This window comes from Biomphalaria glabrata, chromosome 13 (genome assembly GCF_947242115.1).
Source record: "Biomphalaria glabrata chromosome 13, xgBioGlab47.1, whole genome shotgun sequence".
Taxonomy (NCBI): domain Eukaryota; kingdom Metazoa; phylum Mollusca; class Gastropoda; family Planorbidae; genus Biomphalaria; species Biomphalaria glabrata.
In genome coordinates, this window is record NC_074723.1 from 31,380,475 (window position 1) to 31,524,653 (window position 144,179).

Here is a 144,179-nt window from a genome sequence, read left to right on the forward strand (position 1 = left end):
CCTGTAACATTTATATTCATGTATCATTACCATGTTAACACTTGTTTGCTTCCAAATATTACATTTGTAAATATCTTTGAATATGTGTTCCTCATTTACTCGTCAATGTTGACTGTACTCTCCACGGTGGACATGCAACCTAAAATTTAGTTAATCCTAATGTCTATTTATGCATTTGTTATTCATTCATATCCATATTCATCTGGACCTACTCGCGTCTAGATTATTTACTTGTCTGTGCATATGTACCTGTATATGTGCACATATATATACATTATAATTATGCTTGTTTTTGCTATGCACATACTGTGCTGTTACCATGCACCATTAGGCTGGAGAATCAGTCTCGCGTGCCTACCCCACTATTTTCGGCCTCTCGGCCGCATAGTTATGTGCCCTTTTCTACTCCCCCCAACCCTTTTCTTGTCACGGTCCTCTGGTCACGAGCTGTGGGTCAATGAGGTCACAGGGGCTACAACCCTGTAATACGGTCCCCCTGTTTCCCTCCTCATTTATGCCCCTGCCTTGTACATGTATATGTGTATGCGTAATATTGTTATATCATTTGTACAGCAATTATTATCAGACCTAGTGAAATGTCGTTAACACCTATTTTAGTTAGTCTGAGGGAGACGCTCCTATCAAGGATGCGCCCGTCGCCAACCAGCCTGTATGGTTTAATAATTCAGGCTCCTCTCACATCTCATCTCATAGCCTCCTACATCAGGGCTGGCGTGTTTTGTTGCCTGAAGGCAGTCCTCAGCAACTCTCCACACATACCCGTTGAGGGTGAGTCACTCATCACCCTCGACCAGAACTGAAGGCATTCCAGGCTGAAGTCCCAGGACCGGTCTGCACCTACTACGGAAGTGAGCCCACCGCGTGGCATCCTCATATTCATCACACTAGTGCCTGCCTACCCGCAGGGCACTAGCAACTGACTGCCAGCACAACGGAGCTTCAACTTACCCCACCCCGAAGGAGAACCTTGAATACAGATAAATGAGAGACAGCCGAATAAGCAAACTATACTCGAGTTTTTATAAGCAACATCCCAGTGATGATATTATCTTAACGTTATCATAAAATCCTAAATCATCCTGTAAATCCCCCCTCACTAACTGATTGTATTTCTTCTTAATTAATCTTTATTAAATATTTGTTCTTCCACAAAATCATTAAGCTTTGCGTTTTGCTTGTGCCTGTCTATGTGCCTATATAATACCAACCAAATATTTACCACGTTGTGGCTCTAAGACTTTACCCCTAGGAGTCGCAGGCCATCATCCCCATCGGAAAGTGCAAACAGACCGATCGGCGGACTTATTCCACCACAATGTGCCAATATAACATTTCCTGATTACATACAAAAAAAAAGTTAATACATTTTAATTCTAACAGGGTAGTGAAATAGTAATGAGCAAAATAAATAGTTCCACTGGAACTTGGAACTGGAACTGTGTCTAACGTCATTGTCAGCGAATACGTCATGTACAGTTTAGACATGGACATACTAATCGGCCAAGGCTGCGATGACACACCCATGTTGAGTAGCATTCAGAACTGTGAAAAATATACAAATATCGTTTCAGATAAACGTAATGCTGTTGTTTCATCAAGTTTATCTAATTCTTCCGTAACAGAGAGTTACGAATTCATTCGCGCTTAAAGTCAATACTTTTCAAGCAATAATAATGCTCAGTTCAACCTGTTTTGTCTTCATCCTAAAAGGATTCAATAATTGCAACGTACAGAACAATATCAGAACTGTCAGATACGCGTTCATCGCCGGCTTGTCCATCGCGACGAGAAGCAATTCAGTAGTAAATTTATTGACAGTTTTGGCAGCGAAGGTACACTGATTCTTTTCTTTTATATTCTCTGTAATAAAAAAGTTAAAGCTACAATTTTGAGCCATAGGTGGCAATTAGCACCCATCTTGCAAAATATCCTACTGGCGCCCATGTAGGTTCTTGGTTCCAGGTTTCAAAAAGTTCTGATTTGAATAGGGATATCGTACACTAAAATACATGCTTAATATTTCTCTTACGTTGATTTAGTGATATGCTTTACAAAGTAGTGTATTTTATAAATAGAAAAACGCCATAACGTAGTCGTTACGCCTATACGTTGCAAAAAAATTAGATATGAAGAAAATGGAGCTCCATACATTTTCTTTTCTTTTTTTTTAATTTAGTAATAAACCTAACGTACAGACAAACAGAGCAGACAAAAAGTATAGCAAGCTTTTCTTTCTTCAGAGGCAGCTGTAGCATAATCTCTGTAATATCCCTTGAATTTTTCTCTGTAATTTTCCATACATTTATCTTTGTAATCTTCCTTACATTTCTCTCTTTAATCTCCCTTATATTTTATCTATAATCTCACTTTCATTTCTCTCTAGAATCTTCGATACATTTATCTCTATAATCTCCCTTACATTTCTCTCGATAATCTCCCTTATATTTTCTCTATAATCTCCCTTTCATTTCTGTCTATAATCTCCATTTCATTTCTGTCTATAATCTCCCTTTCGTTTCACTCTATAATTTCCAATACATTTATCTCTGTAATCTTCTTTGCATTTATCTCTGTAATCTCTCTAACATTTCTCTCTATAATCTCCCTTTCATTTCTCTCTATAATCTTCTTTACATTTCTCTCTATAATCTTCCTTACATTTTTCTCTGTAATCTCCCTTACATTTCTCTCTGAAAGTTCCCTTACATTTCTCTCTATAATCTTTTTTACATTTTTCTCTGTAAGCTCACTTACATTTCTCTCTGAAAGCTCCCTTACATTTCTCTCTAAAAAATCCCTTACATTTCTCTCTATAATCTTCCTTACATTTCTCTCTATAATCTTACTTATATTTTTCTCTGTAAGCTCCCTTACAGTTCTTTCTATAATCTTCCTTACATTTCTCTCTGAAATCTCCCTTACATTTCTCTCTGAAATCTCCCTTACATTTCTCTCTAAAATCTCCCTTACATTTCTCTCTATAATCTCCCTTACATTTATCTTTATAATCTCCCATACATTTCTCTCTATAATATCCCTTACATTTCTTTCTATAATCTCCTTTACATTTCTCTCTATAATCTCCCTTACATTTCTCTCTATAATCTCCCTTACATTTCTCTCTATAATCTCCCTTACATTTCTCTCTATAATCTCCCTTACATTTATCTCTGTAAGATCCCTTACATTTTTCTCTGTAAGCTCCCTTACATTTCTCTCTATAATCTCTCTTACATTTCTCTCTATAATATCCCTTACATTTCTCTCTATAATCTCCCTTACATTTCTCTCTATAATCTCCCTTACATTTCTCTCTATAATCTCCCTTACATTTCTCTCTATAATCTCCCTTACATTTATTTCTATAATCTCCCTTACAGTTCTTTCTATAATCTTCCTTACATTTCTCTCTGAAATCTCCCTTACATTTCTCTCTGAAATCTCCCTTACATTTCTCTCCGAAATCTCCCTTACATTTCTCTCTATAATCTCCCTTACATTTATCTTTATAATCTCCCTTACATTTCTCTCTATAATCTCCCTTACATTACTCTTATATATTCTCCCTTACGTTTATTTAATGTTTAAAGGTTGATTAATGACAAAGAAAAAGAAAGCAGCTTGCATAATTAATTTTACAACTATAGCTCTTGCAGTTATTGATGTCCATCTATGACAAACTGACAAAAAGACTATTCAAAACAGTTAAATGGGCAAGTAAGATTGAATTAAGTCTTGACCTACTTACTTTTTTAACACAGTGAATCATTTTGGCTTGTCAATGGAGAGAGAATTCCACGCCCCTGTCCAGTCCAGAAAAATTCATACCGTAAGTTTGGAAGGGAAAAAGAAAAGCATATTGTCAATAGAACGAAACTATCTCTGAGGGACATATTAATTGAGAAGTTCACTAAGGTTCCATGGGGTTCTCATCATTATAAATACGCTGATTGTTAAAGTGTGGCTACCTTATAATATATTCTTGCACTCACAGAGAGTCAATGAGGTGTGCGCTAGCTAGATGCGACTTGGGGCAGCGCTAACCGCGTTAAATGTCTTCCTATTCCTATTCTGTAACCGCCATGAAACCAAATAAGAATCGTCATATAAGCCACGGATCTCTTATAACGGACCCCTTTCAAAACGACGCGGCTGCAGGTCCTCAGGTCTTTCTTTTGCTTCCTTGCCTTGGAAAGTTAAAACACAAATTCAACCAAGACCAGTGTAACCAGACGGAGGTTATGCTCGCTACTAATTGTTCTCCTGTTTACTCTAACAGACGTCTCCACCTAGGTGCCAATATTTAAATAGATTTTATATAGCGCCACTTTTAAGGTTCTAGTATGCACAGAGCAGTATTATCCTCTTTAGTAGACCAGAAGGGTATCTGGGAGTAGGTTTTCCGTGCTGCCTTTAGGCGCTCAGTTAGCACAACTCTGCCCGAGTCGGCTGTCGAACCACGAGCCACCGTCAAGGCCCTTGATATGCAGTCAAGTTAAGCTTAAGCCTACTTAGCCTCTTAGCCACGGGAAGCTGGAATTTCGTCTGTTATCATGCAACAGATCAAATGAACAAACAGAGATTTTAGTACTTTAATTGTATTCTTTAAAATGTCTGTAATAAAATTTACAATACATGAATATACAAATTTGAAATACAAAATAAAATATAAATAATAATTACAAAAAATAATAATAAAATATTTTTTAAAAATCTCTTGGGCACAAATTCTCTAAATATCTTTTCGTTATTTCTATCTAAAGTGCTAAAGAATTCGTTATTGTGCTATGAAAAACTATCACCAGCATCTCCTGAGTCAACTCCTATCTTTTATGTATAATTGTTGTTTTCAGTCAATTCGAATATTTAGCAAAATAATTCTTGTTATTGTAATTCTAATCAATTCTTAAATGCAATAGTCCAGCAGAAGTTATCTTATTAAATTTCTCTTATTTTCATCTCGGTAAAGGAAACACTTGAATAAAACGTACTTAAGTCAGACCAGTTAACACCTTTGCCAAAATCGGAACTTCCCCATTTACCGTTTAAGTTACATCTATGGCATCCACTGAAGTACCACCAGGCTCCTGTGTATTTCACTGCACAGTTAACCCCATCCCCGTCGTTATCTTTATCAAAAGTGCTAAAGAATGCGTTATTGTGCCTTGAAAAACTATCACCAGCATTTCCTGAATAGACTCCTATGTTTAATTTATATTTCTCTTTTTCACTCAATATTTTAAAACTTGAATATTGCGCGAAAAATGCCTTGTTCTTATATTTCAAATCAATTCTTAAATCATACTGTCCATTAGATGTTAAGTTAAAAATATTTTCATTCCCCAGATAAAATTCCCCAATGTTGTAATCCCCAAAGCCGTCACGATACTCCTTCCAGTCTCTATAGAAATCTACTTTTCCGTTGATTCTTCTCTGAAAGATGATCCATCCACCACCGTCTGTCTTTGTGTCACACATGACCTTTAACCCGGAAGTTAATGTTACCACCACACGATCGTCTGTACTGTTGACGTCACGACAAGATTTACGGTGTGAATAGCTCAGTGTGCTTCCTAAAGAAAAAACAAATTTTGGAGAGGGGGGGGGAGAGGGATTTAATTTTAAGTCTGACAGAAAGATAACTACACAATATAATAGTAATAAAAACAACAACAACAATAATAATAATAATAGGGCTGGTCGTCAAATCTAAAGATTAATGAGGAATGCAGTATTTCCCGTGGATACGCAGCCCAAGCTTTGACCTACATATTTCGCCACTACCAGGGCAAACACAACTACGTAACACCAATATGTCATCAAAGCAAAAAAATCAGTCACAAGATTTTGAACCCCAGGAATTACCCCTGGCTACGCCCATGATATATATATATATATATATATATATATATATATATATATATATATATATATATATATATATATAACAATATATATATATTGTTGTGGCACGATTAGATATTAATTATATTTTTCGGAAACAGAGGAAGCTTTGACGTAAAGACAATGACAAGACTAGTAGAGAGAAGACTAGGTTTTTGTTTGGCAGAGCGAAATATCAGCCGATGTAAACAGACTTCTTTAGGTCGCCTTAGATATAAGAACGTAAACAGTTAGTCAACATTCGATGGTTCCCTTCATTGGTATTAAACTTCTCGTTCTGTACCAACGTCGAATAACTTATCTTATCTTATATAATACAGATGTTACTTCAAAAAAGAAGATGACTACGTCCTACGCGTCAAGCATTTAGTCATGCATATTAACCAATGACTTAAATTCTGTCAAGTCACTGGTTTTCCTGGCTAGCTCAGGCAACCCATTCCATGCTCTAATAGCACTAGGGAAGAAGGAGTATTTGTACAAATTTGTCCTAGCATATGGGACAAGGAATGTGCCTTTATCTTTGTGTCTTATATTGATTGCTCGGTCTTTCGCCGGTGGTATTGGATTTCGTTGATTTTATCTCCGATTTGGTTATTTGATTGGACACCACAAAAATACGTAAATATGCATACCTTCATCGGTCTGATTTTTCACTTTTATCGAGGCAGTTGAAAGATTGGCTAAGATTACTTCCAGATGCTCTTCAATGTTGCTCGTATTATGTCGATAAGTGTTTAAGTCTTGTTTTATTTTGTCTATATTTTGTTGATTTAAAATCACGTCTTCTTTGATGTTTAAAAAAGTTTGTTGTTTAGTGCTCAAGTCTGCTTTAATGCTTGTCAAATTTTGTTCCTTAATGTTCGAATCTTCACTAAGGATCTGTATATTATTTTGATTTCTAATCACCTCTTCTTTTATGCTTGTGATATTTTGTTCTTTAAAATCCAAGTCTTTGTTGATGTTCTTTATATTTTGATTAATAGCTTTTAGGCTTTCTTTGGCTCCATCGACCTGTGTAAACAATTTGTGCATTGCTTCCACCAAGTCATCAAACGTTGGTCTTTCAACTGTAATGGTTAACATGTTACTTGACTTGTCAATTCTTCCTTCTGAATATTGATTATGGGCTTCGCAAAAATATTTTCCTGACTCAGTGTGTTTCAGATTACTCCATGTGACTTGAAGATAGGAATCTTTAATTGCGTTGTCATAGATTTCTCCTTCAACATTTTGTATATTACTTCCTTGGAGACTTGTAACAACGGGTTGAGCTTTGTTTACATATGCAATAACACCTTTGGACTCTGTCCCAAAAAAAAATATTTTTATTATAAAGAATATAAAGAAAACAACATAGACAATGTATCGCTCATTTTTTATGTACATTCATTGACATCTATATTTTACTCATTATGTTTTAATTTAAAGTTGGCCAAACTTTTACCCATGGCGGCCATTTCGGAACAAATTTACGTTGCCCTTTTTGCCATATATGGAGTCTTGCACATCCAGATGAGTCAGGGGGGTGGGGGGGAATTAAGGATTTATTTTTTAAAAAAAGAAAATTAGAGTAATATAATTGTAGCGCAATTTTTTTCCATATATATTAGCAATATGCCTGGACTCCAAATTAACTTAATAAGATTTCATTAATTCCAATTCAAATAGTCTTTTTTCTTAGAAATATCTTAGATATATTGTTGCCTAGATATTTTTTAAAGACTTTTTTTTTTCACTGGAAAAAATTTTAAAAAAATTGAGTGACATCACGATCCTTTCGAGGATTTTCTTGCGTTCAAAAATTCAGAATTTCAATTTCCCTCATCGAAAAAAATGTGCATGTTAAATACAAAACAAGTGGGTGGGGGAGAGGAGCTGGACGATATTGGAGAATTGTTCCTACATTCTGAACATCAGAAACGCATTGTCTTTTTGTTTAGAGCACAAGAATTAATCTAGTAAAAAAAAATAGAAGGTCAAATACTAATTGAATAATGAAGAAAAAAACAAACAAAAACAAACTCTAATTCAAGTTTCAGAAATGTATTTTCATAGCGTCTATAGAGTAAACTTTTTCCGGTAGAACACAGGCCATTTCATCTGAAACTATTCTTGACATCTAATTTTTTTTTATGTATTTAAAAAAAACGCCTTTGTGCCCCTATGAGAGATTGTTTCATGTCTCCTTGGTGTAGATCATTTCAAACTATTAGTACTAGTCGACCCACGGCGTAGCATACGCCGCTTTTTTGAAGGGCCGGCCTTGGACCACTGCAACCTATGCGACCGCAGTGGGCCCCGCACTTTTATAGGACATGCGCTAATAAAGATAAACTTCAAAAAAATTTCAATGAATTTTATTATACTTTAAAAATAAAAACGGTCAAACTAGAGTTTTCTACCATGTGGCCAAATATTAGTACTCTTTTTTTTCACATGGTAACTCTAGTCCGACTTGAAGAAATAAAAGAGTGATCTTTCCTTTACTTCTATTGAGCCATGAAGAGAAATATATATATATACAGAGAGAGATAGATAGATAGATAGATAGATAGTAAAATATAGGTTAAAAAAATAGGTTGTATATATGTTAGCGGCGACAACTTTGTTTGTGTATTATCCGTGAGTGTGAGCTTTATGAGGAGGTATGGCTGTATATGTCAAGACATGACGATTTCAAAATGAAGCATTACCATGAAGTATATACAAAGACTGAAGTCTGGAAGTTTCATTTTGATCTGTTTTTAAAACCTGTAAAATAATATATATATTATAACCCCGTCGTTTAATAATTTGTCTAAATATAAATGTTATCGGTCACTTATGTAACTTCTGCAAAGGGAATTATATAATTAAGTAATATATATATATATATTTTATAACAATTTTTGGGGGGAAAACAAGATAATTACATCCCTTACTTCATATAGCCTACCTTTCTTACTATTAATAGTAAATATTTTTTAAAATGTTGTTATTTTATAAAAAGACGGTTTTGCAATTCAATGATAATAAAAATAATAATATTGTTGTAACCCTAACCCTGCCCCAGTACTTATGGTACGCGCCGCGGCACTATTGAACCAGAACAGGAAGGCGCTGGGATAGAGGAAAGAACAGTGTATCAAGTGGTTAGGAAGAGTCTGAATTGTTGAGGACTAAGGAGCCGTCATTTGTGCTGCCTGAAGACTGTAGAAGGGACCTGGAGCCAAGCGGGGAAGGCTGTTGTTGGTCCGTATTCAGGTTGCTGGTGAAAGGACTGGTAGAATTAGCAACGAGACTCTTTGAATACAGAAAGCTGTTATGTGTTTGTCCTGGTAAATAAACACATTTATTTATTTACTGCAGAACTTCGTTTGAGTTGTCTGCCTTAGATTTACAACATTATACTAAAACTATTTTACCTAAGCTTTGCAAGCTACAAAATATAACAAACTCGGATATTCAATATCGTGTCTATCTTACGAGATCTTTTATAACGGAAGAACAGATAACTCAGAGACAAACCACACACAACTTGTACCATTAAAGACTGAGCGGCTATTTCCCTTTTAAGAGGACTCAAAAAAACAATGTTTATGATATTGACATTGAAAATGTCAGAGAATAAGTTAATCAATTCTAATCCAAACTTGAATTTGTTATAATTCTCCCGAGAATAGCATTATTTATTTCTAAATTCTCTACGACATAGATAAATCCTTAGAACCATTCATGCCTACCACAAATAGAATATTAACCAGTTCAACGTAGCAAAACACGAGAGCTTGGATTCAAGGGCGCATGTTCAAAACCTTCAGAGAATTGGTTATAGTCACATAAAATATGCACATATACATATAATGCAAATATAATAATGTTTTATAGCGCAACATGTACGTTCTTTCTTTTATTTATTGCCGAGCATAACTCGCCATTGTAGACACTATATAAGAATAACAAGATTTTGATTCTAAAATAGGTTATAGCTGTGTGAATTAGTGTATTACACCACATAATTTTTGCAAAACCGAAAGGAAGGTATGTATTACTGTACAATTGTTGGTACAGGTGTAAGGGATACTGGAATTCACGGGTCAAATATCAATGTAGGAGTTGGTTAGGATGTTCAAAATGAAAAACAAAATGCTATAAAACATTGTAGAACTTTTCGAGGTTTAATTGAGAAGGCGAAGAATGACCAGAAATTGTAGGTAGGAATTTGTGCGGGGATGAAATGGGGGTGTGTGGGGGGTGTGGAGGTAAATAGGCGATACACGACTTTATATTCTGTACTGCAAAGAATTAAGTACTAATAAGTGACGCATATAGTATTTTCATTAACCTCTGTAATAGAAAGGTAATTTAAAAAAAAAACAACTGTTATTTTACCTGAAATGTACATTTTAATGTCAAAGGTTCAATTCGTTCTTTAATAATATCAGAACTTCCAGAAAAATAAACTCTCGATCCTGAAAAAAACAATTTAAAAAAAAAAATATTTCAATGTCTTGGAGTTTGAAGATTTACATTTTTCCATTGTCTTGTCGATGAGAGTACTTTTCTCTGTCTAAACACTTTTATAGTTAATCAACTAATTGATTTTTTTTGTTTTTTTATTCTGTTGTCAGGTAAAGAAAATAACTGTGCCAAATTTTAGCTTGAGTGTGGGTGTGTATAATCTTAAATTTGGTTCTCTCGACACTCTAAGAATTCTACTTCTGCATGCATCGATTAAAGTCGACAATGACATAAAAAACTGAATAGTGACATTTGTTTAACCTGACATTTACAAAGACATTTTTTTAAGTATTACATTTATGGGTTCGTTCTATTAGCTGCTAGCTAAAGGCTAAAAAGTAAATTAAATTTTCCCTTTCCAACCTTGCGATCCATGGGGCTGATGTCATCTGTTACTATGACTAACGGTTAACGATCAGGGTGTCATGTGGTCAGCACAACGACCAACCGACTTAACTTTCCCACAACTAAAGTCAGGTACCCTTTACAGTTGGGTGGACTCAGGGACGCCCTAAATATTCCGAAATTCAAAATCCTAGCCTTCATCGAGATTCGAACCCAGGGCTCCAGGTTTGGAAACCGAGCTCTTAACAGCTTAGCCACATTGTAAAACACTATGTAAGAAATATTCTTTTGATTAGTCGCCAACTTATGACATTTTTACCTTCTGTCAGGCTTAACATCTATGCTTGCCAATTAAAAGATAAAGCCAAACCTGTTAAATGTTACTTGTGTATACGTCAATAGGCATTATAAAACATGTTTTGGGCTAAGGATTGAAAAGGTTTTCTTCAATAATAGAATTTGTCTTAAGGACTATCTATTTCAATGCTTGCTGTGATTCTGACTCATCACAAGGTTCATTTTTTCTTAAATTATCTTTATGAAAAAAGTAATCCACTCAAATTAGAGTTTAAAAGATACATTTCAATCTTTTTCTACAAAGTATAATTCTAAATAGCTACTAGAAGAACCTAGCTTTAGTCGTTCTACTAATAGCCAATACTAATGAAGAGAAGGAAATAAATATTTAAAGAAAATAGTATAAAAAGAAATTGTGTTGCCAAAGTAGATCTTGTAAAGTTACTTACCCTCTTCTAGATCAAATGTATAAATAAACCGCTGCCCATATTTCAAACTTACTTTGCTTGATGTCTGAGAGATCATCTTTCTTGAAAGAGCAATAGTTTTCGTCTTTCTTGATACGTCGAATCTCTTCAATTAAAGCGGTCGAGTTTGTTTCATATTCTACTGCCTTCTTAGCAAACAAAGAAATATTCGCCCCTTCTGAATTGGCTCCAGTGGCATTACATTTGTATATTCTGGCATCAAACTGAGTTGGATTATGTAGGATTAAAGTTATATACCGATTTCCAAAACCTATTTGTGAATATTTAAATCTAACAAATTGTTTTAGATTTTGTGTCAAGGAATCCAAAGCTATGAGTTCATCAAAGTCTCTGATAGTTTCATTATAACGAGAAAGAGTTAGAGATTTGATCAGGTCTAGTTGTTGGACTTGGTTATTGGTTATAGAACAGTTGATCACAAGTTGGGGTGTTATCTCTGTCGTTATGACGTTTGGTTGGACATCGATGACAAGCTCTAGAAAAAAAAAGAAGAAAAATAATAAGAAGAAGAGGAATAAAAATATGTCTACAGAGTATTTGATTACCAGAATGACGATAATGTCACCTGTTTCTATAACCGAAAATCAGCTGGTGTGTCTCATGGCTAACCCTCAGGCTTTAACAATCTTTAACTTTTAAAGGGAACCTAATTTATAGAAGAAACAAAATTTTACTACACAATTTTGGATTGTGTTGTCATTTTTATGAACTGCACGAAACATGAACCTTAAACAATTTGATGTGCCTCGATATTATAATACCTGCCGATTTCTAAGCTATTGTTATTTAAATATATTTCTCAAACTTTTATTAGTGACTCCACCAATCCGAAAATTTTCGAACAAAAGCTTTGGGGGAAGTCACACATACAAGTTTGAGACACAAATTTAAATCATAAAACCTTAGAAATCGGCAGGTGTTATAATCCCGAGGCACATCCTCTAGTAGACACGACACAGGTCTGTAAGACGTGTAACGAGCTGCCCACGTGTTGCGACGTTGCAGGTCAGAATTGAGGCCTTCTTTAATGAATGGTCTCGGTTCAACCCAACTTCCACACCAAAATAAAAATTCACATATAGATATTGTATTTTACCAATCGGCAGGCTTCGTTAATAAAGTGCAGTGAATAGCAGATTTGATATTTGACCTCCAAACACATGAAATAACGCTTTGCCTGAGTATGCACATTCCTTTTTGAATGCCCCTTCCTAGTCCATCTTAGGCAGACCCTACTACCACTCCATCCCAACATAACCAACACCCTGTACGGCAGTGCTGAACAACTGAAGAAAACAGCACACTTTTTTTTCCTTGGCACAGTCTGCAAAAGAGCTGACAACTCAGTAGCAAACAGCTGGCTACAAGAAGAAGAAGAGTACTCCAATGAACCATCGCATATCTGGCTACCGAACGACAGTTGCCTGACCACAAACTAGAGTTCAACACTTGTACGGCTTTTTTTTTTTTTTTTTTTGGGGGGGGGACTTTAAATAACTTCCCCTTTGTTAACTTTTCCCATATGCAGCAAAATAATTTCATTTATTAGAGGTGAGGCCAAAAAGCATGTGAGTTGATCTTAACAATGCTTTTGAGATGAAAGAGGCGCTTCTGTTAAACCTTCATCCCTTGAACTCGCTAAGAAATATGGTCATAAGCTTGCGACCTTCCCTTGTCAAATCAAAGAAGACTGACACTTAACAGCCTAGTACCAGTACACTGCCTTCATCGGCTCACTACAGCGGGGCTTTTGTGTGTGTGTGAAATGGTCTTTGAGTATACCAACACAAAGTCAAATACCTATATATGATAAAAGGAGTGAGTTAATAGTGAAAAGTATAAAATTGGAGTGTAGAGAATATATTTAATTGTACAAATACTCCTTCTTCCCTAGTGCTATTAGAGCATGGAATGGGTTGCCTGAGATAGACAGGAAAACCAGTGATTTGGCATAATTTAAGTCATTGGTTAATATGCATGACTAAATGCATGACGCGTAGGATGTAATCATCTTCTTTTTTTAAGTAACGTCTGTATTATATAAGAAGATAATTACAGCTAATGAGTCAAAGTTAATGACATAAACAATCTGATATAGTCAAATCTTTCATATCATAGTCAAATCATTCTAACATAATCAATTCTTTCTAACACAGTTAAATCTTTCTAACACAGTCAAATATTTCTTATCATAGTCAAATCTTACTAACATAGTCAAATATTTCTAACATAATCAAATTTTTCTAATATAGTCAAATCTTTTTAATATAGTCAAATCTTTCTAAAATAGTCAAATCATTCTAACATATTCAAATCTTTCTAAAATAGTAAAGTCCTTAAAACATTTAATGCATGAAATATTTGGTAAAGATACAAACATTTACTTGAGTAAAATGATTTAGACTCAGTTTGATATATTTTACCTGAAGCCAATGAGACAACAAACACACAGAGAACCAAAAGTAGAAATAATCTCGCCATTTCGTTTCTACACTAATGTATGGTGAAACAATGACTTTATATAAGGACTTGATCCACAGAAGAGTATCCTACTGTTTTCAAGGGGCCACTTAAAGCAAAGAGAGGGATGCATGTGTTCCGTTTTCTGCTTGCCCCCTCAGTGTTTTCTTCCGTTGGATATAATAGTCACAAGAATAAACATGTAAATATTATAAAATAATGTTTACTTTTTAACCATACATCCATATCTCAGTATTTTATATTCATAGAGCTGATATGTGAAATAGAAATGTTTGGCATACAATGCTTGCCAACATAAAACGAAGTAAATAAAATTGACGGTACAGATATCAGTCTACTGAGATTTTGATGTGACCTGCAGATTTGCAAACCATATTTGGCAGTCTGCGATTCGCTTTCTTGATCATGGTATCATAGCCTTTACCTTATTTTCTTTAGCATTTTAGTAAACAATCAAATAAAACAAAAACATTAAAAAATATATATTTAGGGGGAAGAACTCAGCAATTATAACTATATATCTCAACGATGTAGAGCAAGGGTCTCAACCTGTGGTTCGCGACCCCCTTGGGGGTCGATTGACGATTTGCCACGGGTCGCCTAAGACCATTGAAAATATGGATTGTTATTGTCTATTCTTCTAATGCTGTGGGGGGGGGGGTCGCGGCAGAATGGGGGATTGTAAAAGGGGTCGCCGAGCTTAAAAGGTTGAGAACCGCTGATGTAGAGGTTCTGTCCTGTAGTTGATATCAAACAAAATAACTAAGAACTATCTAAATGTTTGTTTCATTTTAAATTGATTTATGTTTTGATAGATACAATAAATAATTGTTTAAGGTATCAACTTGATCTGAGAATGGGTGTGGGGGAATAAAAAAGTGTGCAACTATCTTTGGGGACTAAACCCAACTATTTAGCCATAGACGTGAATAGAAAATACGAAAAACATGCACATAAAAACATAGGACGTTTGGGCCATGAGGCCTTCATCAGCTTATCCTTCATCGGGGCCCAAACGTCCTTTGTTTAACTTGATCCGACAGGGTTACATTTATGCATGTTTTTCGTATTTTCTATACAGCTGTTTACTCCTGCAGCAGTAAATCTTTGTTGTTTTATTTTTATATCTGTGAATACTGTAGATTTATTTTCTCTTCTTGGTATTAAACTAAAAAGAAATTAATTATTAGTAATTATTTGACTACTAGGTTACTGTGTGGGTATGAATGGGGTGTGGAAGAAATAACGTGTACAAACTTTTTACCTCACATATAGACAGAAGCTTTGTAAGCTTTGTAAAAAAAAAAAAAAAAACTGTATCCATTATATTAAAAATAAAAGCGGTTAAAATAGGCATGTAAATGTTTAAAGTCAGTGACGTCACTATGGCTAGGGTGTCATCCGGTGTGGTAAGCTTGGGTGTACCCCCCACACGTCCATCGTGTTTCTACATTTCTAAACTTTAGAAACTCTCCTGGCATCTATTTTTCTCATTATAGGAAGATAAGATTATAAGTCAAAAAGAATTAAATTAAGGGATATTTTGAAACTAAATTGTGAGAGACGTTTTTATTTATAAAAGTTGCATTTTGGAAAAGTCCACTTTTCCAAAAATGAGTGTCACCCCTGGACGGCCCGAACACCATTCAATGCCCTCCCCCCCCCCTAGTGACACCACTGTTTACAGTTTGTCAATCAATTTCTGAGAAGAGAAAACACTTAAAGACAGAACATTGCACAAAGATCCTGGTGGAGATAAGGCGAGAGAGGCACATTCATCTCAGAGAGTGCAGCGACATTACATTTGTAGTACTTGAAGAAGAGGAATTTTTTTTAAAAATGTAAGTGGGTAAAACAGTAAACACACTCAAAGTTGGACTGTTTCAAAAATTTAACTTGAAGTGATAACGTTAACAGAAATAATATTTTGTTGTGGAACCTTTCCAGTTTTTTCGTAGCCCTTGTTTATAGTTATAAAAGATAGACCAGCAATGAAACAATCCTCCGTAAATTTCTTTAATTGATATGATTGTATTGGCTTCACGCGTAAACCCATTTTCGAAATCTACTTAATAGAAACATTAGCCAAGTTTGACATAGATCTAAATCCAATGCACTAAATTAGTAATACCAAAACTAAGGCCTGCAGGGCGCAGGTAATATACAGCTAACTGTGTTATATATATTAAAGTAAAGTTTCCATTTTCAGACCTTGCGATCTATGGGGCAGATGATGTTAAGGTCATCTGTTTCTTTGGCCAGCGGTTAACGAGCAGGGTGTTATGTGGCCAGCACAACGACCAACCGCCTTTACTTTCCCCAACTAAAGTCAGGTACCCATTAGAGTTGGGTTGACTCAGGGGCTCCCTAAAAATACAGTAGTTCAAATTCCCAATCTTCACCGGGATTCGAACCCAGGACCTCAGGTTCGGAAGCCAAGCGCTTAACCATTCGACCACCGCGCCCCCTATATATATATATATATGAATTATCTTTGTGTCTATAGGATGGGACGTGTTTAAAGACATATTTGTATTGTTTGTAAGTGTTAAATTGTCAATTGACATTCTGTGCTTGTAGTAATGATAGTAATGCCTTAAGAAAACACAATGATTTTTATACAATACATATATTTAGCTCAGTGCTTTTAATTTCATCCTGATGGCTCATAAAGATACCGACTGGCTCCTGCTTGTTTCCGGTACCAGTTTTCCTACCTGCTGCTCAATCCGAATCCTAGTTCCTGGATTCCTGAATTCCTGTCTCTGAACTCCTGTCTCTGAATTCCTGTCTCTGAATTCCTGTCTCTGAATTCCTGTCTCTGAATTCCTGCTTACTCCTTTACGCATCCTGCGGCTGAATCCGTGGACCCCCCCCCCCTTTTCTAATTAAGATTTACTACCAAGTAAACAAACTCAATTCACTGAGTTTCAACATACTGACATTACTTCCATCCTGACTTAATGTAGTCACCAGAAGCATACTGACATTACTTCCATCCTGACTTAATGTAGTCACCAGAAGCATACTGACATTACTTCCATCATGACTTAATGTAGTCACCAGAAGCATACTGACATTACTTCCATCCTGACTTAATATAGTCACCAGAAGCATACTGACATTACTTCCATCCTGACTTAATGTAGTCACCAGAAACATACTGACATTACTTTCATCCTGACTTAATGTAGTCACCAGAAGCATACTGACATTACTTCCATCCTGACTTAATATAGTCACCAGAAGCATACTGACATTACTTCCATCCTGACTTAATATAGTCACCAGAAGCATACTGACATTACTTCCATCCTGACTTAATATAGTCACCAGAAGCATACTGACATTACTTCCATCCTGACTTAATATAGTCACCAGAAGCATACTGACATTACTTCCATCCTGACTTAATATAGTCACCAGAAGCATACTGACATTACTTCCATCCTGACTTAATGTAGTCACCAGAAGCATACTGACATTACTTCCATCCTGACTTAATGTAGTCACCAGAAGCATACTGACATTACTTCCATCATGACTTAATGTAGTCACTAGTCTATCTATCAATTCAATATTATGGACTGAACAAATAAAAGGGGGTGGGAGTTGTTCATCTCTACCCCTGGAGATATACCCGCACGGCTAGACAGACGTCTGGCCAGCGTGACGGTTGCCCGTGTAAAGGTGTGGTTTGAAGATTTACTACCGAGAAAACAAACTGATTTCCCCCCCTCCCCCCAGGGTCACATTGCTGACCTTACGTCCATCCTGACCTATCTATCTATGGAATAAACAAATAAAAGGGGATGGGAGTTGTTCGTCTCTACCTATGGATTTATACCTGAACAACATCTTTAGGTCTAGCATTAGATCTAGATGTCCATATAATGAGCATACCAATAAATAAGCGAACAAGTTTGCCTTGCCCGCTGGTGGAAAAAGACAAATCTTACTTTAAATTAGTTGACGGTGTCGCGGGCTCGATACCCGATTGTATTTAAATATTTTGTTATTTTATTTTTTCAAGATTTATTTTTACATTTGAAGTATAATATTGGAGGTATTGTCTTTTTTTATTACATTTTTTAAAAAAGTTTCTCTTGTTCGAACTTTTACTAACAATAGTTAAAATCTTACGAGTGGCAACCTTTGCTGCAGAAGCTCTTCCAATTATTTTTTTTTACACTTCAGTCTAAGCGTAGGCTGCTGGCAATAGTTGATCCCAGGATGACTCCAACACTGCCAGGGGAGTCTGGCAGCACATGCGTCGCCCAAATCGAGAGGACCCGTGGTGGAGGCTAAAAAGGTCGGAACAAACAACAATAGCGCAGTGGTGTACGGGACACTGCCCCATAGGTGCGTACTTCGCCCGGTTGCGGCCAAATTTTGATGCCCGTTGCCGACACTGCGGGGAATCAGAAGAGACGGTGGCGCACGTCTTGCAAGAGTGTCCGCAGCTCGCGGAGACGTATCCAGTGGAACACCTAGTTTGTATGGAAGCTATGAGGCACTACGCCAAAAAGCAGAGTTCCTTACCAGGGCACTACGGGAGACCTAGGTCCCCCTGCCTTGTCACCAATTGGAGTTCATCTCAGATCCCAGGTATGTAAATTTCTGCACCATGGTATGGTTACAATTTCCGATACTTACTACAGGTAGCTCTTTGACGTCTTACGCCAGAATCATAGTCTAGATGAATGTTATTGTAAGATTAAGCTCTTGATATGTAGCTGCCAAAGCATTTACCTGACTTGTAATTCTTCTTGCAAATGAGAGGTGAGTGTCACAGTAAGTTGAGCCGGGTTAAAAAGGCTTCCATCGAATCTACTGGGAATATAACCATTATGCTACAGGTATTTAAAGGCGCAGGCGATTACAAAAAAAGATGTTGATTAGTATTGGGGGCCAGAGCACATCCTTATTTTATCCTGCACTTGACTGGCCTAGAGACAGAGTTGTCAAACTTTAGTGTCCTGGATGTTTTCATGAAATGTTTGACACTAGTTTCCTTAGCTTATTTTAAAAGCCAATGACGTCGAACAGACAACTTTCGCTAATAATTTCAACTCTTCTGGCTGCTTGTGGATCAAAGAATTTTTTAGGAGATCTTCAATGCTGACCTTGCTGAGGGAGTCAGACCCAAGATATTATCAAAGCTAACCCAAATAGATGTCTGAAAGCGACTTCTGAGGACTACAGGCATCAAAGAAAGCATGTGGTAGGGAATCACGCAAAACAGACGTAATATATATATAATATAAAATATATGTATATGTATCCACATGGAGACAGACTGTGCGTGCTGGTACATACATCTCCACGAGCCAAATGAATGAACCAATCATAGCCAACAGAATGAGAAAGAAAGATGCCCTATTAGTCTTAAAACAGCAGCACACACAAGCACGAACTGTGGTAAAGTTTGCTATTCTAGAATCGGTTTGCTTAGTCACATCAGATTCTGATCGGACTCAAGAGGAAACTAAAACTAGTGATCCATCAAGGAGCATGAGGCATGGTACAAATATGTTGTCTTTAGAAACATAAGAAGCCATTTTACGGATACCAACTCTGTTATGGCTAAGAGGTGTCCACTTATAGCATGCTTATAATATATCAATGCAGTTTCGTATCTAGGGCAGTGGTTCACCCATGGTCCTACTCTCCACAAACTCAAAAACATACCAAACACACATTTCTTTTTTCAACGAAAATTACATAAATAACTATTGTAACGGTTTTTTAATGTTTTAAAATTAGATAAAATTTACAATTAGTCTATGTCTTTCTTCTAAAATACGACTTGCTGTAATTGTAATATATCAGTATGATTATTAATATGTGTTAAAAAGTAAGTTTTTAATAAAGCTTTCGAAAAATTGTTTGTGGAACCTCCAAAAAAGTCTTCCCCGGGGCTCCACATACTAATTCCGGCCCTGTAAGATGTGTTTGTGCATACTCCGTAATAAAAAAGGTGGGGGGGGTGTATGATGTTTGATTGAAGGAGTAATGAGACATAAAGGGTCTTAAATTATTTGTAGGCTTGAAAATTTTGTTGTGCGCTGCCTTTGTATTCATAATTTTTAAAATTGTTCCGGGCAATAGAAACAATTATGAGTTATTTCCACCGTAGTGTTGCATGAGTATCAGCTATATCAGTCTATGAATCACGTTTTTAGTAGGGTTTCATTTTCTCCTTAAATATATCATAGTTTAAATTAAAATCAACAATTCTGGTTAATTTCTTGCTTGTAATATGTATATATATATTGAATTTTGTGAAGAAATATAAATGCTTTTTAGTGGATAAAATTAAAAAAAAATGATACTAAGGTCTTCATAGCGATGATTGCCATAATATCACAATGTTGACACGACCAAAAGTTAATTTCCAATGGAATTTAAAACAGATATATCTGTATATATTAAAATAGATTTCATTCATAAATATTACTATGTTACTACTTCAAAATCATTGCATATTGTGGAGCGATTAAACTAAACTTGCTATACATGATACAAACTATACACGTGTATACATGAGTTAAGGTAAACTAGCTTTAAACGAGATAAACTAAACTTGCCATACATAAGATAAACTTGAAATTGATATACATGAGATAAAATAATCTTGCTGTACATGATATAATGTAAACTTGCTATACGTGATATAATGTAAACCTGCTATACATTGTCGGTGCGTAGATTATGGCATTCTAGCACCAATGTGTATTAAGTGCACAATTTGTGAACGCACTTTCTTTTTGTTGCATTGCTTGTAAGCTGATGGAGTGTTTTTGTTATGCTGGTGTAACGTTTGTTGAGATTCTTCTGTGTTCCCCTGTTTAGGGTGAGTATCTAAGGCATAACTGCGTTTCGCAGTTGTTTTCGATGCCATAGTGATAGTATACTAGACCTTTTTAGTTTGTCTTTACTTTGTCTTGACAGGGAGTTAGTTTGGGATTGGAAGTCTACGCTGGTGACTAGAGACAGCAGTGTGTTGTGTTGTGGTTTCGAACTTTAATGTGTACGTTGTGGGACAGCAAATGTGTAGAATTATTAATTAATTAATAGATCCACAATATTATAATGTTCATCATAACTTAAAGTCCTATCATTAAACATTTACATTGTCAACAGTGAGTCACTTATTTATTGCAAGCACGAAGGTGCCTGGTTGAATGTCAGGTGCCCGGGCAAACGAGCTAAGGCCTTAACATAACCCTGACATACATGATATAATGTAAACTTGCTATACGTGATATAATGTAAACTTGCTATACATGATATAATGTAAACTTGCTATACGTGATATAATGTAAACTTGCTATAAATGATATAATGTAAACTTGCTATACGTGATATAATGTAAACTTGCTATACGTGATGTAATGTAAACTTGCTATACATGATATAATGTAAACTTGCTATACGTGATATAATGTAAACTTGCTATAAATGATCTAAAAAAGTTTTACTATACATAGGATACATATTTACTTGCTATTCAAAGGATGGGTGTATAAACCTAACTTCTATATTAGAGATAAACTTAAACGAAAATAAAATTAAATGCATTTGTTTGTTCTATATACTAATGAACCTTGACCAAGTATGAGTCATTGATCTACTCCGCCGTTATATGAAGCATTGATTATATGATTCTTAAGAGATATTTGACTATCTTTCTCTTATTTTCATCTCTACAAAGGAGACACTAGCTCCATATCCAGTTATGCTTTCCCAGTTAGCGCCCTTGCTATATTCCTTACTTCCCCATTGACCGTTAAGGTTTGAAAAATGGCAATCTTTGTACCACCATGCACCTGTGTATTGTAGTGCACAGTTTCTTGTATCGACGTCGTTGTCTCTATCAAAGGTACTAAATTTCATATTATTGTGGTACGAGAATTCGTCACTAGCATTTCCTTTATATTTTCCTATCTTTAATTGGTAGTTGTTTGTTTCATTCAATATCCTAAAATCCGAGAATTCCACAAAATAGATCTTGTGGTTAAACTTAAAATCAATTCTCAGATCGAAATTTCTTGTGGATGTTAATTTAGAAATATATTCGTTCCCCAAATAAAATTCGCCAATTGCGTAATCTCCAAAGCCGTCACGATACTCCTTCCAGCCTCTATAGAAATCTACTTTTCCGTTGATTCTTCTCTGAAAGATGATCCATCCACCGCCGTCTGTCTTGGTGTCACACATGACCTTTAACCCGGAAGTTAATGTTACCACCACACGCTCGTCTGTACTGTTGACGTCACGACAAGATTTACGGGGTGGATAGCTCATTGTGCTTCCTAAAGAGACAAAATAAATTTGGAGAGGGGGTGGGATTTAAACGTCTTTAAAAACATTGACATTTTTAGATCTTCTTTTTATAAATTTTAAGTCTGACAGAAAGATAGCTACACATATATAATAAAAATAAAAAATAATAAAAATAATAAAAACAACAACAACAACAATAATAATAAGGCTTGTCGTCAAATCTAAAGATTAATGAGGAATGCAGTGATTCCCGTGGATATGCAGCCCCAGCTGTGACCTACATATTTCGCCACTACCAGGGCAAACACAACTACGTAACACCAATATGTCATCAAATCAAAAAATCAGTCACAAAATTTAGAACCTACAAGAATTACCCCTGGCTACGCCCATGATATATATATATATATATATATATATATATATATATATATATATATATATATATATATATATAATAATAATAATAATAATCTTTATTATCCGTATGGAAATTTGTCTTACAATTTGTGCATTACACCAAACAAAAAACATTATAACTACAAGAAACCAAAGTGTACATTCACACCAGACTCACTCATAATTTACATGTGACACAGTTTATACCAGATTGTTCTTATTTAATGATTTGATTGCCAGGGGAACAAAAGAGTGTTTGTGTCTGTTTGTCTTTGCTATCGGTGTCTTATATTATATATTAATGTGGCACAATTAGATATTAATTATATTTTTCGGAAACAGTGGAAGCTTTGACGTAAAGACAATGACAAGACTAGTAGAGAGAAGACAAGGTTTTTGTTTGACTTAGCGAAATATCAGCCGATGTAAAGAGACTATTTTAGGACGACTTAGAGATAGGAACGTAAAAAGTTAGTCAACATTTGATGGTTCCCTTCATTGTTATTAAACTTCTTGTTCTGTATCAACGTCGAATAACTTATCTTATCTTATCTTATATAATAGAGACGTTACTTCAAAAAAGAAGATGATTACGTCCTACGCGTCATGCATTTAGTCATGCATATTAACCAATGACTTAAATTCTGCCAAGTCACTGGTTTTCCTGGCTAGCTTAGGCAACCCCATTCCATGCTCTAATAGCACTAGGGAAGAAAGAGTATTTGTACAAATTTGTCCTAGCGTATGGGACAAAGAATGTGCCTTTATCTTTGTGTCTTATATCGATTGCTCGGTCTTTCGCCGGTGGTATTGGATTTCATTGATTTTTACCTCCATTTGGTTATCTGATTTGACACCACGGAAGCGCCTAACAGTGTGTAAACCTCAAAAATACGTAAATATGCATACCTTCATCGATCTGATTTTTCACTTTTATCGAGGCAGTTGAAAGATTGGCTAAGATTACTTCCAGATGCTCTTGAATGTTGCTCATATTATGTCGATAAGTGTTTAAGTCTTGTTTAATTTTGTCTATATTTTGTTGGTTAATAATCACATCTTCTTTGATGCTTAAAAAAGTTTGTTGTTTAGTGCTTAAGTCTTCTTTAATGCTTGTCAAATTTTGTTCCTTAATGTTCGAGTCATCACTAAGGATCTGTATATTATTTTGATTTCTAATCACCTCTTCTTTTATGCTTGTGATATTTTGTTCTTTAAAATCCAAGTCTTTGTTGATGTTCTTTATATTTTGATTAATAGCTTTTAGGCTTTCTTTGGCTCCATCGACCTGTATAAACAATTTGTGAATTGCTTCCACCAAGTCATCAAACGTTGGTCTTTCAACTGTCATGGTTAACATGTTACTTGACTTGTCAATTCTTCCATCTGAATATTGATTATGGGCTTCGCAAAAATATTTTCCTGACTCAGAGTGTTTCAGATTACTCCATGTGACTTGAAGATAGGAATCTTTAATTGCGTTGTCATAGATTTCTCCTTCAACATTTTGTATATTACTTCCTTGGAGACTTGTAACAACGGGTTGATCTTTGTTTACATATGCAATAACACCTTTGGACTCTGTCCAAAAAAAAAATATTTTTATTATAAAGAATATAAAGAAAACAACATAGACAATGTATCGCTCATTTTTTATGTAAATTCATTGACATCTATATTTTACTCATTATGTTTTAATTTAAAGTTGGCCAAACTTTTACCCATGGCGGCCATTTCATAACAAATATAAGTTGCCCTTTTTGACATATATGGAGTCTTGCACATCCAGATGAGTCGGGAAGGGGGGGGGGGGGGGAATTTAGAATTTATTTAAATTGAAAAGAAACTTAGAGTAATATAATTGTAGGGCAAATTTTGTTTCCATATATACTTGCAATATGCCTGGAAATCCAATTTACTTAATAAGATTTCATTAATTCCAATTCAAATTGTCTTTTTTCTTAGAAATATTGTTTCCTAGATATTTTTTAAAGTCTTTTTTTTTTCACCGGAAAAATTTCTTTAAAAATGGAGTGACATTATGATTCTTCCGAGGATTTTCCTGCGTTCAAAAATTCAGAATTTCATTTTCCCTGAAAAGATAACAAAGTTTTTCTCATCGAAAAATATGTGGAGGGGGAGGAGAGGAGCTGGACGATATTGGAGAATTGTTCAAACATTCCGAACATCAGAAACGCATTCTCTTTTTGTTTAGAGCACAAGAATTAATCTAGTAAAACAAAATAGAAGGTCAAATACTAATCGAATAATGAAAGAAAAAAAAAAACATTTTTTCTCTAATTCAAGTTTCAGAAATTTATTTTCATAGCGTCTGTAGAGTAAAATATTTCCGGTAGAACACTGGCCATTTCATGCGAAACTATTCTTGTCATCTAATTTTTTAAATGTATCAAAAAACCGCCTTTGCGCCCATATGAGAGATTGTTTTATGTCTCCTTGGTGTAGATCAGATCATTTCAAACTATTAGAACTAGTCGACTCACGGCGTAGCATACGCCTCTTTTTTGAAGGGCGGCCTTGGGCCACTGCAACCTATGCGACCGCAGTGGGCCCTGCACTTTCATAGGACCTACACTAATAAAGGTAAACTTTGTTTACATCAAGCTAAATTTAAATGAATTTTATTATACTTTTAAAACAAAAACGGTCTAACTAGAGTTTTCTCCCATGTGGCCAAATATTAGTGCTCTTTTTTTTTTCATATGGTAACTATAGTCCGACTCGTAGAAATAAAAGAGTGATCTTTCCTTTACTCATTTGTGTCCAAACTCTTGAGCCATGAAGAGAATTATATATACATATATATAGAGATAGATAGATAGATAGATAGATAGATAGATAGATAGATAGATAGATAGATGGATGTATGGATGGATAGATGGATAGACAGACAGACAGACAGATAGATTAGATAGATAGATAGATAGATAGATAGATAGATAGATAGATAGATAGATAGATAGATAGATAGATAGATTGATAGATAGATAGATAGATAGATAGATAGACAGACAGACAGACAGACAGACAGACAGTAAAATATAGGTTAAAAAATAGGTTGTATATATGTTAGTAGCGACAACTCTTGTTTGTGTATTCTCCGTGAGAGTGAGCTTTGAGAGAAGATATATGCATGTGTGTAGAGATAGTACCATTTCAAAATGAAGCATTACCATGAAGTATATACAAAGACTGAAGTCTGGAAGTTTCATTTTGATCTGTTTTTAAAACCTGTAAAATAATATATATATTCAAACCCCGTAGTTTAATAATTTGTCTAAATATAAATGTTATCGGTCACTTATGTAACTTCTGCAAAGGGAATTATATAATTAAATAATATATATATATATATTTTTTATAACAGCATTTGCTGTTTCCAACTTCCCATCACTTCCAGTTTTGACGGAATTAGACGAAACGCCCTCAGTAAAGGAGCTGAGCATTGCCATTGACATGCTTGCACATGGGAAAACACCCGGAGGAGATGGCATTCCTGCTGAAGTAATTCAGGCTGGAAAACATGCCCTAATCAAACCACTCCATGAACTGCTAAGCTTATGCTGGGAACAAGGAATGGTCCCCCAGGAATTGAAAGACTCCAACATTGTTACAATTTATAAAAATAAAGGCGACCGCTCTGATTGTAACAATTACAGAGGCATCTCACTGCTTAGCATAGTCGGAAAGGCTTTTGCTAGAGTATTACTAAAGCGATTACAGATCCTGGCAGATCGTGTTTATCCAGAGTCGCAGTGTGGCTTTAGGGCAGGTAGATCTACAACAGATATGATTTTCTCTCTTCGGCAGCTACAGGAGAAGAGCAGAGAACAAAAGCAGCCCCTCTTCATAGCATTTATTGATTTGACCAAGGCCTTTGACCTTGTTAGCAGAAGCGGTCTGTTTGCTGTGCTAGAGAGAATCGGCTGCCCAAATAAGTTAAGAAAACTAGTGTCAGCTTTTCACGAAAATATGCAGGGCACCGTTCAGTTTGAAAGTTCTTCCTCCAGGCCATTCTCCATTAAGAGCGGTGTCAAACAAGGATGTGTACTGGCCCCTACACTATTTGGCATCTTCTTCTCAGTCGTACTATCCAGTGCTTTTAAATCCCTGGAAGACGGAATATACATCCATAGCAGATCCGATGGAAGGCTCTTTAACCTGGCACGTCTTAAAGCCAAAACGAAAAGGCGTCGTATCTTGATAAGGGAGCTGCTGTTTGCCGATGACACGGCACTCGTATCTCACTCACAAGGAGGTCTACAGAAGCTAGTGAACGCCTTAGCAGCTGCTTGTCAAGAGTTTAGCCTTACTATAAGTCTCTCCAAGACCGAAATCCTGGCACAAGACGTCGCAGAAATACCTATAATACAAATTGGGAACCACACCCTTTCAGTGGTGCAGGAATTTACCTACTTGGGTTCAACAATTGTCAGTAACCTAGACTTAGACATCGAGCTGACAAAAAGGATAGGAAAAGCTACCACAGCATTGGCAAAACTCTCTAAGCGCGTCTGGGAAAATGGTGAATTGACCACAGCGACCAAAATCCTAGTCTACAACGCCTGTGTTGTGAGCACTCTCCTTTATTGCAGTGAGAGCTGGTCAACATACATGTACCAAGAGCACAGATTGAATAGTTTCCACTTGCGCTGCCTGAGACGCATAATGGGCATCTCTTGGAGAGACCATGTCTCCAATCAGGAAGTTTTAAGATTGGCCAATATGAACAGCATGTATGCTCTCCTGACACAAAGAAGATTACGCTGGCTCGGACATGTCACCCGCATGCCAGATGGCAGAATCCCGAAAGATATCTTATATGCTGAGCTTGTGGAAGGAGTCAGACCCAAGGGCCGCCCAAGACTAACATATAGAGATGTCTGCAAGCGAGACATGAGAGCCTCAGGCATCAGCGAAAGTATGTGGGAAAACATAGCCAAAGACCGGAGTGCATGGAGACAGACTGTGCGTGCTGGGACAACCCGTGCTGAGAACAAAAGAATTGAAGCGGCTTTAATCAAGAGAGATAAAAAGAAAGCTGCCCTGTCTGCTAGCCCTAAATCAGAGGCATACACATGTACGAATTGTGGCAAAGTCTGCCGTTCTAGAATTGGCTTGATTAGCCACACCAGATTCTGCCCCGTCTCAAGATTAAGCCAAAACCAGTGACTCATTTGGGCGCATCCATTGCCTTTCGAGACAAAAGGAGCCATATATATATATATTTTTTATAACAATTTTTTTGGGGAAAACAAGATAATTACATCCCTTACTTCATATAGCCTACCTTTCTTACTATTAATAGTAAATATTCTTTTCAATGTTGTTATTTTATAAAAAGACGGTTTTGCAATTCAATGATAATAAAAATAATAATATTGTTGTAACCCTAACCCTGCCCCAGTGCTTGTGGTGCGTATGAGCGCACTATTGAACCAGAACAGGAAGGCGCTGGGATAGAGGAAAGAACAGTGTATCAAGTGATACTGAAGTCTGAGTTGTTGGAGACTAAGAAGCCAGCTTTTGTGCTGCCTGAAGGCTGTAGAAGGGACCTGGAGCGAAGCGGGAAAGGCTGTTGTTGGTCCGTATTCAGGTTGCTGGTGAAAGGACTGGTAGAATTAGCAACGAGACTCTTTGAATACAGAAAGCTGTTATGTGTTTGTCCTGGTAAATAAACACACTTATTTATTTACTGCAGAACTTCGTTTGAGTTGTCTGCCTTAGATTTACAACAATATACTAAAACTATTTTACCTAAGCTTGGCAAGCTACAAAATATAACAAACTCGGATATTCAATATCGTGTCTAGCTTACGAAATCTTTTATAACGAAAGAACAGATAACTCTGAGACAAACCACACACAACTTATACCATTAAAGACTGAGCGGCTATTTCCCTTTTAGGAGGACTAAAAAAAAAACAATGTTTGTGATATATGACATTGAGAATGTTAGAGAATAAGTTAATCAATTATAATCCAAGCTTGAATTTGTTATATTTCTCCCGAGAATAGCACTATTTATTTCTACATTCAGAACGAGGGACTCTAAAATGATGACGTCATCGTTCGTTGGACATAGATAAATCCTTAAAACCATTCGTGCCTACTACAAATAGAATATTAACCAGTTCAACGTAGCAAAGCACTAGAGCTTGGATTCAAGGGCGCATGTTCAAACCTTCAGAGAATTGGTTATAGTCACATAAAATGAGCATATATACATATAATGCAAATATAATAATGTTTAATAGCACAATTTACGTTTTTTCCCCTATGACGTTTGCGTGTATCTCGCCATTGTAGACACTATATAAGAACAACAAGATTTTGATTATAAAATAGGTTATAGCTGTGTGAATTTTGCGTTTCCAAATTTACGATGTCTGCAAAACCGAAAAGAAGGTATGTATTACTGTACAATTGTTGGTACAGGTGTAAGGGATACTGGAATTCACGGGTCAAATATCAATGTAGGAGTTGGTTAGGATGTTCAAAATGAAAAACAAAAAATGCTATAAACTAATGTAGAACTTTTCGAGGTTCAATTGAGAAGGCGAACAATGACCAGAAATTGTAGGTAGGAATTTGTGCGGGGATGAAATGGGGGTGTGTGGGGGGGTGTTGAGGTAAATAGGCGATACACGACTTTATATTCTGTACTGCAAAGAATTAACTACTGCTAAGTGACGCATATAATATTTTCATTATCGTTTGTAATAGAAAGGTAATTTAAAAAAAAAACTGTTATTTTACCTGAAATGTACATTTTAATGTCAAAGGTTCAATCCGTTCTTTAATAATATCAGAACTTCCAGAAAAATAAACTCTCGATCCTGAAAAAAACAATTTAAAAAAAAATTATTTCAATGTCTTGGAGTTTGATGATTTACATTTTTCCATTGTCTTGTCGATGAGAGTACTTTTCTCTGTCTAAACACTTTTATAGTTAATCAACTAATTGATTTTTTTTATTATTCTGTTGTCAGGTAAAAGAAATAACTGTGCCAAATTTTAGCTTGGGTGTGGGTGTGTATAATCTTAAATTTGGTTCACTCGACACGTTAAGAAATCTACTTCAGCATGCATCGATTAAAGTCGACAATGACATAAAAAAAACTGAATAGTGACATTTGTTTAACTTGGCATCTACAAAGACATTTTTTAAGTATGACATTTTAGGGTTCGTTATATTAGCTGCTAGCTAAAGACTAAAAAGTAAATTAAATTTTCCCTTTCAGACCTTGCGATCCATGGGGCTGATGTCATCTGTTACTATGACTAACGGTTAACGATCAGGGTGTCATGTGGTCAGCACAACGACCAACCGACTTAACTTTTCCCCAACTAAAGTCAGGTACCCTTTACAGTTGGGTGGACTCAGGGACGCCCTAAATATTCCGAAATTCAAAATCCTAGCCTTCATCGAGATTCGAACCTAGGGCTCCAGGTTTGGAAACCGAGCTCTTAACAGCTTAGCCACATTGTAAAACACTATGTAACAAATATTCTTTTGATTAGTCGCCAATTTATGACATTTTTAACCTTCTGTCAGGCTTAAAATCTATGCTTGCCAATTAAAAGATAAAGCCAAACCTGTTGAATGTTACTTGTGTATACGTCAATAGGCATTATAAAACATGTTTTGGGCTAAGGATTGAAAAGGTTTTCTTCAATAATAGAATTGGTCTTAAGGACAATCTATTTCAATGCTTGCTGTGATTCTGACTCATCACAAGGGTCATTTTTTCTTAAATTATCTTTATGAAAAAAGTAATCCACTCATATTAGAGTTTAACAGATACATTTTAATTTTGATATATTCGGGTTATATATTTTTCTACAAAGTAGTATTCTAAATAGCTACTAGAAGAACCTAGCTTTAGTCTTTCTACTAATAGCCAATACTAATGAAGAGAAGGAAATAAATATTTAAAGAAAATAGTATAAAAAGTAATTGTGTTGCCAAAGTAGATCTTGTAAAGTTACTTACCCTCTCCTAGATCAAATGTATAAATAAACTGCTACCCATATTTCTAACTTACTTTGCTTGCTGTCTGACAGATCATCTTTCTTGAAAGAGCAAAAGTTTTCGTCTTTCTTGATGCGTCGAATCTCTTCAATTAAAGCGGTCGAGTTTGTTTCATATTCTACTGCCTTCTTTGCAAACAAAGAAATATTGGCGCCTTCTGAATTGTCTCCAGTGGCATTACATTTGTATATTCTGGCATCAAACTGAGTTGGATTATGTAGGATTAAGGTTATATACCGATTACCAAAACTGATTTGTGAATATTTAAATCTAACAAATTGTTTTAGATTTTGTGTCAAGGAATCCAAAGCTAAGAGTTCATCAAATTCTCTGATAGTTTCATTATAACGAGAAAGAGTTAGAGATTTGATCAGGTCTAGTTGTTGGACTTCGTTATTGGTTATAGAACAGTTGATCACAAGTTGGGGTGTTATCTCTGTCGTTATGACGTTTGGTTGGACATCGATGACAAGCTCTAGAAAAAAAAGAAGAAAAATAAGAAGAAGAAGAGGAATAAAAATATGTCTATAGAGTATTTGATTACCAGAATGATGATAATGTCACCTGTTTCTATAACCGAAAATCAGCTGGTGTGTCTCATGGCTAAACCTCAGGCTTTAACAATCTTTAACTTTTAAAGGGAACCTAATTTATAGAAGAAACAAAATTTTACTACACAATTTTGGATTGTGTTGTCATTTTTATGAACTGCACGAAACATGAACCTTAAACAATTTGATGTGCCTCGATATTATAATACCTGCCGATTTCTAAGCTATTGTTATTTAAATATATTTCTCAAATTTTAATTAGTGACTCCACCAATCAGAAAATTTTCGAACAAAAGCTTTGGGGGAAGTCACACATACAAGTTTGAGACACAAATTTAAATCATAAAACCTTAGAAATCGGCAGGTGTTATAATCCCGAGGCACATCCTCTAGTAGACACGACACAGGTCTGTAAGACGTGTAACGAGCTGCCCACGTGTTGCGACGTTGCAGGTCAGAATTGAGGCCTTCTTTAATGAATGGTCTCGGTTCAACCCAACTTCCACACCAAAATAAAAATTCACATATAGATATTGTATTTTACCAATCGGCAGGCTTCGTTAATAAAGTGCAGTGAATAGCAGATTTGATATTTGACCTCCAAACACATGAAATAACGCTTTGCCTGAGTATGCACATTCCTTTTTGAATGCCCCTTCCTAGTCCATCTTAGGCAGACCCTACTACCACTCCATCCCAACATAACCAACACCATGTACGGCAGTGCTGAACAACTGAAGAAAACAGCACACTTTTTTTTTCCTTGGCACAGTCTGCAAAAGAGCTCACAGCTCAGCAGCAAACAGCTGGCTACAAGAAGAAGAAGAGTACGCCAATGAACCACCGCATATCTGGCTGCCGAACAACAGTTGCCTGACCACAAACCACAGTTCAACACTTGTAAGGCTTTTTTTTTGGGGGGTGAGGGGGGGGCTTTAAATAACTTCCCATTCGTTTGACTTTTCCAATATGCAGCCAAATAATTTCCTTTATGAGAGGTGAGGCCCAAAAGCACCTGAGTTGATCTTAACAATGCTTTTGAGATGAAAGAAGCACTTCTGTTAAACCTTCATCCCTTGAACTCGCTAAGAAATATGGCCATAAGCTTGCGACCTTTCCAACACGTGATAGTTGTCAAATCAAAGGAGACTGACAGCCTAGTACCAGTACACTGCTTTCATCGGCTCACTACAGCGGGGCTTTATTATTTGTGTGAAATGGTCTTTGCGTATACCAACACAAAGTCAAATACCTATACATATCTGATGAAAGGATGGAGTTAATAGTTAAAAATATAAAGTTGGAGTGTAGAGAATATATTTAAGTACAGCTAATGAGTCAAAGTTAATGACATAAACAATCTAATATAGTCAAATCTTTCATATCATAGTCAAATCATTCTAACATAATCAATACTTTCTAACAAAGTAAAATCTTTCTAACACAGTCAAATCTTTCTTATCATAGTCAAATCTTACTAACATAGTTAAATATTTCTAACATAATCAAATCTTTCTAACATAGTCAAATCTTTCTAACATAGTCAAATCTTTCTAACATAGTCAAATCTTTCTAAAATATTAAAGTCCTTAAATGCATTTAACGCACGAGGTATTAGGTAAAAATACAAACATTTACTTGAATAAAATGATTTAGACTCAGTTTAATATATTTTACCTGAACCTGCCAATGAGACTACAAACACACAGAGAACCAAGAGTAGAAATAATCTCGCCATTTTGTTTCTACACTAGAGTATGGTGAAACAATGACTTTATATAAGGACTTGATCCACAGAAGAGTATCCTACTGTTTTCAAGGGGCCACTTAAAGCAAAGAGAGAGATGCTTTTGATCCGTTTTCTGCGTGCACCCTCAGTGTTTTCTTCCGTTGGGCATTAATAGTCACAAGAATAAACATGTAAATATTATAAAATAATGTTTACTTTTTAACCATACATCCATATCTCAGTATTTTATATTCATAGAGCTGATGTGTGAAATAGAAATGTTTGGCATATAATGCTTGCCAACATAAAAGGAAGTAAAAAGATTGTCCGTACAGATATGAGTCTACTGAGATTTTGATGTGACCTGCAGATTTGCAAACCATATTTTGCAGTCTGCGATTCGCTTTCTTGATCATGGTATCATAGCCTTTACTTTATTTTCTTTAGCATTTTAGTAAACAATCAAATAAAACAAAAACTGTAGAAAAATAAAATTATTTAGGGAGAAGAACTCAGCAATTATAACTATATATCTCAACGATGCAGAGCAGGGGTTCTCAACCTGTGGATCGCGACCGCCTTGGGGGTCTATTGACGATTTGCCAGGGGTCAGCTAAGACCATCGAAAATATGGATTGCTATTGTCTATTCTTCTATTGCTGTGTGTGTGGGGGGGGGGGAGGGTCGCTGCAGAATGGGGGATTGTAAAAGGGGTCACCGAGCTTAAAAGGTTGGGAACCGCTGATGTAGAGGTTCTGTTCTGTATTTGATATCAAACAAAATAACTAAGAATTATCTGAATGTTTGTTTCATTTTAAATTGATTTATGTTTTGATAGATACAATAAATAATTGTTTAAGGTTTCAACTTAATCTGAGAATGGGTGTGGGGGAATAAAAAAGTGTGCAACTATCTTTGGGGACTAAACCCAACTATTTAGCCATAGACGTGAATAGAAAATACGAAAAACATGCACATAAAAACATAGGACGTTTGGGCCATGAGGCCTTCATCAGCTTATCCTTCATCGTGGCCCAAACGTCCTTTGTTTAACTTGGTCCGACAGGGTTACATTTATGCATGTTTTTCGTATTTTCTATACAGCCGTTTACCCCTGCAGCAGTAAATCTTTGTTGTTTTATTTTTATATCTGTGAATACTGTAGATTTATTTTCTCTTCTTGGTATCAAACTAAAAAAAAAGTAATTATTAGTAATTATTTGACTACTAGGTTACTATGGGGTATGAATGGGGTGTGGAAGAAATAACGTGTACAAACTTTTTACCACACATATAGACAGAAGTTTTGTAAGCTTTGTAAAAAAAAAAATAACTGTGTCCATTATATTAAAAATAAAAGCGGTTAAAATAGGCATGTAAATGTTTAAAGTCAATGGCGTCACTAGGGTTAGGGTGTCAACCGGTGTGGTAAGCTTGGGTGTACCCCCCAAACGTCCATCGTGTTTCTACATTTCTAAACTTAAGAAACTCTCCTGGCATCTATTTTTCTCAAAATGGGAAGATTTTAAGTAAAAAAAGAATTAAATTAAGGAATATTTTGAGACTAAATTATGAGAGACGTTTTTATTTATAAAAGTTGCATTTTGGAAAAGTCCACTTTTCCGAAATGGGTGTCACCCCTGGACGGCCCGAACACCCTTCACCCCCCTAGTGACACTACAGTTGGTCAATTTCTGAGAAGAGAGAACACTTAAAGACAGAACATTGCAAAAATATCCTGGTGGAGATAAGGCGAGAGAGGCACATTCATCTCAGAGAGTGCAGCGACATTACATTTGTAGTACTTGAAGAAGAGGAATTTTAAAAAAAAATTTAAGTGGGTAAAACAGTAAACACACTCAAAGTTGGACTATTTCAAAAATTTAACTTGAAGTGATAAATTTAACAGAAATAATATTTTGTTGTGGAACCTTTCTATTTTTTTCATAGCCCTAATTTATAGTTATAGCAATGAAACAATCCTCCGTAAATTCCTTTAATTGATATGATTGTATTGGCTTCACGCGTAAACCCATTTTCGAAATCTACTTAAAAGAAACATTAGCCAAGTTTGACATAGATCTAAATCCAATGCACTAAATTAGTAATACCAAAACTAAGGCCTGCAGGGCGCGGGTAATATACAGCTAACTGTGTTATATATATTAAAGTAAAGATTCCCTTTTCAGACCTTGTGATCTATGGGGCAGATAATGTTAAGGTCATCTGTTTCTTTGGCCAACGGTTAACGAGCAGGGTGTTATGTGGCCATCACAACGACCAACCGCCTTTACTTTCCCCAACTAAAGTCAGGTACCAATTAGAGTTGGGTTGACTCAGGGGCGCCCTAAAAAACAGTAATTCAAATTCCCAGTCTTTACCGGGATTCGAACCCAGAAGCCAAGCGCATAACCATTCGACAACCGAGCCCCCTATATATAAATATATATATATGAACTATCTTTGTGTCTATAGGATGGGACGTGTTTAAAGACATATTTGCATTGTGTGTAAGTGTTAAATTGTCAATTGACATTCTGTGCTTGTAGTAATGACAAAAGTAATGCCATAAGAAAACACAACGATTTTTATATAATACATATATTTAGATCGATGCTTTTATTTCATCCTGATTGCGCATAGAGATACCGACTGGCTCCTGCTTGTTTCCAGCACCAGTTTTCCTACCTGCTGCTGAATCCGAATCCTAGTTCCTGGATTCCTGAATTCCTGTCTCTGAATTCCTGCCTACTCCTTTACGTATCCTGCTGCTGAATCCGTCCGTAACTCCACGGCTGGAGGAAAGACCACCTCCCTCCCTTTTCCAATAAAGTAAACAAACTCAATTCCCTGAGTTTCAACATACTAGCAATATTCCATCCTGACTTAATATAGTCACCAGTCAATCTATCAACTCAATATTATGGACTGAACAAATAAAAGGGGTCGTGAGTTGTTCATCTCTAACCCCTGGAGATATACCCGCACGGCTAGACAGACGTCTGGTCAGCGTGACGGTTGCCCGTCTAAAGGTGTGGTTTGAAGTCCAGCCCCTTAATTAAGATTTATTACCCCCCCCCCCAAGTCACATTGCTGAGCTTACGTCCATCCTGACGTGTCTATCTATGGACTAAACAAATAAAAGGGGATGGGAGTTGTTCGTCTCTGCCTCTGGAGTTATACCCGAACAACTAGACAGACGTCTGGTCAGCATGACATAGTTATCTAAACCCACTAAAAGTTCAAAGTTAAAAATGTGCTAGCCATTTCTGCTCTGTATATAAAACACGTTTATAATCTATAGTTATATTTCTATTTATACTAACACGTCTTGTCTTTGTAATAAAAGCTTTGGTGCATGTTCATAGTTTTGATGCACATTGTTTTGTTAAATATAAATTTAAATACATTCCATAACAGTCATTCATTGGACTACGTCCACTTTATAGAATATATCTATCTATCTATATATATATATATATATATATATATATATATATATATTAATTATAGAATGAATAGAAATGTACAGTCCTGTGTACTTTTTACTATCCGGCAAACTATCCTGCTGTAATATTCGGCTAGAGCTGGAGCTAAAATCAGATGCATCCCTAGTTTTAAAGTTATCATTTTTCAAAGTAAAAAAAAAAAAAAATAAATGTAACTTTGGCTAGAGACTAAATCTAGGTCTGGATCAAACATGGTCTTTTTTTTTTTTGCAAGTTCTATCACGTTCTTGGAAGGACTATTGCGTTCGGAAATTTCCGAATGTAAGCCCTTATTGATTCAAGAGCATTAATGTTCAGGAAACTTGTGCTCATCGTCTTGCATGTCTAGATTTAAAGGCATATCATTGGAATTATTTAATATATATATATATATATTACACCTTCTTCCCTAGTGCTATTAGAGCATGGAATGTGTTGCCTGAGCTAGCCAGGAAAACAAGTGACTTGGCAGAATTTAAGTCATTGGTTAATATGCATGACTAAATGCATGACGCGTCGGACGTAATCATCTTCTTTTTTGAAGTAACGTCTGTATTACATAAGATAAGATATATATATATATATTTATAGCTTTTATATAGCGCTTTTGTCCAATCTCATTTGTGGACTAGTGGGGGGTAGGAGGTATCTAGGAGTTGGTTTTCCGTGCTGCCTTTAGCCGCTCAGTAAACACAACTCTGCCCGAGTCGGGTGTCGAACCTCGAGCCTCCTTCTAGGTAGTCAAGCCAAGCCAAGTTCAAGCGCAATTAGCCTCTCGACCACGCTAAATCTAATATAGATTACATCTAGATTAAGAAGTAAGATCTAGACTAGATCTTAAGAGTTCTAAATCAAATCTTTAGGTCTAGCGTTAGATCTAGGTGTCCATAATGAGCATACCAATAAATAGTCGAACAAGTTTGCCTTGCCCACTGGTGGAAAAAGAAAAATCTTACTTTAAATTAGCTGACGGTGTCGCGGGCTCGAAACCCGAATGGATTAAAATATTTTGTTATTTTATTTTTTCAAGATTTTTTTTTTACATTTGAAGTATAATAATGGAGGTATTGTCTTTTTTATTACATTTTTTAAAAAAGTTTCTCTTGTTCGAACTTTTACTAACAATAGTTAAAATCTTACGAGTGGCAACCTTTGCTGCAGAAGCTCTTCCAATTATTTTTTTTACACTTCAGTCTAAGCGTAGGCTGCTGGCAATAGTTGATCCCAGGATGACTCCAACACTGCCAGGGGAGTCTGGCAGTACATGCGTCGCCCAAATCGAGAGGACCCGTGGTGGAGGCTAAAAAGGTCGAAACAAACAACAATAGCGCAGTGGCGCACGGGACACTGCCCCATAGGTGCGTACTTCGCCCGGTTCCGGCCAAATTTTGATGCCCGTTGCCGACACTGTGGGGAATCAGAAGAGACGGTGGCGCACGTCTTGCAAGAGTGTCCGCAGCTCCGCGAGCTGCGGGAAGACGTATCCAGTGGAACACCTAGTTTGTATGGAAGCTATGAGGCACTACGCCAAACAGCAGAGTTCCTTACCAGGTCACTACGGGAGACCTAGGTCTCCCTGCCTTGTCACCAATTGGAGTTCATCTCAGATCCCAGGTATGTAAATTCCTGCACCATGGTATGGTTACAATTTTCGATACTTACCACAAGTAGTTATTTCACGTCTTACGCCAGAATTTTTTGACCTTGATGAATCTTATGTAAGATTGAACTCTTGATATGTAGCTGCCAAAGCATTTACCTGACTTGTAATTCTTCTTGCAATTGAGAGGTGAGTGTCACAGTAAGTTGAGCCGGGTTAAAAAGGCTTCCATCGAATCTACTGGGAATATAACCATTATGCTACAGGTATTTAAAGGCGCAGGCGATTACAAAAAAAAAAGATGTTGATTAGTATTGGGGGCCAGAGCACATCCTTGTTTTATCATGCGTTTGACTATCCTAGAGGAGTTGTCAAACATTACAGTGTCCTGGATGTTTTCATGAAATGTTTGACACTAGTTTCCTTAGCTTATTTTAAAAGCCAATGACGTCGAACAGACAACTTTCGCTAATAATTTCAACTCTTCTGGCTGCTTGTGGATCAAAGAATTTTTTAGGAGATCTTCAATGCTGAGCTTGCTGAGGGAGTCAGACCCACGATATTCTCAAAGCTAACCAAAATAGATGTCTGAAAGCGACTTCTGAGGACTACAGGCATCAAAGAAAGCATGTGGTAGGGAATCACGCAAAACAGACGTAATATATATATAATATAATATATAATATATGTAAATGTATCCACATGGAGACAGACTGTGCGTGCTGGTACGTACATCTCCACGAGCCAAATGAATGAACCAATCATAGCCAACAGAATGAGAAAGATGCCTTATTAGTCTTAAAACAGGAGCATATATATATATATATATTGAATTTTGTGAAGAAATATTAATGCTTTTTAGTGGATAAAATTTAAAAAAAATGATACTAAGGTTTTCATAGCGTTAATTGCCATAATATCACAATGTTGACACGACCAAAAGTTAATTTCCAATGGAATTTAAAACAGATATATCTGTATATATAAAATAGATTTCATTCATAAATATTACTATGTTACTACTTCAAAATCATTACATATTGTGGAGCGATTAAACTAAACTTGCTATACATGATACAAACTATACACATGTATACGTGAGTTAAGCTAAACTAGCTTTAAACGAGATAAACTAAACTTGCCATACATGAGATAAACTAGAAATTGATATACATGAGATAAAATAATCTTGCTGTACATGATATAATGTAAACTTGCTATAAATTATATAATGTACACTTGCTATACATGATATAATGTAAACTTGCTATTTATAATGCTATAAATGATATAAAAAAGTTTTACTATACATAGGATACATATTTACTTGCTATTGAAAGGATGTGTATATAAACCTAACTGCTATATTAGAGATAGACATAAACGAAAATAAAATTAAATGCATTTGTTTGTTCTATATACTAATGAGCCTTGACCAAGTATGAGTCATTGATCTACTCCGCCGTTATATGAAACATTGATTATAAGATTCTTAAGAGATATTTGACTATCTTTCTCTGATTTTCATCTCTACAAAGGAGACACTAGCTCCAAATCCAGTTATGCTTTCCCAGTTAGCGCCCTTGCTATATTCCTTACTTCCCCATTGACCGTTAAGGTTGGAATAATGGCAAGCTTTGTACCACCATGCACCTGTGAATAGTAATGCACAGTTTCTTGTATCGACGTCGTTGTCTCTATCAAAGGTACTAAATTGCATATTATTGTGGTACGAGAAGTCGTCACTAGCATTTCCTTTATATTTTCCTATCTTTAATTGGTACTTGTTCGTTTCATTTAATATCCTAAAATCCGAGTATTCCACAAAATAGGTCTTGTGGTTATACTTAAAATCAATTCTCAGATCGAAATTTCTTGTGGATGTTAACTTAGAAATATATTCGTTCCCCAAATAAAATTCGCCGATTGCATAATCTCCAAAGCCGTCACGATACTCCTTCCAGCCTCTATAGAAATCTACTTTTCCGTTGATTCTTCTCTGAAAGATGATCCATCCACCGCCGTCTGTCTTGGTGTCACACATGACCTTTAACCCGGAAGTTAATGTTACCACCACACGCTCGTCGGTACTGTTGACGTCCCGACAAATCTTCTGGGGTATTAAATGTTGGTCTTCTTGGTTTCCTAAAGAGTGAAAGAGATTTAATAAAAAATGTTTTTAAAACATACGGATTTATAAATACCTGCTTCTTAATTTAAAGCCTATAAAAATACAGACACACATAAAAATGTAACATTCATAAAAAACTAAAAAGATCCACTCTTTTGGTGAGAATTTTGTGATTTTACCTTCCCAAAAGAGATATAAGACACCGATAGCAAAGACAAACAGACACAATAACTCTTTTGTTCTCTTGGCAAACGGATCATTAAATAGAAACTATCTGATATAAACTTTTCGCATGTAAATTATGAGTGAGTCTGGTGTGAATGTATATTTTAGTTTTTTTATAATTATAATGTTTTGTTTGGTGCAATGCACACATTCTATAACAATTATTATTATGTAAGATTACTATTATTATTATTATTAGTAGAAGTAGTAGTAGTAGTAGCACAGTGTTAGAAAAGAACGAGTATTCATTCTCAGGCGCAGCCAGGGTCAAGTTTTGTTAAAGGGAAATAAAATTTATCGTAGTCCCTTTATCAGTTTTCACCGAAGAATTTTCTGGTGATGTGGTAGGTCTGCAGAAGTACCGCCCTCTGACAGACAACGAGAATGTTCCGAGGAATGCCAAGGGCCTTTAAGGTATCTGTGAAGTCAGTTGCTATTATCGCCTCGGTTGATATGACAATGGGGTATATTGTTGTTTTAGATAATTTCCATTAACGCTAAATCTCCAAGCCAACGTTCCCATATTTTCGTTGTTTTTCCAACTCAGTTTTTCTTAAATTATGAGATAGTGGTACGGCGATGTCAAAAATGGTAGCGGCCTTTTCTTTTTTATCGATGAACAGCATATCAGGGCGATTAAAATCTACCGTTTTGTCAGTCAAAATAGGCCTATCCCAGTACAGTAGATGATCCGTAGACTCGAGAACCTCTTTTGGTGAGTATTTGTAATATGGAGGAGTATCCTTACCGATCAAATTGTGTGTCAAAGCCAAGTGCTAGTCTATTAGCTTTGCTTCTTGGTTATGGCGACCTAGGTAGGCAGATTCCTTGTCAATGTTGTCCCCATCTAATAAAGCCGGAAATTGTCCGTGAAGTGTTTTTTCTTCCCATTGGCGAATCTCATGCCCGACGTCGTCCAAACTGACATTAACATCATCATTGTTTAGGTTCAGAGGGGTTGCATCATAGTCATATTTGCGTAGGAAGGAAACTAGTTCATTGCTGGAGGCGTGCAGTTTTGATCGTATTTTTGAAACTTGTGTCTTACACAATTTGAAGATGATCTGCATCCTTCAGGGGCAGGTATAGCATTATGGTGGAGGACTTGGGGTGTAAACATCGAAATTTGGTTAATAATTTCCTCGTGAGTCTGTCAATGTCATGTAGGTCGGTATCTGTCCATTTGATGACACATGAGGTGTAAAGGAGCACTGGGACGGCCCAACTATTTATTTCAGTGATGAGGTTACTGCCAGACAGTTTTGTGTTGAGAATTTTATTTACTTTCTGCTTGTATTTACCAAGAAAGTCCTCTTTTAATTTTTTATGGTTTATCTTGGAATTCTAGTTTATTCCAAGATATTTATAAAGGGAGGCAGAGTTCAGTTCTTCGATGCCTTCAAATGCAATGTTGGTGTTGGCTGCCTTGCCCTTTTTTATCCTTATTATACCACACTTATCCAACCAAAAGCCATTATTATTATTAGTATTATTATTATAGAAACTTATTTTTGTGTTTATCAATTGGGACGGGTCCTATTTGTGTAAATCTTCCGCTCTGACGTAGGTGGTGACGCAAGCCTTTTTATTATTCTTATTGTTATTCATTTTGCAGATTAAGACGAGACTTCACAACCTCAGTTTTCGTAAGTCACCGCCAAGAGGTTCTGCATAGGATTTGCTGTGGAAACCTTATGTACTGGCGAATGAGACTTAGTAGCTGCTCAACTTGCCAGTGGTGGCAACAAAAGAATGCTACCACACTAAATGCTAGACTGTGGTGAAAATGATGCGTTGTTTGGTCAATACAGAGGTCTAGCCTGTGACGGCAGGTTATGTATCAAGGAAAGGTCCCAACATCGATGGGCCGAACATGAAGTCCACATGCCAGACAATCGCCTTCCCAAACGACTTCAGAACAGGATTACACTTTGACATTGGGCTTTATGTTGAATTTCATACTTCTGTTGAAAACACGAAAAATTGTACGTCCGTATAATGAAATAGTCAAAGCTCGAAAGGATTTTTATTCAAGAAACAAATTTAGGAAAAAGTTGGGACGTTTTGGGAAGCGCCCCTATTCCTGGCAGAAAACAGAGAAAAAAGAGGAATGACCATCAGCAAATTATTTGTGAATCACCACAGGTTCAAAAATATTTATAAAATAAGATAATAAATATAAGAGATATGTGTAGGGATACGTAAATAAATTTAATAATATTATTAATTTTAAGTTCTAATTTGAGATTTCTTTTTGCCTACCTTTATTAATTTGTGTCTTCACTTGCATGAAAGAAGTTGAAAGATTAACAAACATTATTTCGAGATTTTCTTTAAATGCGCTTATATTCTGTTGACACGCGCTGAAGTCTTCTCTAATCCTTATCATGCTTTGTTCTTTGGAATCCAATTCTTCTTTAATTTTCTGTATATTTTGTTGATTTATAGTCACGTCTTTTTGAATATTTTCTTGTTTAGTTTTGAATTCTTCTTTAATGCTTATAATACTTTGTTGTTTAGTATTCAAATCCTCTTTAATGCTAATAATATTTTGTTCTTTAGTATTTAAGTCTTCTTTAATGTTCTTTATATTTTGTTTAACATCTTGCAGGCTTTCCTTGTCTCCATCAACTTGTGTAACTAATTTTTGAATTACTTCCATCAAATCATCAATTGTTGGACTTATAACTTTTATTGTTAACATTTCATTCAACCTCTCAGCTTTTCCTTTGGAATGTTTAACATGAGCTTCACAAAAATATTTTCCAGAGTCTGAGTGTTTCAGATTGCTCCACGTGACTTGAAGGTAGGATTCTTTTGATTGGTTTCCAGAAATTTCACCTTGAGCATTTTCAAAGTTACCTCCTTGAATTGTTGTAATAACAGCTTGGTCTTTATTGATATTGGCAACTACACCATTTGTCTCTGTAATATATAAAGATATAGTATTAAGATTTTAAAGGGAAGCAACAAATAGAAATTGTTTGTTACTATATTAACTTTTCAGGGATAACAACTCTAGTGTTTATATTTCCTGAAGATGTAAGCCGTAAAACATCTAAATACATGAAAAAACAAAAAAGATTTCAAAATGTCACGTTACCATGGAGTATATACAAAGATTGTAGTCTGGAAGTTTCATTTTCATCCGGTGTCAAAATCTGTAAAGTATAATTATATATATACTAGGTTTTAGGAGCGCGAAATATCAGCCGATGTAATCAGACTATTTTGAGACGACTTCGAGATAGGAAGCTTGTTATGAAAGGAGAGATTTATCTGACATTCGACGGTTCCCTTCATTGCTATTTAACTTCTTGTTAAGTATCAACATCGAGAAACTTATATTGATTGCTCGGCCTTTCGCCGGTGTGATTTGGTTGAGTGTTGCCTCCGTTTGGTTTATCTGCATTAGACACCACGGAAGCGCCTAACTATATCTATATAATGATTACTTTTAAAAGAGAAAAACTAAAGGGAAAGAAACAGTTAATCTATATATATATAATTCTCTTCTTCCCTCAACAGTTTAAACGAGTAGTAAGGAGTAAAGGAAAGATCACTCTGCGGATAGTCCACGAGAAAACAAGAGGGGGGTGGGGGGGGGGGGGGAACACGTAGTCACAAAATAGAAGGACACGACCTTTTTTTTTTTATTTCTACCTCACGTTAAAAAAAAAGGGGGGGGGGGAGTAATCTACTCTGTAGTAACTATCGAGGCGACAGAGCACGCTCAAGAGTTTGGACACTATGGAAAGTTAACTCTTTTATTTTTGGAACTCGGACGGAGGGAGTTATCCTAGTTAATATAAGAATGAAAAAAAATATTTTTGTCCGTATATTTCAGGAGATTGGTATGAGTTTTCAAAAGATTTTAATAATTTCCGGATATTTCCAGGACTTTTTCGTATATTTTGCAATTTCAGGAGATTTCCAGGATCTCCTGTTAAATCAAGAGGAGGCCGAGGGAAATCTGTTATAAGTTATAAAATTGTTTAATTTAATAATTTATACACCTAAAATTAGCGCGGGTCCTATCAAAGTGCTGGGCCCACTGCGGTCGCATAGGTTGCAGTGGCCTAAGGTTGGCCCTGCAAAATAGCGGTGTATACTACGCCGCCGGTCGACTAGTTACTAATATTTTTCTGAAGTAGGGATTAGGTCTTTTACTGCTATAGAAAACTTAATAAATTCGTTAGTACTAATTAATTAAATAATTGGTTAAATTATGGTTTGATTCGTGTCTTGTCACGGACTATGAATAATTTTGCAAAATTTCTACCTGATCCGAGAATAGGAAATGGGAGAAAAAAATAAGTCAAAGGGAATAAATCAGTATATACATTCACATCTGTCATTAAATAGCATTTATTCCCCTAACTGGCTCATTCTTTTTTATTGGTTCATGTCTTATATAGTACAACGAATAATTTTGCAAGGTTTCAACTTGATCCGAGAAAGGGAATGGGAGAAAAAACATTTTCAAACACTTTGCCTGACAGACAGACACACAGACAGACAGAAAGTGACAAGTTTTGTAAAAATTATTTATTTGAAAAAGGTACAATATAATAAAATAACAAGAGTATATAAGATTTTACGATCAAAAAGTATTCTTGCTGAATATTACTATATCTTGCAAATAATTAGAAATTAAAAAGCGATCCATACGAATTGGTAATTCTAGTTTTCTAAAAACAAAATATTTTACCTGAAAGGTACATTTTAAAGTAAGAGGCTCAATTCGTTCTTTAATGATTTTGGAACTTTCAGAAAAATAAACTCTCCATCCTGAAATTTAAAACAAAATAATTTTCAAAGCAGGAGTGTTCTCTTTGTTTAACAATTATAACTAAAAGTTCTCCTTACAGACCTTGGGGATGGTAGGGGAAGGTTTCGAATCCCGGAGCATACAGAGTACCGGGTAACAATCCTAATGGCATACCACTCAACCAGGTAGCTTTCTTATGTTATACTTATATATATATATTCCCGAGACCAGGCCCATCCAGATTCGCCAAACGTACTCCTCGAGTCAATTTCAAAGTCAATGGAATTTCTTTTCTCCGTCTAAGACTTCATTCAGAAATAGCTATCCATTGGATCTTATTTTTTTTTACCTGTTACACTTTTAGAATTCTAGTTATACATAAATCGATAACAGATAATAATTATATGAAAACTGATTACTGACAACTTATCTTATCTTATCTATATCTTATACAAACGTAACATTAGAGTAAAAAATGATTGCGTCCTACGCGTGTTCTTAGTTCAATCTAGTCATGCATGTTAACCAATGACTTAAAGTCAGCCAAGTCACTGGTTTTCCTGGCTGACTCAGGCAACCCATTCCATACTCTACTAGCACAAAGGAAGAATGAGCATTTGTACCAATTTGTCCTAGCATATGGAACATATGGGCTCCTCTGAGTCCACCCAACTCGACCAAAGCAAACTTAAACTTACGCCTATATCTCTACTCTAAAGCTAGCTAACTTACTTTGCTTGATGTCTGAGAGATCATCTTTCTTTAAAGAGCATTTGTTTTCATCTTTCTTGATACGTCGAATCTCTTCAATTAAAGCGGTCGAGTTTGTTTCATATTCTACTGCCATCTTAGCAAACAAAGAAATATTCGTCCCTTCGGAATTAGCTCCAGTGGCATTACATCTATATATTCTGGCATCAAACTGAGTTGGGTTAGGTAGAGTTAAAGTTATATACAGGTTTCCAAAACTGATTTGTGAATATTTAAATCTCACAAATTGTTTTAGATTTTGTGTCAAGGAATCCAAAGCTATGAGTTCATCAAACTCTCTGATAGTTTCATTATAACGAGAAAGAGTTAGAGATTTGATAACATCAAGATATTGAACTTGATTATTAGTTATAGAACAGTTGACCACAAGTTGTGCAGTTATCTCTGGAGATATGACGTTTGGTTGGACATCAATGACAAGCTCTGAAAAAAGTCAACAATTTAATTAATAAGAATAAAAATGTCCCATTTAATTTGTTAATACCAGAATGACGAAAATTTCACCAAATTTCTATAATCGAAAATCAGCGGATATGTACCATTCCTAACCATTAGGCTTTAAAAATCCTTTTGTGTTAAAGGAACTTGACCTAAAGACTAAAAGTGTTTAAATTGCCTCCTCTTTCACTATTTTATTATAACTGTGTTGTCATTGATAGGAGCTGCATGAACTATAAACCTTCCAACATGTCAATAGTTTGATGTACCACGAGATGACAACGATCCGCTAGTTCATGCACATATGATGAACGGGGAGTGTTTATTGTGAAAAGTATGGAGTTGAGGTGTAGAGCATTAACAATCTAACACCGTCAAATCTTTCTAACTTAATCAAAACTTTACAACATGATACAATTATTCAAACATAGTAAATACAAGAAATGAGTCAAAGTGGTTGACATTAACAATCTAACACCGTCAAATCTCTCTAACACAGTCAAAATTTTCTAACTTAATTAAAACTTTATAACATAATAAAATTATTCAAACATAGTAAAACCATTCTTACATAGTAAAATCTTTCTTACATAGTAAAATCTTCCTAACATTAAAATTGTTCACTACATACAAAAATTTAAACATAGTCAAATCTTTCTAATAGGCTACATTTCTACGCACGAGTTATTCCGTAAATATAAATGCAAACATTTACTTGAATAAAATTATTAAGACACAATATCTTTCACCTGAACTAATCAATGAGACTACAAACACACAGAGAACCAAGCGTAGAAATAATCTCGCCATTTTATTTCTACACTGATGTATGGTGAAACAATAACATTATATAAGGACTGGATGACTGAAGAGGATGTTTATGTGTTCAAGGAACTACTTAAAGCAAAGAGAGATATATGCGTTCCGATTTCTTCTTATACCCTAAGTTTTTCACTTCCGTTGGACATAATAGTCACATGAAAAAAATACGTAATATTAAATATGAATTTTTTTTGGTCGATGTATTCATAATAATAATAATAATAATTGTCCAACATAACAAAATACCCCATTGTTATATCAACCGAGGGGATAATAACAACTGACCTCACAGATACTTTCAAGACCCTTAACATACCTAGGAACATCCTAGTTTGCCTGTCAGAGGAGGGTACTGCTGCAGACCTGCCACATCACCAGAAAATTCCTCAGTAGAAACTGTCCCTAGAAAGGGACTACGATGAATTGTGTTTCTCTTTAACGAAACTCGACCCTGGCAAGAGAATGACTACACGTTCATTTCTAACATAATAATAATAATAAATCTTTATTATTTATTATGTATTCCTTTTACAACGGTACAATAAGAAGATATGTTCATCATTCGTCTGGGTTTTAAGTGACCTTAAAAGTGTTGTGTTAAGCAGCTCGATCCTTTATCCTAGCTTGTTTCATTACGGCTTTATCAATGCTTTTGTGTAAAAAAAAAGATGTGCAGGATAAATATAGTATATAATAAATGATAATGCTCCCAGTTAATGTGATAAAAAAAAGTTCTCTAAAGGAGAAGAACTTCGTCCTTAAAACTATGTCTATGTACAAGTTATTTCTATTATTCGATATCAAACAAAATTAATTATTACCAGTAATTCATTGTCTGATTGGTTACATTTTTTAATTATTGATTCATCTATGTCAATGAATAATTGTGCGAAGTTTCAGCTTGATCCGAGAATGAGTGTGGGAAAAATAACGTGTACAGACTTTTGGATAGACAGACAGACATACAGTATGAGTCGATATAAGCTTTCTAATAAGCCCAACCTGTGATCGCAGCTGTGTATCAAGGATTGGCCTCTTTAGTCACACAAGAAGTTGCAAAGGGAAAAGATCGTCTCTCGAGACGTAAAATGCCTCAGAATAAGCTTTGTACCAATATATTACAAAACAAAGTTGTGCAATATTTCACAAGGACACGGAGACCCAACAGCGACCTAAATATTTTTCCAAAAAATCTTGCTCAACAACTGTGCTGTGCATGGAAGCTATATCTTACGCGATATATCGCAAATTTCCCCTTTCAGCCGAAGAAGTCCGAGCAGTCTATAAGGCAGATGATTTAAAGGTTATCTGTTTCTGTGGCACTCAGTTAACGAGGGTGTCATGTGACCAGCACAGCTACCATCCACCTTCACCTTTACCCAACTAATGTCAGTTACCTATTCGAGCTGGGTGGACTCAAAGGCACCCTAGAGATCCGAAATTTAAAAAAATCACCAGGATTCGAACCCAGGACTCCCGGTTCAGAAGCCAAGTGCTTTACCACTCGGTTTAATAATAATATCACTAATTATTCGATCATATGCCAAAGAAAATATTGTTTAAGGAAAATTTCATTATGAAGGCGTATGACATCTTTTCCCTCCCTGAAAAAACAAAATTTAATAAAATACTCTGAAAGACACAAAGATAAAGGCACATTCCTCGTCCCATATGCTAGGACAAATTTGTACAAATACTCCTTCTTCCCTAGTGCTATTAGAGCATGGAATGGGTTGCCTGAGCTAGCCAGGAAAACCAGTGACTTGGCAGAATTTAAGTCATTGGTTAATATGCATGACTAAATGCATGACGCGTAGGACGTAATCATCTTCTTTTTTGAAGCAACGTCTGTATTATATAAGATAAGATAAGAAGACAAATGGTAAGCAACAGAGCCAGCTAGAGAACTCTGACAATCGAGGTGGGATACATATTTGAGTTTCAATAAATTTAACCGATGAAAAAAAAAAGGTTATTTCTTAAGAAAGAAAGATTATTAAGACATAGCCTAAACATCCAGACGACCGTCCTGGACGCATATCACATGATCAGAGACATCCACCTATATTTTGACTATTACATTTTACATTTATAGAGATGATATGTCTTACACAAATATACACAGCAACACACTAGCTAACATAAGACAAAATAAGAAAATTTTGTCTACTAAGATCTTACTGTCACCTGCGTTGTTTCTTACCGTCTTTTGCAGTCTACAATTCGCTTTCTTCAGCATGGCTTTATAATAATAATAAAAATATTAATAATATTTATTATTCATAAGGAAATATGTCTTACAATATGTACATTATACAAAAAAAAAGAACATTATAACTATAGGAAACCAAAATATACTTCCACATCAGATCTACTCATGATTTACATATGAAATGTTTCTATCGGATAGTTCAAATGTATATAATGATCAGATTGCCAAGGGGAAAAAAGTTCTTGTGTCTGTCTTTGCTATTGGAGTCACTTTTTTGTCTTCTTTATCATATTGGTTAAAAAGCAAAAAAAAAAAAAATCCTAAGCAATACAACGATATCTCTTAATTCTGTATAAGTTGTGTCCTTAGTCGATATCAAACAAAATAATTATTTACCAATAAGTAAATGACAATTTAGTTAATATTTAACTGGTTCATGTTTTACTAGGTACAATAAATCTATTATATAAAGCACAAAGTATAGCGCATGTATGTATGTTTGTATGTCAGGAATAGAAATCAAAACCGTCTGACCAATCTTGATAAAACTTGGCATAAATGTTCCTTGGATACAGACTGGAGAATTAACGTGTGTAAAGTAGACCCTACAACAAAATTAAGATGGTAAAAAAAAGTTGCCCAACTCTATGAAAGTATTACAGTTTCAAAAATGAAGGTCATATAGCCATGTTTACTTAAGACAAGGCCGAAAGGTCACGCATGCGCATTATGGAATCTCGTGAAGGCTAGATCTTCTCTTCGTAAAAACATTTTTTAAATTTTAACTCTTTCTCTCCTAATTGACGATGCCAACTTTGATTGGACTCCATTAAACTAAATGGACTTTTGATTTATAAACTTTAATTTGTGTTTTGTAAAAAGAGCATGCTCTGTCCTAAAATTTCAAACTACCATTTACCAGTAATTAAATTGACTAATTGGTTATTTTAAATTGATTCATATGTTTTCTATTCTTTTTTGATCCGAGAATGGGGTGTGGGAGAAATAATGTGTACACACTTTTTACCAGGCAGACAGAGTGAGTTGATTTTAGCTTTGAATAAAACAAGAAAACAAAAAACAACAACCCTAACCCTAACCCTTAACCTTTACCCTGTACATTATATGCAAACAAATAAAGTGGTTTTTAAAAAAGGCATGATGTAGTGTTTACAGTAAGTCAGTTTCTGAGAAAAGTGAACACTTGACGACATAACATTGCACAAAGATCCTGGTGGAGATAAGGCGCGAGAGCACTTTCATTTTGAAGAGAGCATTGACATTACATCTGTGGTATTTGAAGAAGAGGCTGTTTTAATAAAAGTGGGTACAATACAGTAAATACACTTAAAGTTGGGCTGTTACAATTTAATTTAAAGTGTTAGAATTATCAGAAATAATATTTTGTTATGGAAACCTCCCACTTTGTCGTAGATCCTACTTATAGATAGACACGAAATGAAACGATCCTTCATAAATCCCTTCAGCCCACGAATTCTATTACGTATTACGTTGAATTAGAAAGACCCGTTAATTCGAGTATCACTTGTTTCCCCCTTTCCTCCAAACCCTCGGCTAAATAAATAGTTCCCAGCACACTTTCTGCTTTTCTAGGGATAATTTTGTTTTCTTTTTGCATTCTGAAATGCCTATTGTGCGTACATAATATTCAGGCAGGAACCGGCCCTTTAGTTGGCTTAGTTCTGTTTTGTTTTAATTTAGACAGTAAGTGATAACTTGTTAAATGCTCGTATATTTTGTTTCGTCTAACGCAAGTAGAAGAATTGGTGATGAGTCGATCAGTGCTCTAACAAGTTAAAAATTTGATAAGATCATATATTATTTGAATGAATTGTATAAATCTGCCTAACAAGATGTCTATCTTTCTAACCATCAAACTATTAGCGTCGAATCTAAGTAATACCTTTACATTTTTTTCAATAGGAATGCTTTTTATATTATTACTAAATACATCCATGTACGTATTTTCATTGTTAACAAAGAAATGAGGTAACTCAAAAAAATTGATCCGGCTCCACGGGTCATCTCCTTGGTACGTTATTGAAAACAAAGCATTCCTTCACCCTAACCCTAATCCTTCACCCTAACCTAACCCTTTAGTCTGTTGGCCCGTCATTCACCACACAAGAGTTGTCGACCTTCTTTCTCCATTTCTCTCTGTCTTTCGCCTAGGATAGAACCACAATAGCAGAGGCAGAGCATCCATTAGGTTTACCCAAAGTGACTTAAATGAATATTTGTTTATTTATCAGCTATTGCGACTAAAAGAATGATTTTTCGAAATCATATGTTTATCTTATCTTCTTCTTATATAATACAGACGTTACTTTAACAAAGCTGATGATAACGTCCTACGCGTCATGCATTTAGTCATGCATATTATAAACCAATGACTTAAATTCTGCCAAGTCACTGGTTTTCCTGGCTGGTTCAGGCAACCCATTCCATGCTCTAACACTTTAATCCTTTTTATTCAATTGCATGGTCAGCCTGGATTACTGAAAACTGAATATTTAATCTCAACCAATGCAAATTGTATTAAAAACATCCACAGAAGACAAAAAAAACATTCTGAATTGGAGACATGATCACGGAAAGGAAGGGGCATAACTCTATTTAAAAATTATACAAAAGACATTTTTGTTTAAAATGCACTGCGAAAACAAAATGTTTAGTCGATGCCCGAGTTAATAACAAAAAATAGATTGTTGCTTTTTTAACTTTGCATTTAACATAGTGACAAATCATCTGCTGAGCAGCGATTATATCTTGCTGCCAAGGGGCAGAGTACTATGTTCGGACCATAGAGATGATAAGAATTCGATTAAGTAATTGGTGTAAATTAAATAAGATGAATTATCCACTTTATATACTTTTGGAGGTACTACAGTATGAGCATGTAGATCTCAATGATTGCTGGGATGACCAAAAATAAAATGGAAACAGGCTTATAGTTATCATGCCACGATTTTCCTGTTTGCAATTTATGGAAGCCATGTTCTTCATTTTCCTTTATATGTTACTATTATTAATATTATTTAGTTTTGCTTAATTTTAATTATTTTCATTTTATTTTCATTTCAACTGAAGAGAGTTCTCTATGGAATCTTTCAGTCGTAAGACGATATTTCTGTGATATGGCTCTTCTCGGCTTCTCGTCGACTGTGAACATTTTATTGACCTTGTGGTTCACACTATGACAATATATATATAAGACAAGCAAATGGTAAAAATTACTGTGACTAAAGAGAAAATTATACAAACAATACATTTCATTGGACATAACATGAAAGCATAGTAGAAAAAAAAATATATAAAATGTTTCAATGCTTTAATTATTTCTGTAATCTTTTAAATGTTTGTAAAATTGTGAAAAAAAGAATAAATCAGTTAACATTTTGGCATTTTGCTATACATATCTCATGTCATATAACTGCCTTCTTTATTTAGATACTTGTAGGGTATTTATGTTATTTAGTATCGTGTACATCTTAATATCAAAAAAATAATTTTAAGCCAACGAAAATTGTTTTAAAATTATAAAAAAAAACAAAAAAACAACCACAATGGAGCATTGTATTAACTTATTCCGTAGAAGTCTTCCTTGTTTACGAAAATGTCAGTTTGATTGAGGTAAGGATTAGTTGATTATCTAGTCTAATTCTCGCAATTTCATCTCAGAGAAGACAACGCTATCATGAAGTCCAGTCAACCCGTCCCAGTTAACTCCCTTGCCATAGGCATCATTTCCCCAATCCCCGTTCAAATTAGACATATGGCACGCATTGTACCACCAGGCTCCAGAGTAACTCACCGCACAATTTTCTCCGCTGGCGTTATCGTTGTCTCTATCATACGTACTAAAGGACATGTTTTTTTGATAAGCTAAACTATCGCCAGCATTTCCCGAATAGTCCCCAATCTGTAGTTTATAAAATTCCTCTTCACCTAGCAATAGAAAGCTTGAGTATTGGGCAAAATAATTTTCATTGTCAAATTCAAGATCTATTCTGAGTTCGTGTGGTTTCTTTGATGTTAATTGATGAATATTTTCATTTCCCAGATAAAATTCACCAATGTTGTAATCTCCAAAGCCGTCACGATACTCCTTCCAGCCTCTGTAGAAATCAACATATCCCATAATTCTTCTTTGGATGATAATCCAACCGCCGCCATCTGTCTTGGTGTCACACATGACCTTTTGCCCGGAAGCTAAAGTCACCACCACGCGTTCATCTGAGCTGTTGACGTCACGACAGGAAGTGAACGGTGTTTTATGGGTTGTTGAAATCAATATGTCGTCTGAGGATAAAAAAAATAACGAAACGTTTATATTTGTTCACAATTATTCAAACTGTTTTTAATTTTACAGGTTTTGAATGTTCCGTCAGTCAATTTCCCTATTCAGACTTTTCGATCTATGGGGGCAAATAATGTAAAAAGTCATCTGTTTCTGTGGCCCACGGTTAACGATGGTGTCATGTGGCGAGAACAAAGATCAATCGCCTTTACTTTATCCCAATTAATGTCAGGTATCAATTAGACTCAGAGGCGCCAGAAAGATCCCGAAATTAAAAACCCTAGTCCTCACCAGGACTAAAACCAGGGATCCCAGTTTCAGAAGCCTAGTGCTTTACCACTCAACCACCGCGCCTCCCAATGTTCCTTCAGAGTTGAAGGTATTACATCCTAACCCAAACCTGCTGCTGGAAGAAGGAGGATGGCGATGGTCAGGGTTCGAACCCTTGCTCTCAATGAGTTCAACGAAGACGATAACATGGCTTTAAACTATATGCATCACTTAAAATTAGTTAATTAATGAAGGAATGTTTTGCAAAACAATAATAAAAAAAATTTTGAAGAAAGTTAACTGCTTATTTAATGGCTTTGATAACAAAAGAAACACCTAGTCAAAGGTCATCAAAGTTGATTGTAATTATCTTTCATATTCTAAACAGCGTTTTTTTTCAAACAAAAAAAATTAAAATCTACCCACTAAATACAATACTATATACTACTTCATTTCTAATCATACTCTCTATATGGTTTCGAGTTAATAAAACATAGTATGTATAGAATCTTAACATAAGACTATCCCACGGTACTGTAAAATATTCAATAAGGTATGTTATGGCACGATTAGGAATGAAATATTTGTTTCGGAAATACGGGAAGTTTTGACTTAAAGACAATGACGTGACTAGTAAAAACAAGAATCCGCTTTAGGATATATATCAGCTGATGTAAACAAACACTTTCGGGACGCATTAGAGATAAGAAGTTTGTTATGAACGTAGAGAGTTAGCTGACATTCGACTGTTCCCTTCATTGCTATTAAACTTCTTGTGCAGTATCAGCGTCGATTGCCTAGATTGGATGATGGCGATTGTTCGGTCGTTCGCTGGTGTTATAGGTTTTCGTTGAGTGCTACCTTCGCTTGGTTTATCTGCATTAGACACCGCGGAAGCGCCTAACAGGTATCATGCATTTACAAATGAATTTTCGAATAGGAAGAGTTATCTGATTAGAGAGTATGGGAGAACCGTTTAAACTAAACAATAATGCATTAATTATACACAAACATTAAATGACAAAGAATTACGGCTGTATTTTAGTTCTTTGTGCTTCTTTTATGCAAACAAATGTTTGATAAGCTTAGCAGGTCATAGGTGGGATGTGCTGAAGATATAAACATCTGTATCTGTTTAAGAAAGAATAGGTCCTTTCTCGAGATAGAAACATCGGAATCTGCTCTAAATAGAAACATCGGAATCTGCTCTAAATAGAAACATCGGAATCTATTCAAGATAGAAACATCGGAATCTGCTCTAGATAGAAACATCGGAATCTGCTCTAAAAAGAAACATCGGAATCTGCTCTAAATAGAAACATCGAAATCTGCTCTAGATAGAAACATAGGAATCTGCTCTAGATAGAAACATAGGAATCTGCTCTAGATAGAAACATCGGAATCTGCTCTGGAAAGAAACATCGGAATCTGCTCTAAATAGAAACATCGGAATCTGCTCTAAATAGAAACATCGAAATCTGCTCTAAATAGAAACATCGGAATCTGCTCTGGAAAGAAACATCGGAATCTGCTCTAAATAGAAACATCGGAATCTGCTCTGGAAAGAAACATCGGAATCTGCTCTGGAAAGAAACATCGGAATCTGCTCTAAATAGAAACATCGGAATCTGCTCTAAATAGAAACATCGGAATCTGCTCTAAATAGAAACATCGGAATCTGCTCTAAATAGAAACATAGGAATCTGCTCTAAATAGAAACATCGGAATCTGCTCTAAATAGAAACATCGGAATCTGCTCTAAATAGAAACATCGGAATCTGCTCTAGATAGAAACATCGAAATCAACTCTAGATAGAAACATTGTTATCTGCTCCAGATGGAAACATCATCATCTTTTTAAGATTGAAGGGTCTACATTTTCTGAAAATAAATAAGAGTTTGCCTTGTATAGTTTCAATACTTACTGAGGTTAGGTTATGAAAAATTACATAATCTAATACTTTACCGTTAACTCTCTGTAGGTTCAGTGCTTCAAGACCACTGAACTTTTGGGCTATCTGGACGTTACGGTCGTCATGACCTCTCAACTTTGTTTCATTTCCTTCCAGTAGTTGTTCAAGTGTATCTACTCTCTTAAGTAGCTGGCCTATCACCTGGACCAAATCATCCGCCTTTGGTTTTAAAACTTTTATTGTTACTGTGGATTGAAACACACTATCTTGGCCAGTAGAATTCTTGGCGTATGCTAGGCAGAAATATTTTCCAGACTCGGAGATCTTCGGATTCTTCCAAATTACTTGAAGGTAAGAGTCTTGCAAGTCTTTGTTATAGATTTTCCCATGGGCATGGGTCGAGCTTTCATCTGCAGAGACTGCAACAGCCTGATCCTTAGAGAGCGTTGAAATAACCCCATTTGTTTCTGAGGAAAGTAAATTATATTGCACATTATTTGAATTAAGCTCTTGAAGGAAAATAAAACAATTAAGTGTTATTTACTTTGAACAGTAATGTTAAGTCTTTTACTCAGCAATATGTATTCATATAAATCATAATAAGAACAAAAAGGATAGGTAAAAGAAATGTATACACTAAGCAACTATCTTACCATGCTGAATGAACATAATGTGAACTTTAAGGTGTTCATTTGTTTCATTGTTAAAGCTCTGCAAAGATTAAGTTTTGTAAAAACAAAGATTAATGCTTTAGTTATAGTCATAATGTGTCAGAAATTCATGCACTTTAATCAAACGTACAACTTTCCTTATCAGCATCAAAAACCACACGAACAACATTTCCATTTTTAAACGAAATTTTTGAACGAAAATGTCTCAGCGAAAATCGGAAAAATCTTGGAAGACAACAGCCACCACCTCCATCAGAACTACGTTGTCATCGAGATGTGGACGACGTCTGTCAATCAAGATTAGTCTAGAGCCAAACTGTGCAAAATCTCATTCGTTGCTTACTCGGTCAGACTGTATCAGGGCTAGTTGTCTAAGAAACGTGAATAGGATCAAGATGTCTGTGTGTGTGGTCGATCAATGAACTCTTTATGTTGTGTCTGTTCTATTTATGTGAATGTTTCTGTTGTTGTTTTTAGCACAGAAAAGATTCGTTGTAATCGTAACAAATGTTCATGAAGATCTATGCAGCTGTCTTAGCTCTAGTCTGAGTATTGAAATTGTCACCTTGTCATGTTGACAATGGCAACGAGCCATTGGTCTCCATTACTCCCTAATGCCCACAGGTTATGACGTTACAGGCCTTTGATGACGCTTGCATTGTATATCATCGTAGGTAAAGAATTATTTCGCATGCAATCTGTATTGTTAGATACAGGTGTTATACAGGTATAGAGAAAGAAAAAGAAAAGAGAAAGAAATGCTTCCCCTGTCAGCTAGCCCTAGAACAGATGCATATACATGCACGGACTGTGGCAAACTCTGCTTCTCCTGAATTGGCTTGATCAGTAACTCCAGATTCTGCCCCATCTCAAGACTTAACCAAAGCCAGTGACTCATCTGGGCGCATCTATTGTCTTCCGAGACAGAAGGAGCAATATTTATACAGGTGATAAGTGTTATAAAGTTTAAATATGTGTAATATAGGTGCTCTATATGAGAAATATAGGCGTTATATACAGATGACAGGTGTTATATAGGTGAAATATAGGTGTTATATAGGTGAAATGTAGGTGTTACAAAAAATGAAATACAGGTGTTATATACAGATGACAGGTGTTATATAGGTGAAATGTAGGTGTTACAAAAAATGAAATACAGGTGTTATATACAGGTGATAGGTGTTATATAGATGGCATGTAGGTTACTGGTGTTATATAGGTGAAATATAGGTATTACATAGGTGAAATATAGGTATTACATAGGTGAAATATAGGTGTTATAGAGGTGAAATATAGGTGTTATATAGGTGAAATATAGGTATTACATAGGTGAAATATAGGTGTTATAGAGGTGAAATATAGGTATTACATAGGTGAAATATAGGTATTACATAGGTTAAATATAGGTGTTATATAGGTGAAATATAGGTATTACATAGGTGAAATATAGGTGTTATATAGGTGAAATATAGGTGTTATATAGGTGAAATATAGGTATTACATAGGTGAAATATAGGTGTTATATAGTTGAAATATAGGTATTACATAGGTTAAATATAGGTATTACATAGGTGAAATATAGGTGTTATATAGGTGAAATATAGGTATTACATAGGTGAAATATAGGTGTTATAGAGGTGAAATATAGGTATTACATAGGTGAAATATAGGTATTACATAGGTGAAATATAGGTGTTATATAGGTGAAATATAGGTATTACATAGGTGAAATATAGGTATTACATAGGTGAAATATAGGTATTACATAGGTGAAATATAGGTATTACATAGGTGAAATATAGGTGTTATATAGGTGAAATATAGGTATTACATAGGTGAAATATAGGTATTACATAGGTGAAATATAGGTGTTATATAGGTGAAATATAGGTATTACATAGGTGAAATATAGGTGTTATATAGGTGAAATATAGGTATTACATAGGTGAAATATAGGTGTTATAGAGGTGAAATATAGGTATTACATAGGTGAAATATAGGTATTACATAGGTGAAATATAGGTACTACATAGGTGAAATATAGGTATTACATAGGTGAAATATAGGTGTTATATAGGTGAAATATAGGTATTACATAGGTGAAATATAGGTGTTACATAGGTGAAATATAGGTAATACATAGGTGAAATATAGGTGTTATAGAGGTGAAATATAGGTGTTACATAGGTGAAATATAGGTATTACATAGGTGAAATATAGGTGTTACATAGGTGAAATATAGGTGTTATAGAGGTGAAATATAGGTATTACATAGGTGAAATATAGGTGTTATAGAGGTGAAATATAGGTATTACATAGGTGAAATATAGGTTTTATAGAGGTGAAATATAGGTGTTACATAGGTGAAATATAGGTATTACATAGGTGAAATATAGGTGTTACATAGGTGAAATATAGGTATTACATAGGTGAAATATAGGTATTACATAGGTGAAATATAGGTGTTATAGAGGTGAAATATAGGTATTACATAGGTGAAATATAGGTGTTATATAGGGGAAATATAGGTGTTATAGAGGTGAAATATAGGTATTACATAGGTGAATTATAGGTATTACATAGGTGAAATATAGGTGTTATATAGGTGAAATATAGGTATTACATAGGTGAAATATAGGTGTTATAGAGGTGAAATATAGGTATTACATAGGTGAAATATAGGTATTACATAGGTTAAATATAGGTGTTATAGAGGTGAAATATAGGTGTTATATAGGTGAAATATAGGTATTACATAGGTGAAATATAGGTGTTACATAGGTGAAATATAGGTATTACATAGGTGAAATATAGGTGTTACATAGGTGAAATATAGGTATTACATAGGTGAAATATAGGTATTACATAGGTGAAATATAGGTGTTATAGAGGTGAAATATAGGTATTACATAGGTGAAATATAGGTGTTATAGAGGTGAAATATAGGTATTACATAGGTGAAATATAGGTATTACATAGGTGAAATATAGGTATTACATAGGTGAAATATAGGTGTTACATAGGTGAAATATAGGTATTACATAGGTGAAATATAGGTGTTACATAGGTGAAATATAGGTGTTACATAGGTGAAATATAGGTATTACATAGGTGAAATATATGTGTTATAGAGGTGAAATATAGGTGTTATATAGGTGAAATATAGGTGATAGGTAGTTTTTAGGCTTTATATGTGTGAAATAAAGGTCTGTGTTACTTTTAGAAACCATGTAAAAGATTTGTCTTGGTTTGTGCGTCTAGTATTGTTAAGGTAAAAATAAGAAACTGGTTCATATAAACTTAGTTTGAACAAATGTGTTTTTTATTCAATATTACTTTGTACAAGACTATAGCCCAAACTAAGGCGGGCCTCTAAAAACTCTACCTTAGTGAATAATGAAGCCGCCAATGCACCAATGCTCAAATGTATTCAAGTCAAGTAATCGTAAATTCAAAAGCCCCCCCTCCTCCCCACCTAAAAAAGATTACACTACACTGAAAATTAATACATTAATATTAGATATCTTTGTATTACCTTCAAAAAGCATGATAATATTAGAGGTTCAATGAACTCTTTGATGATTTCAGCGTTTCCTGAAAATTTCAGCTTGGGTCCTAAATGTGGAAAAAAAGAGTCATTGTTATATTTAAGTAACTTAATATTTTTTTTGTACATCAACAACTTTCATTACTATGATACTAATCTCAAAACCTGGTTTTAATCTGGTTGTTCTTGTTCAATCTTTTTTGCCACTGCTTTGATTGGCACATTCAAACTCTCTTACAATTCAATATTACTCATAAAGAGAGAGACGCTAGTCTAATGGTTACATATATTTCAAGTCACTCTGTCTAGTACAATTTTTTACACCCATTCTCTGATTAAGTTGAAACTTTACATAATTATTTACCGAACAAAATATGAATCTATAAAAAAAATTAACCACTTATTTTTTTATTAATTAATTATTAATTATTTTGTTTTGTATCGATCATGGGGAAATTACTTATCGAGAAGTGGGGCTGTATATGTGGAGTTATTCCCTTTATTACATTTTCTCGTTATTTTCCTCCCACTTTCCGTTCTCTTGACTGATGTGGCGGTATAGGTTATAGTAGCCCCTTTGTATATGTCGCCACTCTAAAATTTGAAGCTAACAATAGTTAACTATAAAACCTTCGATTTACATAAGAAATTTGCTGGCACAACGGTTAGTGTGTTGTATAGTGAAAAGGATTGAGCCGTCGAGTTCCAATGGAGATCTTTCATTTTTTTTTTTAATAAATGCTTTTAAAAAGCGTTTACGGTAACATTTAAACTGATACCCCAGTCTTTCTCTCCTTCCTTTTTCACAACAGGTCTAGACAATTAATAGGATCATAGCGTAACGAGAAAGCTAAAAGCATGAAATAAACAAAAACAATTGGTAAAAATATTTCTATTCGCACAGATTTATTGTTGTTGGTCTAGGTCTATTACAAACTTAATTGCATGACTGATCCAAACTAATTGATACAGCTGCGCTTAATATAAGCTTTGTTGTTTTTATTTAGTAATTTTTATTTTTTTCATAGATTATTTTTAGCTTGGTAATGTAATATTATTACCTTATTTTTTAATCTTCTTCTAAGGAGTGCTACTTAATTAATTAATTGATCTAAATATAAGTTTAAACCCTAGGTTTAAACGTATAACATCAAATACTTGTACCTCAATACGTTGGTCTACAATGGAGGTATAATGTAAATAAAAACTTAAAATTACGAACAACTTAATAAAATAAATTACTTGAACTGAACACTGGCACCATAAATGCACAGAGAATAACCTGTAGAATTAGAGCTCCCATTTTAAGACAACACTAAATGATTAAGAACATGTGTACAATTTTATAAGATATATTTTTTTAAAAAAAGGAAACAACTTATCTTAAACTGGCCAATCAGAAATAGCCAGAGTTAAACCTCCTGTTGACTTCCAAAATGTAAATATTTATTTTATTTAGATTATAATGCAGGGGAGAAAGTAGAGCGTCTCAAACTTCAATAAGTCTTCTCCAATGCGTTTCTAGATTCTACACATCAGTCTTATGTCAGAACCGTCAAGTCTCTCCCGAGTGTTATGGAGAGTCTATGTGTGTTTGTTTTGTGTGTTTCTATGGTGACGAGTGTTATGGAGAGTCTATGTGTGTTTGTTTTGTGTGTTTCTATGGTGACGAGTGTTATGGAGAGTCTATGTGTGTTTGTTTTGTGTGTTTCTATGGTGACGGAGAAAGAATGATGCAAGATAGGTGGCATTGTCGTCAGCGGTCTTAGGGCAGACGACTCTTCATCTTCTTCTTCTTCTTGAAACTGTCAGGTAGAGTTGGAACTCTAGGCCAGCAAAAGTGAACAAGAGCTCCCTCTCACCGGCCTGAATGAGAACAGTGTACACTGTTCTGTCTGGCGGGTGGGTCAGACTCGTGGCAAGAGGCCGCGTACACTAAGACCCCCGCCATTTTCCTTTTCTATACCAGGCTAACCGTGCGGGACACCTCATTTATGTAACGGCCCCTTGAGGAACAGCGCCTGGATTGTGACAAGGTTGTGGAAGCACAGTGCAATGAGGATGCTCTCGCACCTCCTTAGGCATCCCCACGGGAGTCTTGTTTGCTACCCTTTAGCCTAATCCTCCTACGATCGTGTCCACCCGGGCGCCACTATGAGGCAGGGTAGCATGCCAGGGGGCAGACGACTCCAGAACGTGAGACTGAAAAGAATATTTGAGTGAGTTCGATTTTGTTCTAAATACCTTTTATATTATTCCTAAATTCTACCAAAATTTATTTTCATTTCATATCAAGTTGATTTTGTCTATTTTGCCATTTGTATACTAAATATGGTTCACAAAGAATTTATTCAAGTCGTTTTAAGTTTTATAAGTTAAGATATAATACGCCTACAAACATTTAGTTGTCTACCATCGGTCTGATGCTACAAATCAACTACCATCAACTTCACAGACAGGGGCGTAGCCAGGGTGGGCGAGGTGCGGATAATCATAAGATCCTTTCGGGCCCCTACTTGATGGAGGCCCCCAACTGAGCCATTTTCAATGATACCTACAGCAAGCAGCACATATACAGCACTAGAAATAGTGCTATACAGACGCCGGGGCAGTGACTTTCTAACGGTTTAAATGCCAGGAAACACGTGGCGCAAGGTCCCGATGGGGTGTTCGGTCTAAGGAAGCATCATTGGTATCAGTTTGAGAACAACTGGGCTAAAGAATAATAACACTTTTCGTGTTTTTTTTAATTGAAATCTACCAGGTCATCTCAAACTCTTAATCTCCTTATATAGAGGTTAATATATCTATACAGCTTTGTATATACATTTCGAGGTAGTGTCAGATTCCTGGAAATAGCAGAGGAGTTCTCACGTAGACGCTATCTTCTGTTGAAAGGAGGTCAAGGGAGCTTCGTTGGGAGTGGGAAAAAAAATTTGTTGTAAGCAGCTCAGTGTCAAGCAACGTAAAGAAACATACGAAGATTAGAAAATTGCCAAGTTTCATTTTCTAGCTAGATCCAAGATTGAAACCAGTGATTCCCAAAAAGGTCTAGTGGTCATCCCCGTCTCTTTGCTTGTATTTGTGTGTATTGTTTGTGCGCTTCCGCGGTGATGTGTAATTGAACTATATACAAACTCAAAGGAGGTAATGCCGAGCTCAAAGCTGGAACAGCAACACCGACGAAAGGCTAACAATCGATAAATAGAGTCGACGCTAGTGTTGAAATAACAAAACACTTTTAATACTCAATGCGGGAACCGTCGGATGCCCTCTATTACTACCCGTCTCTAGAATTCTTCTGATTCCTACTGTAAATGAGAAAGTGTCTTGATTCTAGCGTCTAGTAGAGCGTTCTTACTTATTTAAACATCTATCACGTCATTTGTTACTAAGTAAAACTTTCCCCTTATTCCCGAAACAAATACTAAATCCTAATCATATCATAACAGTATGAAACATCTGTCAAACTTACACATTTCTAGAATACTCCTAACTTGATTCTTTACTAGAATCACTTTAATGTCCAGAATGCGTTTAATATTGTTGTAACTCCGCTCCCGAGCCACACTGATGGTGCGCATGAGAGCACCATTCAACCCAAGTAGTAGGAGACATGTTGATTCTACATGAAGAAGGACTGGTGTAGATCCGGCTGAAGTTATGGGAGTCTGAACAGTCTGGGGCTAAGTGATGTCCTGTGTGATCCTACTGTTTGGGAGACCTGGAGCGAAAGTGTGTTGGTGGTCTTTTCTAGTATTAAGAAGGACTTTTCGAACTTAAGACATTACTCCCTGCGACGTGATAGCGGAGGTCCATGTCTAACTATTTATTGATAGCTTTTAATGAATACATCGTCTATTATTACCTCCTACCTTTCGTTGAGTGTTTGCCTTGAGTTACAACAATAATATCCTTTGTTTTCACCCAGTTACTCTGTATCCTATAAATGTCACTTCTAGCTTGGTTTAACTTTAAAGCAATATTGTTGTGGTTTTTTTTTTTTGTTGTTTTTTTTTATCTCCTTCCTTTGATGTGTTACTCTCGCGTTTAACGGAAGACACAAATGTGGTCAATAAAAGAAATTGTCTTTTCTCTGAATCAATAAATAACTCTGTTGAATTGTACTTCTAGAGTTTACTCATTCCTATGGCATGTAATTACTTTTTTGCACCCACCTTCACCTTCGCCTATGCCTTAGTCTGTTGGACCGTTGGGGCACCACACAAGATTTTTTTATTATTCCTCTGTCTTTTGCCTTGGATAGAACCTCTTTCAATGGCAGGCCCGTCCATTCTTGTATGTTGTCTTTCCATCACTTTCTCTGTCTGCCTCATTTTTTTTCCTGGTACTATTCCTTGAAAGATGGTCTTTGCAAGCCCCGATGACCTTGCAATATGGCCATAAGGATTTTATTTGATTGTTTTACAATAGTTAGCAGGTCATAGTAGGGTCCAATGAGTCCAATCGCTGTAGTAGCCCTGTCTCTATCTCTTCGTGTGTAATGCGGTCTTTAAATGTGATACCTAGGATCCTTCTGTAGAATCTCAATTCCATTGCTAGGATCCTCCTCTCTAGCTCTGCAGTCAGCGTTCAAGACTCGCAAGCATATAAAAATTCTGGCCATGACCATTTGTATACTTTTTTTTTAACTATCCAAAATTTACACACATTCTTGGTGTTAACCTTGAGTTCTTACTAACACAATTGTAGCAGCATACGGTGATTTCGAATGTTTGATAATGTACTGTAACTCTTATTCTAATAGTTTGTTTAATTTATTTTCAATAAAATCTCTACATAATAAATACTTTTTTCATCGAGTCCGAGGATTAATACGGATTACAGTATTTCACGTGGCTACTCGGTCTTTGTAGTAAATAGGTCAAGGTTAAATACGTGACATTTTATGCTTGTCATTTGTCGACTTAATTTTACGCTGTATTATTCTTGTTTGGACAGGAACTCCGGTAAAGATTTTTGGATGTTCCTTGAGTGTATTTGATATTTCTTTCTTTGGGAGGAAATGTTATCAAACTTGATATCTTTCAAAGTTTCAGTTTGTTTTGATGATGTTGGTGATATAAGTTCATTTGTGTCATCTTTATCTTCTAAATTATTATTTCATTATAAATTCATGACAAGCAAATGTAAGTATAATTTGTTCTCAGAAGGAAATTAATTAATTATGATATCAGAACGAATTTACAGATTAATCATAAAATTTCACTTCATTCCCATGAGAAAGGGACACAAATATTTAATTTGATAGCATTTCGAATAATAAGTAAATGAATTTCACCTTTCAGACCTTACGATCTATTTGGCATCTGTTTCTGTGTCCAAGCATTAACGAGAATGTCATGTGGCCAGAACAACGACCAATCGCCCTTACTTTTCCCCAACTATAGTCAGGACCTGTGGACTCAGAGTCGCTCTGTTGATCCCGATATAAAAAATCACAGTCTTCACCAGGACTCGAACCCGGACCGTCGGTTCGGAAGCTTAGCTTTACCACTCAGCCACCGGGCCACCAGAATTGAAATGTATACAAATTATTATTTTAAAAAACCAACTGACCTGAAGTAGACAAACTTTAAAATCACAGAAAGCGACGATAACTCTAGTGACAAGGGAGAGAATACTGGTCTATATAGTACGAAGACAAGTGATAATCTCATGTCTCAGACTGTAGGAAACTTTCTTATCAGTTCAAGTTACAACAACATCTCTAAGTCAACATAACGTCCTGGTAGTTAATAGGACAAGCGTGACCAGAGAGAAATCCTTGACCAGTGTGACTTGAACAATTATCAAGAAATTTAATAGTCTGTAACGTAATGAGTTGAGATAGAGACAGAAAAGAGAGAGAGAGGGGGAGAGGGAGAGGAAGACTGATAAAGAGAGAGCCACAGAGAGAGATCAGAGTTATGTACTCTTGTTTGCGCTAAAGAGTTAGTCATATCAAGAGAAACTGATCGCTGGTCAGGTCATGTGGTATAGAAAAAAAAAATCTTTGTTTTAAATAAATACTGGCGTTGTCTCATGAATCGAAGTAAGTGTTTGTTTTTTCTTCTTTATACTACATAGTACATTCATTTTCTTTATAGATCAGTGAACTCTTGACTATCTTTTCCTCTTTATTTAGTCTTGTGTAGTATTTGTCAGCCTCTCATTTGGTGCTAGCAAAAAGCTATCAACTTTAATACCAAACTTTTGAGATAGTTTTTTTGTTTCTTATTATTACCTGATGAGGAGCGGTGGCCGAGTGATAAAGCGCTTGGCTTCCGAACCGGAGGGTCCCGGGTTCGAATCTTGGTGAAGACTGGGATTTTTACATTTCGGGATATTTAAAGTCCGCCCAGTTCTAATTAGGTGCCTGACATTAGTTGTGGAAAAATAAAGGGGTTGGTCGTTGGGCTGACCACATGACATCCTCGTTAACCATGGGCCACAGTGACAGATGACCTTTACATCATCTGCCCCATAGATGGGAAGGTCTGAAAGCTGAAACTTTTCTTAACTACTACTACACACAGTGAATCTTTTTTTTCATCACAGTAAAAAAAAAATATTTAAATTTAAAAATTCAATAATGAACATTTTGAATCTTTTGATTATTGTTTTAAGCTGAAAGATTGCAATTAAAGTCATCTTTTTATTTCAGAAAGATCACTTCATTAATAAATTATTTACAGTTTCTAATTTTTGAGACTCAGGGGAATTAACAAACTAATAATATATTTTTTTATTATTATTGAATATCATATCAGTGATGTCCCTTTTGCATAAGACAGCGCCATAGACATATATATATAGACTGGACGATAAAGTAAAAATTATTATGGGAAACATTTGGGAAAAGATAAGTTTGTATGAGTTATACAGCAGTTATGAGCAGTGTAAAATTAAAAGTATTTATAGTTGGGTTTTTTTTCAGCCATAACCTATATAATTGATAGAACCCCTTCTGTATTATTATATCTCTAATCGTGCCTAATTATAAATAGTTTTAAATACTAGATTTAGATCTAGTCTATATAGATACTATAGTAAAAAAATACTACTTACTACTAGTACTATACCACTATACTATACTCTAAACTATAATTGTAATCTGTCTAGTCTATAGTCTATAGTTAGTATATAAATAGTCTAGGACTAGATTCAAGATTGTCACTAGATCTATAATCTATACTTATACTAGATCTAGTCTATAGTCTACATGCATAGATGATAGACTGACTAGTTTAATAGTTAGTAGTAAAAAGTATGAAAAGTATTAGACCTAGTTATTACAAATATTAGTCATATTTATTAGATTTAGATCTATCAATATTAAATTAGTGACAGTCACATTGTCAGTGACACTGAATTATTCTGACTTACTGAAACTGAAAGTTAATGTGTATAATATTCAATTTTTTTTTCAACCTTAAGAATTTATCCTTGGCCTATCGTACTACGAACATTAGAGCACGTTCTGCTCATTTTTTTTTTGACTAAAAACTAATTCTAACAATTTGAGTCGATAAGACGACCGCCATACATTAATAAAGAAGCCGTGTCAACAAACATAGATCCACATCACAAACCTATATATATTTGCCTATGTCTATGATAATGAAACAAAGGCAAAATATTGGGAATATGGCAGTTTTGTACTTTTCAAAACTAAAGATCATAATTATATATTGGCTGAAATGTTAGTCCAAGAATTTATAGCTCAATTGCCGCCATTTTTTTTTTCACATCGATAGAGTACATAAAACATATTTGACTTCCCCCAAATAAAAATAACTTCCTACTTCCAGTCTATATTTATTTATGTCTATGGACAGCGCCTATGCAAAGATAAGACTCTCCAATTTCACTATATCATTTGAACATAAAATTAGGAATTGTTTTATTTTTAATGTATTATTATATTGCTTTGAACTATAAAATGTTTTATTCAAAGTGGATTAGAAATAAAGATGGGGGAGGGTGGGGGGGGGGGCTTATCAAAATAAATAGTATGATCCCTGGTAACAAATCAACGGACGTAGAATGACGTCATATGAGTGGAAACAACTTGCAGCCCTGTGCGTCAGAAAGATTAAAAGCATCGAAAAAAAAATAGTTTTGTCTGAAGCATTTGTGATTCATTTATTTCAGTACAAGACTATGGACATCATAACACTTGGTTTGATCTTCTTCACTTCCATGCTGGTCTACGCTTACTATCGCTTCGCTAAGAAATCCCTGAACGTGCCCCCATGTCCAGTCAGACCATGGCCCATAGTAGGTCATCTGTTGACATTGAAGGCAGACCAGAGACCACAGTTCAAACAGTGGCGGGAGCAGTGTGGAGACATTTTTAGGTCAGTGCCAAGAAGATTTTAATTAAAATTCTCTTTGTTTCAACAAATATTAACATAAAGTATGTTTTTATTAGCAGATAATAAATATATCATACAATTTATTTTATTTTCAATAGTTACTTGGAAATTGATGTTTTATTGTGAAATTTTTTCTGCGCATCCAAAGCTTCTTTCCTTTCGGAGTGTTTTGATTCTGTGACATTTTTCGTCTCGAGAGACGAACTTTTCCCATAGCTACTTCTTGTGTGACTAAAGAGGCCAATCCTTGATACACAGTGTTAAGGCTTCCGCGCGGTGTTGATTCTATGAAATATATCTAGTGTAGATCTACGTCTGACTGGAAGTAACGCTGAACTCGAACTACTTCAGTAACACCGGCGAATGGCCGAAACAATCAAAATGTGTAGTCGACGTTGATGTAGTTTTACAAATATATTTAATCATCAAGAAGGGAAACGTCCGATGTCAGCTATGTCCGTAAATCCGTAAATCTATTCTACTGCTCTACACAAAGCGTCTTCCTTAAAGCGTCACTTAGAGCGTTCTTATTTTTTAAAGAACTGTCACGTCACTTGTCGCTAAGTAAAACTTTCCTCTTATTCCCGAAACAAATAACTAATTCCTAATCATATCATAACAACAGCTGGCAAGCTGTAGACACAGGTTGGGCATATGTAATCACCAGGCGCCGTTGCATTTTTACCCTTCTTTCTGCTGCCGTTGTGTATGGCATCTGCAATCCGTGACCCTTCCTGTGTGCTCTCTCTCCATGTGGATCTATTCAGTGACACTTTTCCCCAGCCGTTAGTGTCGATCTTAAAGAGCTTCATGGTTTGTTTGCATACATTCTTATACCGTGAAATTGCGTTCAGTTTTGATTTAAGTTTTGTCAATCGAACTCATCTCTTAGGTCTAGTGTTTAAGTTATATCTGCATGTGAATGTTGTGAGCTTGTTCATACGTGAAATGAGGCCTTTGTAATACAAATAATGTACAAGAACGCGCTGTCAATCTGCAGACATGTTACATTGGTATTACATGCAAAGATTATTTTAATAATATATTTTCATTAATACCACAGTTTCTCTTAACCTCTACGTGACGTTTTCCTTAGAAAGTTGCATTGTATTAAATGATTCCATTGATAAGAGTAAGAGTTCTTTTCTCTGTTTGTATCTGTGTTTGTATCTGTGTGTTTGTATATGTGTTTGTATCTGTGTGTTTCTATATCTGCTGTGTTTGTTATTGTGTTTGTATCTGTTTGTTGTTGTGATCGGTGTCTTGTATCTTTTCTGTTGTGGTATAATATTAAAAAACGTCAGCTAGGTTTTATGGTGTGTGGGTGTGTGTGTGCTTCAAAGGTGATCATTAAGAAAGGGAGTATTTATTGTTAGTTGTAGACAGGGAGCATTAACTGAAATGTTAGTCTCGCAGGAGGATGCAAGATAAGCGGCGTTGTCGTAAGCTGTGTTTAATACGACAGAAGAATTCAGAATGTCAAAGATTAAAGACGTGTTTTTATAATGAGATAATAAGGCTTGTCTTCGAGTCCGAAGATTAGTGAGGAATGCAGTATTTCCCGTGGTTGCGCAGCCCCAGCTGTGACCTATATATTTTGCCACATTCCAGGGCAAGCATAACATTGTCCGTAGATGATCGATTTAGATTTTCTTTTCGCCGTCTGCGTCTGTCCTTGGTAGCGGATTTTCTTTTGGTCTCAAATGTGTATCCCGCGCCTTTGTGAGTGACCTCCACCTGTCTCGTTCTGAGGCCGCATGCAACCAGATGCTCTCTTCTATGTCAGCTAAGGTAAGTCGGCGCGTAAGTCTTTGAAGCGTTTCCGTGGGGCGCTTCTTTTACGTCGACCACCCTTTAGCTCACGAAAAAAGACTGCCTCTAGTATACGTTCGTCTCCCATACGGGATACGTGCCCTGCCCAGCGTAACTGTTGGATCATAAGAAGTCCCTCTATACTGTCCATACCGGCATTCGCAAAGACATCGCTGTTTGTAGTGCGGTCTTGCCACCGTCTGTCCATGATGGAGTACATCAAGTAGTCTTACTTGCTTTCTGTATAGTGTGCATGTCTCAGATCAACATAAAAGAGTTGAGAGAACCACCGCCTAGATTTGTTTAAATATCAGTTTATAATTTCATTGCAAGTTTAATTCGCTTATATTAATATAATGTATGTGTTAATCGCGCCAAAACGTCCCGTCGCCAAAACGGCTCGCGCCAAAACGTCCCGTCGCCAAAACGTCCCGTCGCCAAAACGGCGGGGCCAAAACGGCGGGGCCAAAACGGCGGCGCCAAAACGTCACGTACCGCTAAAAGTTTTATTTCATTTTGTAGAAGTTATTTCAAGTTTTTAAAGTTATAATATAACAATGGACCAGGAATATTCATGCCATAGTGTGTGTTTTTTAATTTTTGAAGTAACAAAATTTAAAAAATCATTCGGCGTTACATTTTTGACATAAAAGCAAACAGGACAACACTTCGTCTTTGATAAGACTCTTCTAACTCTTCAGGAATAGGTAGAGTAGCGTTTCTAGTATTAAAACTGTCTGCTATCATTTGGTGCTATAAGACAACGGCCGACAATATATGTTTGGTATGATAACATTTGTATAAAATCATCTTAAGCTTTCTTAGCAAAAGTTGTCTAAAACAGGTGTTCTAGAGGAAATTGATTATTGTCAATATTATTACTACCAGACTTCGGAGCGAGAATGACTTTTTGAGTGACTTTTTATGTGTGTGAGTCGGAACCAAACCTGTTACTATTTTACAATCCATTATTAAAATGTTCACCTTTATTTTCAAATTGTAAATTATATTCACATTTAGCATTGCCGCTAAGTTGCTTCCCTTTTATTTTAGCGTTTACCTGGGATCTAAACTTCTGGTGGTCATCAATGACTTTGACCTAATTAAAGACACATTTGTGAAAAGAGCAGACGACTTTTCAGACAGGCCAATCATGTTCATTGATGAGGTGAGTTTTCAGTTTGATTTCAACACTATGGCTTTGCTGTTTTGTTTTTTTACTTGTGAGAATTCATCACAAAATTTGTAAGCCTCGGTACAAAGACCTCATTCTCCTGTAAGATAAGTCCAGATACAAGGAAGTGTTCCTCAGATTCTCCTGACAGACCAAGTCCCACGCTTGCACAAGTTTTATCTATCTCAAGACTTATTGTACCATAACGTACTAGTCACCATTGTGACATCTTTATATTGATCATTCGATTATTTCTCTCTCTCTCTGTGGCATTTTACGTCTCGAGAGACGATCTTTTCCCTTTGCAACTTCTTGTGTGACTAAAGAGACCAATCCTTTATACACATCTGCGATCGCAGGTTGGACATATGTAATCACCAGGCGCCGTTACATTATCACCCTTCTTTCTGCTTAAATAGTGTATGGCATCTGCAATCCGAGACAGTTCCTTTATGCTCTCTCTCCATGTAGATCTATTCAGTGCTACTTTTTTCCCAGCTGCTAGTGTCGATTTTGAAGAGCTTCATGTCATTATTTCTCTATTGTGTTAATAAACCGTCTTTCTTGATATTACTTTCGTGCTGATAACGCGAATGTCGTTGTCATGTGTTTTTAACGATCACTACAAGTATTTACATACACAAAGCAACGAACTTGTTAGCAGATAGTTTATTAGATAAAATAAATAACTTAGCAAGTAATCCAGCCACTAATGCGTAGTACACAATTACAGAATAGATTCAATGATGAAACTGCAGCTCCATGTTCCGAAATTCCAAACTATAGTAATATACAGTACACCAAAAGGAAGCTAATCTCATCATATGTCTTTCCTCTCTGAGGACTAGGTTGCAAGTACCTAAAATCTAACTATCGCTCTCTAACCTCCAGATTTTTCCACGCGAGAAGAACACGGAATTTCATTACAAATCACTACATGTCACAATGAGTTTCAAGAAGACTGTGACACGTACCTTTGAAACCAGTCATGTTCAGTCTTAGCAGAATCCTGGATTCGTAGAAATAGTGCTCCAAAGTGTCCTTGTTTTGCTGGGAGTGTCAACATTGAATTCTATTAAAGTCTGTTCCTATCGTGCCAATATTGTTTCTAACAAGACTTGAATCAATAAAAATAACAAAATTCATTAGTCGTAATTAATTAATTTTGTCTGACGTTTTAAAAAAGGGCTGTAAATGTGGAGCTCTTCCCCTTAGATAGGCGTTGTTTAACGAAAAATTTATTTCTAAAATGAATTTTTTAAAACAATTTTACTAATCAGTTTAAGTACCCTCCTCCTTTTGCGAACTGAGGCAGATGATTTAAAGGTTAACGAGCAGGGTATCATGTGGCCAGGTGCATTTACTTTCTCCAACTAAATCAGGTACCCGAAATTAAAAATCAGTCTTCACAAAGATTCAAACTTGGGTCCCTTCAGTCTAGGAGCAAAGACTTTACCACTCGGCCACAGCGTACAGTCATTTTAAGTGTTAATACATATACATATAAATACATATACATATATGTATATATATATCTATCTATATCTATATCTATATCTATATCTATATCTATATCTATATCTATATCTATATCTATATCTATATCTATATCTATATATATATATATATATATATATATATATATATATATATATATATATATATATATATATATATAACTATTTAAAAACATTTTTAGTACGCAGTTTGTGTTTCTCATAATGTTTTTTTACACAGCTTATATTAACTCACTCTGTCCGTCTGTCTGTCCTCTGGTAAAAAATGAAACACGTTTTTTTTTCCCATTTACCATTCTCGGATTAAGTTAAAACTTTACATAATTTTATTCATAACCTACAAGACATTAATCGATCAAAAATTAAACAATTAGTTCATTGATTGTTGGTAATTTTTTTTTTGATATTGAAATAAGGGAATAAATGCTACTTAATGAGAAATGTGGATGAATACATGGATATAAACCCCTTATTACGCTTTGACACGTTTACTATTCCTATTCCCATTGTCGGATCAAGTTTAAATTTTGCATTATTATTCATAGTCGACGAGAATACACGAATCAATCCAAATATTAACCAAGTACTTCATCATTTAGTACTAATTAATTAATTTCATTATATGTAGCAGAAAGGGAGCTAAAACCGATATTTTTAAAATAAACGGAATTAGCGGTTATTTTCCTTAGATGTGCCTTTAAAAAAAATAAATAAATAAATAAAATTCTATTGCTTTTTTTTTTTACGAAATCTTATCACTTGTTTCTAAGAAGTCCTAAATTAGCTTCACTTTCAATTTGGGTTTTATCACCACATTATTTTATGTTAAAAACAAACATCATTTTAAATATTTTTTATTCTATCTAAACAGGACATGGGAGATCAAGGCAGAGGACTAGTTTTTACTTCAGGCCAAGTCTGGAAAGAACAGAGAAGTGTTGCCCTATCTATACTCCGCAAATTTGGATTTGGAAAAAATATTTTGGCTGAGAGAATTCAAGAGGAGGTATCGCACTGTCTGGACAACTTGAACAACAATGGTGGCAAGCAGGTAGACATTACGAGAATAGCCACAGAAAGTACAGCTAATATAATCTACTCCATTCTGATTGGGAAAAGGTTTGACTACAATGATCCAACGTTTCAAAGACTACTATTGGAAATCGAAGTTTTCTTTTCTTCTAACCAGCAAGCGGCTGTTGTAACATGTTTCCCATTTCTGAAATATTTTCCGGGACACCAAAAAATGGTTCGAAGTGTGAAATCAATTTTGAATATTGTAAAAGATTTCATTGTCAAAAGTAAAGACAAAGATCCTGAAGATAATTTTATCGCTTCCTATGTCGCTGAAAGAGATTCCAGAATTGCAAGTGGAGAGACTACTACAATGGATGAGATGAATTTATTGCGATCAGTTTTTGATTTGATTATAGGCGGGACTAAGACAACAACGGCCACAATTTGTTGGTTTGTGCTTTATATGTTGAACTATCCGCAAGTTCAGAAAAAGATTTATGATGAAATCAACACTCAAATTGGGATTGCTCGAGTCCCTTCCATTTAGGACAGACCTAAGTTGGTTTATCTCAACGCTGCTATTAAAGAAACACAAAGATTGGCAAGCATTCTCCCCCAGTCTTTAATGAGAATCTCTTCAAAAACTTATACTATTAAAAACTATACTATTCCTGAGGGTTATTTAATTGTTCCAAATTTAGATGCAGTCTTGTTGGACAAAAAAAATTGGGGAGCAGATGCTGACGTCTTTAACCCAGACAGATTCATTGACGCAAAAGGACAGTTGAAGAAACCCGAAGAGTTCATTCCCTTTGGAGTTGGACGTCGTGTTTGTCTTGGAGAATCAATGGCTAAAACTGAGCTGTTTCTGTATCTAAGTTCTTTGATTCAAAGATTTCACCTGCTTCCAGTTCATCCAGATCAACCTCCACCAATGGATTATACTTATGATTATCAAACCTTACCAACTAAGACTTATTGAAAGATGAAATACCTAGTTTGCATTACAACTCTCCTTTTTTGTTCCCCCCCCCCCTTTCTAATTGAACTTTCATTGGTACAGCCCACTTGTTGTCTGTTCGTCTTCTCTCTATAACTTACAACCTGTTCTTACATTCTCTCTCACTCTTCCTGTCTCTCATTCTCTCTCCTCCTCTCACATTGCAACCCCCATTTTCGTCTTAGTCTCCTCGACATCTCTTTCTTTCTCTATCTTTCTTCCTTGCTCTCTCTCTCTCTCTCATTCTCTTTCTTTCTCTACCTCTCTCTGCTTCTCTGTCTCGCTCTCTCTATCCTTCTCTTTCTCACTCTATCCCCTTCTATGTCACTCCTTCTCTTTCTCTCTCTCCTTCTCTCTCTCCATCTCTGTATATCTCCTTTTCTCTCTGCCCCTTCTCTCTCTCATTCTTTCTCTCCTTCTCTCTCTCCATCTCTGCCTTTCTCCTTTTCCCTCTCTCCTTTATAGATGTTTCAGTTCAAGTGGAATGTCCCAGTGTGTATACACACACACACTTACACATCACGTAAATTCCGGTAAAAAAAAAAGGTCTTAAATGCAATCTCCACTTCTAAATTCATTATCAAAATATTTTAAGGGCTCTTTGCACTTTTCTATCCCCCCCCCCCTCCCTTTTTTTTTCCTATCACAAGCCGGAATAAACGAAAATTTCCTCACCAAAGTAAAATACTTGTAATATGCCGTCTCAGATAGTTGATGTTTATAAGATTTAAAAATGAAAATATCAATTTTGATTTTTTAGTTTACTTTTTAAAGTGTTTATAAATCTTCATACACACACACTCAGCCAATAGACGCTTCATATGACAAAAAAAAAGAGATTGTTTTTATACAATCTCTACAAGAGAAAAATTCGCGTTCAAGAAACAGGACATGTTAGGCACAAAAAGAGTATAAAAAGTGCTGAATCTTTTACTCTTCCATATGTCGGCTTTAAAAAAAAAACTTATTGGGTTTAAATTGTGAATAAATAATTGCTCTTGGTCAATTTGACAACTTCAGTTTCGATCGTGAAAATATCTTAGTTGTTCTAAAACTATGTTTAAGTCACAAAGTTATATGTTCGTATTTTTTCTTCCACTTTAGAATTCGATACCACCAGTGTTATCCATTTTAAACCAATGCTTACGTAAATCTTGTTTACATGTAATCCAAGGTCTCAATGTGGCCTACTTTGGTTTGATTCTCTCAGCTAAAAGTGTAACACCACTTCAGGTCAACGGGACATAACTCTCTTTTCAAATATTGTTTTTTATTCATTCCATGTCTTTTTTTAAGTTCCAAGTTTCAGTTTTAAGTCGAGGGCAGACCATAAGTAGTACATTACATTTGAGAAGCAAACATTCAGATCAACACGTTTGGAGCCAAACCAATGGTAAACATCAAAGTGACCTAACGCAGCCCTGATTTCTTTTGTGTGAATTGCTTAAAGTAAGGTAAAATACTACACTTTATTGCAATCTAATACATTATTATGTATATTATACATGATTATATTTACTTTGAGTCATTGATTCAATGCATGACTAGATTGACTTAGAAATTTTCGTAGGACGTAACATATTCTTTTTTTTAAAGTAACGTCTGTGAATTACGTAATATAAAGTAATACGGGAACACGAGCCGACTTTGAAGTGTCAGGCAATCCAGACACATGTAGCGTATGTGACATATTCACCTAAGATTTTCTTCATATTAAGCGAGACCTCTTGTAGTAATTTTATTTTGAAATAAGCATTTGTGTTCAAAGATCATCTTAAAACTTTCTTATAAATTTCTAAGTTTTCCGAAAGTCTTTATTTAAATAATTTTTGAAAATTCATGTCAAATAATAAATATTTTATAACCTGTGGAATTTGTATTAAAACTGCCACCATATTGGACTATCCTGTTATTAAAGTACCCCGCCATCTCTTTGAATCAGTCAATATACTATTGTATATGTAATTTACATGATATAAAATGGTTAAAATATAAATAGTTTATGTATATTGTTAATATAAGCAAATGATTGTGTTTATAAATTGTGTCATTTCTTAACAAAAAGGTCTGCGCTGGATCTGTTGACTGGAAAGACGCCTTGCAATAATGATGCAGCGGTTGGAACCAGGATCATCGAGACAAAAGTCCGGAGTGCATACCACACGGCCAGGCAGCCATCCAATTCAGTTTCAACACTGTATTGGCCTACTTTAATCCTGCCAATGGCCTCCACTTACTAAAAGCCGGCACTGAGTCTGACAACTCTTTTATGGACCTCATTCACCAATCGTAAACAAACAACATTTAGTCACGTGATCTTATTGATAAAACAACGAAAAAAAAAACTGTCACGTGAATTAAACCATCATGAATTAAACATTAGATCGTAAATTATATAGAAGAGATAGAGCACCACGAGCTAAATGTTGTTTGTTTACGATTGGTGAATGAGGTCTATTCTAAGTTATATTCATAAACGTAATTCAATATTTTTACCGTTGAAAAAAAAATAAAGACAGGTGAATACGTCCAGAGTTAATCTTTTGATCTACGAAAACCATTGAAAATAGTTCATCAGGGCAAGAGGTTTTATTTTTAAAAAGCATTGCAGGATATAGCAGATATTTAATGTAAGAACAGGATAGCGCTGAATTTACTTGAGGGGAAACACTGGTTGTTGTTTTTTTATTTACTGCTATGTGTCTAGATTTCTAGATAATTAAAGTCCTAGACTACGGCGCTAACGACATTTTTTTTCAAGTTTTATGTCCAGATGACCTTGGCACGGTTTAGATCCTGTTTCACCTTAACGCAAAGAAAATATTGTTCAAGATCAATTAATGAGAGACGTGGATGTTTATATCGATTTAATCCACTTATTAGGTTTCGACACGTTTTTTCTCCCACTTCCCATTCACGTCTCAAGTTAAAATAAAGCATAATTATTCATAGTCGATAACAATACACGCATCCGTCCAAAAATAAACCAATTACCTAACCATATAGTACTAATAAATTAATTTTGTTTTTCTCTAGCAGAAAGGGAGCTAAACCCTGAAATTTTCAGAATGGCAGTAATAGCGGTTATTTCCCCATATATAAACTTTAATTTTAAAAATTATTTTTTTCTATTGCTTGTTTTTTAATATTGTATGTTTTCGATGTCATCCCTCTTCTTCCTTCTTATCTTATATATTACAGACGTTCCTCAAAAAAGACGATAATTACGTCCTACGCAGTTCATGTGTACTAATCTAATCTTCGAATACAAAAACAAAATCTAATAAAATACTCAGAAAGACAGAAAGGGAAAGGCACATTCCTCGTCCCATATGCTAGGACAAAATTCAACAAATGCTCTTTCTTCCCTAGTGCTATTAGAGCATGGAATGGGTTGCCTGAGCTAGCCAGGAAAACTAGTGACCCGGTGGAGCTTAGGTCATGACTAAATGCATGACGCGAGGATGTAATCATCTTCTTTTAAGAAGTAACCTCTGTATTATATCAGATAAGATAAGATATAACTGCTTCTGGGCATCAAATATGCTGTAAATTTATTTCAGTAAATCACTATGGACTTCGTAACACTGGGTTTAATCGTCTTCACTTCACTACTGGTCTACGCTCACTATCGCTTCACTAAGAAATCCCTGAACGTGCCCCCATGTCCAGTCAGACCATGGCCCATAGTGGGTCATCTGTTGACACTGAAGGCAGACCAGAGACCGCAGCTCCAACAGTGGCGGGAACAGTGTGGAGATATTTTCAGGTCAGTGACTAATAGATCGTTTGTTGGTGTTTATGTGTTTTTGTTTTTTATTACAAGGTGCTATACACAAATACATTAATTTCCTTATCACGTCACATCTGGAGTTGTCCCTCACTTATGGAAAGGAACAAAATACACGCACACACACACAAATAAAACATTTCAGAAAACGTAAATGAAAAACCACATTACCTCCTTCGTACAAATTATAGATACATGAATAAGATAAGATAAGATAATTTTATTGATCCAATCAAATGGAAATTCAGTTCGACTACAATTGACAACCTCAGCGTAACTATTTTACAAAAATAAGATGGATGAAAAATGCGAACAACATTCACTCACGAAACACATACACAATTCACAACCAGCGCTTTATGAATTGGACTTCTATGTACTTCTCGATGACGACAGATGATCTTGTAACACTCTGACCGAAAGTGGGATAAAGGAGTTTTTAAATTTTTCTGTTTTAGTCCTAATGGAAAAGAGACGATCACTTCGTTCAGATCTTATGTAACAGTGGTTTAATGGGTGCAGGTTGTCTTTAAGAATCGTGAGTGTTTTGAAAATGCATCTTTCTTTAAAAATCTCTTCAAGAGATGGTAGCTGTATTTGAGTGATATACGATGCTTTTTTAATTAGTCTATTAAGTCTATGTCTTTGTGCTAGTGAAGTATTACCATACCAGCAGGTGATGGCAAAGTTGATTAGACTTCTGATAGTTGCTGTGTAGAAAAGTTTGATTATTGAATGAATTTTATATTTATACAAATTACTTATAGACAAATGAATGTTTTATTTTTAAAAAATGGAAGTTTTTTTTACTCCGCCCCATCCCCCTTTACTAGACACACAGAGAGACAGAGTGAGTTGATATAAGGTTTGTAATAAAAATCTACTTACTAGCACAATGTATACCAATGAATAAGTTTGTATGTATTATATTTGTTACTTCCTCAGTATCGCAGTATCAATAAGCCGAATCAATGCAAATATTCAAACTTTGCTATTAAACTCTCTCCATTTTTATTTCAGTATTTACCTGGGATCTAAACTTCTGGTGGTCATCAATGACTTTGACCTCATTAGAGACACATTCGTCAAAAGGGCAGACGACTTTTCTGACAGGCCAATCATGTTCATAGATGAGGTTAGTTTTATACATATATATACTATCCAGATATTACCCGCGGCAAGCGGGTGTTAATTTGCGTATCACTGATATAGTTTTGTTAAAGAGTGTATTAGAAACAGTTTTCTACGTAAAGCGAATGTGGGAATAAAAAAAAAATGTTAGCTTTTATACAGCGCTACTTTCAAGCTTATAGCACACTCAGGGCGCTATGGTCCAATCTCATTTATAAACAAGTGGGGGGGGGGGGGAAGGGTATCTGGGAGAAGGTTTTCCGTGCTGCCTTTGGGCACTAAGTAAACACAACTCTGGTGGAGTCGGGTTTCGAACCTCAAGCCCCCTTCATGTAGCCAAGTCAAGTTCAAGAGTACTTAGCCTCTCAACCACTCTTGACACTGTATATAACATGTTATTAAAATAGCTAATCGATCTAAATCCATTGTTTTAAATCAAACAGGATATGTATATATATATATACATCATTCGAGTCCGAAGATTAAAAAGGTGTGCAGCATTTTCCCCAGCCCCAGCTGTGACCTACATATTTGGCCACAGCCATGGCAATCATAACCATTGTCCGCCGGTGGACCATTAAGATTTTCTTTTCGCCGTCTGCGTCTGTCCTCTAATATACATGCATACATACATACATACATACATACATACATACATACATACATACATACATACTTACATACTTACATACTTACAAACATGCATGCATACATACGCCTTATGTTCTGCTTTATATTATAGGTATATTTTTCCATGCTGAATCTCAGGATTTCCAAGTTAGTCAGCATTCAATTATCACCATGATATCATACACAGACCAAGTGATGCCTTTTCCGTGCACTAAGGCTTCCTGCTTAGACGGAGTCTTTGGGACAAAGATCTCAAGAGATGACAATGTTTCCTTGTCTTCAGATACAGATAAAGCGGTGTTTGCAACAAGAACTTGCCTAAGAGTTGCCTGGTAGGACAGTAGGCTCACTGGACTGTCATTCGGTTGTCTCGATGGTCCCGGGTCCCGGATTCATACTCTGCCCACTGCCATCCCCCGTCGTCCTGCGGGAGGTTTTGACTAGGAACGAGATTATTGTCAACTCTGAAGGAACATCCAAAGCATGTTAAACATTTTACAAACAAACAAAACCGAAACTAGTTTAATTGTGGTGCATTCAAGATAATGTGGTTTGTCAATCTTTGAAAAATTGTGTCATTATTATAAATCAATCTAGGTATCGAGAAGGGTTTTATTTTCCCACGCACACGCAATATGGCCTAAATAAGAAGGACAGCTGTACTTACTGCTGATCAGCTAATTGTGTGCTCTCAAGCCTGAAGTATGACATGCTAAGAACTAGTTTTAGCTTCATTTTCTGATCCTTTAAAGTAACGTCTGTAATTTATAAGATATAATAGTTTTTAATTTGTTTACATTGCCACATCATTTTATTTTTTAAAAAAACAATTTTAAATATTTTATACTTTACTTTTTTTTAATCCAAACAGAACATGGGCGATCTTGGCAGAGGGATTGTTTTTACTTCAGGCCAACTCTGGAAAGAACAAAGAAGCGTGGCGTTATCTACACTTCGCAAATTTGGATTTGGAAAAAATATTTTGGCTGAGAGAATTCAAGAGGAAGTATCGCACTATCTGGACCAATTAAAAGACTCTGGTGGCAAGCCGGTAGACATTAAAAGAATAACCATAGAAAGTACGGCTAATATAATCTGCTCCATTCTGACTGGGAAAAGGTTTGACTACAATGATACAACGTTTCAAAGACTGCTATTGGAAATCGAAGTTTTCTTTTCTTCTAACCAGCAAGCGGCTGTTGTAACATTTTTCCCATTTCTGAAATATTTACCAGGACACCAAAAATTAGTTCAAAACGTGAAATCAATTATAAATATTATGAAAGATTTCATTGTCAAAAGTAAAGACAAAGATCCTGAAGATAATTTTATAGCTTCCTATGTCGCTGAAAGAGATTCCAGAATTGCAAGTGGAGAGACTACGACAATGGATGAGATGAATTTATTGCGATCAGTTTTTGATCTGATTAATGCAGGAACTGAAACAACGACTACTACAATTTGTTGGTTTGTGCTTTATATGTTAAACTATCCGCAAGTTCAGAAAAAGATATATGATGAAATCAACACCCAAATTGGAAGTGGTCACGTCCCAGGCATTCAGGACAGACCTAAGTTGGTTTATCTCAACGCTGCTATTAAAGAAACACAAAGATTGGCAAGTATTCTCCCCCAGTCTGTCGTAAGAATCTGTTCAAAAACTTTAAACATTAGAAACTATACGATTCCTGAAGGTTCTTTCATTGCTCCAAATTTAGATTCAGTCTTACTGGACAAAAACATCTGGGGATCAGACGCTGACGTCTTTAACCCAGACAGATTCATTGACGCAAAAGGACAGCTAAAGAAACCCGAAGAGTTTATTCCCTTTGGAGTTGGACGTCGTGTTTGTCTTGGAGAATCAATGGCTAAAACTGAGCTGTTTCTGTATCTAAGTTCTTTGATTCAAAGATTTCACCTGCTTCCAGTTCATCCAGATCAACCTCCACCAATGGATTATATTCATGGAATCACAATGATTCCCAAACCTTACCAATTAAAACTCATTGAAAGAAATCATACTTAGTCTTGCATTACAAAAAAAAATAGTTGTAAATTTAAACAAAAATTAACATGCACTACTATGCTTATGAAAATTAATGATAAACAGTTGTAATTATATTTTGTGATCACCATATCGATTATAAAGTAAGGGTTAGGGTTAGTATTGAATATTTCACCATTTCAATGTGATATGTAAGAAGCGTGGTCGAGTGGCTAAGTACGCATGAACTTGGCTTGTCTTGGCTACCTATGAAGGAGGCTCGGGCAGAGTTTTGTGTACTGAGCACTTAAAGGCAGCACGGATTACATTCTCTCAGATACACTCTTCCTTCCACTGGTCCACAAATGAGATTGGACCATAGCGCTCTGACATACTATAAGCACGAATGTAGCGCTATATAAAAGCTATAATTTTATTTATTTATTTAATATACATGATATCCCAATATTTAGACTAACACCTAGTTTAATGTACATCCATCTGTAGCAGACGAATTGACATTGAATGTATTGAATTGATACTGTTGGTAATTTTTTTTTAACTAAAATTCTTTTTTAACTAAAATTCAGTACATGCAGTACTTCAAAGGAAATAATATGTATATAGTGTTTACTATGTTTGAACATTTAGGCATCAACATGAAAAATAGTGATCTTTTTGTACGCAAATTTCAAAGAGTTTAAACAGTTGTTTCCAAACTTTTTTGTCTCGTAGACACCTTGCCATGTTTTTTTGGTTTTCGGTAGACCCCCTGCTTAAATATATTGCATTTTTGCACATTCATAAACTAATTTTTTAAACTGATTTCTAACTGCAATGAGTGGTTGATTGAAAAAGTATTGTAAAGCTACATCATAAGTTAGAGAGATCAATCTTTTTTTACAGATAGATATAATTCAAATATAAACCAATTAAAATAACAATTAATATGTATTGCTGGAATCACCATGCACATTGGAAACTTTTTTTTTTGCATGTTTATCATCCGTTTCTACGGATATTGTTTCATATGAGAATTTGTTGTTATATGAAATATTCCTTCCAAATATTAAATATTAATTAATTAATTTGCTTTATGTATTATTGTAAAAATGTTCGCAAAGAGCAGTTTCTCGTGTATTTCTTGATATTTCATGTTTGGCTCAAATATTGGGCCTCGGAGCTTTTTTAACTAACAGGAGAAGGGGCAAAGGTGAGTTACTTGCGGCTTAACCAGTTAGCTTTGGGCAGGAGGAACTCATTAGCCTTGGCTTGCAGCCTACCTAGCCGAAGGAAAATAGAATTCAAGCCTCTGCTGCTTTGCAGCTATACACCCAAACATGGGAAAGGTTTCGAGGGTCAGCCCTGGTGAAAAATATGGAGCTGAAGACCATTAGACAGTTTGCAGCTTTAATTCTCATCCCACCGATGTGCCCTTGAACTGTAGTGTTACTAAAAGAAATTCGTTTCATAATATCAGATGAAGGTTTGTGTAAAACAGTTTTTAAAACTACTTCATGGGCTGGTAAAATCAATGTTTTATCTATAGTGTTTTCCGTATTTGGCTATAGGTAAAGAGATCTTGTAAGACGCTCACAAACCACCATCTTTTCGATATGATGTTGAAGAAAGATTTTGTGAGTCTATTTTGAAATGTTTTTGTCAACTTTATCTTTTTATCAGGGTGGCATTATCTCAAAAAATGTTCCAGTTTAATTGGTTTTATATGGTCATAAAAAGGCTCTTATTATAGACATCCGCTTATTAAACAAGGGAATAAATAATCAACGCTTTAATTAAAATCAATATTTCTTTTTGTTAAACATTAGTTACATGTAGACAAAATTAACTTTTTAGATTGAAATTAAATACAACAATTTTACTTTTGAGGGAGATGATCCTATTAATATCTGAGATACAAATCATTTATAAGTGTTTGAAATAGTTACATTAATGGGGTGTGAAAAATAAAGTCATAGATACCCCATGGACATGTCATAGATACCCAATTTACTTTTTCACTTTTGTAGACCCCTTGGAAGTCTTCGTAGACCCCTGGGGGTCTATATAGACCACTTTGGTGGGAATCACTGGTTTAAAGCATTGTCATTGATATTGTGCCATGCATTCTAATTTCTATACTTTTGTTTGAAATCTAATATACAATCCTGAAACGTCGTCAAGCTATTTAAACAGATGTCTCATGTTTATGTGGTTTATTTTAATTAAAGTTATTTGGGGAAACAAAATTACCCACTGGCTACGCCCGTCGATTTGATCCATGTGTATTATTTATTTTGGCCGACCACCCCCCCCCCTCTTCCTTTTTTTTTATTCCAATAAAACGGCCCGAATTTTAACGACCCGCCAACGTACTTGTGGACTCTCATATCTGTTATTTAAAATTGAAAGAAAGATGTCTCTCTTTCTTTCTCTCCTTTTCTCTTTCTCTCATTTTAATTTTCCTCCCATTCTATTTCTATCTCTCTGTCTGAACTTTCCTGTTTTGCATTCTCTTTAATTTCACTTCAATTGGAACAGTCCGTTGTTTCTTTCTTTGTCTTTCACTCTTTCACTCACTACTCGTTAATATATCTCTCTTACTTTTCTGTCTCTTCTCCTTCTCTCTCTTCTTTCTCCATTTCTCTCTCTCCTTCTCTCACCTTCTCTCCGACTCTCTCTCCTTTCTCTCCCCTTCTCTCATCTTCTCTCCCCTTCTCTCATCTTCTCTCCGACTCTCTCTCCTTTCTCTCCCCTTCTCTCATCTTCTCTCCCCTTCTCTCATCTTCTCTCTCCTACTCTTTCTCTTTCTTTCTCTTTCTCTCTCTCTCCTTTTCTCTCCCATTCTCTCCCCTTCTCTCTCCCCTTTTCTCTCCCCTTATTTCACCATCTCTCTCCTTCTCTTTCTCTTTCTTTCTCCTTCTCTCTCTTTCTCTCCCTCCTTTTCTCTCTCCTACCCTCCCCTTTATCTCCCCGTCTCTCTTCCCGTCTCTCCATCTTTCCTTCTTTTTCCTTCTCTCTCTCATTCTCTCTCCCCTTCTCTCTCTTGGCCAGTATATTCCGGTAACACTTCTCTCCCTTGTTTGAAAAAAAAAAGTCAGTCTTAACTACAACGTCTGACATTTCTCGACATCTATATTTAATATCAAAATATTGTAATGACTCTTTGCACTTTTCACACCCCCCCCCCTCCCAAACCGGAATAAACAAAAAATTCCTTATCAAAGTACACAGAAATTATTTTAATATGCCTTCTAAAATGGCTAATGTTTCTAGAGAAAAAAAAAGTCGTAATATTTTGTTTTGTTAGTTTACTTTTCAAAGTGCTTATAAATTTACACACACACACACACACACACATACACACACACACACACACACACACACACACACACATACTCGCGTTTTCAGCAAATCTCTGTTTCATATGACCAAATAATTTTTTTTATTTTTTCTTACAATATCTACAAAACCTTTCGCGATAAGGACACAGGAAATATACAAAGTGTTGAAAAGTAAGGAAGTTTCATCGTGAACATTTCGATATGTCGGCTTTAAAAAAAACAACAAAAAAACAAATCGGGTTTAAATTGTGGATAAATAATTGCTTTTGGTCAATTTGACAACTGCAAGTCAAGTTATTACAGGTGAAATATTCGTATTTATTCGTGCACCTCAAACTGGATACCACGAGTGTTATCCATTTTAATCCAATGCTTATGTAAATCTTGTTTACATGTAATCCAAGGTCTAATGTGACCTACTTTGTTTTGATTCTCTCTGCTAAAAGTATAACACCAGTTCAGGTCAGAGTAACATAGCTCTGTTTGCAAATATTGTTTTCATACATTCCATGTCTTTTTTTAAGTTCCAAGTTTCAGTTTTTAAGACGAGGGCAGACCATTAGTAGTACATTACATTTGAGAAGCAATCATTCAGATCGACTCGTTTGGAGCCTAAGTAATGGTAAAAATCAAAGTGACCTAACGCAGCCCAGATTATTTTGTGTGAAATTCTTAAAGTAAGTTAATTAACTACAGTTTATTGCAATGTAATACATTATTATGTATATTATACATGATTATATTTAATTTAAGTCATTGATTCAATGCCTGACTAGATTGACCTAAGACGTAATCACATTCTATTTTGTAGTAACGTTTGTATATTATTTGAAAGGGAGGTTGAGTAAAGTAAAATTAGGCAAGGTGGAGACACTGGCCCACTTTGAAGTGCCAGGCAATCCAGACACATGTAGCGTATGTAGCATATTCTTCCTAAGATTATCTTCATATTAAGCAAGACCTCTTGTAGTAAACTTATTCTGCAAAAAAGCATTTTGTGTTCAAAATGTATCTCTTGTTAAACTTTTCTTATAAATTCCTAGTTTTCCAAAACAAAGTCTTTATTTCAAAAATTGCGATAAAATTCATGCCAAATATTAAGATTTATAATCTGCGGAATTCTATAAAGTCTGTCATCTTATTTGACTATCTTGTTTTTAAAGTGCCCTAGCACCCCATTGAATCGGTCAACATAACGGACATTGTGTAACAACATAATATAAAAATGGTTAAAATATAAATAGTTAATGAACATTATAAAAAGATAAGTAAATAATTGTGTGCATAAAATGTGTCATTTCTCAACAAAAAAATTAGCCTGCGCTGGATCTGCCAGTTCGTTGAGAGGGCAAAGTTCACTGGAAAGACTCTTTGTAGTAATTAAGCGATTCGAACCTAGACGGTAAATATGCAGCGATTCGAACCTGGACCAAAGTCCACACGACCAAGGCAGTGCAGCCAGTTTGCAGATTGCATTGGTCTTCTCAAAATCCAGCCTCCACTTACTGAAAGCCAGCGCTGAGTCTGACAACTCTTTTATATTCCAAGTTATTTTCATAAACTTAATTTAATTTAAAAAAAAAAAAAAAGGCTCGTAAATACGTCACCAGTTACTCTGATGGCTGAGCGGTAAAACGCTTGGCTTCCGAACCGGGGACCTGGTGAAGACTGGGATTTTTAATTTCGGGATCTTCGGGCGCCTCTGAGTCCACCCGGCTCTAATGGGTACCTGACATTAGTTAGGGAAAAGTAAAGACGGTTGGTCGTCGTGCTGGCCACATGACACCGTTGTTAATCGTAGACCACAGAAACAGATGCCCTATAGACCACAAGGTCTGAAAGTGGTAACTTTAACTTACTCTGTTGATCTACGAAAAACATTGAAAATAGTTCATCAGGACAAGTGGTTTCATTTAACAAAAACATTACAGGATATAGCAGATATTTAATGTAACAACAGGATAACGCTAAATTTAGTTGAGGGGGAAACGACAGTTTTTTTCTTTCTTTACTGCTTTGAGTGACTGTGAGGTGGCTGAGCGGTAAAGCGCTTGGCTTCGGAACCGGGTACCGGGGTTCGAATCCTGGTGAAGACTGGGATTTTTTTAATTTCGGGATCTTCGGGCGCCTCTGAGTCCACTCAGCTCTAATGACATTAGTTAGGAAAAAGTAAAGGCGGTTGGTCGTTGTGCTGGCCACATGACAACAGAAACATCATCTGCCCTATAGACCACAAGATCTGAAAGGGGAACTTTACTATGTGTCTAGATCAATAAAGTCCCAAGACAGCGTTCAGAACAGTATTGTTTTCAAGTTTTATGTCTAGTTGACCTTGACACGATGTAGATCCTTATTAAATACATCAGCTTAACGCAAAGAAAAATATTGTTCAAGTCTCAAGGTTTCGTAGTTTCCCAAAGTAGTAACTCTGATAATCGCAAATGATTTTAAAAAATATAGACCATAATGACAAGAAAAAGTATATAAAAATTAAACACTTAACCCAAAAAGTAAGCAGACAGCTGCAGAGTGAATACATAAACAATGTAATATCTAAAGACAACAACAAAAACCTATGGTCATACATTAAGTCTAAGAAAATGGAAACAACAGGCGTAGCGCCATTAAAAGATGAACATAACATAATACATAATGAAAATGAAACTAAAGCAAACATTCTAAACAAATACTTTGCATCAGCATTCTCAGCCCCAGGAGACAAAGACATATTACTGAATTTGAACCAAGTAGACAACATAGAAGATATAGTAGTACAAGAAAATGGAATTCAAAAACTATTAGCCAACACCAAACCAAATAAAGCTTCTGGACCTGATGGTATTCCAGCTAGATTACTCAAAGAACTAAGTAATGAGCTAGCCCCAGTGTTCAAAATACTCTTTCAGGCTTCACTTAACCAGGGCAGAGTACCAAAGGACTGGAAAGAAGCTAATGTCACCCCCCTATTTAAAAAAGGAGAAAAATCTGACCCAGGAAACTACAGACCAGTATCACTTACCAGCATCACATGTAAAATCCTAGAACACATAATATGTAGCAACATTATAAACCACTTAGACAAACATAATGTCCTCACACCATACCAACATGGCTTTAGGAAACATAGATCATGTGAAACACAACTAATAGGACTAATTGATGATTTTTCAAAAGGTTTAGATAATAGCGAACAAATAGATGCTATCTTACTAGATTTTTCTAAGGCTTTTGACAAAGTTCACCACCATAGTTTGCTTAAAAAATTAAAATATTTCGGCATTAATGGTCCACTGCATCAGTGGATTAAAGACTTTCTGATAGGGAGAGAACAAACTGTAATAATAAATGGCTCTAAATCAACACCGATAACAGTAAATTCAGGTGTACCTCAAGGAACAGTCTTGGGTCCACTACTATTTTTAATTTACATAAATGATTTACCAAATTGCATTACTTCAGGAACAAAAGTCAGATTATTTGCAGACGATTGCATAATATATAGAACAATAAAAACAACACAAGACACAGATATTTTACAAAGAGAATTAGATGAATTACAGAAATGGGAATCAAATTGGAGCATGTCTTTCCACCCAGAAAAATGTCAGTTGTTAAGAGTAACAAAAAAACTAAAACAAATTAATTCCACTTATCTTATTCATGGCAAACCAGTAACACAGACTAAAAACGCAAAATACCTAGGTGTTATAATAAATGAAAAACTGTCATGGAATCCACATATTGATGAAACTACAAAAAAATCAAACAAAGCATTAGGATTTATTAAAAGAAATTTCTATAAATCAAATAAGAACATAAAACTAAAATGTTATTTAACCTTGGTTAGGCCAATAATAGAATATGCATCCTCTGTTTGGGACCCCTCAACTCAAGAAAACATTAAGAAACTAGAACAGACACAAAATAGAGCAGTGCGATTCATAACAAACGAATATTCACATTTGACTAGAGTAACACCTTTATTAAAATCACTAAATTTAGAAAGCCTTCAGGACAGAAGGCTCAAAAGTAAAGTAGCAATAATACATAAAACACTGAACCATAATCTTCAAATACAAAAACAAAATTTAATAAAATACTCTGAAAGACACAAAGATAAAGGCACATTCCTCGTCCCATATGCTAGGACCAATTTGTACAAATACTCCTTCTTCCCTAGTGCTATTAGAGCATGGAATGGGTTGCCTGAGCTAGCCAGGAAAACCAGTGACTTGGCAGAATTTAAGTCATTGGTTAATATGCATGACTAAATGCATGACGCGTAGGACGTAATCATCTTCTTTTTTGAAGTAACGTCTGTATTATATAAGATAAGATAAGATAAGATAAGAAGACCTGTTTATTATTTTTTACAAAGCTTATATTAACTCACTCTGTCTGGCAGAAAGTTTGAACGTGTTTTTCCTCACATCTCAAATTCTCGGATCAAGTTTAAACTTTGTAAAATTATCCATCGAACATGACAAGACACGAATGAAGAAAAAAAAAAGGAAATTAATTATTGGTGATTAATTATTTTGTTTGATATTGAAATAAGGGGAAATAAATGCTACTTTACGAGATATGTGGATGTGTAAATGGATGTAATCTCCTTATTACGTTTTGACACGGTTTTTAGCGGCCCTCGAAAGCTGAAAAGACGCTATTAGTTTTGTGTGGTATTTCTGTCCGTCCGTCCCGTTTAGATCTCGTAAACTAGAAAAAGTGAAAATCCGACATCATAGTATTTTAGACCAACGGCTACTTTTTTCTTTTCTGAACGCGAAAATCTAATTTTTTTAAGCAATTATGCAAGCTATTTTTTCATAAAAATACACCATTTTTACAAGTATTCTCTATTAATAGTAACAAACACTAGAGGCTATTTAGTAAGGGAGATATCTATTAATCATATTTTTAACACAATTATGCTAAAAGTTTAAGATTGTATTGCTCAATTATGTTAGTTCTTTCATACTAACTATTACATTTTTAATAAAGAAAAAAATATCTAGTATGTATATAAGTGGAACATAATGTAAAATAACAATTAAGAAGTAATTTTCCTTATTATTGGTGTACTACAGCCGTTTAATACCTAACTAAGGAATTTTTTTTTCTTGAGGCTTTGAATAAGAGATTGACCCTTTACGAAACAATTATATATATATATATATAGTTCGTCCATCGTGGTTTGATGATGACCACTTTGTCATCCAGGGGGCTGAGGGCTTTGCACTGAGGTTTTATGCCTCCTCATGTGGCTGGTGAGCCCGGAATGTTCGGCCGCACACAGGGCAGGTTATTCCAGCTGGAGCTAGTGTCGTTTGCCTTGCTTTTCTTTTCTGGCATTTTTCTTCTGCCAGCGTTGTTTTTTTTCCTCAGCAACCTGTGCGCCAGTTTTCACTGCGTGACGCCATGATGCTCTGACATGTGCCTATGTCTCTCAGGTGCCTGAGTCTATGCTGAACGCCTTCAGAGAAGCTTTGAGGGTGTCCCTGAAGCGCTTTCTTTGACCACCCTGCGAGCGCTTTCCTTCGCTTAGTTGGCCATACAAGAGTCGTTTAGGGATGCGGTGGTCTTCCATTCTGAAGACGTGACCTGCCCATCGCAGCTGGGACTGCATCAGGAAACAATTAGATAATCATTAAAAGACATCAGTTAGGCCATATGATAATGTATTCTATATTCACTTTCACCTATCTCTTGGTCTGCTGAACCCTTGGGGAACAATGCAAGATGTGTCAGCCTTCTTTCTCCATTCTTCAATGTCATTTATCTTTGATGGAATTTCATTCTGATGTTAATTCTGAAATTATTTAATTAAACCAGCCTTTTTACCAGCCTGGATGGGCCCTTTTGGGGGCCGATTTTGAGTTTGTGTTTCCACACAAACTGTCTTTGTGATCTTTTTTCTCTTACTTCCAGTGTACTAGTCAATTTAAAATAAAGCATAATTATTCAGGTAGTTGAACCCTTTAATTTTTAGATAAATGGCAGTAATATCGGCTATTTCCCTTTATATAAGCTTTAGTATAAAATAAAATTCTTTTTTTTTCTATTGCTTGTTTTTTAATGTTGCATGTTTTCGATGTCATCCTTCTTCTTCCTTCTTATCTTATATATTACAGACGTCACTTCAAAAAAAAAAGATGATTATTTTCTACTTAATTCATGAGTACTAACCTACATAATGGTTTCTGTTCTTATCTTATAAATTACAGACTTTTAAAAAAATAAATCAATCACAAATAAAATAAATATTAAATTCCCACCTATTGCATGTCTACTAACCTACATAATTGCTTCTGGGCATCAAACTTGCTGTTAATTTATTTCAGTAAACCACTATGGACTTCGTAACACTGGGATTGATCTTCTTCACTTCACTACTGGTCTACGCTTACTATTGCTTCGCTAAGAAATCCCTGAACGTGCCCCCATGTCCAGTCAGACCATGGCCCATAGTGGGTCATCTGTTGATATTAAAGGCAGACCACAGACCGCAGTTCCAACAATGGCGGGAAGAGTGTGGCGATATTTTTAGGTTAGTGACTAATAGATCTTTTGTTGATGTTTATGTGTTGTTGTTTTTTTTTATATTACAAGGTGCTATACACAAATAAATTAATTCCTATATCACGTCAATTCTGGAGTTGTCCCTCTTGAGGTGAACTTTCACTTAATGAAAAGAATAAGATACAAAAAAAAATTATAGATAAGTGAATACATTTTATATGTATACTAATTACTTATATACTAATGGACTTTATATTGAAAAAACTGGAACGTTTTTTAACTCCGCCCCATCCCCATCCCCATTTACCAGACATACAGAGAGACATCTGTATCGCAGTATCAAAAACATTGCAAATATTAAAACTTTGCTATTCAACTCTCTCCCTTTTTATTTCAGTATTTACCTGGGATCTAAACTTCTGGTGGTCATCAATGACTTTGACCTCATTAGAGACACATTCGTCAAAAGGGCAGACGACTTTTCTGACAGGCCAATCATGTTCATTGATGAGGTTAGTTTTATAAATATATACTAGAGAGATATTACCCGCTACCAGGTACCTGGTATGTATACTGCACTGATATTGTCTATTAGAAACAATTCAACAAATTAATAATGTAATAATTAAAGTGAATGTGCAAATGCATAAATATTGTAAATGGAATTATTAAAGTAGCTAAACTATCTATATACATTTTTTAAATCAAAACATTTGCGTATATATATATATATATATATATATATATATATATATATATATATATATATATATATATATATATATATATATATATATATATATATATATATATATATATATATATATATATATATATAAACAGAGAGAGAGAGAGAGAGAAAGAGAGAGAGTATCATATCAAAAAGGTTTTAGAACCTTTCCTTTACTTAACCAGCGCACTTAACTATAAAATCAAACGTCTTCAGATTCGGACTCTCATCTCTGTCAGAAAATTCTTAGATGTTTTGTAGTTCAAGGCTTAAAATGCTATACAAATTTACTGTGATAAACATGTCAACACATCGTTCTGGTTTTAATAACTCTCAGTGGTTGCAATCTTTAATACATACATACATGCATACACATATACCCACATACATACATGCATACACACATACCCACATACATACATGCATACACACATACCCACATACATACATGCATACATACATACCCACATACATACATGCATACACACATATCCACATACATACATGCATACACACATACCCACATACATACATGTATACTCACATACCCACATACATACATGCATACACACATACCCACATACATACATGCATACACATATACCCACATACATACATGCATACACACATAGACAAATACATACATGCATACATACATACCCACATACATACATGCATACACACATACCCACATACATACATGCATACACACTTACCCACATACATACATACATGCATACACACATACCCACATACATGCATACATACATACATAGTTAATAAAAATAAGGCCTGTATTCAAGTCCGAAGATTAATGAGGAGTGCAGTTATTACCTTGGGTACGCAGCCCCAGCTGTGACCTACCTATTTTGCCACATCCAAGGCAATCATAACCATTGTCCGACGGTGGTCAATTAAGATTTTCTTTTCGGTGTCTGCTTCTGTCCTCTTACATCCATCCATCCATCCGTACATACATACATACATATATACTTACATACTTGCATACATACGCCTTACTTTCTGCTTTATATTATAGATACATTTTTAAATGCTCAATCTGTGAATTTGCAAGCAAGTCAGCATTCCATCACCACCATGTTATCATACACGCAACAAGAGATGCTTTTTCCTATGCGATTAGGCTTCCTAGTTAGACAGAGTCTTTGGGACAAAGGTCTAAAGAGATGGACTGTCGTTCGGTTGTGTTGATGGTCCCGGGTTCATACCCTGCCCGCTGTCATCCCCTGTCTTCCTGTGGGAGGTTTGGACTTGGAAGTAGAGAATCTTTATCTCTGAAGGAACGTCCGAAGCATGTTCAATATTTTACAAACAAACAAAACGATACTGTTTTAGTTGTGGTGCATTCGTAGATAATGTGGTATGTCAATCTTCAACAAAATTATATTATGTTATTATTATATGTCAATCAAGGTATCAAGAATGTTATTATTTTTCCCCGCACACGTATTATGGCCTAAATAATAAGGACAGCAAGACATCTTGCTAATCAGCTAATTGTGTGCTCTTAAGCCCGCTCTTTTTCTTTAGGTTTACACACTGAAGTATGACATGCCTAAAACTAGTTTTGGCTTCATTATCCTATATTTTGAAGTAAAGTCTGTAATTTATAAGATATAGTATAGTTTTAAATTTGTTTACAATACCACATTATTTTATGTTTCTGTTTTGAAATTTTTTAATTTTTTGTAATCCAAACAGAACATGGGTGATCAAGGCAAAGGACTTATTTTTACTTCAGGCCAAGTCTGGAAAGAACAGAGAAGTGTGGCGCTATCTATACTTCGCAAATTTGGCTTCGGCAAAAATATTTTGGCTGAGAGAATTCAAGAGGAAGTATCGCACTATCTGGACCAATTAAAAAAATATGATGGCAAGCCGGTAGACATTAAAAGAATAACCACAGAAAGTGCGGCTAATATAATCTGCTCCATTGTCATTGGGAAAAGGTTTGAGTACAATGATCCAACGTTTCAAAGACTGCTAACGGAAATCGAAGTTTACTTTTCTGCTAACAAGCAAGCGGCTCTCATAACATTTTTTTCATTTCTAAAATATTTACCGGGACACCAAAAATTAGTTCAAAATGTGAAATCAATTTTAAATATTGAAAAAGATTTTATTGTCAAAAGTAAAGACAAAGATCCTGAAGATAATTTTATCGCTTCCTATGTCGCTGAAAGAGATTCCAGAATTGGAAGTGGAGAGACAACGACAATGGATGAGATGAATTTATTGCGATCAGTTTTTGATCTCTTTGTTGCTGGGACTGAGACTACCTCGACCACAATTTGTTGGTTTGTGCTTTATATGTTGAACTATCCACAAGTTCAGAAAAAGATTTTTGATGAAATTAACACTCAAATTGGAAGTGGTCGAGTCCCTTCCATTCAAGACAGGCCTAAGTTGGTTTATCTCAACGCTGCGATTAAAGAAACACAAAGATTGGCAAGCATTGTACCCCAGTCTGTTATAAGAATATGTTCAAAAACTCAAACTATTAGAAACTATACGATTCCCGAAGGTTCTTTGATTGTTCCGAATTTAGACTCTGTCTTGTTGGACAAAAACATCTGGGGATCAGATGCTCACGTCTTTAACCCAGACAGATTCATTGACACAAAAGGCCAGTTGAAGAAACCCGAAGAGTTCATTCCCTTTGGAGTTGGACGTCGTGTTTGTCTTGGAGAATCAATGGCTAAAACTGAGCTGTTTCTGTATCTAAGTTCTTTGATTCAAAGATTTCACCTGCTTCCAGTTCATCCAGATCAACCTCCACCAATGGACTATATTCATGGAATCACAATGATTCCCAAACCTTATCAACTAAAACTTATTGAACGGGCTTACACGTAGATTTGCATTACTAACGAAAACAATGTTACAATTTCTGAAAAATGAAACATGCTATATTATGCATTGTACATTTTTTTATCGGTCGCCGAAAGTCGAATAGTCGCTATTAGTTTTGTTTTGTCTGTCTGTCCGTCCGTCCGTCCGTCCCATTTAAATCTAAAAAACTAGAAAAAGTTATTGAAAATCAAATATCATGATATTTTAGATCTTTCAAATTTTTTATGCAACAGCTTCATTTTTCCTTTCTGAAAGTGAGAAGTTTAATTTTGAGAATAAACTATTTAAGTAGTTTGTTCATAAACATACGCCATTTTTTACAACTATCCACCTTTTATAGCCTATATTATTAAATATTGTATGTCAGTATTAGTTGGCCTCCTTCAGTCGTAGAGCGACTATGGTTTCTATCGAACACTTTTTTACGTGGCTGTGGAGCCCTATTTTGGAGAGACACTCTCGTCCACAAATATCGCAGTTTAAGGTGGCTTTCGCTTTGGTGGTAGAGGAGCTGCCCATTCTTCGCGTTGTACGTTTTTCTTCCAAAGATGAGGCCCATGTTTTTTCGCAGTCCTTAGCTTTCTTTCTATTTTAGTATATTATTTGTGCAAACGTTGTTTTTGGTGTTTTATTTTTAATAATATTTTGTTAAAGCTTATTCTTAGATTAAATATTTTCTGTCATACTTACATTTCAAGCAAAAATGTGTACTTTTGCTTTAATAGAGAAATAATCTATTTTGTATATGTAATTCAACTATAATTTAAAGCAAATATTAATAAGCAGGTTTGATATTATATAAGAGGGCGCAACATGCACATTGCACACTGTATACACTTAGACAAATCGAAAAGCTTCTTCCTTGAGGCCTTGAACGAGAGATTGGTCCTTTACAAAACACTTAAATCAATTAGATCAGTGATGCCCAAAGTACGGCCCGCGGGCCATAACAGGCCCGCGATGTGGTTCCATCCGGCCCGCCGAAACATCGGCACAAAAGTAGATAATCCTCCCCCTTTAAAATAGTTGTAAATATATTTTTACCTTCGTTAGGGCCCTCACTTTTTCTGTAATGGATTGATACATGACCTTTAACGAGTGGACGATTATGAGTTTATGAAGTGGAACTCTGATCTACCAGGAAAAGGGAATGGAACTTTTTTGTGGAACATGATAATAAGCCAACATATTTGTTTTGTAAAGAGAGTCTGGCTGTTTCAAAAAAAACAAAAAAAAACATGTATAGCGAGATTGTAAAACAAATATGAAGGCCTTCTTGGTTTGAGCCGCGTCTTAAAGATTGGTTAAACTACGCCAAGAGATTGGAGGACCGATGAGACTATTTACCGAAAAGAGACAAGAAAATAAGTTGGTGGTAAAGTTAGCTAAAATGTTGCTCACATTTTAAGTAGAGAAATGAAACCATTTTAAGACGCGTAAAAAATGATAGACTTTAACTATCCCATTAATTGATGTAAGTACTAGATCTAATAGTTTCAAATAGTTTCAGGTGAATTTTGATTTCATTTTTCGTACCTTTTTTTGTTGATGTGGCCCGCGACACGCGTTTCGAAAGTTAAAACGGCCCGCGGGTCGAATTAGGTTGAGCATCACTGAATTAGATAATCATTCATTTACATTAGTTAGACCAAGTTCACGTTGAGCCTTATCTTCATTGCTATCAGTTTATTGAATACATATTAACAATTTGTTAATAATAACATTATAAGAAAATGTCCGTATCCTGTGGTATTATGTCGTCAGTCGAAATAACAATACAATAGTATCGGCTAAATATCGACACGAATACATCTCTTCGTTTTGTATCGACGGAGATATGGTTGTTTATAGTTTGTAGTTCATAGTTTCCTATATTCATGCTAAAATTATTGAAGCCTGCCTACGTGTAATACTTCGGGGTCCGATTTTAAGTTTGTGTCTCTATCAGCATTGTCATTGCAATCATTAATGTCAAATACTTGTCATTTTTTTTTATTAAACATTGTTTTGGTAAACATTTCTATAAATATTTCATATTGTATATTGTATTTTTATTTAAGCACTGTATTCATAATCATTTCAATGTAACAACGTATCATCATATTTAGTCAAACACTTTGAAATAAAAACATTTATTTTACATACACATATATTTGCATTGAATGTATTAAGTTTGTGATATAGGAGACTCGATGTTCATGTTTGAACTTTCTGGGAATTATATTTTCTTTGAAGTAAAACTAAAACGATAATGCAGTACTGTAAAAGGAGTTGTATTATTTATGAAATGTTTATGAAGTTTCAACCGTACATTCATACGGGCCATACAGCTAGTAGTGTTATTATTTTAAAACTTTTAGGCTATTTTAGTTTCTAGACATACGTTGGAAATTATATCTACAGTTCTCAAACACCGTAGAACTTTATTGTAGTGTGTCTCTGTGTCAATTCTTCTAAAACTCCACCTACTAGCCAGCAAACTCTTCATATTTTTACAGTGGTGTATGGACACTGGAAGGGTATTTTAAAGACAGCTATGATGATTTAGCTAGAAATGTTAGTGTTTATGTGTAACTGTGTGTATAAAATAACAACCTAATTATCCGGAAGGTTCTTGATTTACAGTTATAATTATTACAAAGCTTATATCAACTCTGTCTGTCTGTCTGTCTGTCTGTTTGTCGTCTCTCACACCCGTCATCGGATCAAGTTGAAACTTCGTACAATTATTGTATGGCATAGACACGACATGAATCAATCAAAAAAAGTAATAAAATAGTCAATTAATTGCTTGTAATTAATTATTTTGTTTGAAACCAACAAGGGAAACTAATCCTTCCGTATTCACAGATATGGCTAAATTGTTGGGTTTATTCCCTTTAAATAATTGTTAACGCTATTTCTTCCTTCCACATTCTCCTATCAAGTTAAACTTTAAACAAATTATTTATTTCACCTAACAAAACATGAATCAATAAAATACCCAATTAGTCAATGAATTATGAGTTATTAACTATTTTGTTTGATATCGAATAAGGGAACTTACTTGTAGATATTTGATACATATAGTTTCAAGGGTGTAGTTTTTCCCACAAAGTTAAGCTTTGTTTTTTTTTTTTTTGTTTTTTTTTTTTTGTTTTTTGTTTTTTTTTTTTTTTTTAAAGATTGTTTTTGTTTGATTTTTTCTAAGTATAACCATCTTAAACGTCAGCTTGGCTTACGTCTAGAGATCGGCTCTGCGGGAATTTCCGCACTCAACTTAATGTTTCTTTGTATTAAGTTCACAGTTGGTTACATTCATAGATCTACATGTACAATTGACCTCATTCACCAATCGTAAACAAACAACATTTAGTCACGTGATCTTATTGATAAAAACAGCGAAAAAAAACTGTCACGTGACAACCATCATGAATTAAACATGAGATCGTAAATTATATAGAAGAGATAGAGCACCACGTGGCTAAATGTTTGTTTACGATTGGTGAATGAGGTCCATTAGCGCACCGTTGTATAAAGAAATCATTCGCTGGGCTGTTAATCTGATTGATTATGTAGAGCTCATTGGTAAGACTCCTGGCAATATTGAAGCATACAGGTAATAAATATAAAGAAACGTTACAAACCACCATTTATAACCATTTATAAAGTTACAAACCACCATTTATAACGATGAATAAAGTTACAAACCACCATTTATACAGATTTATAATTTTGGAATCGATTGATTTTTTTTTTAAAGTATTTATGTTACTTTTGTACTTTTAAAATAAAATCATGTAAATTTTAAACACTTAAGGAAATTCGTCTTACAATTTGTGCACTACACCAAACAAAACATATAACTATAGAAAACCTAAATGTACATTCACACCAGACTCACACACAATTTACATGTGAAAAGTTTATATCAATATTGTTTCTATTTAATGGTTTGATTACCAGGCGATCAAAAGAGTTTCTGTTATTAAGAAATAATCCCATATTGCGAGTGGAATATATTCTAAACTCAATGCATATGTAGCATAACATTTGCAAGTAAGCCAAAGTTTGCAAGACCCCTACTTTGTATTTATTCTCACAGCTAACTGTCGAACACGAATTAGGTCAACAACATGACATAACTGTGTAGTGTGTTGGAATTATCTTTGCAAGTATGTTAAAGATATTTTAAATTCCTTAGCTTCAAAGTCCCAGGGTGAAGGTCAGACAAAAAGTCTGTTCTATTCAAGATCCGTACTTTAAGTTCAACTCTTTGTGAGTCAAAGCAATGGGAAACATCAAAGTGGTGTAAGGTAGACCAGTTTTGTGCAAAGTTTCTAATTAAGGTAAGTTAATGATTGATGTTTCATTGCATTGTAATACATTATTACATTTCTTAATGCTTTACAAGCTAATTGAAGCCTTATCTTAAATCAATTCCTTGTAAATGAATCTGGTGACGGTCTGTAATCTTTAAGTTTATGTATTGCTTGTCATGCTTTATTAGTGCAAAGTGAGGTGAGCTTCATTATTGGAAAAGTGTGCTTTATTATTGGGAAAGAAGTCTTTCCAGTGTGCTTTATTTTTTGAGAAAGAAGTCTTTCCAGTGTGCTTTATTTTTTGAGAAAGAAGTCTTTCCAGTGTGCTTTATTTTTTTTAAAAAGAAGTCTTTCCAGTGTGCTTTATTTTTTGAGAAAGAAGTCTTTCCAGTGTGCTTTATTTTTTTAAAAAGAAGTCTTTCCAGTGTGCTTTATTTTTTTAAAAAGAAGTCTTTCCAGTGTGCCTTATTTTTTGAAAAAGAAGTCTTTCCAGTGTGCTTTATTTTTTGAAAAAAAGAAGTCTTTCCAGTGTGCTTTATTTTTTGAAAAAGAAGTCTTTCCAGTGTGCTTTATTTTTTGAAAAAGAAGTCTTTCCAGTGTGCTTTATTTTTTTGAAAAAGAAGTCTTTCCAGTGTGCTTTATTTTTTGAGAAAGAAGTCTTTCCAGTGTGCTTTATTTTTTTTAAAAAGAAGTCTTTCCAGTGTGCTTTATTTTTTGAGAAAGAAGTCTTTCCAGTGTGCTTTATTTTTTTTAAAAAAAGTCTTTCCAGTGTGCTTTATTTTTTGAGAAAGAAGTCTTTCCAGTGTGCTTTATTTTTTGAGAAAGAAGTCTTTCCAGTGTGCTTTATTTTTTTAAAAAGAAGTCTTTCCAGTGTGCCTTATTTTTTGAAAAAGAAGTCTTTCCAGTGTGCTTTATTTTTTGAAAAAAGAAGTCTTTCCAGTGTGCTTTATTTTTTGAAAAAGAAGTCTTTCCAGTGTGCTTTATTTTTTGAAAAAGAAGTCTTTCCAGTGTGCTTTATTTTTTGAAAAAGAAGTCTTTCCAGTGTGCTTTATTTTTTGAGAAAGAAGTCTTTCCAGTGTGCTTTATTTTTTTTAAAAAGAAGTCTTTCCAGTGTGCTTTATTTTTTGAGAAAGAAGTCTTTCCAGTGTGCTTTATTTTTTTAAAAAGAAGTCTTTCCAGTGTGCTTTATTTTTTTAAAAAGAAGTCTTTCCAGTGTGCCTTATTTTTTGAAAAAGAAGTCTTTCCAGTGTGCTTTATTTTTTGAAAAAAAGAAGTCTTTCCAGTGTGCTTTATTTTTTGAAAAAGAAGTCTTTCCAGTGTGCTTTATTTTTTGAAAAAGAAGTCTTTCCAGTGTGCTTTATTTTTTTGAAAAAGAAGTCTTTCCAGTGTGCTTTATTTTTTGAGAAAGAAGTCTTTCCAGTGTGCTTTATTTTTTTTAAAAAGAAGTCTTTCCAGTGTGCTTTATTTTTTGAGAAAGAAGTCTTTCCAGTGTGCTTTATTTTTTTTAAAAAAAGTCTTTCCAGTGTGCTTTATTTTTTGAGAAAGAAGTCTTTCCAGTGTGCTTTATTTTTTGAGAAAGAAGTCTTTCCAGTGTGCTTTATTTTTTTAAAAAGAAGTCTTTCCAGTGTGCCTTATTTTTTGAAAAAGAAGTCTTTCCAGTGTGCTTTATTTTTTGAAAAAAGAAGTCTTTCCAGTGTGCTTTATTTTTTGAAAAAGAAGTCTTTCCAGTGTGCTTTATTTTTTGAAAAAGAAGTCTTTCCAGTGTGCTTTATTTTTTGAAAAAGAAGTCTTTCCAGTGTGCTTTATTTTTTGAGAAAGAAGTCTTTCCAGTGTGCTTTATTTTTTGAAAAAGAAGTCTTTCCAGTGTGCTTTATTTTTTGAAAAAGAAGTCTTTCCAGTGTGCTTTATTTTTTGAGAAAGAAGTCTTTCCAGTGTGCTTTATTTTTTGAAAAAGAAGTCTTTCCAGTGTGCCTTATTTTTTGAAAAAGAAGTATTTCCAGTGTGTGTATTATTGTAAAACAACTCTCTCCAGTGAGCTTCATTAGTGCGAAATGAGTCTTTCCAGTGTGCTTTATTATTGGAAAAGAAGTCTTTCCAGAGAGCTTGCATAATCAAGTTTTGGTGTTGCAGTCCAGCTCGTTTCTATACTAGATGGTGCACACAATGTTTATGAGCGTCTTTGTATCGGGCTGGGTGAATAAAGGGAAGCGTTAGATATCCTTAGATTCTCCTGCACCGTTCGGTGCTATGGGTTGCTAGCTGTCTCCACAAAGATCTTTCACTGGCAATGTCTGAAGCTTCTTCCCACCTGATGTCCACTGCTCTGAGGTCCTCAATGAAAGTGTGGCGCCAAGGGGCGCAGAATGTTGAAAGTAGTTCATGCAGTGGCTGGATGATAGGAGGAAGAAACTGAAGTAGTGGGGAAGAAGGGAGAGGAGTTTAAAAAGTGATACATACATAAACATAAATGAATAGCAGCACCAGGGACCAAGTTTTTAAGAGAGAACGTAGTGAATTAATGCTACGAAAATAAGGAACTGCGCCGACCACGATAAAAAAGGTAGCCTCATTTTTCTCTCTCTCTTTCTCTTTCTTTCTCTCTCTTTTTTTCTTTCTCTCTCTTATTCTTTCTCAATCTCTCTTTCTCTCTTTTTCTTTCTCTATTTCTTTTCCTTTCTCTCTCTCGCTTTCTCTCTCTTTTTCTCTCCCTCTTTTTTCTCTCTCTTTTTCTTTCTATTTTTTTCTGTTTCTCTATTTTTCTTTCTCTATTTCATTTCCCTTCTCTCTCTCTCTTTCTTTCTCTCTCTCTTTCTTTTCTCTCCCTCTTTTTCTTTCTCTCTTTCTCTCTTTCACTCTCTTTTTTTCTTTTTCTCTACTTTTCTTTCTTTCTCTCTCTCTCTCTTTCAGTCTTTTTTATCTCTCACTTTTTCCTCTTTCCTTCTCTCTCCTGAGGCAATCTATATAATTGTTGCCCTTTGAAGAGGGACGCTTTACTTTCACCGTTGACCAGCGAAACGCCAAGAAATAAATGTTGTTAAAGTCCTTTAGCTGCCCAACACTGCTAACAATTCCCCACCCAAATCCTTGTCAGTCGGTGAAGAGAAAGAAACAGGATCCGACGGCAGTCATTCATGCACATCGCGTCTAATTTGAGTGTGCAAGCTAGACTCTCTAACCACCGGGTACCAACACGCAGGATAGGTACCTGCCCTAACCCTCCCATAAATCTAACACTAGCGGGACTGGAGGGGGGCACTAGAAGACACATACACCCAGACACACTCAAAAAGATGGCATCAAACACCCTAAATACGTACCCATCGGAGGCCATCTTCTGCTGCACTGATGGATCCGTACTTAAAGACCCCGTGAGAGCCGGGTATGGGGCCTTTATATGCTACCCGGACCACGACCCAGATAAGCTGTCAGGCGCATGCGGCCTCGCCGCATGTAGCTATGATGCAGAAATCACGACACAAAGCCATATAAGGGACAAAATCCTTAAAAAATGAAACCGTTGCAACTACTATTGTAATAGTCACCGATTCAAGCTCCTACATCGAAGCCTTAGCTGGCTTGGGGGGAAAAGTCACCTTTGGTAGAAGAGGCATTAGGCGCAGCAATTAACATACGTCTATTTATTGGAGCTGTCATCTTTATATGCAGTGGGTGCCCTCGCACTGCGGCGTGGGGGGGGGGGGGGGGTAACGAGGCTACTGATGCTCTAGCAGAGATGTTCTCAACCTTTTAAGCTCGGCAACCCTAACCCTAACCCTCAAACACACACAGCAATAGAAGAATAGACATAAACAATCCATATTTTCGAGGGTCTTAGGCGACCCCTGGCAAATCGTCAATCGACCCCCAAAGGGGTCGCGACCCACAGGTTGAGAACCCCTGCTCTAGCACGAGAAGGAGCGCTTGCCGTGCCCACTTTTGAGGCCCCAAGTACGTTTAACCAAGCTACGACATTAATCCGAGAGTTGGTACATGACAAGTGGTTGAAATCCTGGGATGGCTCCACCAAAGCCCGTGGAGTCTGGCAGCATTTGCATCGCCCGAACCGCGATGATCCATTGTGGAGGCTACAAAGGTCGGAACAATCCATCATTGCGCAGTGTGTAGGACGTGGCACTGCCCTGTTGGTGCTTATTTTACCTGTTTAGGCCAATTTCGATACCCGATGCTGACACTGTGGAGAGTGTCGCATCTCTTGCAAAAGTGTCTGCAGCTCCGAGAGCTGCGGGAGTGTGTGTCTGCAGAGTCATTTGACCTGTATGGGAGCTTAAAGGTATTACGCCTAACTGCAGAGATTCTCGCCAAGGCCCTTCCAACCTTCCCATCAAATGGAGTTCATCTCAGGTAACAATTCCCATGTAAAATATTGACGATAATTATAATGAGGGCACTTGTTTATTTCGTTTGTATTTTGTTTGAAATGTATTGTGTATGATAAACGAGAGAACTGTGTTTGGAGCATCGCAAAGTAGCCCTAACATTTGTTCTTCATTTACATCAGTGAAACAGTATGGACTTCATCACGCTGGTTTTGATTGTCATCACTTCACTACTGGTCTACGCTTACTATCGCTTCACAAAGAAATCTCTGAACGTGCCCCCATGTCCAGTCAGACCATGGCCCATAGTGGGTCATCTGTTGACATTGAAGGCAGACCAGAGACCGCAGTTCCAACAGTGGCGGGAAGAGTGTGGAGATATTTTTAGGTCAGTGACCGAAATGTTTTGTGTTGGTGTTTGTGTTTATGTTATAACAAGGTGCTCCCTCTCTCTCTCTCTCTCTCTCTCTATCTCTTTCTCTCTCTCTCTCTCTATCGCTCTCTCTCTCTCTCTCTTTTTCCCACCATTAATGTCAGGTACTCAAAGGAGCCCAAAGATCCCGAAATTAAAATTCCCAGTCTTCATCAGGATTCGAACCCGGGTCCCCCTGTTCTAAAGCCAAACGCTTTACCGCTCAGCCTTCACGCCTCCTTTACCGCTAAGCCACTGCGAACAAATGCTACTCGGACAAGTGGATTTTTGTTAGGCGGACTGTCGCAAAATCCTTACGACGGAAGTCAAGGGACAGATGATGATATCCACTTAAATAATTGTCAACGCTATTTCTCCCACAGGCATCATTAGATCAAGTTGATACTTTAAGCAATGATATATTTCACCTAGCGAAACTTTAATCAATTAACAAATTAGCCAATAAGCCAATAAATTATCGTATTGGTATTAAATTATTTTGTTTCATGACAAATAAGGGAAATAACTCCAAAATTATTGAGAGAGATATAGATTTAAGGGCGGAGTTCATCTTCTTTAAGTAATATTTTGTATATATACGTCAGACTTTATTTTGAATCTTTCTATCCTTTTTAAGAGCGTTACTAATCAATATGTTTGTAAAATGTTTTACATGTTTCGGATGTTCCTTCAGAGTTGAAGATAATTACTTCCTAGTCCTAACCTCCCGCAGGACGACGGGGGATGGGAGCGGGCAGGGTTTGAACCCTGGACCATCGATAAATCTGAACGACAGTCCAGCGCGCAAACCGCACGACCAGGCAGCCATCTTCATAAATGGTTGGGGAGTGGGGGGGGGAGGTAGTATATTATCTAAGATCTTACTAGCAGAATCTATAATTCGAGATTTTGTGAGTGAATTTGGAATCAAACGTGACATTTTATTAACATTGCAAAACCGGAGCATCACAAAATGTTGTCATTTATTCGCGTAATTATTTCTCTTTTATACCTTCAAACATTTCCGATGAGTTACTTCCCTTTTATTTCAGTGTTTACCTGGGATCTAAACTTCTGGTGGTCATCAATGACTTTGACCTCATTAAAGAGACATTCGTGAAAAGAGCAGACGACTTTTCTGACAGGCCAATCATGTTCATCGATGAGGTTTGTTTTCTTTTTTTTTTTTTATCTCAACACTTTGCAGGAATTCAATAACAAGGGAAGCAAACACGAGCCTTAAAAAAAAGCAATAAATCCATAAATATAGAGATGAATATCAGTGGCGTCATTTAAAAATAGCATACCGAGATCATGTTACTAACAGAGAAATCTTCTACCTCACGGGCACTAGTTGAAGACTAGTTCCCTTAGCAAAGTGATGATTGCTTGTCGTATGAGATTCTATAGTTACATGGTCAAAAAAAAAGTAGAGTTCTCCTTTCAGACCTTGCGATCTACAGGGCAGACAATGTTAAGGCCATCCGTTTCTTTGGCCAACGGCTAACGAGCAGGGTGTCATGTGGCCACCACAGCGACCAACCGCCTTGACTTTCCACAACATAAGTCAGGTACATATTAGAGTTGGGTGGACTCAAGGGTGCCCTAAAAATCCCGAAATTCAAGATCCTAGTCATCAAAGAGATTTGAACCCGAGCGCATAACCACTCAGCCAGCACGCTCCCGATACATCCTAAGACATGAAGAAATACTTCCCCCAAAGACAGCCATTAGCATGATGCTGAAATAAACAGATCAGTGTCTATGACAATTACTCCTAAACGCTATTCATCTCAAGTAGTCTCTAAAAAGTGTAAGTTAGAAAAAAAAATGTTCAATGAGATTATCTATATATAAATATAAGAAACTATGATACCAATTTTTCTAATTTGAATGATCTTTATTTTAAACTTTACTTTCGTCGCTGCAATATTTTGAGTCAAAAAAAAACAACTTCATTATAAATTTTAGGTATTTTAAAAATGTATTTTTTTCTATCGACAGATCATGAATCATCAGGCGAGTGGAATTGTTTTTAATTCTGGCCATGCTTGGAGAGAACAGAGAAATGCCGCATTTTCTATACTTCGCAATTTTGGCTTTGGAAAAAATGTTTTGGCTGACAGAGTACTTGAAGAAGTATCGCATTATCTGGACAACTTGAAAACACATAGTGGCAAGCCGGTAGACATTAGAAAAATAACCACAGAAAGTACAGCTAACATAATCTGCTCCATTCTAATTGGGAAAAGATATGAATACAACGATCCTGTATTTCAAAGACTTATTATGAAAATCAATTTCTTATTCGCCTCTTACAAGCAAGCGGCCATTATAACATGTTTTCCATTTCTGAAATATTTACCGGGACACCAAAAATTAGTAGAAAATACTAAATTCATTTTAGAAATTCTCAAAGATTTCATAATCAGAAGTAAAGACAAAGACCCTGACGATAATTTTATTGCTTCCTATGTAGCTGAAAGAGGTTCTAAAATTGTAAGTGATGAGACCACCACAATGAATGAAAGGAATTTATTGCGATCAGTTTTTGATCTGTTTATTGCTGGTACTGAGACCACCTCGACCACAATTTGCTGGTTTGTGCTTTATATGTTGAACTATCCGCAAGTTCAGAAAAAGATTTTTGATGAAATCGAGGCTCATATTGGAACTGAACGAGTCCCTTCCATTCAGGACAGACCTAAGTTTGTATATCTCAGCGCTGCTATTAAAGAAACACAAAGATTGTCCAGTATTGCGCCACAGTCTGTCATGAGAATCTGTTCAAAAACTCAAACTATTAGAAACTATACGATTCCTGAAGGTTCTTTGATTGCTCCAAATTTAGACTCTATCTTGTTGGACAAAAAAATCTGGGGATCAGATGCTGACATCTTTAACCCAGACAGATTCATTGACACAAAAGGCCAGTTGAAGAAACCCGAAGAGTTCATTCCCTTTGGAGTTGGACGCCGTGTTTGTCTTGGAGAATCAATGGCTAAAACTGAGCTGTTTCTGTATCTAAGTTCTTTGATTCAAAGATTTCACCTGCTTCCAGTTCATCCAGATCAACCTCCACCAATGGACTATATTTATGGAGTGACAATGATTCCCAAAACTTACCAACTCAGACTTATTGAACGGGCATCTAGTTAAGATTTTTAAGATAAACAAGAATAAATACTGTAGACACATATTTTGTAGACCAGTGATGCCCGAAATACGGCCCGCGGGCCATATCCGGCCCATGGACCATTTCAGGCCCGTGGACCAAATCCGGCCCGAGACTTGGTTTCATCCGGCCCGCCGAAACGTTGCTACAAAATGTAGAAATTCCCCCCCCCCTTTTTTTTTTTAAAGTTTGAAAAATGTATCTTTACCTACGTTAGGGCTCTGACCTTATCTGTGATGTAATGGTACCATGACATTTAAAATGTGTAGGTTTATGCAATGGGAGAGCCGAAGAAACTAAAAGTGGACTCTGAATTTAGAATCTACCAGGAAAAGTGAATGATTCTTTTACCTTTTTTGTATGTGGAACATGATGACGAACCAACCTATTTATTTTGTACAGTGTGGCTGCGTTTAAGCACAACAATATAGAAACGAATTATAAGAAATTATTAGTTGGACTGGGAATTAAAGATGATTAAACTAGGCCTGAATAATTTACCAACAAGAGACAAGAATATGAGTCGTTGGTAAAGCTATCTACAATGTTGCTCACATTTTAAGTAGAGAAATGAAGCCAGTTTCAGACCCTTAAAAATTATAAACTTCTAATATTCCATTAATTAATGTACTAGATGCAAAAGTTTATAATAAACCTGTTTTAGGTTTATTTCATTTCGTTTTGTACATTTTCGGCCATGTGGCCCGCGACTCGAGTGTCAGAAATAAATTGGCCCGCAGGTCGAATTAGGTTGGGCATCGCTGCTGTAGACTTTTTATTATTTGTGGGAGGCGCGATGTCTGAGTAGTAAAACGCTTGGCTTCCAAAAGGGGTCCTGGGTTTGAATCCTGAAGGATGGAATTTTTAATTTTGATATCCTTAGGGCGCCTCTAAGTCCACCCAGCTGTAATTTTTAGATTAGTTGGTCGTTGTGCTGGCCACATGACATCCTCGTTAACTGTAGATCACAGAAACAGATGATCTTTACAGATCTTTACGCCCTATAGAACGCAAGGTCTAAAAAGGGAAAATTAATTTTTTTACTTTCCTTTTATCAAGTCTCCTTAATCATTTTTTCATACAAAATGTAAATCTTGTGGCTTGAGTAAAGTAAGTTTCCCCTTTCAGACCTTGAGTTCTATGGGAGCAGACGATGTTAAGGTCATCTGTTACTTTGGCCCACGGTTAACGAGCAGGGTGTTATGTGGCCAGCAAAACTACCAACCGCCTTTACTTTTCCCATTAGAGTTGTGTGGACTCTGGGGCGCCCTAAAAATCCCGAAAATTCAAAATCCCAGTCTTAACCGGGATTCGAACCCAGTACCTCAGATTTTGAAGCCAAGCGCTTAACCATTCGACCACCGCGCCACCTACAGCCTTGTCACGACCCGATTCTCCCCCACTGGTCACAACCTTATTATACCTCATCTCTAATATATATATACCAGCATTATTACATTGGCTCTTTTCGTCTAGTGATGACTCTCACTCTTAGAGCGAGTAATTACTTTGGCTGCATAATTATTATACTACTTTGAATGTGTATTAAATTAACTAATAACAACAATGTCACAACATTCATGACTGCATAATAAATACTCATAAACTCAAACTCTCTAATTAAAACTAATATTTAATATTTTAAATAGGGCATCGATGGCTACTTTAAAATAATGTAATGATTGATTGATGAAATGAATTGATTACTACAAACATATATTATGAATAACATAAAATAATAACATAAGACAAGTGGCTTCAATACTATATACTAATAAAACTATTGTATCTGTTAATATATTAAACAATAAAGACATAATCAACAATACATCAATTAATCACCCATGCCAATCAGACCACCACGGCTACTCCATCCTCCATGCACTGGACCCAGCGCCGCAGACTGCATCAGAGTTCAGTACCGCTGTCCATGTCATCAGATGTCAATCACTGCATGTCGCTCATTGTCTTGCTGACTGGTCTTCGTCACTGTCGCTAACATCTATTTTGTGTCTCTACGCTTAGACAATGCTTACGACTGCTGCCCAGATTGCCGTCTACCGCCTTCGGACTGTGACTGACTCTGACTATGAATGCGACTCATGGCTGCCACTCAGACTGTCACTACGACTGTCACTCTAAATAGACAAATAATCAAAATAACGCTAACAACTCGCTAAAGCGCTATTCTTTATATTCATTATCAACAAACATCTAATGCTATGACTAATAAAAACATTTCTTCTTACCCTGGTCCCTTAGAATTAATTCCTACATGTTGTCTCTGGCAAACAACTCACACCTCTTGGAGCCAAGATCGCGAGCCAGCCTCGGCGACTTCCTCCCAATTTTTATATGTGTCGTTCAACAGAAAAACACGACACACGCTCCTGCTAACACTACATGGCGCTGTGTCCCAACTGCCCCAAAACTCTTACTCTATATAGGGGAGACCCTACCCCACGCCTAAACTAGCGCTACTAAATCGTCCGTGTCTGTCCCGACCTACGGGTATCGAGTCGCCCTACAAGCTATACATCTAAGTGTCACACTATTCCTACCCTTTGTCTGTACTCTGTCGAGTCTGTCGGTGAGCCGGTAAAACAACTTACAAAATAAATAACTTTGCTCACACACACACACACACATCTGTGACAAGCCTCTCTTGATTATATTAAAAAAAAAACCATTAAATTTTTTTATTTTAAGATCTGAATAATCAGCTATTCATTGTATCATTATATTTATTATATTTATAATGTCACTAGAGTAAGAACGGGTTTCCTGAATCAGACAGGAAATCCAATGATTTAGCAATGCATGATTCCCTTTATTCCCACGACCAATTTGAAACTTAGAAAGAGATGAGCCAATGGCTCTTGAAACTCTAGGCCAGCAAAAGTCTCACCTGGTCTTATAGTGTGTGTTCTGTCTGTCAGAGGGTCTTACGAATGTCTTGTTTTGATCTGTCATGTCCAGTGACACGGTCACTCCAGGCTCCCGGACTAGAGACGCGGCCGAGGGCCATGAAGACCGGGAACCACTGCAAATTCCCTATTTTTACCAGGCTAAAAGCAAGGCATACGTCGTTTATGTACTCTTGAGGAACGGTACCTGGATTGTTGACAAGTACAATGGAAGAGCATCCTTAGTGATCCCCACGGGAGTTTTGTTCCGCTACCCATTTGGCCTAATAGTTTCCTTTAAGATCGATTCCACCCGGGCGCCACTATGTGTCAGTGTAGCATGCCCGGTAACAGGCACGACCATACTGTCACAAGTGTGAGGAACCTGTGTTTAATATCGCTAATATTTTCAAGTCTAAATTAATTCCTTTTTTTTTGCATTTAATTACATCTCTCCTTCCTTCGGATCTGTCTTAATCATAAAAGCAAAGACCAGCTAATTACTGCCATTTATCTAAAATTGTAAGGGTTTAGCTCCCTTTCGGTATATAAAAGAAAATTTAAAAGTTAGTACTATATCATAAAAAAATTGGTACATTTTTGGATTGGTTTTCGTGTATCGTTATCGACAATAAATAATTATGAAAAATTTCAAGATTGCTAAATGAAAGAAAAAACGTCTCAAAATACAATAAGGGGACTAGATCCATATATATATATATATATGTAAAAAAATTAAATTATGAGATAGTGGTACGGCGATGTCAATAATGGTAGCGGCCTTTTTTTTTATCGATGAGCAGCAAATCAGGGCGATTAAAATCTACCGTTTTGTCAGTCAAAATAGGCCTATCACAGTAGGCCTACAGTAGATGATCCGAAGACTCGAGAACCTCTTGTGGTGAGTATTTGTAATAAGGAGGAGTATCCTTACGGATCAAATTGTGTGTCAAAGCCAAGTGCTGGTGTATTAGCTTTGCAACTTGGCTATGGCGACTTAGGTAGGCAGATTCCATATGGCTGAACATCCTGCCATAATGTGTTCAATTGACTCACCCACATTTCCACATTTTCGGCATTTGTCAACAATATTGAGTTTCAGGATATGTTTCTCGTAATTTTTTGTCCTAATTACTCTGTCCTGTATTGCTGTGACAAAGCCTTCAGTTTCAGGGTAGAGATGACCTGCTTTGAGCCATGTTAAGGAAGCAGCCTTGTCAATGTTGTCCCCATCTAATAAAGCCGGGAATTTTCCGTGGACACCTGGTAATAAATAAAAAAAACTGTGCACATTTATAGGCTCTCACTAATAGAGACAGGAACAAAAAGTGTATAGATGAGACCGCATTTTCTGTCTTACATGTTTGTGTTACACTGAATAGTAAAAATTAAAGTTTCCCTCTCAGACCATGCGATGATGTTAAGGTCATCTGTTTCTGTCACCTGACTGTTGACGAGCAGGGTATCATGTGGCCAGCACAACTATCAACCGCCTTTATCCCCCCCCCCCCAAAAAAAAAAAAAAAACGCAAAGTTTATATTCCCAGTCTTTACCGAGATTCGAACCTAGGACCCCAGGTTCGGAAGCCAAGAGCTTAACCACTCGGCCACCGCGCCCTCACACTGAACAACGCAACCTCAATTAGCGACTCAACAGTCTACGTTGATTACACACTTTACACACAGCATAATTGTCACTCAATGCCAAGGGGAATAATATTAACTGCTAGCAACATGTACAAAAGTCAACAATATAGTTCCAGGTTTCAGCCTTGTCCTCGTTCACAAATAAAAACTAAAACTCTGAATCAGGTCAACTTGACATAACTGAAGGCTAGATATGGTTTTGCCTCAGCTCTCGTTGTAAACACTGCGACATGTTGCAGTTTGTCTGCCTTTTTTTATGCAAGAATACTAGAGCGTTTCAGCTTTTTGAGACGGAATAAGTAATACTAGATTCATCTGGTAGTCAGGTTCTATATGAAGGTAAGTTAGTGTTTGTACCTTATTGAATACACTTCTTCTTGAGTATAAATAGGCCGACTCGCGGTTTTGTTAGTGACAATGTTGTATAAGATGTGAGACAGATTTCACTCCTATCCCAAGTTATTCCCGTAAATATCATGAACTCTAGGTTTTTACTCTTACTTTTAAAAATAAGAAGAAGAAGGAGAAGAATTATAGCTTTTAGATAGCTCTACCATACGCTACTTTCATGATTATAGCATGCTCAGAGCGCTTTGGTCCAATCTCATTTGAAACAGGTGGGGGGAGGGGTATCTGGGAGAAGTTTTTTTTCGTGCTGCCTTTAGGCGCCCAATAAACACCGCTCTGCTCGAATCGGGTGTCGAACCTCGAACCCCCTTCAATGAAGTTCAGTAGGGAATAGGCGCTTTATGCGCCATTATCCCGTTGATTGTTAGAAAGACATTTATACAACAAACAGACCTGGACATGGGGTTCTTCACCCCTGTCCTGTCTGAGGGCTCCCAGCAGTGACGGCCATAATGACTGGGCATGGGGCTCTTCACCCCTGTCCTGTCTGAGGGCGCCCAGCGGTGACGGTCATAATGACTGGGCATGGGGCTCTTCACCCCTGTCCTGTCTGAGGGCTCCCAGCGGTGACGGCCATAATGACTGGGCATGGGGCTCTTCACCCCTGTCCTGTCTGAGGGCTCCCAGCGGTGACGGCCATAATGACTGGGCATGGGGCTCTTCACCCCTGTCCTGTCTGAGGGCTCCCAGCGGTGACGGCCATAATGACTGGACATGAGGGGGGCCGTACCACGTACACAGCGCACCGTTCCTGGACCCCACACACTATAAGTGGCCGAGAACAGCGCTAACTATGTGGAGCTTGTCTCATATTCCTATACTGTAACCGCTACTGTTCCGTGTAAGCACCCCCCCCTCCAGCTTAACGGCTAACTGATGGAGGCCCCCTGCGTGAACGGTGTGGCGGATTTTTTGGACTGGGTTGCTAGCTTTTGTTCCATCTCCACCCCGAGTGAGATAAAACAAACAAAAAGCTCACACTGGGTATCCTGCTGGGGCCTGGTTCGCTACTCGTACTTAACCTATCTAGTTCCACTACTAGACGTTTCCACGGAATCGCCACGCTGAGGCGACGGATAGCTGGAATCCTCCGAAAGTCCCCTTCATAGGTAGCATGGCAAGCCAAGCCAAGTTCTCTCGACCACGCTTTCCACAAACGATTTAAAAGAAGAAAGCATTAACTGTTGAAATAAAGGCAAGGAATGGATTTAGAATTAATAAGACTTTTAGCTCAGGGGTGGACTGGGTGTCAAAATTTGCCCAGACATGGCCATTCGATTCTGCCCACAACTTGATTGTATAAGATATGCGTAAAACTGAAAGCATGTATGCAAACGTGGGTTTCTCAACGTATTATATTTCTTCATGTTAATTGACTTTAGGGCTATCTATGGCCTCCTTCAGTTGCGAAGTGACTATGGATCATTTCATGAAAATGAGATGAATGCCTGGGCATTAGCTGATGTATCCAAAGGAACGGCAGTGCCGATACAGTTTTAGGTCAGCGGTGTCGCAGGTCCTGCCAGGATGTAGCAAAGGGTGCTGCAAACTACCTTAAGGTCGCCAGTTTCTGATTTTTCCTCATGGTTGACTCCCGAAGCCTTTCTCATGACTAAGTATAGCTGCAAGGCAACATAGTTTGAATTCAGAGTTTTCCTTCTCCGATATTTACAATTTTGTAGATAATAGGACTATAGGAAATCACAATATGTAAAAAAAAATCTACAGTGCAATCGCAATTTTTATTAATTACTACATTCTTTTGATATACCTACACTAGGAAAGCATAACATTGGATGGCTGCCTTTTCGTGGGTTGTGCGCTCTGGAGTGTCGTCTCGATGGACCCCCGCGGATGTCGTTTAAGATTCACACGAATATGTTCACACTAGTTTGACTTATGTAGGACTATACAAATGTTGTTTGCTTATTTCTTAGAGTTTAAAGAGAATTAAAAGTCGCAGACGCACGGTTTACGGGTTTAATCGAATCCATTATTTCGGAATATGTGGTTAGTATTAAAGATCTTTTATAAAAGGAAAAGCAAGGTCAATCACCTTTACAGGACTTACTGACATTTAATGCGCCCCATTCGGCAGCCCCACCGACTTATTTAGGCACCGGCCCAACGGACATTTGACCGGTTGCCCATATAGCCAGTCCACCACAGCCTAATCTTTATGAGATACTAGCAGGATATGACCCGCGGGCCTAAGTTTGTGTATCACTGATCTAGCGCCAAGTTCCTCCATGAGGAACTCAAAGGAGCGATGATGATACCTAAAAAAACATGAATCATTAAAAATAAAATACCGATTGGCCAATGGATATCGAAAAAGGGAAATGCATTCTACATTATTGAGATATTTTTGTAAATGTGGAGTTCTTACCTTTAGATACTTCCATATTATGTACACCAGAAAGAGCTTCTATTTCTAGATTTGCCTCAGTGTATAAAAATCTTAATATACATGATGCTCTGTTAAGAAGCGTAATGGGGAGTTTCTATTTGACCTAGTATATATCAACTCTGTCTTCAGGGGCGGACTGTAGTTTGCTTAAGTTGGCTGCACTGGGGCAGTAAGTAAAATTTCCCTTTCATACAATGAGATCTGAGCCCGGTGATGGTTTGAAGAACCTCCCCTTTCCGGCTACGCCCATCTGTTATATTATAGGTGTAAGCCTAATTCTCTACAAAATATATAAAGTTTGATAACGCATCGAAAACTGGATGTATGCATTCGTAGGATTACATAATGTATTCTATTTATACATGTATGTAGTCTGAAAACTATAAACAATACAATAGCAGCCTAATGAGTTTGAAGCTTTTTGGTATTACTTATAGATTACAGACGTTTCTTCAAAAAATAAGATTGTTAGGTCTTACGCATTTCATGTGTCAATCTAGTCATGCATGTTGATCTGTGACTTAAAATATGCTAAACTATCGGTTTTCCTGGCTGACTCAGGCAACCCATTCCATTAAAAGATAAGAGAAAGCAGAACGGTTAGAGAGGCACTTACTGTGAAAAGCTCTTGCTTCCTCCTAGTACATTCTCAAAAACGCGATTTGTATATGAATATACCATGACCCATTATTTAAAATATAAATCTTCTTTCATTAAATATCGGATGTGCACAGCGCTATATAAATTATTAATAATTTTCATCATTAATGACTTCATACTAAGCATAAGTTTGCCATTCATTATAATAGTATAAGAATTGATTTAGATCTAGATTTATTTTTTTAATTAAATAAAAAAAAATATTGTAAGCCTTAAGTGTAGTATTTTTAGATCTATGTTATTACAAATAAACAAAAAGAAACTTACTTCTTCTTTTCAAATCGCAGAAAGTAGAGCTTTATACCCATATTGAGCTGTGAATAAGTTGGGTGGTTTGCAATTTCGCGGCTGTGTGTAATGTGTCTCTCTTTTTTTCTTTTATTTCTCTATCTCTAGTATTCTTTCTTTCTCTCTCTCTCTCTCTTTCTCTCTCTCTTTTTCTTTCCACCTCTCTCTCTTTCTCTCTCTCTCTCTTTCTCTTTCTCTCTCTCTTTCTCTCTCTCTTTCTCACTCTCTCTTTCTCTCTCTCTTTTTCTCTCTCTCTTTCTAACCCTCTCTTTCTCTCTCTCTCTCTTTCTCTTTCTTTCTCTCTCTCTTTCTCATTTCTCTCTCTTTCTCTCTCTCTCTCTTTCTCTCTCTCTTTCTCTCTCTCTTACTCTCTCTCTCTTTCTAACTATCTCTCTCTTTCTCTGTCTCTTTCTAACTCTCTCTCTTTCTCTCTCTCTAACTCTCTCTCACTTTCTCTGTCTATTTCTAACTCTCTCTCTCTCTTTCTCTGTCTCTTTCTAACTATCTCTTTCTCTCTCTCTTTCTCTTTCTATCTTTCTCTCTTTCTCTCTCTCTTTCTCTCTCTCTTTCTCTCTCTCTTTCTAAGTCTCTCTCTCTCTTTCTAAGTCTCTCTCTCTCTTTCTCTGTCTCTTTCTAACTCTTTCTCTCCTTCTTTCTCTCTCTTGCTGCCCGAAATAGTAACAAGGCCCGTAAATCCAATTAAAAGCAATGTTGACATTATGGACGTTTGATGTCTTTCAACTTTCAGTTTCATTTTAAGACTATGGACTTTATCACACTGGGTTTGATCTCCTTCACTTCACTACTGGTCTACGCTTACTATCGCTTCTTGAAGAAAACCCTGAACGTGCCCCCGTGTCCAGTCAGACCATGGCCGGTAGTGGGTCATCTGTTGATATTGAAGGCAGACCAGAGGCCACAGTTCAAACAGTGGCGGGAGCAGTGTGGAGATATTTTTAGGTCAGTGCCAAGAAGATTTTAAAGGGGAATGTCATAATTTCAACAATTAGTGAATGTTTTAATTTACAAATAATATATCTATTTTTTTAATATGTGTTATTTCGTCTTATTTTAATTTCAATAGCTACTTAGTTTTTTTCTGATGTAATATTTCTGCGCATTCAAAGCGGCCAGATTTCCCTAGCTTTCTATGTGACATCATAGGAGCTGTAAGATATGTGTACAGCAACACGCTGACAATCTGCAAACATTTGACATGTATTATACAAGAAAATATTAGTTAGATAATATAATAAGTTCAATAATACCACAGTTTCTCGCTACCTAGACATATAACATTTTCTTCTGAGAGTTATATTTTAATCAAATGCTCAATCGCTAAGGAAAAAATGTGTTCTTGTGTATCTGTGTCTGTCTGTCTGTCTGTTTTTGTGAGAGGTTTTTCTATCCTCTTTATGGTGATAAAGTAAAAAAAAATTCAACATTTGGACCTTGCGATCTATAGGGCAGATGATGTAAAAGCCATCTGTTTCTGTGGCCCACGAGGGTGTCATATAACCAGCACAACGACTAACCACCTTATGTTAGGCACCCATAACATATGAGTGCACTCAGAGGCGCCCAAAAGATCCCGAAATTCAAAATCCCAGTCTTCACCGAGATTCGAACCAAGGACCCCGGTTTGGAAGCCAAACGCTTTACCTTTGAGCCGCCTCGCCTCCTCTTTCTGATGATACTACATCAAACATCTTTACCTAGAGAATATCGTTTGTGTGCTTCAAATCATTATAAGCTTTCTCTACATTGTCTTTTCAAGAAACTAGTTTGTTGTCAATGATCATACTAGCAGAGTTAAAGATAAGAGTGAGTAAGTGAGTTAGTTTTTATGTATGTGAGCTGGAACCAAACGTTAGAAACACTGTAAAATAAAAAAAAACAGAAAAACGTTACACAAATTTTCAATGTTTTTTTTTTTTTTTTTCCGGACAAAAATATACATTAAATATTCTCATTGAGTTATCTCCCTTTTATTTCAGTATTTACCTGGGGTCTAAACTTCTGGTGGTCATCAATGACTTTGAACTAATTAAAGAGACGTTTGTGAAAAGAGCAGACGACTTTTCAGACAGGCCAATCATATTTATTGATGAGGTGAGTTTTCAGTTTGATTTCCAAACCTCGGGACTGGCAGTTTTTCCCTGACGAGATGTCACCGCACCGAGTGAAACATCACAATGATTGTAAGCCTCCTCACACATAGGATCCTTACTGAAACTTTAAGCTCTTGTAACATGGTCAATGTATATGATGAGACCCCGAGTGCACCAATTTTATTTTTCTCAAGACCTATCGTACCTTTAAAAGTGGTCAGGTTCTGTCGTAGCATCCTGGATTCCAATAGGATCTGTTCCACTTTTTCCGTTCCCTCGTGGCAGTTTTAATATCTGGCATTAACATTTTTACTGATCCTAGCGTTGTAAGCTCCCGTTGAACAGTGCCCTGTATCAAGTCGTGACATGATTTCTTAATCCTTTCTGCCCAGCCGCAACCACTCGTCTCATCTTTGTGGGCGTTCAAAGGACTTTCAGAGTTTCCGTCCCATACTACTCTTGAATCTTAGCACCACTTGGACTTGTTCCACTCACAGTTCCTTGTTCCCATGGTCGGTATAAAAGCCAAACGGTCGTTTCCTATGCCTCACTCCTGATTTCTAATTGTCGTCCGACTTGAGTCTAAAACTATTAAAACTCTGAACAGATGTAACTTTGCTATATTCGTATTACTGAAAGCTTGTATCCCAAGGAAATCGTGACAATTAGCAGTTTCCTATACTTTACAACGAGCCATTTTTGATGTGTATATGTATTTAAATAAAGTTTTCCTTAAAAACGGCTCTTCGTACCACCCAGACTTGTTTCATTCTTAATACCTTGTTCAGTAAAAAGAATGTAAAATATTTACATCTGCTTGGATCTTTACCAGACGGAAACTTGTTTAGGTCATAATAGAATATGCATTCTGTGTTTGGGACCCCTGAATTCAAGAAAACATTGAGAAACTTGAATAGATTCAAAATAGAGCATTGAGATTCATAACCAACGAATATTCACATTTGACTAGAGTAACAGACAGGCAGATGGAGAAGAGAGTTTCCTTAGGCCTAGAGTCATAGGCTTAACGCTTAGTTCATTTCAAAGAACTGCAGTGTTTCATCTGAGCCCAGCCGTCTGAGAAGTTGCACTGCAAAAACTTTCTTCCAAAACCAAAATGGACCAAATAGTTTCTCGCAAAAGCTGCTATTTAAAATGATTCAAACTGATCAACGTTTTTTTCTAGACTGGATCAGGCAACCCATTCCATGCTCTAATAGTCATGTACAATGACATCTAGAACTTATAGAAGTTATAGAACATGAAAGCAACTGATTGATTGTCGTTTCCTAATGCACATTTTCGTCATAAATTTTTTTTTTCAAAAGTCAGTGCATGTCATGCTTCCCAAACAAATCATACAATTTTTTTTGGCCTTTTTGTTTGTTTGTTTTTTCCCCTTAAGAACTTGTTAAATTAGCTTCATTTACAAATTTCGTGTTATCGCCACATTGATCAAACAAAATCACTAATAGTTTGAAATATTTTTTATCAACAGGACATGGGTGATCAAGGCAGAGGTCTTGCTTTTTCTTCAGGCCAACTCTGGAAAGAACAGAGAAGTGTTGCGCTATCTATACTTCGCAAATTTGGCTTCGGCAAAAATATTTTGGCTGAGAGAATTCAAGATGAGGTATCACACTATCTGGACCAATTAAAAGACTATGATGGCAAGCCGGTAGACATTAAAAGAATAACCACAGAAAGTACGGCTAATATAATCTGCTCCATTGTCATTGGGAACAGGTTTGACTACAATGATCCAACGTTTAGAAAACTACTAACGGAAATCGAAATCCTGTTTTCTTCTAACAAGCAAGCGGCTGTTATAACATTTTTCCCTTTTCTGAAATACTTACCGGGACACCAAAAATTAGTTCAAAATGTGAAATCAATTTTGAACATTGAACAAGATTTCATTGTCAAAAGTAAAGACAAAGATCCTGAAGATAATTTTATCGCTTCCTATGTCGCTGAAAGAGATTCCAGAATTGCAAGTGGAGAGACTACGACAATGAATGAGATGAATTTATTGAAATCAGTTTTTGATCTTATTAATGGTGGAACTGAAACAACGACTACTACAATTTGTTGGTTTGTGCTTTATATGTTGAACTATCCGCAAGTTCAGAAAAAAATATATGATGAAATCAACACTCATATTGGAAGTGGTCGAGTCCCGTCCATTCAAGACAGACCTAAGTTGGTTTATCTCAACGCTGCGATTAAAGAGACACAAAGATTGGCAAGCATTGTACCGCAGTCTGTTATAAGAATATGTTCAAAAACTCAAACTATTAGAAACTATACGATTCCCGAAGGTTCTTTGATTGTTCCGAATTTAGACTCTGTATTATTGGACAAAAACATCTGGGGATCAGATGCTGACGTCTTTAACCCAGACAGATTCATTGACGCAAAAGGACAGTTAAAGAAACCCGAAGAATTCATTCCCTTTGGAGTTGGACGTCGTGTTTGTCTTGGAGAATCAATGGCTAAAACTGAGCTGTTTCTGTATCTAAGTTCTTTGATTCAAAGATTTCACCTGCTTCCAGTTCATCCAGATCAACCTCCACCAATGGATTATATTTATGGACTTACAATGATTCCCAAACCTTACCAACTAAAACTCATTGAAAGAAATCACAATTAGTCTTGCATTACAAATGATAATTTGTTAAAATTTTAAAAGATTCAAAACGCAACAATACGCATAGTTTTTTAGCGGCCCCCTTAAGGGGAAAAAGCCGCTATTAGGTTTGTGCATAATGTCCGTCTGTCCGTCTGTCTGTCTCTCCGTCTGTCCGTCTGTCACACTCAGATCTGAAAAACTAGAAGAGATATGAAAAATATTATTTCACCATTAAATGCGGCTTGAAAAGTTTAGATGCAACGGCTACTTTTGGTTTTCTAAAAGCAAACCGTTTAATTTATAAAATTAATTATGCAAGCGATTTTTTTTCATAAAAATACACCAATTCTAAAACAATTACGTAAATGTAAGGGAGGCAATGTTACAATATGCTAACAAAGATGGGCAATTTTTGTAAATTTTCAGTATCACTAAATCAAATATGTTTATAAAATGTACAAGAAATGTTTACAACAAATATAAATAATAGTTAAAGGTGTTTTTTCTGGTCAACTAGCTGCTAAAATTAATAGAAAACATTTATGTTTGTTTATAAAGGCTAATAATGCACTTTGTATGTTAATATCACGCACATTTTTTTTAATGGACTTTTTATGCAGCGACTTTCGTGCAGTAGCGTAACGTCGCAACATGCTATGGTGCTAAACCAATTCCTTAAATTTTTTTAAAAAAATCAGATTTTATTTATTTTTTATTTAGTGCCCCTCATCCGAATAAAAGAAGCTTATTTTGTGCGTTTTGTCTGTTGGTCGGTCTGTCCGTCACGATTAGATTAACAAATAAAACTAAAGGAAGGCTATTGTAAATCTGATTTAACCTTTAATTTTTCATTCAGAAATATTGCAATAGTTTTAAGTATCTATAATAGATTGTTCCAAATGTTTTGTGAAAAACAAATCAATGCCAGCGAATATTTTTTTGCTCTTCTAAATTATATTAAATTTTATTTCCATGCTTAAACGTTGCAATAAACACATTATATTTTATACATTGTTCCGGTTTTTAATGTAAATAGTATATAAATGCTAAATAAAAATATCTATACCTATTTATATTTCAATAACTATAAAGTTGTTCCGGATATTGTTTTATAAAAATAAATTATGTCAAATCATTGTTTGAAATCGCATAATTGACTAATATTACACTTATATTCTTTGACACTATGTCACTGTAGTTTATTTATCCATATCAACTGTTCCGAATTTTTAACTTAAAACAAATTTATGTCTAATGACTTTATTTTTTTCAAAAATATCGACAATAGGTTGTTCAGGATTGTAAAATAAAAAAGTAATTTACTAGAAACGATTATTGAAAATCACTTATTAATTTATTTTACAGTTAATTTTCTTGCCGAAACATAATAAAAGTTGTTTAATCGGTAAAGAATGTTCCGGATTTTGTTTCGAAATGTTTGAAATCCCTCTTCTAATAAATAAAGAAATAAATTTCTCTTTTACGAAAATTAGTTGTTCCGGATTTTTTATGAAAAATATTTTAATTCTATTTATATAAAATCGCACTTCTCTCTTACACTACATTTAACTTTCTAGCTAAAACGTTAGAAAATCTTATTTTATCGTTAATATTATGTTCCGGTTTTTAAGGAAAACAACTTCCTAACACCAAAGTATGGTTTGAAAATCTCTCTATAAGGCTATAGTACATCTAATTTTCATAACAGACCATCCCACAAATTTAATTAACGGTATCTCACAATAAATACATAAACATCTGGAACAATCTATTATAGAAACTTAAAACTAATGCAATGTTTCGGAAGGGAAATTACATTTTAATCAGATTTTCAATAACTTTTAGTCTTTTTTTTTCTCGCTATTAACATGACGGACAGAGAGGCTGACAGACAAAACAAAAAAAGCGTCTTTAATCCCTTTATATCTATGTTATATACATATTTAGTCTAACTAGCCATCAAATGAAATGCTAAAAGAACTCACACGGTGCATCAATGTCTATGAACACTCGACAAGCTGCTAGTATAGAAGACATTTTTTAGTCTAACTAGGACGTGTGACGTATTGGATTTTTTCCTCTGACGTCATATGGAGTTAATTCTTTAAATGAAATGCTAAAAGAAATCACTCTGTGCACCAATGTCTATGAACCCTCAACAAGCTGCTCGTATAGATGACATTTTTTAGTCTAACTAGGCCGTGTGACGTATTGGATTTTTTCCTCTGACGTCATATGGAATAAATTCTTTAAATGAAATGCTAAAACAACTCGGTATAGTAATGTTTATTAAACCTCGTAATGTGACTCGCATTTTAAAAATACAATAGCTAGATTTAGATCTAATCTAGATTTTTTATACTAGATCTGGATTTTTTTGAAACACTAGAACTAGATTTTTTACACTAGATCTAGATTATTTTTTTTTACACTAGAGATTTTTCAAAACTAGATTTAGATTTAAGTTCTAATTAAAATCATTGTAGAATCTAGATCTATAATTTCTTGGTCTAGTTTAGAATGTTTGTTGTTTTACATGTTTCGGATGTTCCTTCAGAGTTGTAGTCCAAACCTCCCTCAGGACGACGGGGGATGGGAGCGAGTAGGGTTTGAACCTGGGACCATCGATGAATCCAAACGGCAGTCCAGGCGCAAACCGCACTACCCGACAGCCATGATTTAGACTAAAAAAAATTTTTACAACGTCAAATGAATCTTTGAAACATTATTACTTTTAACAATCAAAACAAAATCACGTCTTGGATATTCCTTTCGATTATGCGGATCCGACAGGGATCCGTCTCCCACGGGGGCCGCCTCTGAGTTTGTGTGTCAACACAAACTCTCTTTGTAATCTTGTTTGTTTTAATTTGTATTTTGTCAAATTTTTTTAATGCAACTCTTTTTTTTTTTTTTGTCAACATATTTTATTGATATTTCATATGCTCATTAGCATATAATATTATATATATTTATTTTTTCTTAGGCACTTAATACTAAACCATTTCAATATTTCTAACATTGTATTATTATATTTAGTCTAACACTCACAATTAATCTACATCGGTAAAGTGTATAAGAATTTGAATTGATATATATATACAAATATAACATACCATGCTGGATTTTTCTGTGAATTATATTTTCTTTTCACTAAAACTCAAACGAAAATGCAGTACTTTAAAGGAATATTTATGTAATTATTTTTATTGTTTCAACTAAAAAAAAGGTTTTGTATTGTTCGTGAAAGTTAAGCAGTTCAAATCATTGTCACTGGTAATAATTCGTCTATTCTAGTGTAATGTCATCTGTTTAATGTTGTATCGACAATTCTCAAACATCGTAGAGCGTAATAGACACAGATCCAGTGGACACTCAAACATAGTTGTATCTTTTTGTGGTGTTTTTTTTTTCTTTTTGTAAACTCTTTATGGTTTCAGAAATCAGCGTGGCAGCGCCGCTTTATGCCGATTTGACTGATTGCACCAAATCGGGCCCCTCGCCTGGTAGTGGAACCACAATTTACATTGAACTCATCACTATCAGTCATGGCTCTTGTCTGAGGCTTTCAAAGATGTAGGACTTAAAGGGTTAACATTCTTAGTGTATCTTACGATTGACGTAGCTTTAATTTAACCCACAATTGCGTTTGAGTTGCTTGTAGGACTTAAAGGGTTAACATTCTTAGTGTATCTTACGATTGACGTAACTTTAATTGAACCCACAATTGCGTTTGAGTTGCTTGTAGGACTTAAAGGGTTAACATTCTTATTGTATCTTACGATTGACATAACTTTAATTAACTCACAATTGCGTTTGAGTTGCTTGTAGGACTTAAACGGTTAACATTCTTAGTGTATCTTACGATTAACGTAACTTTAATTAACCCACGATTGCGTTTGAGTTGCTTCCTATTCATATTGTATAACAAATGTTGATAGAATGATCTAATTAATAATAATTGTTATTGTATAGAATAGGGCTCTCGCAAGCATACATTACATTGGGTCCCGAAATTGTAAGACTGGCCCTGCAAGGTGAAACCTGGACACATGAATATTTCAAACACGGCTATTACGATTTTTCTAGAAATGGGACATTTTGAATATATCTTTGGCTAAAAAACTAGCTACCTAATTGGCTAGACAGTACAAAATCCTGTTTTTATAAATTTTCAAAATATTTTTGTACATTCGTGTATTACATCTTTCGTTCCCACATTAGAAACACACAAAATAGACGTTAAAAATTTACACCACAGAGTTTGATTTTATGCAATAATCTAATTGCTAAGAGGAAAAAAAGAGTTCCTGTGTCTTTTTTGTTTTTGTGATCGATGTCTACTGGGGCTCGTAAAGACCTTCCTTCAGGGAACAGTACCAGAGAAAAGACGAAGAAACAAACAGAGAAAGTGAGTGGAAAGACAACAAAAAGGAATAGAAGGGCCTGCCTTTTAAAGAGGTCCTTAACGAAACCACCAGTTAAAGAATCATTCAGTAACGTTAGTTATTGAAATTTATAAGGTAATCACCATAAGGTATCATGTCAGTTTGCAATACCATATGGTATCATATCAGTTGGCCTAACAATACAATGGCATTGGTGACACTTTCTATTTCTATTGGCAGAGTTGGTAGTCTGAAGTTTTTAGCTCCTGATATTCAAGCCGAAGATATTGAGACCTGCTTTTTTTTAACCTGCCTGACCATTTAGTGGGCCAATTTTGAGTTTGCACCTGAGTAATTTTTTTTTTTTTTTGAGCAAGGGAAAGAAATTGTGTTTGACAGATGCGACGGTATAATTTGAATTAGTCCCCTTGTGGAGGCTTGAACCCATGATTGGAATTCAAGTCGTACTTTTTTTTATGCATTTAAAAAGTCAATCTGCCAGTGGTGGTAGTTCTAGCGAGACCTTACAGCTGTGTGTGTAGCAGTGGCGGAGCTCAAGATAGCTGTACGACATAGGCGTATCCTCTTTGTGATAAGGACTCCGGGGGAAAGCTCTTGGGGGAAATTGACCAAAGGAAAGAATTTCTCCAAAATGATCAGGGATGAGAGATTGAATCTTCGCCGATTCTTTGTTTGAAGATCCTCCATCAACATTTTTTTAATTTCATTTCGTCCGTTTGTTATTCCTTCCCCTAAACCCCCTGCCCTCAGCTTGTAATATTCAAGTCAACTGGCGATTCTTCTTCTTTATCTTTTGTACATTGATGGCTTATAAACTTTGTTTGATGTATATAATTATCAGTCTAGATGTGCGGATTTAAGGATTATTTTTGTCTGTATAGGCAGGGCCCGGTCTTTAGGCCACTGCAACCTATGCGGTTGCAGTGGGACCCGCGCTTTCATAGGCCCCGCGCTAATTCAGGGTGTAATTATTAAATTGCAAAATATATGCGAAAAACTCCTGGAAATCTCCTGAATTTATTAAAATCTCCTGAAAACTCTTTTAAATCTCCAGAAAAATAGACAAAATTGTCATTTGTGGGTGTCATTTATTGCGGAAAACACCAATCCTACGTGTGATAAAAAGAAAAAAAGGCATTGTTAGTTTTCATGTAATGATCGGGCGAGTTTAAAGCTTAATCGGAAGTTCAATGCTTTATTTACTTTTATATAAATATGCCATTGGTTACAAGGTTCGTAAACTATAGATCGCAATTTTTAACTTAGTAAAGTCGAATTTTTTTTCTAATACAAAATTTTATTATCCTTATTCCCACACAGACGAGGCCCCGCGCAATCAGTTTCGCATAGGGCCCCGCAATTGCTAGGACCGGCCCTGTGTAATGGAAGAAACAGAGAGAGAGGAGAGAAGGGGGGAAAAATAAATGACGGTGAAGGGAAATAACTAGTCACGTGATGTCTTTGCCCACCTGCAATTATGATGCATGTGTTGAAAAGTTTGTCACAATGCAAACTATAATTCAAAATTTTACGGAACAAAAGAAGTTTACACACAAAAATCTACGTAAAATGGAACAGAAATACATCTACAAATAAAAAATTATCTTTTGAAAGACATTATGATATTTATATTACATGTCTACAATTTAGGAATGTCCCGTCAATGTCTTCGATTCTGAAGAGTAAGCATGATAGCTGTGTTTAATAATAATAATAATTATAGCCTTTATATAGCGCTACTTTCATGCTTATAGCATGCTCAGAGCGCTTTTGGTCCAATCTCATATGTGGACCAGTGGGGGGAGGGGGTATCTAGGAGTCGGTTTTTCATGCTGCCTTTAGGCGCTCAGTAAACACAACTCTGCCCGAGTCGGGTGTCGAACCTCGAGCCCCCTTCTAGGTAGCCAAGCCAAGCCAAGTTCAAGCGCACTTGGCCTCTCGACCACGCTTCCCAAATGACTTAAAATGACTATGAAAACCCAGCTGAGACCTACATATTTTGCAACATCTAATGCAGAGAAAGCCGTTGTCCACTAAGGATCTATTTAAGTATTGTTTTGGTCTTTTGTACTTGTCTTTTAATTGAGACTCAAATGTGTGTCCCAAGATTTCCGTAACAGCTTTCCAACTGTCCTTCTGCTGCCAGTTGCATTCTTTGCCAGAGAGGACAAAAAGGGCCAAAACAAAATATAAAATGACTGAAATAATTGAAAATTGTATCCTCAACGTTGCCTACAAAAACTAAGTTATGATTATGATTTATTATTTATGATTATACAAAACCTCTCTGATCGCAGACTAGAGATGAGGACCATTACCGACACTATTACCTCTATTTCTCATTTAGTGCCCAAACATTTAAAAATACCTATACTAGTTGTATGACCCGTCTTAAAGTTGGGTCACAATTTAAACATTTTACTATCAAAGAGAAGGTGCAAGACACCGATCACCTTCACCTATCCCTGAGTCTGTTGGTCCGTTGGGGAACCACCCAAGATTTGCCAACCGTCTTTCTCCATTATTTGGTCAGAAGAAATGGATATTCAGTTTGACTACAACTGTATACTTCAGAATAACCATAACAATAACAAATACAAGGACACTAACTACAATGCTGTTTCACCTATGTTGGGCTAATTTTAGAATATGCATCCTATGTTTGGGACCCCTCAACTCAAGATAACATAGAGAATCTAGAACAGACACAAAATAGAGCAGTGAGATTCATAACAATCAAATATTTAAATTTGATTAGAGCAGTGATTCCCAAAGTGGTCTATATAGACCCCCAGGGGTCTACGAAGACTTCCAAGGGGTCTACGAAAGGGAAAAAGTAAATTGGGGGTCTATGAGATGTTCATGGGGGTCTATGACTTTAATTTTCACACCCCATTAATGTAACTATTTCAAACACTTATAAATGATTTGTAACTTAGTTATAAATATAAATCACAATATTATAATTTCAAAAGTAAAATAGTCGTATTTAATTACACTACTAATCTAAATGGTTAATTTTGTCTACATGTAACTAATATTTAACACAAAAAAAATCTTGATTTTAAAGCGTTGATTATTTATTTCCTTGTTAAATAAGCGATTGTCTATAATAAGAGTCTTTATATGAAATCAATTAAACTTGAGCATTATTTGAGACGGTGCCACCCTGATAAAAAGATAAAAGTGAGAAAAAAATGTCAGAATAGATCCACAAAATCTTTCTTCAACATCATATAGAAAAGATGGTGGTTTGTGAGCGTCTTACAAGATCTCTATACCTAAAACCGAATACGAAAAACATTATAGATAAAACATTGATTTTACCAGTCCTTGAAGTAGTTTTAAAAACTATTTTACACAAACCTTCATCTGATATTATGAAACGAATTTCTTTGAGTAACACTACAGTTCAAGGGCACATCGGTGGGATGAGCATTAAAGCTGCAAACTACCTAATGGTCTTCAGCTCAATATTTTTCCCCAGGGCTCACCCACGAAGCCTTTCCCGTGTTTGGATGTATAGCTAAAAAGCAGCAGAGGTTTGAATTCTATTTTCCTTCGGCTTGGTGGGCTGCAAGCCAAGGCTAATGAGTCCCTCCTGCCTGAAGCTTACTGGTTTAGGCGCCAGTAACTCACCTTTGCCTCTTCTCCTGTTAGTGAAAACAGCTCCGCAGGACCAATATTTGAGCCTAATGTGAAAGCTCAAGAAATACACGAAAAACTGCTCTTTGCAAAAAACTTTTACAATAATACATAAGGCAAATTAATTAATTTGTCCATTGCAGTTAGAAATTAGTTTTAAAAAAATAGTTTATGAATGTGCAAAAATGCAATACAAGTTAAGCAGGGGGTCTACCGAAAATAAGAAAACATGGCAAGGGGTCTACGGGACAAAATAGTTTGGGAACCACTGGATTAGAGTAACACCTATTGTAAAATCATTAAATTTAGAAATCCTTAAGGATAGAAGACTCAAAAGTAAAGAAGCAATTATACATAGCGCACTGAATCATAATCTTCAAATATAAAAACAAAATCTGATAAAATACGATAAAGGCACATTCCTAGTAACCTATGCTTGGACAAATTTGTACAAATGCTCCGTCTTCCCTAGTGCTAATAGAGCTCGGAAAGTGTTGCCTAAATCAGCCAGGAATACAAATGACTTGGCAGAGTTTAAGTCATTGGTTAACATGCCTGACTAGATTGACCTAGGGGCATGCGTAGGACATAATCATCTTTTTTGAAGTAACGTCTTTATTTCATTAGGTAAGACAAGATAATAACAGTATAGAAACAAATACGAACATTCATACACCTAGGATATATTCACTCACCCACACACAACCAGTGCTTTATGAATTAGGCTTTTTATGTACTTCTCGGTGACGACAGATGAGCTTACAACATCATGACTGGAAGTGGAATGAAGGAGTTTTTAAATCATTCTGTTATAGCCCTGATGGAGAGAAGATGACCATTTAGTCCAGATCTGATGTAACAGTACTTTAATGGGCACCGATTAAGAATGGCGTGTTACGCTTTCAGAATAGAAAAAACATTGCATCAGAACTTTGAATGATCTCAAATAACAGGATGTCGGAATTTCAACATCTTTTCTAGTTTTCTTGATCTAAATGGGACGGACGGACAGACAGACCACGTAAAACTAATAGCTTCTATTCCTCTTTCAGGGGACACTTAAAAGGTACAGTTTTTCGATTGGGCTTATACGGATTTTGCGTACTTTAAAATGTGTAAAGAATAGGCTAAGAAGTATCGTGCTACTAAAACACTTATATAACTTCATTGTGATGGCGGTTCTACAAGAAATTGAGTTGGGCTCATAAGCCATGTGGCAGCGAGAGGTCTTATTAGTCCTTGAATGTTGAATATCACATTTTGTTAATGTTAGCAAGAACTTTCAACGTTAAAGTAAGTTCCTGTATCAAGAGTTTTAGTTAACCGTTTAATAATATGAAACAGTTTTAAAATCTTGTAATAAAGTAATCAATTTAAACTAATTATCATTGCACTGGCATGCCTACTGTAAATTTTCTTTGTGCACAAGTGTGAGTTCATACAGCCTATCGGTCTACTTACTAGCAGAACTACTTTACCTAAGCCCATGCAAGCGAAAAAAAAACAAAAACAAAATCTAATTATTGAAAACTTTCTGAGGGTGTAGAATTTATGGTGAAGGTGGCAGCCGTCACGCCTTTGCAGGATAGTCGATACATTAAAAGTCGATTTAAAAAAAAAACGTGAGTGACATTTACATTTGCACCACATTAACACTACGATGCACACGTAACAATACCCATTAGAGCTGGGTGGGCGCCCATTGATCTCGAAATTAAAATTCCCAGTCTTCACCAGGATTCGAACCCGGGACTCCCGGTTCAGAAACCAATCGCTTTTCTTTCCGCAACTAAGGTTGAGTATCAATTATATATCCCTAACAATGGCGTAGCACTCATGGCGTGATGGAGTTCATTGCGGGCCCAAAACCTTAAGGTGCCCCACAGAGGCTCGTGACCAAAAAGAAACGAAATGAAATACTGATTTCCAGAATTTAATTGTAATGAAAGCGTATTCTTCCCCTTTATAAACAAACATAAATGTTTTCTTTTAAATTTGCTAGCTAGTGTACCAGAAAAAAAAACACAGTTAACTAATATTTATATTTGATGTGAAGATTTCTTGGACACACGAAGGTGGCAGTTGCACCTAAACTTTGCAAGCCATAACGCGTGGTGAATTAAGATTTTTCATTTTTCTTCTAGAGATCTGAGTATGACAGATGGACAGACGGACTATTTGCATAAACTTAATAAAGGCTTTTCCCACTAAAAATAACTAATTAAACAATTAAATACTAGTAATTAATTGCCTGATACTGGCAAGGAAAATTAGCACTTCAGTATTCAGAGATATTGAAAAAGGTTTAGATAATAGTGAACAAATAGATGCTATCTTACTAGATTTTTCTAAGGCTTTTGACAAAGTTCACCACCATAGTTTGCTTAAAAAATTAAAATATTTCGGCATTAATGGTCCACTGCATCAGTGGATTAAAGACTTTCTGATAGGGAGAGAACAAACTGTAATAATAAATGGCTCTAAATCAACACCGATAACAGTAAACTCAGGTGTACCTCAAGGAACAGTCTTGGGTCCACTACTATTTTTAATTTACATAAATGATTTACCAAATTGCATTAGTTCAGGAACAAAAGTTAGATTATTTGCAGACGATTGCATAATATATAGAACAATAAAAACAACACAAGACACAGATATTTTACAAAGAGAATTAGATGAATTACAGAAATGGGAATCAAATTGGAGCATGTCTTTCCACCCAGAAAAATGTCAGTTGTTAAGAGTAACAAAAAAACTAAAACAAATTAATTCTACTTATCTTATTCATGGCAAACCAGTAACACAGACTAAAAACGCAAAATACCTAGGTGTTATAATAAATGAAAAACTGTCATGGAATCCTCATATTGATGAAACTACAAAAAAATCAAACAAAGCATTAGGATTTATTAAAAGAAATTTCTATAAATCAAATAAGAACATAAAACTAAAATGTTATTTAACCTTGGTTAGGCCAATAATAGAATATGCATCCTCTGTTTGGGACCCCTCAACTCAAGAAAACATTAAGAAACTAGAACAGACACAAAATAGAGCAGTGAGATTCATAACAAATGAATATTCACATTTGACTAGAGTAACACCTTTAGTAAAATCACTAAATTTAGAAAGCCTTCAGGACAGAAGGCTCAAAAGTAAAGTAGCAATCATACATAAAACACTGAACCATAATCTTCAAATACAAAAACAAAATTTAATAAAATACTCTGAAAGACACAAAGATAAAGGCACATTCCTCGTCCCATATGCTAGGACAAATTTGTACAAATACTCCTTCTTCCCTAGTGCTATTAGAGCATGGAATGGGTTGCCTGAGCTAGCCAGGAAAACCAGTGACTTGGCAGAATTTAAGTCATTGGTTAATATGCATGACTAAATGCATGACGCGTAGGACGTAATCATCTTCTTTTTTGAAGTAACGTCTGTATTATATAAGATAAGATAAGATATGGTTAAATATGTATGGTTTATTCCCCATATATAATCACGGACATTATTTTTCCCAGACATATTCTCGGATCAAGTTGGAATTGTATTTACTTATTTATTGTACCTAACAAAACACGACTAAATTAAAAACTTAGTCAATTAGTCAATTAATAACTGGTAATTAATTTTGTTATCGAATAAGGGAAATAACTTTCACTTTATATAGACATATAGCTGTAAGTGCGTAGTTCTTTCCCTTAGATAAGCTGTGTTTGTTTGTTTTTTAAAGTGTTTTTTTTTAATACTTTGCTTGTTTTTAAAGTTTAACATGTATTATTGGTGTATTTATTTATTTTACATGTGTGTCCTTGTCAAAAATGTTTTACATGTTTCTGATGTTCCTTCAAAGTTGAAAATAATTACTTCCTAGTCCAAACCTTCCGCAGGACGACGGGGGATGGGAGCGAGCAGGGTTTGAACCCTGGACCATCGGTAAATCTGTCCAGCGCGCAAACCGCACGACCAGGCAGCCGTCCTACTGGCTAATCTTCTCATCGTTTTGTTGGGGTTTTTTTTTTTTTTTTTAGTCCGTCTTAGAGCTGCAGGTGCATGGTGACCCTAGATTTAGGCCTTGGACCTCGTTCCGATTCTTACAGTTAAAACTGGAACTTTGAATCAGGTTAACTAAACATGCTTCATTTTGTGTGTGTAAATACTGCAATTGTTGCAGTTTGTTTGCTTTTTTTTTTATGTCTGAATGCTTCAAAGTTCCAGTTTTGAACATTGTGCAATGCTATAAGTAGGGCTTTTTATAACAGAACAACGTAGTCAGTAGAACTCATTTTAGGTATAGAAGCGATTGAGGGGCAGCAAGGTAAATCTGTTATAACGTTTTCTGTCAGACTCTAAATAAAGGTAAACCAATGTCTTTATTGATTATAAATTGACCGACTTGCAGATTTACTGCTAATAATATTTTATTTCTAGTATAGTTAATTACATTTTTTTTTCAAGTTATTCTCATAAGCCTAATTAACTGTGTTTTAAAGTTTTGTACAAAGTAATGATTGCCAGATGAGAAGGTTTATTACTAAATGGCATGACGTTTTCTTAATTGTAGGCTATAACTTATAGTTTGTATGATCTTAAGACTGCTAGGTTTGCGGTCTTTAATATTGAGATTGTTTTGTAGTTAGTTCCTTCGGAAAGTCCGCTTCCAACTTTCACCGTCGAAACGTAACAAGTGAACTCCATGTAAATGTCCCCTGATGCCCCACACCAGAAACAGAATCCAATTATTTCAAAATAGTATTGTCAATATGGACTATAAGAAGACTTGTTTTTTTACAAAGCTTTTATCAACTATCTCTGACTTTTAAAAAGTTTGAACACTTTACCACTTGTAAAACCCATTCTCTGATCAAGTTTAAACTTTGCACAACTATTCATTAGCGAAGACAATGCATGAATTAGTTTTAAAAGAAATTAACCAAATAGTCAATTAATAAATGGTTAATTATTTGGTTTTATACCGACTATTGAAATTAATTCTTCAGAAATATTGCTAAATATTTGAGGTTGTGTCCCCTTTTGTAATTGTACACGTTATTTCTCACACACCCATTCTAGGGTCAAGTTGAAACTTTAAACTGTTATTGTGCCTAACAAAATATGAAATTTTACGATAAAACAATTAGTCAATTAATTTCTAGTTATTAATTATTTTGTTTGATATCGAATAAAGGAAATAACGTCTACACTAATGAGAGATATAGTTAAATTGGAACTTCTAGACCTTAGATACATACATATTGCCTTTTTGAAAATACTTTTTGTAGTCAGTGTCCTTTGTTCTCTAACCTTGATAACTGTGTTAGAACGTAGTGTTATCTTGTATATTTATTTCAGTGAGACGCCATGGATTTCATCACACTGGCATTGATCTCCTTCACCTCACTACTGGTCTACGCTTACTATCGCTTCGTTAAGAAATCCCTGAACGTGCCCCCATGTCCAGTCAGACCATTGCCCATAGTGGGTCATCTGTTAACATTGAAGGCAGACCAGAGGCCACAGTTCCAACAGTGGCGAAAAGAGTGTGGAGATATGTTTAGGTCAGTGCCAAAAAAAAAGATTTAAAATTTTGTTTTGAATTTAATTTATTGCAAGTTACTTTACTTACAGAGTTATTTCCTTTTATTTCAGTATTTACCTGGGATCTAAACTTCTGGTGGTCATCAATGACTTTGACCTCATTAAAGAGACATTCGTGAAAAGAGCAGACGACTTCTCGGACAGGCCAGTCATGTTCATAGATGAGGTGAGTTTTTAGTTTGATTTTAAATCTCAGGCTTTGGAAGTGTCGCCGCCCTCAGCTACCCATCTATATTGGGAGTGGACACTGACTCAAGTGATGCATTCCACCGACTGCTTGATGCTCAATAACAAAACTGGACAAAGTCAATCAATTAAAATTAGGGTCAATTATTATATATTAGCATTTCTCGTAGGTGAATCTCAATCAAAATTTTAGTGTTTTTTTCTATATTGTAGCACTTTTAGGAGTTAATTTAAAAGATGCTGGCACAATAAAACAAGCACATTTGAAACAAGAATCCTTTTTAAAAAAATTGAAATCGTAGATAAGGGAAAGAACTGTACATTTACGCCATAAATCTCAATACTGCAAGGCTTATTTCTATTTCTTTTCTATATAAAACAAAACTAATTTATTACTTCGTTTTTTTTTTAACAAAGATTTTTATTGATTCGTGCTTTGAATGAACAACTGCTCCAAGTTTTTACTTGATCCGAGAAAAGGAATTGGGAGAAATCGTGTAAAAAAATCTACCCAGACAGACAGACAGAGTTAACAATATAAACTTTGTACATAAAAACACTTAGTTTATATCTGTATATAATCATCTCACATCTGTCCCTTGACTTTCGTCACAGGGATGTTTGGACAGTTCGTGAAACCAAATCCCTTCACTCTTTGCGGTCAGCAGCTGTTCTTGGCAGAATATCAAGACTGTGGCCGTTCCGTTCTTTCCCGTTGTGCAGCCAGCGTATCTTTGGATGACCTTCTTTCGTGCTCCCTCCACAGTACATTGAAAGATGACTTTTGACAGTCAGTCATATCTTACAATATGACTGAACCAGCTTTTGTCTCTTCACAGTAAATAAAATAATAATCATTATAGCTTTTATAACAAGGCTTGTCTTCGAGTCCAAAGAAAAGTGAGGAATGCAGTATTTCCCGTGGCGGCGCAGTTCAAGCTGTGACCTACATATTTTGCTAGACCCGGAGCAACAGTATCTCTCTTTGGGTGTCCCTCCATCTCATACAAAGTGATACAAAGTATTTCACGAGTCTACTTCTTCTCATGTTAGGCCCCATACAATTGTATGCAACATTTCATACTCTGTTAACCGCAAGCTAGTACTTTGCTTTTTTCAACAAAGATTTCCTTGCCTTCTGCATCCAGTTTTGAAATAAATTCTTGTACCTGGCCTACATTTCTCTGAAAGGCATACACTCTGTGTGTGTCCAATGAATGTATTTTAATTTAAAAGATAGTTCGTATTCGCTCCTGAAAAGCTTGTAAAGTTTGTATCGATTATTTCCCTATGGGTCTTGAAGTTTAAAGTAATACATAAGTTTGTCCTAACTTAGCGTCCTAAGTGGCCGCTAATTTTACTTTATTTTTTATTTAAATTTTGCTAGCTTGTTTCTAAGAACTCGTTGAATCAGTGTCCCTTTTACAAAGCTTATATCAACTGACTCTTTCTGGTAAAAAGTGTGTTCGCGTTATTTCCCCCTCACCTTTTCTCTGATCAAGCTGAAACTTCGCACAATTATTTATTGACATAGACAAGACATGAATCAATAAAAAAAAAGTAAACAATAAGTTAATTGATTACTGGTAATTCATTATTTTGTTTAATAGCAACAAGGGAAACTAATACTTCATTCACAGATATGGATAAATGTGTTGGGTTTAGTCCCCTTAAATTATTGTTAACGCTATTTCTCCCTCACGAATTCTCCGATCAATTTGATACTTTAAACAATTATTTATTGTAACTAATAAAACACGAATCAAAAAACAACATTTCTCAATGAGTCAATTAATTATTGATAATTAATTATTTTGTTTGATATCGAATAATGGAAATAACTTGTACTTATTTAAAGGACGGAGTTCTTCTCCTTTAGATAAGCTTTGGTTTTAAAGGATTTATTCTCACATCTGGCTCGTTTATAGTCACAATATTTTATGTACCACATCAATATACACAATAGAATATCTTTCAACATTTTCTCATCAACAGATCATGGGTCATCGGGGCAAAGGAATCGGCATGAATTCAGGTCACTCCTGGAAGGAACAGAGAAGTGTGGCGCTGTCTATACTTCGCAAGTTTGGCTTCGGCAAAAATGTTTTGGCTGAGAGAGTTCAAGAGGAAGTGTCGCATTATCTGGACTACTTGAGTAACTATGATAACAAGCCGGTAGACATTAGAAAAATAACCACAGAAAGTACGGCTAATATAATCTGCTCCATTCTAATTGGGAAAAGATATGAATACAACGACCCTACCTTTCAAAAACTTATTATGGAAATCGAAAACTTTTTTTCTTCTAACAAGCAAGCCGCTATTATTATATTTTTCCCATTTCTAAAATACCTCCCGGGACATCAAAAAATAGTTCAAACAATGAATTCCATTATGGAAATTCTAAAACAGTTTCTTATCTTGAGCAAAGACAAAGATCCTGAAGATAATTTTATCGCTTCCTATGTCTCTGAAAAAGATTCCAGAATTGAAAATGGAGAGGCCACCACAATGGATGAAATAAATTTATTGAGATCAGTTTTTGATCTCTTTGTTGCTGGAACTGAGACCACCTCAACCACAATTTGTTGGTTTGTGCTTTATATGTTGAGCTATCCACAAATTCAGAAAAAGATTTTTGATGAAATCAACACTCACATTGGAAGTGGTCGAGTCCCTTCCATTCAAGACAGGCCTAAGTTGGTTTATCTCAATGCAGCAATCAAAGAAACACAAAGATTGTCAAGCATTGTGCCACAATCGGTCATGAGAATCTGTACAAACAATTTAACTATTCGAAACTATACGATTCCAGAAGGATCTTTGATTGTTCCAAATTTAGACTCTGTCTTGTTGGACAAAAAAATTTGGGGATCAGATGCTGACGTCTTTAACCCAGACAGATTCATTGACACAAATGGACAGCTAAAGAAACCCGAAGAGTTCATTCCCTTTGGAGTTGGACGTCGTGTTTGTCTTGGAGAATCAATGGCTAAAACTGAGCTGTTTCTGTATCTAAGTTCTTTGATTCAAAGATTTCACCTGCTTCCAGTTCATCCAGATCAACCTCCACCAATGGATTATATTTATGGACTTACAATGATTCCCAAACCTTACCAACTAAGACTTATTCAACGGGCATAAATTTAACACACACTTAGTCTTGCATGACAAATGATATTTTGTGAAAATGTTTAAAAGGTTAACATACGATAGTATATATAGTAGATATATATTTTTTATACATATTATTACAAAAAGAAATACCTATTATTAGTTTTCTTAATCAGTAAAAATAAAATAAAATATCATATGTTACATTTGTGGTATGTTCTGAAGAATTCTTTGTACAACAGCTTCTCGTGATCCTTATTATAGAAAGATATTTTGTTATATTGTGCTGGATTTATTAATTTGTGGATTTAACATACATTCTATCGACATATAACACCCACAAAGTGACCCGACCTTATAAAGTAAATAAAAATAATAAATTATGGCTTTTACATAACGCTACTTTCATGCTAATAGCATGCTCAGAGCGCTCTGGGCCAATCTCGTTTTCCGTTCTACCTTAAGGCGCTCAGTAATCATAGCTCAGCCCGAGTCGGGTGTCGAACCTTGAGCCCCCTTCATAGATTGCCCAACCAAGCCAAGTTCATGCGTACTTAGCATTTCGACCACGCATCACACGGACAAAATAGTGCGGACAAATAGCGCCGACAAAATAGCGCAGACGAAATAAAGCCGACGAAATAGCGCCGACAAAAAAGCGCTAAATTAATCACTAATGATGTGTATAAAAATACGGAGTTAAGCAAGTGAAGGTCCTGGTCAGCACTTTTTATTTGTGGTCTCTATCTCCTTCAATATTAATATATTAATATTATTATACATTAATATATTAATATTCAATATTAAAAGATCTAAAAGTATGCCGCATTTTCAGAGATAAAGAGTACTTTAAAATGTTATCTCATTCTTCATTGAAACATACATGCCATACACAACATTAGTAGAAAGAAGGGTGAAAATGTAACGGCGCCTGGTGATTACATATGCCCAACCTGTGCCCGCAGATGTGCATCAAAAATTGGCCTCTTTAGTCACTCTAGTAGTCGCAAAGGAAAAAGATTGTCTCTCGAGACGTAAAATGCCACAGATTAAAAAAGATGATTTTGAAATGTGGTGACCCTGTTTAAGGTTTAGGTATGATGATAAGTGTGTGTTACATGTGTGTGTTATAGTATAATCAGAAATATTGATTATCTGCGGCATCTTTGATCAAATCAGGGCGTCTCTTTCCGCAAAATTGACAACTTAAAGATGTGTCAGAATCGGTTAAGCTGGCTATCAATTTTCTTATCTCTTGGTTTCTTATAGTTATAATGTTTTTTGTTTGGTGTAATGCACAAATTGTAAGTCAAATTTCCATACGGACAATAAAGATTATTATTATTATGTTTGTTTAATCTCATTTATTCCAACTGCCAAGGTAAATACTGCCTTCGAATAACTAAATAATGCTTGATCTGACTTGATCCTTTACAAAACAATTAGATCAATTAGATCATCCTTATATGACATCAGTTAGGCCAGGTTCACATCAAACTTCACCATCACTTTCACCTATCTGCTGGACCGTTGGGGCACCACACAAGATCTGTTAGTCAAAGAAATGAAAATAAGAGAAAGAATCGGGACAAAATATTTTTTGACAATATTACCTTTGGGAAAAGAAATAATTATTACCTGAAACCATTGACCTGAATCCCTTAACTTGAATACATTGACCTGAAGCCATTGTCCTTAAACCAATGACATGAAGCCATTATTTGCTGATACTTTTTACCACGAATCAATAACTTGTACGTTCAAGACGTTTCTTCAGAAATTAAGCTTACGAGGTCCGAGACCGAAATCCCCGCAGGCTGGCAGAGAATTAGCGGCAGACAGGGTACAAACCCGAAAACATCGTGTCAACTGTCTGGAGCATACCGCACAATGCCCAGGCTTCTATTCAACCTGCCTAATAAAATGTTCATCAACTTTATATTTATTTGATAGACTGTCCCAATACGAAAAGCACTTCTTCTTCGTTCTCATTTATGCGTTGAAGGGTTCAGACGATTAGTCCTATATTTGCAATGAACTGTTCAGTGGGGGGGGGGGGGGGAGGGGCGCTATGTTTTGTACGGGCTTTCGATAGAGTATGCAACTTTAAAGGACATGGGTAGCATTCTTTGGTGATGCTTCACAAGGGCAATCTCACAGTCCCTTATTTTAGCGTCCGGAACATGTGCTGTCCCATTTCGTTGTGTCCGTTTCCGAGACGAAATATTATATGTTGGTCATTTCGTGACAGATTGTAAAAGGCATCGCTTTTTTTAAATTTTATTTCGGGTGAGAGCTGGTCCATTTTTCGTTTATTCTACTCTCTATTTTATTAGGACTTTCTCACAAGCTTTAACGAAAGAGTATTAAAAATAATGCTACTCTTGTTTATTTGCAATGGCTTGGTGTGTGTAATGATGTTTTTCAGTAAATAAGATTCACAGTAAAACAAAAGGCTTAACTAAAGGTGCCACAACGGCGTCCATAAGATAAAATGGAGAGGCTAACAGGGTAAGCCAACCGTAACCTCTTCTGGGCTTCCAAAGTATCGAGTACATTGTATGATGTGAGGACGAACAGAAGTCCTCGCTAAATCTGCCCCATTCGCCGCATCGTTCCTCTAGTTGAGTTGGTGGCCTTCCCATTGTTATGTGGCGGTACAGTGTAGGAATATAAAACAAAAGCAAAATATTTTTTAGAATACCTTTTTCAAAACAAAGCTTATAAAAAGCTTGGCAGGACACATCATATCCAAATATATCTCAATACCACTACTCTTTTTTCTAAAAAAAAATAAATAGTTAATTGATTTACTAATTTTCTTTTATTGATTTATCTATTGGCTTCAACTTTGATCAATGGAATAAAATTTCAACTTGATCTAATAAAGGGAAGTGGGAGAAAAAAAATGTAAAGAAAGCCTCCCAGACAGAAAAAACAGACAGACGGAGTGAGTTAATATAAGCTATGTAAAAAAATCTACGCCGGGCAGGAGGGCACAGGCCGTGGCATAAGTGAACATGAGACGACAGTTAACTGGTGAAATGAAATAACCAACTAATAGCAGGTACCCTTTAGACATGGTTGGACTAAGAGGCGCCCAAAGATTTCGAAATTAAAAATCCTAGTCTTCATCGACCGGAGGCCACGGGAAATCTGTAATAAGTTATAAAATGGTTTAATTTAATAATTTATACACCTAGAATTAGCGCGGGTCCTATGAAAGTGCGAGTCCTATGAAAGTGCGAGTCCTATGAAAGTGCGAGTCCTATGAAAGTGCGGGTCCTATGAAAGTGCCGGGTCCACTGCGGTGGCATAGTTTGCAGTGGCCCAAAGCCAGCCTTGCGAAATTGCGGTGCATGCTAAGCCGGCGGTCAACTAGTAAAGTATATTACGATAGTTTAGACCAGTGGTTGCCAAACTTTTAACTTGACGGAACACTTCGCTTAATCTGAGTATTTAATTGGAACACTTTGCTTATTTTTTTAAGAAAGGTTAATTTACGGTTGGCCTACTAGTTAATTATTTCAGTAGTTTGTGGAACATTATGGTTCTGCGGGAAACAGTTTGGAGAACACTGGTCAAGACTAAACATTTAGTTTGAATTTCACGCATGAGCGTGAGCGTATCTTAGATTATCTAGCTGCAGTCAATTCTCATAAAACATGATTTACTTTTGAAAACTAATCTCCATCTCCCTTGATAGATTTCATCCAGTTCGGTCCGCACTCCTTGCACCTCCTAGGAACGCAACTGTAATTAAACGTGTACAAAATGTATTCAAGTTTATCTAGACCTAAAGAAGTATTTGTCGAGGTCAAAACAAAGAATATCAAAAACAAACATTCTCTATGTGCTTACAGGAGAGGAAAAAAAAAAAAGAAAAAAAACTGGAACTATCTCATAATGTTTTACTTCTAGATAAATGATAACTCATGTCAGTTTGACCTATTCAGTTACGAAAGCGCTGGAGCAGTCTGCATAAGTCATGGTATGGTTTACGACCTATGAACTCCCTCTCACCTCCTTAATCCAACAAAAAGAAACACAAGCAAAGGATTTTAACACACACACACACACACACTTGAGTGCAAGCTGGGTAACTTAAAAAAAATGAAATGATTACTGCTATTTTTACAAAGCTTATATCAATTCTTTCTGTCTGTCATTCTGTCTGTCTATATGTCTGTCTGACTATCTTGCCAAAAAGTTTGTACCTGTTATTTCTTGGACACCCAATCTCGGATCAAGCTGAAATGTTGCACAATTATTTCTTTTACCTGACAACACAAGAATCAATAGCAAACAAAAAAAAAACAATTGGTCAATTAACTATTGGTAATAAATTACTTCGTTTGGTATCTCAAACAAGGGAAAGAAATAATACTTGACTGAAGTGGTGGTATAAGCTGAATTAGTTCCCTTTATAGATTGTCGTCTGAGGCTTATTACAAATTACGTGACTGATCCTAACTAATTGATACACTTAACATAAGCTTGTTGTTTGTTTTTTTTTATCAGTAATTCTTAGTGACCCCGAAAGGGAAAAAGACGCTATTAGTTTTGTGTGAAATGTCTGTCCGTCCGTCCGTCTGTCCCGTTTAGATCTCGTAAACTAGAAAAGATAGTGAAAATCCGACATCATAATATTTTAGACCATTCAAAGTTCTGATGCAACGGCTACTTTTTTCTTTTCGGAAAGCGAAAAATCTAATTTTTTTAAATCACTTATGCAAGAAGTTTGTTTTTATAAAAATACACCACTTTAAAAATTATTCACTATTAATAAACACGGGAGTCTCTTTAGTAGGAGAGATGATAGTCTGCCACATATTTAACATATTTATGCTTAACGGTTTTAGTTTTTTTGTCAAAAATTTTTTTTTTACATTTAAGTAAGTTCTGTCATACTAACTTCTACATTTACACACAAAAAAATGTTTACTTTTTTTAAAGAGAAAAAATCTATTTAGTATGCATATAAGTTGGACATAATTTAAATCAACAATTAATAAGTAGTTTTTCATATTATCACTTAAACTGCAGCGATGCACAATGGCCATAAAACACTTAATTAAAGGTTGTTTTTTTTTTACAGAAATTTTTTGCTTGAGGATTAGAATATGAGATTGAACCTTTACAAAACAATTAGATCAATTAGATAATCATTATAAGACATCAATTAGGCCAGGTTCACATCTAACTTCACATTCTCTTTCACCTATCCTTGGGTCTGCAGGACCGCTTGTGCACCACACAAGATCTGTCAACCTTCTTTCTCCATTCTTCTCTGTCATATGTCTTTGATAGAATTTCATTCTGATGTTCTTTCTGAAAATATTGAAACCTGCTTTTTACCTGACTGGGTGGACCACTTCGGAGGCCAATTTTGAGTTTGTGTTTCCGTACAAACTATCTTTGTAACCTTGTTTTTTTTTTATTTTGCTTGTTTGCGAAGTCTTGTTATTACTACCCATTGTGAATCTAATTTATTGAAATTAATTTCTGTTGTATTTGCCTACAATCGATACATATAACTAAACTCTCAATTAAAGTTCAATACTTTATCTTCCCTTTTAGATTTCCTGCGTTGTAGGCAAACGTTTCTAAAAGTAGTTTTAACCAATACCATGAGTTTTTGGAAATAATCTTTCTAGAATCTAAATTTATTTGCATGATGTAGAGACCAATCTGCTATTCACTGCATCGGTAACTATAGTTTAGTTTTTGTTATTTCTAAGACGGAGAGGGTAACCCCAAAACCCTTTTTGGCTACACTCATGAA

General features: G+C 35.7%; 8 protein-coding genes across 16 annotated transcripts; 4 read left to right on the forward strand and 4 right to left on the reverse strand.

Moving 5' to 3' along the window:
* Positions 1-4,603: 4,603 nt before the first annotated feature.
* Positions 4,604-14,054, reverse strand: LOC129922512 (fibroleukin-like). The gene is made up of 6 exons (XM_056009038.1): positions 13,982-14,054; positions 11,572-12,033; positions 10,300-10,379; positions 8,622-8,679; positions 6,561-7,232; positions 4,604-5,594 (listed from the first exon to the last, which is right to left on the reverse strand). The coding sequence occupies exons 1-6, from the start codon at positions 14,037-14,039 to the stop codon at positions 4,960-4,962; spliced, it is 1,965 nt and encodes a 654-aa protein (XP_055865013.1). The 5' UTR covers positions 14,040-14,054; the 3' UTR covers positions 4,604-4,959.
* A 5,714-nt stretch (positions 14,055-19,768) lies between these two features.
* LOC129922272 (protein scabrous-like) lies at positions 19,769-33,138 on the reverse strand. The gene is made up of 6 exons (XM_056007503.1): positions 33,012-33,138; positions 30,797-31,258; positions 29,508-29,587; positions 25,922-25,979; positions 23,637-24,308; positions 19,769-22,357 (listed from the first exon to the last, which is right to left on the reverse strand). Exons 1-6 carry the CDS (start codon positions 33,070-33,072, stop codon positions 21,726-21,728), a joined length of 1,965 nt encoding a protein of 654 aa, XP_055863478.1. The 5' UTR covers positions 33,073-33,138; the 3' UTR covers positions 19,769-21,725.
* A 5,930-nt stretch (positions 33,139-39,068) lies between these two features.
* Positions 39,069-47,312, reverse strand: LOC106057382 (angiopoietin-1). Its single transcript, XM_013214551.2, has 6 exons — positions 47,237-47,312; positions 46,011-46,472; positions 45,219-45,298; positions 43,611-43,668; positions 42,770-43,432; positions 39,069-40,296 (listed from the first exon to the last, which is right to left on the reverse strand). The coding sequence occupies exons 1-6, from the start codon at positions 47,295-47,297 to the stop codon at positions 39,659-39,661; spliced, it is 1,962 nt and encodes a 653-aa protein (XP_013070005.2). The 5' UTR covers positions 47,298-47,312; the 3' UTR covers positions 39,069-39,658.
* Positions 47,313-52,856: 5,544 nt separating this feature from the next.
* On the reverse strand, positions 52,857-65,977 carry LOC106070862 (fibrinogen C domain-containing protein 1-like). Of its 2 annotated transcripts, none has more exons than XM_056007510.1 (5): positions 65,824-65,977; positions 60,232-60,311; positions 56,679-56,736; positions 56,079-56,492; positions 52,857-53,844 (listed from the first exon to the last, which is right to left on the reverse strand). In XM_056007510.1, exons 3-5 carry the CDS (start codon positions 56,692-56,694, stop codon positions 53,195-53,197), a joined length of 1,080 nt encoding a protein of 359 aa, XP_055863485.1. In that variant the 5' UTR covers positions 56,695-56,736; positions 60,232-60,311; positions 65,824-65,977; the 3' UTR covers positions 52,857-53,194. The 2 variants fall into 2 exon arrangements, with proteins under 2 accessions (XP_055863485.1, XP_055863484.1); XM_056007509.1 differs by lacking the exon at positions 65,824-65,977 and adding an exon at positions 61,486-61,637.
* Positions 65,190-85,298, forward strand: LOC106074975 (cytochrome P450 2J6-like). Of its 4 annotated transcripts, none has more exons than XM_056007507.1 (4): positions 65,190-65,393; positions 68,401-68,606; positions 79,955-80,069; positions 81,567-85,296. In XM_056007507.1, exons 2-4 carry the CDS (start codon positions 68,410-68,412, stop codon positions 82,719-82,721), a joined length of 1,467 nt encoding a protein of 488 aa, XP_055863482.1. In that variant the 5' UTR covers positions 65,190-65,393; positions 68,401-68,409; the 3' UTR covers positions 82,722-85,296. The 4 variants fall into 4 exon arrangements, with proteins under 4 accessions (XP_055863482.1, XP_055863483.1, XP_055863481.1 ...); XM_056007508.1 differs by lacking the exons at positions 65,190-65,393; positions 79,955-80,069 and adding exons at positions 66,181-66,298; positions 71,490-71,604 and having other exon boundaries at positions 81,567-85,298; XM_056007506.1 differs by lacking the exon at positions 65,190-65,393 and adding an exon at positions 66,186-66,298.
* Positions 85,299-86,260: 962 nt separating this feature from the next.
* Positions 86,261-98,290, forward strand: LOC129922271 (cytochrome P450 2J1-like). The gene is made up of 4 exons (XM_056007493.1): positions 86,261-86,700; positions 92,365-92,570; positions 92,940-93,054; positions 94,995-98,290. The coding sequence occupies exons 2-4, from the start codon at positions 92,374-92,376 to the stop codon at positions 96,147-96,149; spliced, it is 1,467 nt and encodes a 488-aa protein (XP_055863468.1). The 5' UTR covers positions 86,261-86,700; positions 92,365-92,373; the 3' UTR covers positions 96,150-98,290.
* Positions 98,291-100,230: 1,940 nt separating this feature from the next.
* Positions 100,231-108,462, forward strand: LOC106059997 (cytochrome P450 2J4-like). Of its 2 annotated transcripts, none has more exons than XM_056007491.1 (4): positions 100,231-100,474; positions 104,967-105,172; positions 106,249-106,363; positions 107,201-108,462. In XM_056007491.1, the coding sequence occupies exons 2-4, from the start codon at positions 104,976-104,978 to the stop codon at positions 108,353-108,355; spliced, it is 1,467 nt and encodes a 488-aa protein (XP_055863466.1). In that variant the 5' UTR covers positions 100,231-100,474; positions 104,967-104,975; the 3' UTR covers positions 108,356-108,462. The 2 variants fall into 2 exon arrangements, with proteins under 2 accessions (XP_055863466.1, XP_055863467.1); XM_056007492.1 differs by having other exon boundaries at positions 100,231-100,441.
* Positions 108,463-113,082: 4,620 nt separating this feature from the next.
* Positions 113,083-138,602, forward strand: LOC106059999 (cytochrome P450 2J1-like). Of its 4 annotated transcripts, none has more exons than XM_013217722.2 (4): positions 113,083-113,263; positions 117,439-117,650; positions 118,688-118,802; positions 120,300-123,810. In XM_013217722.2, exons 1-4 carry the CDS (start codon positions 113,258-113,260, stop codon positions 121,452-121,454), a joined length of 1,488 nt encoding a protein of 495 aa, XP_013073176.2. In that variant the 5' UTR covers positions 113,083-113,257; the 3' UTR covers positions 121,455-123,810. The 4 variants fall into 4 exon arrangements, with proteins under 4 accessions (XP_013073176.2, XP_055863462.1, XP_055863465.1 ...); XM_056007487.1 differs by lacking the exons at positions 118,688-118,802; positions 120,300-123,810 and adding exons at positions 135,146-135,260; positions 137,276-138,602 and having other exon boundaries at positions 113,109-113,263; XM_056007490.1 differs by lacking the exons at positions 113,083-113,263; positions 117,439-117,650; positions 118,688-118,802; positions 120,300-123,810 and adding exons at positions 133,652-133,814; positions 134,849-135,054; positions 135,146-135,260; positions 137,276-138,602.
* Positions 138,603-144,179: the final 5,577 nt, after the last annotated feature.

What these genes read in the sequence shown, in the direction of transcription:
- LOC106059997 (XM_056007491.1), top strand. Translation starts at nt 104,976, where the DNA reads ATGGACTTCATCACGCTGGTTTTGATTGTCATCACTTCACTACTGGTC. An exon ending in GAGTGTGGAGATATTTTTAG is followed by an intron (nt 105,173 to 106,248) that starts GTCAGTGACCGA and finishes CTTTTATTTCAG; the next exon opens with TGTTTACCTGGGATCTAAAC. An exon ending in CAATCATGTTCATCGATGAG is followed by an intron (nt 106,364 to 107,200) that starts GTTTGTTTTCTT and finishes TTCTATCGACAG; the next exon opens with ATCATGAATCATCAGGCGAG.
- LOC129922512 (XM_056009038.1), bottom strand. Translation starts at nt 14,039, where the DNA reads ATGGCGAGATTATTTCTACTTTTGGTTCTCTGTGTGTTTGTTGTCTCA. An exon ending in TCTCTCAGACATCAAGCAAA is followed by an intron (nt 10,380 to 11,571) that starts GTAAGTTTGAAA and finishes TGTTTTTTTCAG; the next exon opens with GATCGAGAGTTTATTTTTCT. An exon ending in GTCTTTGTATATACTTCATG is followed by an intron (nt 7,233 to 8,621) that starts GTAATGCTTCAT and finishes TTTTTGGGACAG; the next exon opens with AGTCCAAAGGTGTTATTGCA.
- LOC106057382 (XM_013214551.2), bottom strand. Translation starts at nt 47,297, where the DNA reads ATGGCGAGATTATTTCTACGCTTGGTTCTCTGTGTGTTTGTAGTCTCA. An exon ending in CTTTAAAATGTACCTTTCAG is followed by an intron (nt 43,669 to 45,218) that starts GTAAAATATTTT and finishes TATACTTTACAG; the next exon opens with ATTTTGACACCGGATGAAAA. An exon ending in GAAGACACAAATTAATAAAG is followed by an intron (nt 40,297 to 42,769) that starts GTAGGCAAAAAG and finishes TTCACTCTTTAG; the next exon opens with GAAACCAAGAAGACCAACAT.
- LOC129922272 (XM_056007503.1), bottom strand. Translation starts at nt 33,072, where the DNA reads ATGGCGAGATTATTTCTACTCTTGGTTCTCTGTGTGTTTGTAGTCTCA. An exon ending in AGTCTCATTGGCAGGTTCAG is followed by an intron (nt 31,259 to 33,011) that starts GTAAAATATATT and finishes TTTTTTTTCTAG; the next exon opens with AGCTTGTCATCGATGTCCAA. An exon ending in GAAAAATCAGATCGATGAAG is followed by an intron (nt 22,358 to 23,636) that starts GTATGCATATTT and finishes TTGTCTCTTTAG; the next exon opens with GAAGCACAATGAGCTATCCA.
- LOC106070862 (XM_056007509.1), bottom strand. Translation starts at nt 61,546, where the DNA reads ATGGGAGCTCTAATTCTACAGGTTATTCTCTGTGCATTTATGGTGCCA. An exon ending in TATTATCATGCTTTTTGAAG is followed by an intron (nt 56,737 to 60,231) that starts GTAATACAAAGA and finishes TAATCTTTGCAG; the next exon opens with AGCTTTAACAATGAAACAAA. An exon ending in CATTATGTTCATTCAGCATG is followed by an intron (nt 56,493 to 56,678) that starts GTAAGATAGTTG and finishes TACTTTCCTCAG; the next exon opens with AAACAAATGGGGTTATTTCA.
- LOC129922271 (XM_056007493.1), top strand. Translation starts at nt 92,374, where the DNA reads ATGGACTTCGTAACACTGGGATTGATCTTCTTCACTTCACTACTGGTC. An exon ending in GAGTGTGGCGATATTTTTAG is followed by an intron (nt 92,571 to 92,939) that starts GTTAGTGACTAA and finishes TTTTTATTTCAG; the next exon opens with TATTTACCTGGGATCTAAAC. An exon ending in CAATCATGTTCATTGATGAG is followed by an intron (nt 93,055 to 94,994) that starts GTTAGTTTTATA and finishes TAATCCAAACAG; the next exon opens with AACATGGGTGATCAAGGCAA.
- LOC106059999 (XM_013217722.2), top strand. An exon ending in CAGTGTGGAGATATTTTTAG is followed by an intron (nt 117,651 to 118,687) that starts GTCAGTGCCAAG and finishes CTTTTATTTCAG; the next exon opens with TATTTACCTGGGGTCTAAAC. An exon ending in CAATCATATTTATTGATGAG is followed by an intron (nt 118,803 to 120,299) that starts GTGAGTTTTCAG and finishes TTTTATCAACAG; the next exon opens with GACATGGGTGATCAAGGCAG.
- LOC106074975 (XM_056007507.1), top strand. Translation starts at nt 68,410, where the DNA reads ATGGACATCATAACACTTGGTTTGATCTTCTTCACTTCCATGCTGGTC. An exon ending in CAGTGTGGAGACATTTTTAG is followed by an intron (nt 68,607 to 79,954) that starts GTCAGTGCCAAG and finishes TTTTTATTTCAG; the next exon opens with TATTTACCTGGGATCTAAAC. An exon ending in CAATCATGTTCATAGATGAG is followed by an intron (nt 80,070 to 81,566) that starts GTTAGTTTTATA and finishes TAATCCAAACAG; the next exon opens with AACATGGGCGATCTTGGCAG.